This window comes from Mustelus asterias, chromosome 31, assembly GCF_964213995.1.
Source record: "Mustelus asterias chromosome 31, sMusAst1.hap1.1, whole genome shotgun sequence".
NCBI classification, from domain to species: Eukaryota; Metazoa; Chordata; class Chondrichthyes; order Carcharhiniformes; family Triakidae; genus Mustelus; species Mustelus asterias.
Window position 1 is genome coordinate 2,571,150 of NC_135831.1, and position 144,179 is coordinate 2,715,328.

The 144,179-nt window shown below is 50.2% G+C and overlaps 1 protein-coding gene across 2 annotated transcripts; it reads right to left on the reverse strand.

Annotated features, from left to right (window-relative positions):
* Nucleotides 1–17,834: 17,834 nt before the first annotated feature.
* pelp1 (proline, glutamate and leucine rich protein 1) lies at nt 17,835–81,800 on the reverse strand. Of its 2 annotated transcripts, none has more exons than XM_078200826.1 (17): nt 81,637–81,800; nt 77,262–77,326; nt 74,181–74,286; nt 72,532–72,681; nt 69,392–69,463; nt 63,840–63,899; nt 60,331–60,481; nt 58,201–58,330; nt 56,808–56,895; nt 49,463–49,551; nt 45,125–45,241; nt 41,560–41,710; nt 39,262–39,427; nt 37,479–37,534; nt 32,889–33,092; nt 27,438–28,925; nt 17,835–18,377 (listed from the first exon to the last, which is right to left on the reverse strand). In XM_078200826.1, exons 1-17 carry the CDS (start codon nt 81,781–81,783, stop codon nt 18,267–18,269), a joined length of 3,351 nt encoding a protein of 1,116 aa, XP_078056952.1. In that variant the 5' UTR covers nt 81,784–81,800; the 3' UTR covers nt 17,835–18,266. The 2 variants fall into 2 exon arrangements, with proteins under 2 accessions (XP_078056952.1, XP_078056953.1); XM_078200827.1 differs by having other exon boundaries at nt 69,392–69,457; nt 81,637–81,790.
* Between the last annotated feature and the right edge of the window lie 62,379 nt (nt 81,801–144,179).

Genomic DNA, 144,179 nt, shown 5'->3' on the forward strand with positions numbered 1-144,179 from the left:
TGATCTTTCCGAGGACTCAGCTCCACTTACCCGCCCGCTCACCATAACCCTTAATTCCTTTACTGTTCAAAAATCTATCCATCCTTGCCTTAAAGACATTCAATGAGGTAGCCTCAACTGGGCAGGGAATTCCACAGATTCACAACCCTTTGTGTGAAGAAGTTCCTCCTCAACTCAGTCCTAAATCTGCTCCCCCTTATTTTGAGGCCATGCCCCCTAGTTCTAGTTTCACCCGCCAGTGGAAACAACCTCCCTGCTTCTATCTTATCGATTCCCTTCATAATCTTATATGTTTCTATAAGATCTCCCCTCATTCTTCTGAATTCCAATGAGTATAGCCCCAGTCTACTCAGTCTCTCCTCATAAGCCAACCCTCTCAACTCCGGAATCAACCCAGTGAATCTCCTCTGCGCCCCCTCCAGCGCCAGTATATCCTTTCCCAAGTAAGTAGTCTGCATTGTAACGCTTTCAATAATTCCTGTATCAGTAAAGCGGGGGCCATTGTCACTGGACAGTGTCTCGGGAGTCCCGAATCGAGGAACGTATTCACGTGACAGCAACGTAGCTAACAGTAACAGCGTCATTCTTTCTAGTTGGGCGTGCTTCTGTCCATCGAGGAAATAAACATACAATAACAAGCGCATAGCGACACCCCACACAGCTGGGCATTTGTATGAAGTCCATTTTCAGCTGTACAAAAGGGCCCCACTATTGTGAGCCTCCTGTTGCTGCCACTGGTGACATCTTTCCAGGGTTATTGCTATGGCAGAACAGGCACCGGGCAGCAACTTTTCCTGCCATGCTGGAAAACCCTGGTGCGAACCACGACTGCTGCGCCATCCTAATCATCTCCCCCTTTTGCCCGCATGGGTGAACCGTACCGCAAGGGGGGCACGGTGGCACAGTGGTTCGCACTGCTGCCTCAGAGCGCCAGGGACCCGGGTTCGATTACCAGCTCGAGGACACAGCGCAACCAAGATCTTGGCTTTAACATCTCCCTTGCGATCCCTTAGTTCCTCAGACCTCCTAGCATTCTCTAAACCCCTTTTCATAAGAACATAAGAACTAGGAGCAGGAGTAGGCCATCTGGCCCCTCGAGCCTGCCCCGCCATTCAATAAGATCGTGGCTGGTCTGATAGTGGGTTCAGTTCCACTTACCCGCCCGCTCCCCATAACCCTTAATTCCCTTAATGGTTAAAAATCTACCTACCTGTGACTTAAACACATTTAACGAGGTAGCCTCTACTGCTTCATTGGGCAGAGAATTCCAAAGATTCACTACCTTCTGGGAGAAGAAGTTCCTCCGCAACTCTGTTCTAAATTGACTCCCCCGTATTTTGAGGCTATGCCCCCCTAGTTCTTGTTTCCATTGTAAGTGGAAATAACCTCGCTGCTTCTAGGTAGCCTCTACTGCTTCATTGGGCAGAGAATTCCAAAGATTCACTACCTTCTGGGAGAAGAAGTTCCTCCGCAACTCTGTTCTAAATTGACTCCCCCGTATTTTGAGGCTATGCCCCCTAGTTCTTGTTTCCATTGTAAGTGGAAATAACCTCGCTGCTTCTAGGTAGCCTCTACTGCTTCATTGGGCAGAGAATTCCAAAGATTCACTACCTTCTGGGAGAAGAAGTTCCTCCGCAACTCTGTTCTAAATTGACTCCCCCATATTTTGAGGCTATGCCCCCTAGTTCTTGTTTCCATTGTAAGTGGAAATAACCTCGCTGCTTCTAGGTAGCCTCTACTGCTTCATTGGGCAGAGAATTCCAAAGATTCACTACCCTCTGGGAGAAGAAGTTCCTCCGCAACTCTGTTCTAAATTGACTCCCCCGTATTTTGAGGCTATGCCCCCTAGTTCTTGTTTCCATTGTAAGTGGAAATAACCTCGCTGCTTCTACCCTGTCTCGCCCCTTCATTATCTTATATGTCTCTATAAGATCTCCCCTCAACCTTCTAAACTCCAATGAGTACAGGCCCAGTCTACTCAATCTCTCCTCATAAGCTAACCCCCTCATCTCCGGTATCAACCTGGTGAACCTTCTCTGTACTCCCTCCAAGGCCAATACATCCTTCCGCAAATAAGGGGATCAAAATTGCACACAGTACTCCAGTTGCGGCCTCACCAGTGCCTTGTACAGTTGCAGCAAGGCCTCCCTGCTTTTATATTCTATCCCCTTCGCGATAAAGGCCAACATTCCATTCGCCTTCTTGATCACCTGCTGCACCTGCAGACTGAGTTTTTGCGATTCGTGCACAAGGACCCCCAGGTCCCTCTGCACAGTAGCATGTTGTAATTTTTCACCGTTTAAATAATAGTCCGTTTTACTATTATTCCTTCCCAAGTGGATAACCTCACACTTGTCAACGTTATACTCCATCTGCCAGATCCTCGCCCACTCGCTCAGCCTGTCCAAATCTCTCCGCAGACTTTCCGCGTCCTCCACGCAATTCGCTTTCCCACTCATCTTTCCCGGACTCACCCAGCCGCTCCTGCGTCTCCGTTCGCCGCTGGAAATGTGCAGACCACCCTGCGTCTGTCTTACCTTTCCTCTCCTTAACACGCACCCCAAAATTTCAGTGCGGTCCCGATTAAAGGCACCATCAGATGGAAAAGGCTTCCCCTCACTCTGTGTCCGCTTTCCCCCATTACGGAACGTAGCTCACACGTTCTTGCCCACAACGCGCCCAGACATGTAACGCATGAGGTGTTCCCTTGGGAGGAAGCTCATATGCCTTCCCCAATGAGTTTCCCATGATCAAAGAGGGGATTGTTCGATCCTGCCGGCCAGTGTGAGACACGGTTACACGCTGACAGACCAGACTGACACAAAAAAGTACAGACAAGACCAATGAAAAAGGCTAACAAAGGGTCACGACAATGGGTTAAGACACTTAGGATTCTCGTAGGGTGAGATAATCGGGTCCAGAGCGCCATCCTGTGGCAAACAGGGTGGCATGGTTGGCACAGTGGTTCACACTGCTGCGCCACGGCAAGGAGTCTCACAACACCGGGTTCAACAGGTTCATTTGGTAGCACAAGCCACACCTCTTCAACCTGTGCTTAACCCTCTCTCCACTCACATTGTCTGTACCTGTAAAGACTCGCATTCCAACCATTATCTTGTAAATCAAGTTTGTGTCTGTACGTGCCCTGTTTGTGAACACAACTCCCACTCACCTGATGAAGGAGCGAGACTCCGAAAGCTTGTACTGCCAAATAAACCTGTTGGACTTTAACTTGGTGTTGTGAGACTTTCTACTGTGCTTATCCCAGTTCAACACCGGCATCTCCACATCATGGCCTCACAGCGCCAGGGACCCGGGTTCGATTCCCGGTTTGGGGATCACTGTCTGTGCGGAGTCTGCACGTTCTCCCCGTGTCTGCGTGGGTTTCCTCCGGGTGCTCCGGTTTCCCCCCCACACTCTGAAAGACGTGCTGGTTAGGGTGCATTGGTCCAAACAGGTGCCGGAGTGTGACGCCTCGGGGGAATTTCACAGTGACTTCATTGCAGTGTTAATGTAAGCCTTACGAATAAATAAACTTTTTAAAAAAACTTTAAAAGGGGGTCTGGCGGCTAAGCGAAAATCTCAATCGAATTGCAATCAGGTAATCGGTCAAATCGGGACTGCGGTTTTCCGGGGACTCGAACCCTGGAAAGATGCTTATACAGGGGGTCCAACCCGCAACCCTTACGCTGTACCCTCAGGGGACTTGAACCCCTGTGAGACTATGCTTACCCTGGTAATGGCCACACAGACCAGTGTGTGCGTTCCCCTGGTAAAGTTGGCTCAATGTCCAATCCCAGGCAGCCACGGTCTCCGAGCCCTTACTTAGTGAGACACCCACGCTTCCTTCCCGAGTAGACACTCCAGGGGTTTGCAATCTCGGTGGAACCTCCAAAAACTGTCAGAGTTCTTTTGGTAACAACAATCTAACAGCACTCATAAGAACATAAGAAATAGGAGCAGGAGTAGGCCATCTAGCCCCTCGAGCCTGCCCCACCATTCAATAAGATCATGGCTGATCTGAAGTGGATCAGTTCCACTTACCCACCTGATCCCTATAACCCCTAATTCCCTTACCGATCAGGAATACATCTATCCGTGATTTAAACATATTCAACGAGGTAGCCTCCACCACTTCACGGGGCAGAGAATTCCAGAGATTCACCACCCTCTGAGAGAAGAAGTTCCTCCTCAACTCTGTCCTAAACCGACCCCCCTTTATTTTGAGGCTGTGCCCTCTAGTTCTAGTTTCCTTTCTAAGTGGAAAGAATCTCTCCACCTCTACCCTATCCAGCCCCTTCATTATCTTATAGGTCTCTATAAGATCCCCCCTCAGCCTTCTAAATTCCAACGAGTACAAACCCAATCTGCTCAGTCTCTCCTCATAATCAACCCCCCTCATCTCTGGTATCAACCTGGTGAACCTTCTCTGCACTCCCTCCAAGGCCAATATATCCTTCCGCAAATAAGGGGACCAATACTGCACACAGTATTCCAGCTGCGGCCTCACCAATGCCCTGTACAGATGCAGCAAGACATCTCTGCTTTTATATTCTATCCCCCTCGCGATATAGGCCAACATCCCATTTGCCTTCTTGATCACCTGTTGCACCTGCAGACTGGGTTTTTGCGTCTCATGCACAAGGACCCCCAGGTCCCTTTGCACAGTAGCATGTTGTAATTTTTTTCCATTTAGATAATAATCCAATTTGCTATTATTTCCTCCAAAGTGAATAACCTCGCATTTGTCAACGTTATACTCCATCTGCCAGATCCTCGCCCACTCACTCAGCCTGTCCAAATCTCTCTGCAGGCCTTCTACGCCCTCCACACGATTCACTTTTCCATTTATCAGTCTGTGGAAATATAAACAGGGCCTAGTTTTAAGGCTGATAAAATTGGATATCCTAAATTAAAGAATTGGACACATTGAAATCAAACACAGTCAAACCGCAGGCAGGCCAATTGTACAATACACAAATGTGTCTGGGACTGACCCATCACCCACCCATCAAAGGTCGTTACACTCTACTTGAGACTTAGCAGGAGATCATGGCACCTCATTGAAATGCATCGGTCTATTGTTAGAAGTCCAGATCGGGCCAGACTTTCTGTCACCAAGAGATCCTGTAGAAACCTTATCTGATAACAAGTTCAACAACATGGAGATGGACACCTGGGGGGCGGACCCTGGTGTCCTGTCAGGCAGACATCAAGAAACCCACTGGGTGTTGGAACCCCCCTCCTGGGACCTCATTGGCCAGAAGCCAGAGAAGTTTCTGGAAAGGCAAGCAGGCTGGGGATAAAGGGACACACTCAGAGGCACACTGCAGCGAAGACTCGACAGGGGAGACAGCCGTGACCATTCGGAAGACTGACCAGAGAAGGAAGGAAGGAAGAAGCGGCCATCGAGACTCACCTTCGTGACGACAGACCAGAGGGACTCAGAGAATCGGGCCTGCAGTTTAACCAAGCCATCTTTACGGGTAGTATGCTTGAATCTGGGGTATCCTCTTGTTTATTGTGGTTATTTAAGGGTTAATAGTGTTATTATTAATAAACTTGTTGAACCTTTACTTGTGTTTGTCCTTTGTCCACCTTCATGGAATCATAGAATCCTACAGTGCAGAAAGAGGCCATTCGGCCCATCGAGTCTGCACCGACCACAATCCCACCCAGGCCCTATCCCCATATCCCTACATATTTACCCGCTAATCCCTCTAACCTACACATCTCAGGACACTAAGGGGCAATTTTTAACCTGGCCAATCAACCTAACCCGCACATCTTTGGACTGTGGGAGGAAACCGGAGCACCCGGAGGAAACCCATGCAGACACGAGGAGAATGTGCAAACTCCACACAGACAGCGACCCGAGCCGGGAATCGAACCCAGGTCCCTGGAGCTGTGAAGCAGCAGCGCTAACCCACTGTGCTACCGTGCCACCTTGCAAATAAGGGCACCGGGGTAAAACCTTGGAGTAAGTAAACTGGTTGAAAGTATCTGAAAATTAACAGGCACAACAAGCCAATTTGACACGGCGGCACAGTGGGTTAGCGCTGCTGCCTCACAGCTCCAGGGACCCAGGTTCGATTCCCGGCTCGGGTCACTGTCTGTGTGGAGTCTGCATGTTCTCCCCGTGTCTGCGTGGGTTTCCTCCGGGTGCTCCGGTTTCCTCCCACAGTCCAAAGATGTGCAGGTTAGGTGGATTGGCCATGCTAAATTGCCCCTTAGTGTCAGGGGGACGAGCTAGGGTAAGTGCATGTGGTTATGGGGATAGGGCCTGGGTGGGATTGTAGTCGGTGCAGACTCGAAATGGCCTCCTTCTGCACTGAAGGATTCGATGACTCTTAACATAAATCTCTCCCTCAATGCCAACAAAACGAAGGAGATTGTCATCGACTACAGGAAGCGTAAAGGAGAACATGCCCCTGTCTACATCAACTGGGACGAAGTAGAAAGGGTCGAGAGCTTCAGGTTTTTAGGTGTCCAGATCACCAACAACCTGTCCTGGTCCCCCCCCATGCCGACACTATAGTTAAGAAAGCCCCACCAACGCCTCTACTTTCTCAGAAGACTAAGGAAATTTGGCATGTCAGCTACGACTCTCACCAACTTTTACAGATGCACCATAGAAAGCATTCTTTCTGGTTGTATCACAGCTTGGTCTGGGGCTCCCGCTCTGCCCAAGACCGCAAGAAACTACAAAAGGTTGTGAATGTAGCCCAATCCATCACGCAAACCAGCCTCCCATCCATTGACTCCGTCTACACTTCCCGCTGCCTTGGGAAAAGCAGCCAGCATAATCAAGGACCCCCCACACACCCCGGACATTCTCTCTTCCACCTTCTTCCGTCGGGAAAAAGATACAAAAGTCTGATGTCACGTACCAACCAACTCAAGAACAGCTTCTTCCCTGCTGCTGTCAGACTTTTGAATGGACCTACCTCGCATTAAGTTGATCTTTCTCTGCACCCTAGCTATGACTGTAACACTACATTCTGCACCCTCTCCTTTCCTTCTCTATGAACGGTATGCTTTGTCTTATTGTGAAGGACCCTCTTGGGCTTATTGTGAAGGACCCTCTTGGGTCTAGTGACCACAATATGGTCGAATTTCTGATTCAGATGGAAGAGGAGAAAGTTTGGTCTCAAACCAGTGTCCTCTGTTTGAACAGAGGGAAATATGATAGGATGAGGGATGAATTGGCTAAGGTAGACTGGGAGAGCAGGCTGGCAGGTAGGATAGCTGAGGAACAGTGGAGGATTTTTAAGGAGATCCTTTTCAGTTCTCAGCAAAAGTATATTCCAGCAAAAAACAAGGATTGTAAGAAAAGGGAGAACCAACCGTGGATAACGAAGGAAATAAAGGAGAGTATTAAAATAAAAACAGCTGCGTACAGAGTGGCCAAAAATAGTGGAGAAACAAGTGATTGGGAAAAATTTAAGAAACAACAAAGAGAGACTAAGAAAGCGATAAAGAAAGGAAGGATAGACTATGAAGCTAGGCTAGCAATTAATATAAAAAATGATAGTAAAAGTTTTTATAAATATATAAAAAGGAATAGAGTGGCTAGAGTGAATGTTGGACCCTTGGAGGACGAGAGGGGGGAGTTAATAGTGGGAAATGAGGATATGGCTGAGTCTTTAAATAAGTTTTTTGTGTCGGTCTTCACGGTGGAGGACACAAATAGTTTGCCAAATATTAACGATAGAGGGTTGGCAGCAGGAGAAATACTTAATACGATTAATGTTACCAGAGAGGCAGTGCTGGGTAGACTAATGGGACTGAAGGTGGACAAGTCCCCGGGTCCGGATGGAATGCATCCCCGGTCAGCTTAACGTCTGTAGTAGGGAAAATGCTGGAATCCATTGTTAAAGAGGAGATAGCAGGGCATCTGGATAGAAATGGTTCGATCAATCAGACGCAGCATGGATTCATGAGGGGAAAGTCGTGCTTGACGAACATGTTGGATTTTTATGAAGATGTGACGAGGGCGGTTGATGGAGGAGAACCGGTGGATGCGGTGTTTTTGGATTTCCAAAAGGCGTTTGATAAGGTGCCCCATAAAAGGCTGCTGAAGAAGATTAGGGCACACGGAGTTGGGGGTAGTGTGTTAAAGTGGATTGGGGACTGGCTATCCGACAGGAAGCAAAGAGTCGGAATAAATGGGTGTTTTTCCGGTTGGAGGAAGGTAACTAGTGGCGTGCCGCAGGGATCGGTACTCGGGCCGCAACTGTTTACCATTTATATAGATGATCTGGAGGAGGGGACGGAGTGTAGGGTAACGAAGTTTGCAGACGACACAAAGGTAAGTGGAAAAGTGAATCGTGTGGAGGACGGAGAAGATCTGCAGAGAGATTTGGACAGGCTGAGTGAGTGGGCGAGGATATGGCAAATGGAGTATAACGTTGAGAAATGCGAGGTTATACACTTTGGAGGAAATAATAACAAATGGGATTACTATCTCAATGGAAACAAATTAAAACATGCTACTGTGCAAAGGGACCTGGGGGTCCTTGTGCATGAGACGCAAAAGCCCAGTCTGCAGGTACAACAGGTGATCAAGAAGGCAAATGGGATGTTGGCCTATATTGCGAGGGGGATAGAATATAAAAGCAGGGATGTCTTGATGCACCTGTACAGGGCATTGGTGAGGCCGCAGCTGGAATACTGTGTGCAGTATTGGTCCCCTTATATGAGGAAGGATATATTGGCATTGGAGGGAGTGCAGAGAAGGTTCACCAGGTTGATACCGGAGATGAGGGGTTTGGATTATGAGGAGAGGCTGAGGAGATTGGGTTTGTACTTGTTGGAGTTTAGAAGGATGAGGGGGGATCTTATGGAGACTTATAAGATAATGCGGGGGCTGGATAGGGTGGAGGCGGAGAGATTCTTTCCACTTAGTAAGGAAGTTAAAACTAGAGGACACAGCCTCAAAATAAAGGGGGGTCGGTTGAAGACAGAGTTGAGGAGGAACTTCTTCTCCCAGAGGGTGGTGAATCTCTGGAATTCTCTGCCCACTGAGGTGGTGGAGGCTACCTCGCTGAATATGTTTAAAGCGCGGATGGATGGATTCCTGATCGGTAAGGGAATTAAGGGTTATGGGGATCAGGCGGGTAAGTGGTACTGATCCACGTCAGATCAGCCATGATCTTATTGAATGGCGGGGCAGGCTCGAGGGGCTAGATGGCCTACTCCTGCTCCTATTTCTTATGTTCTTATGTTCTTATGTCTGTATAGCGCGCAAGAAACAATACTTTTCACTGTGTCCCAATACATGTGACAATAATAAATCAAATCAAATCCTTCTCCCCTGTGTACTCTATGAACGGTATGCTTTGCCTGTATAGCGCGCAGTCTTCTGAGAAAGTAGAGGTGTTGGTGGGCTAAGTGACAAGGCCTGAAACACGGCATACTTAACTCCACCCAACATCGTATCGTCCAGGGAGAAACAGTGCATCGTGCTAAATATCACTGAAAAGCTTCAGGACAAGTTGCTAAGACCTGTGCCTAATTCTGGGGGTGACCAGCAGAGGGAGATTGCTGACGGTGAGTCTGGGTCAGGAAAACACAGAAAGTAGCTGAGGCCACGTTAAGACCAAAACGTTGTGAGATTTCAAAAAGAAATTAGACACAGCGCTAAAGGGTGGAGAGAAAGATCAACTTAATGCGAGGTAGGGTCCATTCAAAAGTCTGGCGGCAGCAGGGAAGAAGCTGTTCTCGAGTCGGTCGGTACGTGACCTCAGTTTTGTATCTTTTTCCCGAGGGAAGAAGGTGGAAGAGAGAATGTCCGGGGGTGCATGGGGTCCTTGACTGTGCTATCTCTGACTAAATGCCTAGAACAGATCTAACCTTCTCCTGGCCACTGCAATGGGCAATTCACCTGGTGTTGAGAAACTTCTTATTGCAATTAAAAGGAGCCACAGGGAATCAGGGAAAACGCAAGTTCCGAGATTGCAATCCACAACTGGACTCTCTCTCTCCACCGGAGTTGTGGTTCGGTAGAAGGCCAAAGATTCATCTGGATGGAAGCTTTTCACTTACTTGTGTCACAAGTAAGGCTTACATTAACACCGCAATGAAGTTACTGTGAAAATCCCCTAGTCGCCACACTCCGGTGCCTGTTCGGGTAACACTGAGGGGGATTTTTAGCACGGCCAATGCACCCTAACCAGCACGTCTTTGGACACTAAGGGGCAATTTAACATGGCCAATCCACCTAACCTACACATCTTTGGACAGTAAGGGGCAATTTAGCATGGCCAATCCACCTAACCTGCACACCTTTGGACACTCAGGGGCAATTTACCATGGCCAACCAAAATTATGGGCACCATGGTGGCACAGTGGTTAGCACTGCTGCCTCACAGCGCCGGGGACCCGGGTTCGATTCCCAGCTTGGGTCAGTGTCTGTGCGGAGTCTGCACGTTCTCCCCGTGTCTGCGTGGGTTTCCTCCGGGTGCTCCGGTTTCCTCCCACAGTCCGAAAGACGTGCTGGTTAGTGTGCATTGGCCGTGCTAAATTCTCCCTCGGTGTTACCCGAACAGGCGCCGGAGTGTGGCGACTCGGGGGATTTTACTGGAATTAATAATCCACTGATGACCATGAAACCATTGTGGATTGTCGGAAAAACCCATCTGGTTCACTCATGTACCCTTTAGTGGAGGAAATCTGCCGTCCTTTCCTGGAGTGTGGCGACTAGGGGATTTTCACAGTAACTTCATTGCAGTGTTAATGTAAGCCTACTTGTGACACTGATAAAAATTTTTAAAAATAAATCTTTTTGCAGGGATCTGGGTTAAACTGTCAAACCAACCAGGGGAAGAAGGACATTAGGGGGTTGCAATGGGACACAGATTGGATGTGCAAATGGGCATAGAACTGTTTGTAAAGTTTATTTATCAGTCACAAGTAAGGCTTACATTAACACCGCAATGTAGTTACTGTGAAAATCCCCTAGTCGCCACACTCCAGCACCTGTTCGGGAAAATGTACCTAACCAGCATGTCTTTCAGACTGTGGGAGGAAATCGGAGCACCCGGGGGAAACCCATGCAGACACGGGGAGAATGTGCAAACTCCACACAGACAGTGACCCAAGCCGGGAATCGAACCCGGGTCCCTGGCGTTGAGAGGCAGCAGTGCTAACCACTGTGCCACCGTGCCACCCCAAGACTGAGAGGGATTATGAGCAACACACTGACAGATTTAGATTGCATCTACATAGTTAAAGCGCAAATCATGGAATCATAGAATCCCGACAGTTTAGGAGGCCATTCGGCCCATCGAGTCTCCACCGACAACAGTCCCACCCTATCCCCGTGACCCCATGTATTTGTTAGGAATCGGTTAACAGACTTTCCAATTCAGTCCTAATTTGATGTCAATTATTCAGTCGAAGTCAGTGATAAATAAAGGGGCTACAGGCGGTGCTATTTGTTGGTGGAGAATTGTGGGTGGAGTTGGATCAAAGAAATAAAGGTGTTTTATAAAGAAGCGGAACTCGGGTCTCCTTCACTGAACTGCAACTGAGAGAATCAAATAATATTTACTCTGTTACTCCCCACAAAACTAGGATCAATGTAGCATGGTGATGCACATCAATTGGACACGAGGCTCAAAGCTTCGGTAAAAGAAGGCTTTTATTAACTAACAATGGAACTATCAGAACTTTAACACACTATCCCAGACTGAAGGGGTCCCGTCCGAGCAGGGGGTCTTATACCTCTCCCAGGAGGCGGAGCCCGACTGGGATGTGCCACAACAGTAACAACCACAGGTGTATCAATCCCACCCTAGCCCAACAACAACATTAGTACAATCCCACAGTAACCTATATACATTCCCGTAGTGCTGGCCAGCCCTGGCCCAGTACTATCCAGTGGGAACCAACGATGGTTCACCACATTCACCCCTCCTTTGAGAACAAAGGCCGGCGGGGTACGAAAACAGACTAAAATGTCAGCAGATTATACGTCCAGACGGTCTGGAGGACCGCACCGTCGTTGTGACCTCCTCAATACCGGCGGTGACACCGGAGTAGGTGCTTGCGGTGGCGTTCTCCCCAAAACAGCGTCCATCTGTTCTCCCATGGACTCACAGGCCGGTTGACCCTGATGAGACGGTAGTGCAGGGGATCCTGACACATTCTGCGGTGGCGACGATCTCCGGGGCTCAGGCAAGCTGTGCATTGGAGTAAAACTGTTAAGCACTGGTCCCAATGCTGTCCGCGCTACGTCCGGGGGGAGAAATAAGGGATAACGGATTCGTCACTGGGGGTATGGGAGCGACAGGAGTTGCTACGTCCCCTGCGGGCGCCAGGTCTCGTATCGAGACTGTGTCCTCTCGCCCGTCAGGATATGCCACATAGGCATACTGAGGGTTGGCGTGGAGGAGGTGGACCTGTTCGACCAAGGGGTCGGACTTGCGGGCCCTTACATGTCGCCGCAGAAGGACGGGTCCTGGGTACGTCAACCAGGCTGGTAAAGATATCCCCGAGGAAGACTTCCGAGGGAATGAGAACATCCTCTCGTGGGGAGTAGCATTGGTTGCCGTACACAGGAGGGAGCGAATAGAGTGAAACGCATCAGGGAGGACCTCCTGCCAACGGGAGACTGGAAGACCTTTGGATTTCAACGCCAATAGGATAGCCTTCCAGACTGTAGCATTCTCTCGTTCCACCTGTCCATTACCCCTAGGGTTGTAACTCGTGGTCCTACGAGAGGCAATCCCGTATGAGAGCAGGAATTGCCTCAAGTCATTGCTCATGAACGACGAGCCCCTGTCGCTATGGATATAGCTGGGGTACCCGAACAGGGTAAAAAGATCACGGAATGCCTTGATCACCGTGGCAGCCGATGTGTCCGAGCAGGGGACAACAAACGGGAACCGGGAGTACTCATCTATTATGTTCAGAAAGTACACGTTCCGATCCGTTGAGGGAAGGGGGCCCTTATAATCAACACTCAGCCTCTCGAAGGGGCGAGTTGCCTTGACCAAATGTGCCCGGTCAGGTCGGTAAAAGTGCGGTTTGCATTCCGCGCAAATCCGACAGCTCCTTGTCACCGACCTGACGTCCTCCACCGAGTAAGGCAGGTTGCGGGCTTTGACAAAGTGGTAGAGCCGAGTGACCCCAGGATGGCACAGATCATTATGGAGGGCGTTCAAGCGATCCTCCTGAGTACTAGCGCATGTTCCGCGCGAGAGGGCATCCGAGGGCTCATTGAGTTTCCCTGGACGATACATGATATCGTAGTTATAGGTGGAGAGTTCAATTCTCCACCGCAAGATCTTGTCATTCTTGATCTTGCCCCTCTGCGTGTTGTTGAACATGAACGCCACGGACCGCTGGTCCGTGATCAGGGTGAACCGTTTCCCCGCCAGGTAATGGCGCCAATGTCTGACGGCCTCCATAATGGCCTGGGCCTCCTTTTCCACCGCTGAATGCCGAATTTCATGGCCTTGGAGGGTGCGGGAAAAAAACGCGACGGGCCTGCCCGCCTGGTTAAGTGTGGCGGCCAGTGCGAAATCAGATGCATCGCTTTCCACCTGAAAAGGGATGGATTCGTCTCCCGCGTGCATCGTGGCTTTCCCGAAGTCGTGTTTCAATTCCTTGAAGGCCAATTGGGCCTCTGGCGTGAGTGGAAAAGCCGTGGACTTAATAAGCGGACGTGCTTTGTCCGCGTAGTTGGGAACCCGCTAAACCACTGTGCCACCCAATTTGAAAGCAAATATAGCACGGACAATCCACCTAACCTGCACATCTTGGACAGTGGGAGGAAATCAGAGCACCCGGAGGAAACCCACGCAGACGTGGGGAGGTGGCGGCACGGTGGTTAGCGCTGCTGCCTCACAGCGCCAGGGACCCGTGTTCGATTCCCGGCTCGGGTCACTGTCTGTGTGGCGTCTGTACATTCTCCCCGTGTCTGCGTGGGTTTCCTCCGGGTCTCCGGTTTCCTCCCACAGTACGAAAGTTAGGTGCATTGGCCGTGCTAAATTCTCCCTCAGTGTTACCCGAACAGGCACCGGAGTGTGGCGACTAGGGGGATTTTCACAGTAACTTCATTGCAGTGTTAATGACAGCCTACTTGTGACACCAGTAAAGAATTTAAAAAAGTGCAATAGTGGATATTTTGTCACATCTTTCCAGTCGGTAAGAATCCTGTAATCAGGATGTCTAATGTTCCTTTATTTAAAGTTGCTCCTTGCTGATGTCACATGTATTGGGATACAGTGAAAAGTATTGTTTCTTGCGCGCTGTACAGACAAAGCATACCGTTCATAGAGTACATAGGGGAGAAGGATTTGATTTGATTTATTATTGTCACATAAGACATAGGAGCAGAATTAGGCCACTCGGCCCATCGAGTCTGCTCCGCCATTCAATCATGGCTGATATTTTTCTCATCCCCGTTCTCCTGCCTTTTCCCCATAACCCCTGACCCCCTTATTAATCAAGAACCTATCTATCTCTGTCTTAAAGACACTCAATGACCCGGCCTCCACAGCCTTCTGCTGCAAAGAGTTCCACAGATTCACCACCCTCTGGTTGAAGAAATTCCCCCTCATCTCTGTTTTAAAGGATCGTCCCTTTAGCCTGAGGTTGTGCCCTCTGGTTCTAGTTTTTCCCACGAGTGGAAACATCCTCTCCACGTCCACTCTATCCAGGCCTCGCAGTATCCTGTAAGTTTCAATAAGATCCCCCCCCTCTCATCCTTCTAAACTCCAACGAGTACAGACCCAGAGTCCTCAACTCTAGTCCTCAGTCCTATTTTTAAGAAAAATATGCTCTGCCCAAGACCGCAAGGAACTACAAACGGTCGTGAATGTAGCCCAATCCATCACGCAAACCAGCCTCCCATCCATTGACTCTGTCTACACTTCCCGCTGCCTCGGCGAAAAGCAGCCAGCGTAATTAAGGACCCCACACAACCCCGGACATTCTCTCTTCCACCTTCTTCCTTCGGGAAAAAGATACAAAAGTCTGAGGTCACGTACCGACCGACTCAAGAACAGCTTCTTCCCTGCTGCTGTCAGACTTTTGAATGGACCTACCTCGCATTAAGTTGATCTTTCTCTACACCCTAGCTATGACTGTAACACTACATTCTGCACTCTCTCCTTTCCTTCTCTATGAACGGTATGCCTTGTCTGTCTAGCGCGCAAGAAACAATACTTTTCACTGTATCCCAATACATGTGACAATAATAAATCAAATCCTTCTCCCCTATGTCGTTTCCTGTTGACACTGAGGAAGAACAGGGAAGTGGAAATTTCTTTCTGAATGATAATCAAATTATCGTTGTAACCCCGCAAGCACAGGGAAAATGTGCAAAGTCTACACAGTATATATACACCTCTACTTTCTCAGAAGACTAAGGAAATTTGCCATGTCAGCTACGACTCTCACCAACTTTTACAGATGCCCCATAGAAAGCATTCTTTCTGGTTGTATCACAGCTTGGTCTGGGCTCCTGCTCTGCCCAAGACTGCAAGGAACTACAAAGGGTCGTGAATGTAGCCCAATCCATCACGCAAACCAGCCTCCCATCCATTGACTCTATTTACACTTCCCGCTGCCTCGGGAAAAGCAGCCAGCGTAATCAAGGACCCCACACACCCCGGACATTCTCTCTTCCACCTTCTTCCGTCGGGAAAAAGATACAAAAGTCGGAGGTCACGTACCAACCGACTCAAGAACAGCTTCTTCCCTGCTGCTGTCAGACTTTTGAATGGACCTACCTCGCATTAAGTTGATCTTTCTCTACACCCTAGCTATGACTGTAACACTACATTCTGCACTCTCTCCTTTCCTTCTCTATGAACGGTATGCTTTGTCTGTATAGCGCGCAAGAAACAATACTTTTCACTGTATGCTAATACATGTGACAACAATAAATCAAATCAACCGTTCCTCATACGATAAGCTCTTTGTTCCAGGGATCATTCTTGTGAACCTCCTCTGGACCCTTTCCAAGGCCGGCACATCCTTCCTGAGATACGGGGCCCAAAACTGCTCATAATACTCCAAATGGGGTCTGACCAGAGCCTTATACAGCCTCAGAAGAACATCCCTGCTCTTGTATTCTAGCCCTCTCGACATGAAGGCTAACATTGCATTTGCCTTCCTAACTGCCAACTGAACCTGCACGTTAACCTTAAGAGAATCTTGAACAATGACTCCCAAGTCCCTTTGTGTTTCTGATTTCCTCAGCATTTCCCCAGTTGGAAAATAGTCCATTCCTCCTTCCAAAGAGCAGAACCTCACACTTTCCCACATTGTATTCCATCTGCCACTTCTTTGCCCACTCTCCGAACCTGTCCAAGTCCTTCTGCAGCCCCCCCTGCTTCCTCAATACTACCTGTCCCTTGACATATCTTTGTATCATAATTGTCCCATGTATTGGGATAGAGTGAAAATTATTGCTTCTTGCGCGCTACATAGACAAAGCATACCGTTCAGAGAGTACAGAGCGGAGAAGGGAAGGAGAGAGTGCAGAATGTAGTGTTCCAGTCACAAAGAGGGTGTAGAGAAAGCTTAATCTATGGTCGGTCCATTCAAGTCTTATGGCAGTAGGGAAGAAGGTGTTCTTGGGTCGGGAGAAGGTGGAAGAGAGAATGTCCGGGGTGCGTGGGGGGGTCCTTGATTATGCTGGCTGCTTTTCCCCGAGGCAGCGGGAAGTGTAGACAGAGTCAATGGATGGGAGGCTGGTTTGCGTGATGGATTGGGCTACATTCACGACCTTTTGTAGTTCCTTGCGGTCTTGGTCAGAGCTGGAGTTTTGTTCAGTTTATTTATTTCATAGTGTCACAAGTAGGCTTACATTAACTGCCAATCATAGAATCCGACAGCGCAGAAGGAGGCCATTCGGCCCATCGAGTCTGCATCAACCACAATCCCACCCAGGCCCTATCCCCATGCATTTGCCCTAGCTCGTCCCCCTGACACGAAGGGGCAATTTTAGCATGGCCAACGCACCTAACCTGCACATCTTTGGACTGAGGGGAAACCGGAGCACCCGGAGGAAACCCACACAGACACGGGGAGAATGTGCAGACTCCGCACAGTGAAGTTACTGTGAAAATCCCCTAGTCGCCACACTCCGGTGCCTGTTCGGGTAACACTGAGGGAGAATTTAGCACGGCCAATCCACCGAACCCTCACACTTTTGGATACTAAGGGGCAATTTAGCATGGCCAATCCCCCTAACCTACACATCTTTGGACACTAAGGGGCAATTTAGCATGGCCAATCCACCTAACCTGCACACTTTTGGACATGAAGGGGCAATTTAGCATGGCCAATCCCCCTAACCTACACATCTTTGGACACTAAGGGGCAATTTAGTATGGCCAATCCACCAAACCCGCAGATCTTTGGACACTAAGGGGCAATTTAGCACGGCCAATCCACCTAACCCGCACATCTTTGGACAGTAAGGGGCAATTTAGCATGGCCAATCCACCTAACCCGCACATCTTTGGACACTAAGGGACAATTTAGCACGGCCAATCCACCTAATGGCACATCTTTGGACTGTGGGAGGAAACCGGAGCACCCGGAGGAAACCCACGCAGAGACTGGGGAGAACGTGCAAACCCCACACAGACGGACAGTGACCCAAGCCGGGAATCAAACCTGGGTCCCTGGCGCTGTGAGGCAGCAGCGCTCACCACCGTGCCACCCTAACAAGTTGGGACACGTCTGGAAAGGATGCTTTCTGTGGTGCATCTGAGCAAGTGTTTGCGCGAATGAGGTTAAGGAGTGTTCGGGTGCAGAATGTCCGAGTGCCGAGACTAGGTGGAATGGCAAGAAATTCAGTGCCAGCCGCTGCATGGGTTTTGCGTGTTTATTGGTTCCATCGCTGTGTACATAAGGCTCAGGTTCCGCCCTATTGGCAATTCTGTTCAGATTCTTTCACACGTATAAAAAAAACATAGAAATATGTGCGCAGAGACAAGGAAGGAAAACATGTCGAGAGCTCTGCCACACCACACGCCCCCCCCTTCCCCTACACCCCAGTCATGCAACCTCGAGAGAGGCTGTAAGTAAAACCAGCTGATGGCCGATCCCTCCCCCCCACCAATCCCCTCCCAAACACACACAAAATGAGCAGAGCACCAAAGGAGTCCTGGTCACTGCACCCACTCCGTGATTCAGTATGCTCTGTGTTGTGTCTCAATATCCCCCCCTCCCCTGGCCCCCTGCTGAGATAAGTGGAGCTGTCGGCGCCTCGGCCATCTCGAGCGCCACAGGGAACGCGCTCAGCTGCTGGTGCTGGGCCCCGCTGCCGCCCCCGCCATCTCCACCTCCTCCTCGTCCGGCGGGCAGTCCACGAAGTCGGCCAACATGGCCGCTGTAGGGTCGTCTTGGCCCTGAGGGGGGGCGGGGGAGAGAAAGAGAGAGGAACATGCAAGTGAATGAATGTAGAAAGCCTCGACAAGTGCAGCCACCCGTCCGTTCAGTGGTCTACAATACACCCAGGAACGGGCGGAATAGGTTCTCGACCGGGACAGAAAATCCACCCGGAATACAATCAGCAGTGCTCGAGACAATCATAGAATCCCAACGGCGCAGAAGGAGCCCAACTGGCCTATCGAATCTCCGGCAGAGCACTACCCCCATATTTATCCTGCTCATTCCCTAACCCGCACATCTTTGGACACTAAGGGGCAATTTAGCATGGCCAATCCACCTAACCCGCACATCTTTGGACACTAAGGGGCAATTTAGCATGGCCAATCCACCTAACCTGCGCATCTTTGGACACTAAGAGGCAATTTAGCATGGCCAATCCACCTAACCTGCGCATCTTTGGACACTAAAGGGCAATTTAGCATGGCCAATCCACCTAACCTACACATCTTTGGACACTAAAGGGCAATTTAGCATGGCCAATCCACCTAACCTGCACATCTTTGGACACTAAGGGGCAATTTAGCATGGCCAATCCACCTAACCTACACATCTTTGGACACTAAGGGACAATTTTGCATGGCCAATCCACCTAACCTACACATCTTTGGACACTAAGGGGCAATTTAGCATGGCCAATCCACCTAACCTACACATCTTTGGACACTAAAGGGCAATTTAGCATGGCCAATCCACCTAACCTACACATCTTTGGACACTAAGGGGCAATTTAGCATGGCCAATCCACCTAACCTACACATCTTTGGACACTAAAGGGCAATTTAGCATGGCCAATCCATCTAACCTACACATCTTTGGACACTAAGGGGCAATTTAGCATGGCCAATCCACCTAACCTACACATCTTTGGACACTAAAGGGCAATTTAGCATGGCCAATCCACCTAACCTACACATCTTTGGACACTAAGGGGCAATTTAGCATGGCCAATCCACCTAACCTACACATCTTTGGACACTAAGGGGCAATTTAGCACGGCCAATCCACCTAACCTACACATCTTTGGACACTAAAGGGCAATTTAGCATGGCCAATCCACCTAACCTGCACATCTTTGGACATTAAGGGATAGTTTAGCCTGGCCAATCCCCCTAACCCGCACATCTTTGGACATTAAGGGATAGTTTAGCCTGGCCAATCCCCCTAACCCGCACATCTTTGGACATTAAGGGTCAATTTAGCATGGCCAATCCATCTAACCTGCACATCTTTGGACACTAAGGGGCAATTTTGCATGGCCAATCCCCCTAACCTGCACATCTTTGGACACTAAGGGACAATCTAGCATGGCCAATCCACCGAACCAAATGGCCTACTCCTGCTCCTAGTTCTTATTAAATTAAGGTGTGAATGCTGCCCACTTCAGTCGTTCTGCTGCCCCGGGGAAGTTCTCATATGTTAAAGGACTAAACACCTGCGATGCCCGACTCTGATCCAGGTTCCTTCAACTGCCCCGCGTAGGATTATCCGGACTCACTTCCAGTCATGCATTTCATTTTGTTCACAGAGCCTAAAAACTAGGAGCAGGAGTAGGCCATCTGGCCCCTCGAGCCTGCTCCGCCATTCAATAAGATCATGGCTGATCTTTTCGTGGACTCAGCTCCACTTACCCGCCCGCTCACCATAACAAAGAACAGTACAGCACAGGAAACAGGCCCTTCGGCCCTCCAAGCCTGTGCCGCTCCTTGGTCCAACTAGACCAATCGTTTGTGTCCCTCCATTCCCAGGCTGCTCATGTGACTATCCAGGTAAGTCTTAAACGATGTCAGCGTGCCTGCCTCCACCACCCTACTTGGCAGCGCATTCCAGGCCCCCACCACCCTCGGTGTGAAAAACATCCCTCTGATGTCTGAGTTATACTTCGCCCCTCTCACCTTGAGCCCGTGACCCCTCGTGATTGTCACCTCCGACCTGGGAAAAAGCTTCCCACTGTTCACCCTATCTATCCCCTTCATAATCTTGTACACCTCTATTAGATCTCCCCTCATTCTCCGTCTTTCCAAGGAGAACAACCCCAGTCTACCCAATCTCTCCTCATAGCTAAGACCCTCCATACCAGGCAACATCCTGGTAAACCTTCTCTGCACTCTCTCTAACGCCTCCATGTCCTTCTGGTAGTGCGGCGACCAGAACTGGACGCAGTACTCCAAATGTGGCCTAACCAGTGTTCTATACAGCTGCAACATCAGACTCCAGCTTTTATACTCTATACCCCGTCCTATAAAGGCAAGCATACCATATGCCTTCTTCACCACCTTCTCCACCTGTGTTGCCACCTTCAAGGATTTGTGGACTTGCACACCTAGGTCCCTCTGTGTTTCTATACTCCTGATGACTCTGCCATTTATTGTATAACTCCTCCCTACATTATTTCTTCCAAAATGCATCACTTCGCATTTATCCGGATTAAACTCCATCTGCCACCTCTCCGCCCAATTTTCCAGCCTATTTATATCCTGCTGTATTGCCCGACAATGCTCTTCGCTATCCGCAAGTCCAGCCATCTTCGTGTCATCCGCAAACTTGCTGATTACACCAGTTACACCTTCTTCCAAATCATTTATATATATCACAAATAGCAGAGGTCCCAGTACAGAGCCCTGCGGAACACCACTGGTCACAGACCTCCAACCGGAAAAAGACCCTTCGACCACTACCCTCTGTCTCCTATGGCCAAGCCAGTTCTCCACCCATCTAGCCACCTCTCCTTGTATCCCATGAGCCTTAACCTTCTTAACCAACCTGCCATGTGGGACTTTGTCAAATGCCTTACTGAAATCCATATAGACGACATCCATGGCCCTTCCTTCATCAACCTTTTTTGTCACTTCATTCCTTTACTGTTCAAAAATCTATCTATCCTTGCCTTAAAAACATTCAATGAGGGAGCCTCAACTGCTTCACTGGGCAGGGAATTCCACAGATTCACAACCCTTTGTGTGAAGAAGTTCCTCCTCAACCCAGTCCTAGAGTCCTGGGGCATAGATCAGCTAGATAGTCAATATCTTTTCCCAATCGTAGGGGAGTCTAAAACTAGAGGGCACAGGTTTAAGGTGAGAGGGGAGAGATACAAAAGTGTTCAGAGGGGCAATTTTTTCACACAGAGGGTGGTGAGTGTCTGGAACGAGCTGCCAGAGGTAGTAGTAGAGGCGGGTACAATTTTGTCTTTTAAAAAGCATTTAGACAGTTACATGGGTACGATGGGTAGAGAGGGATATGGGCCAAATGCGGGCAATTGGGATTAGCTTAGGGGTTTAAAATAAAAGGGGCAGCATGGACAAGTTGGACCGAAGGGCCTGTTTCCATGCTGTAAACGTGAGGTGATTCATTTTGGTAGGACTAATTTAAATGTGGATTACAGGGTCAAAGGTAGGGTTCTGAAGACTGGAGGAACAGAGAGATCTTGGGGTTCATATCCGCAGATCTCTGAAGGTTGCCACTCAAGTGGATAGAGCTGTGAAGAAGGCCTATAGTGTGTTAGCTTTTATTAACAGGGGGTTGGAGTTTAAGAGCCGTGGGGTTATGCTGCAACTGTGCAGGACCTTGGTGAGACCACATTTGGAATATTGTGTGCAGTTCTGGTCACCTCACTATAAGAAGGATGTGGAAGCGCTGGAAAGAGTGCAGAGGAGATTTACCAGGATGCTGCCTGGTTTGGCAGGTAGGTCTTATGAGGAAAGGTTGAGGGAGCTAGGGCTGTTCTCTCTGGAGCGGAGGAGGCTGAGGGGAGACTTAATAGAGGTTTATAAAATGATGAAGGGGATAGATAGAGTGAACGTTCAAAGACTATTTCCTCGGGTGGATGGAGCTATTACAAGGGGGCATAACTATAGGGTTCGTGGTGGGAGATACAGGAAGGATATCAGAGGTAGGTTCTTTACGCAGAGAGTGGTTGGGGTGTGGAATGGACTGCCTGCAGTGATAGTGGAGTCAGACACTTTAGGAACATTTAAGCGGTTATTGGATAGGCACATGAAGCACACCAGGATGATAGGGAGTGGGATAGCTTGATCTTGGTTTCAGATAAAGCTCGGCACAACATCGTGGGCCGAAGGGCCTGTTCTGTGCTGTACTGTTCTATGCTCTAAACCTCTTTGACTCTAAATCTGCTCCCCCTTATTTTGAGGCCATGCCCCCTAGTTCTAGTTTCACCCGCCGGTGGAAACAACTTCCCTGCTTCTATCTTATCTATTCCCTTCATAATCTTATATGTTTCTATAAGATCTCCCCTCATCCTTCAGAATTCCAATGAGTATAGCCCCAGTCTACTCAGTCTCTCCTCATAAGCCAACCCTCTCAACTCCGGAATCAACCCGGTGAATCTCCTCTGCACCCCCTCCAGTGCCAGTATATCCTTTCTCAAGCAAGGAGACCAAAACTGTACACAGTAACTCCAGGTGTGGCCTCGCTGGCACCTTGTACAGCTGCAACGTAACGGGTGGGTTTATCACAGGCAAGTGGTGGCCATTTGCTGCCCATTTCTAACCTCCCATCCAAGGCGGCGGCAAGATCGGGTAACCTGCTTTCCCTACCAGGGTTGCTGCCAGGTTTTCGATCACGCGCCCCAATCGCTGGGCACTTGCGACCAACTCGGGACCCACCTGTGGCCGTTACTCTGCCGTCACAGCTGGGACCGGACTACCCAAGAGCGACTTGCTGGCTGCCCAGTCCTTCCGAACACCTTGCAGAGGTGATCGGGCGCTACGCAAATCATAGAATCCTGACAGTACAGGAGGTGGCCATTTGGCCCATCGATCCGGCACTGACAACAATCCCACTCCGCCCCAGGGCAGCGGAACGACTGAAGTGGGCAGCATTCGTGCCTCAATTTAATAGGAACCTAAGAACTAGGAGTAGGCTATTTAGTTAGGTCCCACATATTTACCTTGCTAGTCCCCTCACCCCCCCCCGAAACTAGGGTCAACTTCGGAAGCAACCTCGTGAATCTCCTCCGCACGGTGGCACAGGACGGCACGGTGGCACAGGACGGCACGGTGGCACAGTGGTTAGCACTGCTGCCTCACAGCTCCGGAGGCCTGGGTTCGATTCCCGGCTCAGGTCACTGTCTGTGTGGAGTTTGCACATTCTCCCCGTGTCTGCGTGGGTTTCCTCCGGGTGCTCCGGTTTCCTCCCACACTCCAAAAACGTGCGGGTTAGGTGCATTGGCCGTGCTAAATTGCCCCTTCGCGTCCCAGGATGTGTAGGTTAGAGGGGTAAATGTGTGGGGTTGTGGGGATAGGGCCTGGGGTGGGATTATTGTCGGTGCAGACAATAATGGCCTCCTTCTGTACTGTAGGGTTTCTATGAGTCTATGAACTTAGCACGGCCAATCAACCTCATCCGCACATCTTTGTGGAGTGTGGGAGGAAACCCACGCAGACACGGGGAGAACGTGCAAACTCCTCACAGACAGTGACCCGAGTCGGGAACTGAACCCGGGGTCCCCGACGCTGTGAGGCAGCAGCGCTAACCACCGTGCCGCCCTGCAGAGTTCTTTCGGGTCCTCCCCTCCCCAGGAGCCCAAATGTCTTCTATCCCTTCGCCACTGTGCCTTTAAGAAGTGTAATCTTTAATCAGGTTCGCTGCGGCTTGTAAGCAACCTTATTCTTCTTTGTTATGGGCCTGAGTTGTCTGACCCGACATCCTTTTATTGTTGCCAGGGGCGGCACGGTAGCACAGTGGTTAGCACTGCTGCTTCACAGCTCCAGGGTCCCGGGTTCGATTCCCGGCTCGGGTCACTGTCTGTGTGGAGTTTGCACATTCTCCTCGTGTCTGCGTGGGTTTCCTCCGGGTGCTCCGGTTTCCTCCCACAGTCCAAAGATGTGCGGGTTAGGTTAATTGGCCAGGTTAAAAAAATTGCTCCTTAGAGTCCTGGGATGCGTAGGTTAGAGGGATTAGTGGGTAAAATATGTGGAGATAGGGCCTGGGTGGGATTGTGGTCGGTGCAGACTCGATGGGCCGAATGGCCTCCTTCTGCACTGTAGGGTTTCTATGATTTCTATGAACAGGCTTAGAAACAGAGAAAAACGACAGCACAAACAGGCCCTTCGGCCCACAAGTTGTGCCGAACATATCCCTACCTTTTAGACCTACCTATAACCCTCCATCCTATTACGCTCCATGTACTCATCCAGGAGTCTCTTAAAAGACCCTATTGAGTTTGCCTCCACCACCACTGACGGTAGCCGATTCCACTCGCCCACCACCCTCTGTGTGAAAAATTTCCCCCTAACATTTCCCCTGTACCTACCCCCCAGCACCTTAAACCTGTGTCCTCTCGTAGCAGACATTTCCACCCTGGGAAAACGCCTCTGAGAGTCCACCCGATCTATGCCTCTCAACATCTTACACACCTCTATTAGGTCTCCTCTCATCCTACGTCTCTCCAAGGGGAAAAGACCGAGCTCCCTCAGCCTATCCTCATAAGGCTTCTTGCTTTATTTTTAACTTGGGCCTAATGCAGTGCCCTGGAGTTTTTATGATCCTTTTGAATTGTTGGGGGAAGACTGTATGGATTGGTCTGGCGTTTTTTCCCGGACAGTTTTTTTTCCCCCCAATCGGGAAATCCGGAGCTTTTTCCTTGCAGTTTGGATAGTTAGGAGCTGTTAGGACTGCAAGTAGTGTTTCCGTCTCTCTCCTTGAGATTGGAAATGTAGCTTTGGGTGGCTGGCTTGCGAGCAACTAGAGGCAAGGAGTGCCTCTGTTTCCGGAAGTGGTTTGCTTGCTAAAAGCTGGAGGTCAGCACTCCCTATCGCGACCTCGAGGTGAGCTGGGAGTTACAGGACAGAGTTTCAATTCTGCATCCAAAGGGCCCAAATGGCAGCAGGGGTTGCAAAACTGCAAGATCCAACATCACTTGCTTACTTCCTGCGCTGAACCCAAATCATAGGATCATAGAATCCCCACAGTGCAGAAGGAGGCCGTTCAGCCCATCGAGTCTGCACCGACCACAATCCCACCCAGGCCCTATCCCCACAACCCCATGCATTTACCCTAGCTAGTCCCCCTGAGACTAAGGGGCAATTTAGCATGGCCAATCCACCTAACCCGCATGTCTTCCGGACTGTGGGAGGAAACCGGAGCACCTGGAGGAAACCCACGCAGACACGGGGAGGATGTGCAAACTCCGCACAGACAGTGACCCGAGCCGGGAATCGAACCCGGTTCCCTGACGCTGTGAGGCAGCAGTGCTAACCACCTGTGCCACTCCTAGGACGGGGGTGATGTATCTTTGTAGGGGGTATTGGTGCTGGAACAGTATTCATAACTGTTGAGGTATATACAATAGTGTTTGTAATTGTTAACAGCTATTGCCAATTGTTTTATGAAATGTTAACTGTATAAGACCCTCGTCAGACCCCACTTGGAGTACTGTGCTCAGTTCTGGTCGCCTCATTACAGGAAGGATGTGGAAAAGATTGAAAGGGTGCAGAGGAGATTTACAAGGATGTTGCCTGGATTGAGTGGCATGCCTTATGAGGATAGGCTGAGGGAGCTCGGTCTTTTCTCCTTGGAGAGACATAGGATGAGAGGAGACCTAATGTTTGCGTGTATAAGATGTTGAGAGGCATAGATCGGGTGGACTCTCAGAGGCTTTATCCCAGGGTGGAAATGGCTGCTTCGAGAGGACACAGGTTTAAGGTGCTGGGGGCGGGGGGGGGGGGGTAGGTACAGGGGAAATGTTAGGGGTAAGTTTTTCACACAGAGGGTGGTGGGCGAGTGGAATCGGCTGCCGTCAGTGGTGGTGGAGGCGAACTCAATAGGGTCTTTTAAGAGACTCCTGGATGAGTACATGGGGCGTAATAGGATGGAGGGTTATAGGTAGGCCTGAAAGGTAGGGATATGTTCGGCACAACTTGTGGGGCCGAAGGGCCTGTTTTGTGCTGTAGTTTTTCTATGTTTCTATGTATTCTTAAATAAACTTTGTTTTATCAAAAGCTCCCGAGTGGGTCATTTGAATCATACCTGGAGTGAAGCATCTTATGCTTACAAATTCAAAAGGCAAAACTTATGGTCCAGGCTGACTTCACGAAACACCTTGGAGCTTCTGACCTGGGTTACAACACCCCAAGGCGGCACAGTGGTTAGTGCTGCTGCCTCACAGCGCCAGGGACCTGGGTTCGATTCCCGGCTCGGGTCACTGTCTGTGTGGAGACTGCACATTCTCCCCGTGTCTGCGTGGGTTTCCTCCGGGTGCTCCGGTTTCCTCCCACAGTCCGAAAGACGTGCCGGTTAGGGTGCATCGGCCGTGCTAAATTCTCCCTCCGTGTTACCCGAACAGGCCCTGGGTTGTGGCGACGAGGGAAATCTCACAGTAACTTCACTGCAGTGTTAATGTAAGCCTTACTTAAAAAGTTAAAACAAAAGTTTTATTTATCAGTCACCACAAGTGAGGCTGACATTAACACTGCAATGAAGTTACTGTGAAAAGCCCCCCGTGGCCACACACCGGCGCCTGTTCGGGTAACACTGAGGGAGAATTTAGCACGGCCAAAGCACCCTAACCAGCACGTCTTTGTGGGAGGAAACCGGAGCACCCGGAGGAAACCCACGCAGACACGGGGAGAACGTGCAGACTCCGCACAGGCAGTGACCCGAGCCGGGAATCGAACCCGGGTCCCTGGCGCTGTGAGGGTAACCCCGGACTTGTGACTAATAAATAAACAGAATACTAAATACCATCTCCTTGCCACCTGGGGTGGGATCTGTTGCCATCTTGTTTTTTTGCTCATGCCGAGAGAGTGGCTGAGAATGTCCGTCTGGGAAGCTCTGGGACGAGGAGAGGGGGCTTTACACTTGGGTGGGCCGTGAGTGAGGCCTTTCCTTACCCTCAAGCACCACCTGTAGTTAATGCCCGATTTTCACACGGATGTTGGCATTCTCCTGGTGATTGCATTTTTAGCACACAGAGGGGGGGATTGGCTCTCTTAACCGCGTTTATTGTTGCAGACGTCTTTAAACATCACCCCTAGCGTAACTACCAGGCACGGACATCTTACCTCAGCCTCATCCCCTCTTGCAGTGGCCGCTTCCTCGTCTTTTTGCTCAGTTGTGCCTTCCTCTGCCATTGCCTCGGTGGCGTCCGTGGCTTGAGTGACGCTCCCCTTCTCCGTTTTCTCCTCTGGTTCATCCACGCTCGGCGCGCTGCCTTTGTCTGACGCCGCTTCGGCCCAGCCCTCCGGTGCGGTAACGTCCGCTTTGTCCCCGTCCGGTGCTGCGCTGGCCGCCGGCCGGCACGCCTCCCCCGGCTCCTCCCACGGCGCCGCTTCCTCCGCCGGCTCCCCCGGCGACTTGGTCACCTGCTCCTCCTCCTGCGCGGTGGGCGGCTCCGCCTCGCCGGGTTGCTCCTCCTCCTCCTGTCGGATTCCCGGGGGACCCTCCTGCGGCCCCTCGATCGGCGCCTCCTCCTGCCGGGCGCTTGGAGGGTGGTGGGGCTCGCTGCGCAAGAGCGGCGGGCGGGCTTTGGCCAGACCCTCGTCCGGCGCTGGGACGGCGAGGGGCATCGCCTCGCCGATTTCCAAAACCTGCACCGTCAGCTCCGGGGGAGGTTCGTCCCCTTCCTCGGACATCCCATCCTGGTGATGCTCGTACATCTCGTCTTCCTCCTCATCCTCCTCCAGCTCGTCCATCTCCTTGTAGTCCATCTCATCGTCCTCCTCCTCCTCCTCCATCTCCCCCTCTTCAAAGTCTTCCTCATCCTCGAAATCCTCCTCATCTTCCTCCTCCTCGTCGTAGTACTCGCCATCCTCGGGATACTCCTCCCCTTCCTCGTCCTCGCTGCTGTTGATGTTGATGACCGTCAGGTTTTCGTCCAGCTCCTGGGAGTCGGGCGCGGGCTCCTCCGGCTGGGCCGGAGGCTGGACGGGGGCCGGAGGCTGGACAGGGGCGGCGGTGGGCGGCTGGCTCCGAGGCGGGGGCGAGGCCGCCGCCACCACCACCTTCTCGATCTCCTCCGGCGCCGCCTCCTCCTTGGGGTCGGGGGCGCGCTGGGGCAGCAGACCCTCTGGGACGATCATGATACTGTCGTCGGAGTCGCTCTCCAGGGAGATCTCCACGTCCGTGTCCTCCTCCTTGTCGTAACGCACGAAGACCGGCCGGTGGCCGCCATTCCCGAAGACGGCCTCGTCGTCGGTCCGGCCGAGGTCGGCTGCCGCCATCTCGCTCTCCGTCTCCCCCCCGGGGGCGTGGTTCTCCGCCGGCGCCGCGCCGGCCTGCGCCAGGGGGAGGCGGGCGGGCACCGGCAGGCCGGCGACGCGCCCCTGCGGGGGCAGGCCCGCCAGGGGGTCAGGGTGCGGGCGGGCCGGAGGGGCGGGCAGGTGGAACGTGGGCACTTGAGGCTGCCGGGCGGGCGCCGGCAGCTCGGGCGCCGGCGGTTTGAAGGCTGCCGCGATGAGGCTGGCAGTGTTGAGGGGCATTTGCAGAGAGGGCACTCGCGGGTGGATTAAGCAGTTGCAGATGACCAGCGCTTCGGAGCAGAAAACCGACACCTGAAAGACAAAAAACAAAACCATAACCTTTCGTCTTAATGAGAGGAACCTTCAGCCTCCAGCTTTCCACCCCATTCTAAACCTTGCACTGGAATGGTGGCACGGGCGGCATGGGTGGCACAGCGGGTTAACGCCGCTGCCTCACCGCGCCAGGCCCGCGGGTTCGATTTCCGGCACGGGTCACTGTCTGTGTGGTGTCTGCACATTCTCCCCGTGTCGGCGTGGGTTTCCTCCGGATGCTCCGGTTTCCTCCCACACTCCGAAAGACGTGCTGGTTACGGAGGCGGGGTGGATTGGCCACGCCAAACAATCCCTGTGGGTGGAATTTTATCGGCACGTCCGTCGAGGTCCGGACGATCCCACCCAAGGCCAACAAAGATTGCCGTTCTCCGAGCCTTGCCAGAATAGGGGTGGGCATGCTGGTACATTTCTGGCCTTAGTGTCCAAAGATGTGCAGGTTAGGTGGATTGGCCGTGCTAAATTGCCCCTTAGTGTCCAAAGATGTGCAGGTTAGGTGGATTGGCCATGCTAAATTGCCCCTTAGTGTCCAAAGATGTGCAGGTTAGGTGGATTGGCCGTGCTAAATTGCCCCTTAGTGTCCAAAGATGTGCAGGTTAGGTGGATTGGCCGTGCTAAATTGCCCCTTAGTGTCCAAAGATGTGCAGGTTAGGTGGATTGGCCATGCTAAATTGCCCCTTAATGTCCAAAGATGTGCAGGTTAGGGGGATTGGCCATGCTAAATTGCCCCTTCGTATCCAAAGATGTGTAGGTTAGGTGGATTGGCCATGCTAAATTGCCCCTGAGTGTCCAAAGATGTGTAGGTTAGGTGCATTGGCCATGCTAAATTGCCCCTTAGTGTCCAAAGATGTGTAGGTTAGGTGGATTAGCCATGCTAAATTGCCCCTTCGTATCCAAAGATGTGTAGGTTAGGTGGATTGGCCATGCTAAATTGCCCCCGAGTGTCCAAAGATGTGTAGGTTAGGTGGATTGACCATGTTAAATTGCCCCTTAGTGTCCAAAGATGTGCAGGTTAGGTGGATTGGCCATGCTAAATTGCCCCTTAGTGTCTAAAACTGTGCAGGTTAGGTGGATTGGCCATGCTAAATTGCCCCTTAGTGTCCAAAACTGTGCAGGTTAGGTGGATTGGCCATGCTAAATTGCCCCTTAGTGTCCAAAACTGTGCAGGTGAGGTGGATTGGCCATGCTAAATTGCCCCTTAATGTCCAAAGATGTGCAGGTTAGGGGGATTGGCCATGCTAAATTGCCCCTTAATGTCCAAAGATGTGCAGGTTAGGTGGATTGGCCATGCTAAATTGCCCCTTCGTATCCAAAGATGTGTAGGTTAGGTGGATTGGCCGTGCTAAATTGCCCCCGAGTGTCCAAAGATGTGTAGGTTAGGTGGATTAGCCATGCTAAATTGCCCCTTCGTATCCAAAGATGTGTAGGTTAGGTGAATTGGCCATGCTAAATTGCCCCCGAGTGTCCAAAGATGTGTAGGTTAGGTGGATTAGCCATGCTAAATTGCCCCTTCGTATCCAAAGATGTGTAGGTTAGGTGGATTGGCCATGCTAAATTGCCCCCGAGTGTCCAAAGATGTGTAGGTTAGGTGGATTGACCATGTTAAATTGCCCCTTAGTGTCCAAAGATGTGTAGGTTAGGTGGATTGGCCATGCTAAATTGCCCCTTCGTATCCAAAGATGTGCAGGTTAGGTGGGTTGGCCATGCTCAGTGTACGGGGCTACGGCGATGGGGCGGAGGGGATAGCCCGGTTAAGATGCTCTGTCGGAGTGTCGTTGCCGAGTTGATGGGCCAAATGGCCTCCCTCTGCACGGTAGGGATTCACTCGGCTGGGATGAGGACTTGCCCTGTGGGGAAGCGTTGAGTTGGTTGGGTTCCTACTCCTTGGGAGTTTGGGAGAATGGGAGGGGGTCTGAGTGAAACATGCAAGATTCTGAGGGGACGCGTTTGCAAAACGGCCTGCCCTGTGGTTCCACGGTTCCAGACCTCCAGAGCCCCGGGTTAGCCCAGCACTTAAAGTCAGATAAGTGTGAGGGGAGATGGTGGTGTTGTCATTGGATAAATCATCCAGGATAAATCCCTGGGGAGCTGGGGTCAAACCCCACCGCGGCAGGTGGCGGAATTGGAATTCAATAAAAATCTGCAGTCCAACTATTGTCAAAAAAACCCATCTGAGGTCCCCTTTAGGGGGAAGGAAATCTGCCGTCCTTACCCGGTCTGGCCTACATTGCATTGGACGGGGTGCAGAGGAGATTCACTGAAATGCGCCCGAGGTGGAACATTTAAGTTCTGGAGAGAGCTTGGGTAGGCTTGGGTTTATAGAATCATATAATCCCGACAGCGCAGGAGGCGGCCATTTGGCCCATCGATCCTGCACCGACAACAATCCCACCCAAGCCCTATCCCCATAACCCCCACGTATTTACCCTCCTGACACTTAGGAGCAATTTAGCATGGCCAATCCACCTAACCTGCACATCTCGCGGACAGTGGGAGGAAACCGGAGCACCCGGAGGAAACCCACGCAGACACGGGGAGAACGCACAAACTCCACACAGTAAGCCGGGAATCGAACCCAGGTCCCTGGCGCTGTGAGGCAGCAGTGCTAACCACTGTGCCGCCATTTTGTTGGCGCAGAGAAGACTGAGGGGTGACCTGATCGAGGTGTTCAAGGTTATGAGAGGCACGGACAGAGTTGACAAGGAGCAGCTGTTCCCCTCAGTTGAAGGGTCAGTCACGAGGAGACATAGGTTCAAGGTGAGGGGTGGGAGGTTTAGGGGGGATGTGAGGAAAAACCCTTTTTACCCAGAGGGTGGTGAGGGTCTGGAATGCGCTGCCTGGGAGGGTGGTGGAGGCGGGGAACCTCACATCCTTTAAAAAGTACCTGGATGAGCACTTGGCACAGCGTAACATTCAGGGCTATGGGCCAAGTGGAGGTGCAGAGGAGATTCACGAGGTTGATTCCGGAGTTGAGAGGGTTGGCTTTTGAGGAGAGACTGGGTAGACTGGGGCTATACTCATTGGAATTCAGAAGAATGAGGGGGCGATCTGATAGAAACATATAAGATTATGAAGGGAATAGATAAGATAGAAGCAGGGAAGTTGTTTCCACTGGCGGGTGAAACTGGAACTAGAATCATAGAAAACCTACAGTACAGAAAGAGGCCATTCGGCCCATCGAGTCTGCACCGACCACAATCCCACCCAGGCCCTACCCCCACATCCCTACATATTTTACCCACTAATCCCTCTAACCTACGCATCTCAGGACACTAAGGGGCAATTTTTGGGTTCCTGCTCCTTGGGAGTTTGGGAGAATGGGAGGGGGTCTGAGTGAAACATGCAAGATTCTGAGGGGACGCGTTTGCAAAACGGCCTGCCCTGTGGTTCCACGGTTCCAGACCTCCAGAGCCCCGGGTTAGCCCAGCACTTAAAGTCAGATAAGTGTGAGGGGAGATGGTGGTGTTGTCATTGGATAAATCATCCAGGATAAATCCCTGGGGAGCTGGGGTCAAACCCCACCGCGGCAGGTGGCGGAATTGGAATTCAATAAAAATCTGCAGTCCAACTATTGTCAAAAAAACCCATCTGAGGTCCCCTTTAGGGGGAAGGAAATCTGCCGTCCTTACCCGGTCTGGCCGACATTGCATTGGACGGGGTGCAGAGGAGATTCACTGAAATGCGCCCAATCTAACCCGCACATCTTTGGACTGTGGGAGGAAACTGGAGCACCCGGAGGAAACCCATAGAGACATGAGGAGAATGTGCAAACTCCACACAGACAGTGACCCGAGCTGGGAATCGAACCCAGGTCCCTGGCGCCGTGAGGCAGTAGTGCTAACCACCGTGCCAACCGTACACATACAGACACGTGCTATCTCAAATGGGAAGAAACGGAAGAGGGAGATGCTGGGGGATGCCGTAGCTCTCGCTTCCTCGCCTTACCTCGGTGTCTCCGTCGTTCTGGCCTTGGCTGAACATCCTGACGGCGCAGTGCAGTGGCGGCGGCCATTTTGAGTTGGGGACCAGCAGCAGGAAGAGCAGGAGGCGGTAGAGTTCTCTGCGGCAGTCCGCCCGGAGGTAGGGGCTGGCCGCGCTCGTGCCCTGTTGCAGACGGATCAGGAGGGGCAGTGCCAGCTCGTGTAGCTTCTGCGGGGGTGGGCAGAGGAGGAGAGAGAGAGAGATGAAGAGGTCAGCAAAGGAGATGGCTTCAAGGCAGACTTGCCGCTGAAGGATGCCCCAACAGGAAAAAGCTGGTCTCATTGCGACGAGGATTAGAACCGCAAAACTCTGATACAAACGTTCCACATTCACAGACCATAATCAGTAAAGACGGGCAACAACACCTCCTCCACGATCACCCACACCGGTGCCCCACAAGGCTGTGTTCACAGCTCCCTACTATACTCCTTATCCACCTATGACTGAGCAGCCAAGTTCCCCTCCAATTCGGTTTCCAAGTTTGCTGATGACACCACCGTAGTGGGTCGGATCTCAAACAATGACGAGACAGAGTACAGGAATGAGACAGAGAATCTGGTGAACTGGTGCGGCAACAATAATCTCTCCCTCAATGTCAACAAAACGAAGGAGATTGTCACCGACTTCAGGAAGCGTAAAGGAGAACATCCTCGTCTACATCAACGGGGACGAAGTAGAAAGGGTCGAGAGCTTCAAGGTATCCAGATCACCAACAACCTGTCCTGGTCCCCCCCACGCCGACACTATAGTTAAGAAAGCCCCACCAACGCCTCTACTTTCTCAGAAGACTAAGGAAATTTGGCATGTCAGCTACGACTCTCACCAACTTTTACAGATGCCCCATAGAAAGCATTCTTTCTGGGTGTATCACAGCTTGGTCTGGGGCTCCTGCTCTGCCCAAGACCGCAAGGAACGACAAAAGGTCGTGAATGTAGCCCAATCCATCACGCAAACCAGCCTCCCATCCATTGACTCTGTCTACACTTCCCGCTGCCTCGGGGAAAAGCAGCCGGCATAATCAAGGACCCCCACGCGCCCCGGACATTCCCTCTTCCACCTTCTTCCGTCGGGAAAAAGATACAAAAGTCTGAGGTCACGTACCGACCGACTCAAGAACAGCTTCTTCCCTGCTGCCGTCAGACTTTTGAATGGACCTACCTCGCATTAAGTTGATCTTTCTCTACACCCTAGCTATGACTGTAACACTACATTCTGCACCCTCTCCTTTCCTTCTCTATGAACGGTATGCTTTGTCTGTATAGTGCGCAAGAAACAATACTTTTCACTGTATCCCAGTATCTGTGACAATAATAAATCAAATCCTTCTCCCCTATGTACTCTATGAACGGTATGCTTTGTCTGTATAGCGCGCAAAAAACAATACTTTTCACTGTATCCCAATACATGTGACAATAATAAATCAAATCAAATCATTCGCCCCTCACCAACCCACCTCCGTGTCTGAAGAGCTCCCGCAAAACACCCTCAGGCCACGTTATGAGGTTAAAGGCACTACATAAATGCAAATTAATGCATGAAAATCCCACGCAAGGTGCTGAGCACAACAGGACAATATCCTGGTCCAATGCAGAGGTGCCAACGAGGGACAGAATCTTATGTTTTTTTTCCTTCAGGCTCCTTGAAGGGACAGACCGAACGTAATCGACAATTTTGCCGCCAGCGCGATTAATGATCAGAAGCGAAAACCCAAATAAAGGCCAACTCGGGGGTTACATTTTTCGAACGAAATAAAAAGGAATTTTAATTGAAGATTCAATTATTTAATCGGAGCAGGTCATTCGGCCCATTGCTGTGCTGCCTCTTTGAAACTAATCATAGAATCCCTACAGGGCATGAGGAGGCCATTCGGTCCATTCAGTCTGCGCTGACTACAATCCCACTCAGGCCCTATCCCCATAATCCCTTACACGTACCCCAGCTCGTCCCCCTGACACTAAGGGGCAATTTAGCACGGCCAATCCACTAAACCTGCACACCTTTGGACACGAAGGGACAATTTAGCATGGCCAATCCACCTAACCTGCACATCTTTGGACACTAAGGGACAATTTAGCACGGCCAATCCACTAAACCTGCACACCTTTGGACACTAAGTGGCAATTTAGCATGGCCAATCCACTAAACCTGCACACCTTTGGACACTAAGGGGCAATTTAGCATGGCCAATCCACCTAACCTGCACATCTTTGGACACTAAGGGACAATTTAGCATGGCCAATCCACTAAAACTGCACACCTTTGGACACTAAGGGGCAATTTAGCATGGCCAATCCACCTAACCTACACATCTTTGGACACTAAGGGGCAATTTAGCATGGCCAATCCACCTAACCCACACATCTTTGGACACTAAGGGACAATTTAGCACGGCCAATCCCCCTAACCTACACATCTTTGGACACTAAGGGACAATTTAGCACGGCCAATCCACCTAACCCGCACATCTTTGGACACTAAGGGGCAATTTAGCACGGCCAATCCACCTAACCTGCACATCGTTGGACACTAAGGGGCAATTTAGCACGGCCAATCCACCTAACCTACACATCTTTGGACACTAAGGGACAATTTAGCACGGCCAATCCACCTAACCTACACATCTTTGGACACTAAGGGACAATTTAGCACGGCCAATCCACCTAACCTACACATCTTTGGACACTAAGGGGCAATTTAGCATGGCCAATCCACCTAACCTGCACATCTTTGGACACGAAGGGACAATTTAGCATGGCCAATCCACCTAACCTGCACATCTTTGGACACTAAGGGACAATTTAGCATGGCCAATCCACCTAACCTACACATCTTTGGACACTAAGGGGCAATTTAGCATGGCCAATCCACCTAACCCACACATCTTTGGACACTAAGGGACAATTTAGCACGGCCAATCCCCCTAACCTACACATCTTTGGACACTAAGGGACAATTTAGCACGGCCAATCCACCTAACCCGCACATCTTTGGACACTAAGGGACAATTTAGCACGGCCAATCCACCTAACCCGCACATCTTTGGACACTAAGGGGCAATTAAGCACGGCCAATCCACCTAACCTGCACATCGTTGGACACGAAGGGGCAATTTAGCATGGCCAATCCACCTAACCTGCACATCTTTGGACACTAAGGGGCAATTTAGCATGGCCAATCCATCTAACCTGCACATCTTTGGACACGAAGGGGCAATTTAGCATGGCCAATCCACCTAACCTGCACATCTTTGGACACAAAGGGACAATTTAGCATGGCCAATCCACCTAACCCACACATCTCTGTACAGTGGGAGGAAATCGTGCAGGAGGAGGCCATTCAGCCCATCGAATCACCACCAACCACAATCCCACCCAGGCCCTATTCCCCTAACCCCACGTATTTACCTTGCGAATCCCCCTGACACTAAGGGGCAATTTGGCACGGCCGATCCACTTCCCCCGCAAATCTTTGGAGTGTGGGAGGATACCAGAAAACCCCACGCAGACACGGGGAGAGCGTGCAAACTCCACACACAGGCAGACAGTGACCCAAGCCGGGAATCGAACCCGGGTCCCTGGCGCTGAGAGGCGGCAGCGTTAACCACTGTGCCACCCTAATGAAGCAATTGGTAAAATCATAGAATCTCTACAGTGCAGAAGGAGGCCATTCAGCCCATCGAGTCTGCACCGACTATAATCCCACCAAGGCCCTATCCCCATAACCCCATCGCTCTTGGGAATCTCTACCGCCTGCAAGGACCTAACATTCCCACGCAAGCATCCAAGGTGCTTCCGTCACTGGTGCCCTTTTTTACACAGATAGCCCACCACCATTTGGGGGGCAGAATTTCCCCTCGCACCCCCTGTAAGCCTCCCAACCTCTTATCCTTAGAACACGTACCGGCCGACTCAGGAACAGCTTCTTCCCTGCTGCTGTCAGACTTTTGAATGGACCTACCTCGCATTAAGTTGATCTTTCTCTACACCCTAGCTACGACTGTAACACTACATTCTGCACCCTCTCCTTTCCTTCTCTATGAACAGTATGCTTTGTCTGTACAGCGCGCAGGAAACAATACTTTTCACTGTATCCCAATACATGTGAGAATAATAAATCAAATCCTTCTCCCCTATGTACTCTATGAACGGTATGCTTTGTCTGTATAGTGCGCAGGAAACAATACTTTTCACTGTATCCCAATACATGTGAGAATAATAAATCAAATCCTTCTCCCCTATGTACTCTATGAACGGTATGCTTTGTCTGTATAGTGCGCAGGAAACAATACTTTTCACTGTATCCCAATACATGTGACAATAATAAATCAAATCCTTCTCCCCTATGTACTCTATGAACGGTATGCTCTGTCTGTATAGCACGCAAGAAACAATACTTTTCACTGCGTCCCAATACATGTGACAATAATAAATCAAATGAAATGTTCTGGAGATCATGAGGTGGAGGAATGTGCTTTATAAAAGAGTGCGCCGTTGTTTGATCGAGCCCCGACTTTGCGTAGCGCCTCCCCCCTCCCCCGGAGCCAGCCACACTCACCTTGTGTGTGTCCTCCTTCAGCAGGCTTCCACAGGACAGGATGACAGCGCTGCAGACTGACGGAGTGGAGGGGGTGGAGGGAAGAAAACACAAAATTAGGGACCCCACCAGCCAGTGACGAAGCCAAAAGGCCGATGGAGAGCAGAGAGGAAGGGTCCGCCTGGGCAGCATCCGCTGGGCTGACAATCACACAATCCCCACAATGCAGAAGAGGACACTCGGCCCATCGAGTCTGTAACGACTCTCTGACAGATACAGTATCTTACCCAGGCACCCCCCCTGCACGGCCGTATCGCTGTAACTCAGTTAGAACGGCTAATCCCATCTGACCTACACATCTTTAGACACTAAGGAGCAATTTAGCACGGCCAATCCACCTAACCTGCACATCTTTGGTCTGTGGGAGGAAACCGGAGCACCCGACGGAAATCCAAGGAAACATGGAGAGAATGTGCAGACTCCGCACAGACAGTGACCCGAGGCTGGGAATTGAACCCGGGTCCCTGGAGCTGTGAAGCAGCAGTGCTGACCCCACTGTGCTACCGTGCCGTCTGATCAGTCTGCATCTCACATCAAACCATCAGGGGATCCCGGTCCGAGTGTGCGCGCAAAGGTTCTCCCCACCTGGAGAGGGAGGAGAGCAAGAGCGAGAGCGGGCCGGCGGGGGAGGGGGGCGGGGAGGGGGGGAGAGAAGGGGGGGCGGGTGTGAGGAAGGGGGGTGGGAGTGGGGTGGGGTGGGGGGGAGGGGGGGGTGGAGCGGGGGGCTGGAGGGGGGGAGGGGGGGGGTGGAGTGGGGGGCGGGAGGGGGGGAGGGGGGTGGGGGGAGGGGGTTGGGGGGGGAGAAGGGCTGGGGGGGGGAGGGGGGCTGGGGGGGAGGGGGGTGGAGCGGGGGGGTGGGAGTGGGGTGGGGGGAGGGGGAGGGGGGGTGGGAGTGGGGTGGGGGGAGGGGGTTGTGGGGGGAGGGGGGTGGAGCAGGGGGCGGGAGGGGGTGGAGCGAGGGGGTGGAGCGGGGGGGTGGGGTGTGGGAGTGAGGTGGGGGGAGGGGGGTGGAGGGGGAAGGGGGTGGAGGGGGAGGGAGCGGGGGGCGGGGCTGGGGGGTGGAGCGGGGAGTGGGAGTGGGGTGGGGGGGAAGGGGGGTGGAGCGGGGGGTGGGAGGGGGTTGGGGGGGAGGTGGGGTGGGGGGAGGGGGGTGGAGCGGGGGGGTGGGAGTGGGGTGGAGCGGGGGGGGGGGGTGGGGTGGGGGGGAGGGGGGTGGAGCGGGGGGGTGGGGTGTGGGAGTGGGGTGGGGGGAGGGGGGTGGGGGGCAGAGTGGGAGGGGGGGCGGGGGTGGGGGAGACAGAGACAGACAGACAGACAGAGAGAGAGAGAGAGTGGAGAGGGAGTGGGAAGGTGAATTCAAAACCAAAAAACAGACATTGTTTCGACTGGGAATTTCCTGATCTGGAATCCGATAAGAACCTGGATCTGATCCTCACGGAGTGACTGAGGCAGCTCACATTTCACACCAACTGGATCGAGACTGGAAAGGAACCAGGGAGAAGGGAATATTTTTTTATTCATTCCTGGGTCACGGGCGTCGCCGGCTGGGCCCAGCATTTATTGCCCATCCCTAGTTGCCCCTTGGGGGGCAGTTGAGAGTCAACCCCATTGGCTGTGGCTCTGGAGTCACATGTAGGCCAGACCGGGGTAAGGACGGCAGATTTGTTAATGCCCCAGGAATGAACGTGCGGCGGGGGGGGAGACGGGGAGACGCAGTGAGGTGGGCGCCAGCGCGCGTGGGTACCTTTCAGCGCCGCCAGGCAGACATCGCTGTTGGCGGCCGGGTCCTGCTTCTTGTGGCCTGTCATGGCGGTGGCGTCACTCGGGTCCATCAGCTTCTGCTTCTTGTTGCTGTGCTTGCCGTAGTGGAGCTGCTGCGCCCCGTCCCCCGCCGGTTTGCCCGCCCGCAGCTGCAAGGGTCCAAAGGTCAAAGGCCACTCAGTCGGGTTGACGCAGGAGCTGGCTGGGTCACACCCCTCCCCCCTCTCCCCCACCCCGACTGCCCCACGGGGCTCCCCAGTCGGCTGGAATGAATCATAGAATCCCTACAGTGCAGGTGGAGGCCATTTGGCCCATCGAGTCGGAACCGACCACAATCCCACCCTGGCCCTATCCCCATAACCCCAGGCATTTACCCTCTTAATCCCCCGACACTAAGGGGCAATTTAGCATGGCCAATCCACCTAACCTACACATCTTTGGACACTAAGGGGCAATTTAGCATGGCCAATCCACCTAACCTACACATCTTTGGACACTCGGGGGCAATTTAGCATGGCTAATCCACCTAACCTGCACATCTTTGGACACTAAGGGGCAATTTAGCATGGCTAATCCAACTAACCCGCACATCTTTGGACACTAAGGGGCAATTTAGCATGGCCAATCCACCTAACCCACACATCTTTGGACACTAAGGGACAATTTAGCATGGCTAATCCAACTAACCCGCACATCTTTGGACACTAAGGGGCAATTTAGCATGGCCAATCCACCTAACCCACACATCTTTGGACACTAAGGGACAATTTAGCATGGCTAATCCAACTAACCCGCACATCTTTGGACACTAAGGGGCAATTTAGCATGGCCAATCCACCTAACCCACACATCTTTGGACACTAAGGGACAATTTAGCATGGCCAATCCCCCTAACCTACACATCTTTGGACACTAAGGGGCAATTTAGCATGGCTAATCCAACTAACCCGCACATCTTTGGACACTAAGGGGCAATTTAACATGGCCAATTCACCTAACCTGCACATCTTTGGACACTCGGGGGCAATTTAGCATGGCCAATCCACCTAACCTGCAAATCTTTGGACTGTGGGCGGAAACCGGAGCACCCGGAGGAAACCCACGCAGACACGGGGAGAACGTGCAGACTCCGCACAGACAGTGACCCGAGCCGGGAATCGAACCCGGGTCCCTGGCGCTGTGAGGCAGCAGTGCTAACCACTGTGCCACTGTGCCGCCTTGAATGTGGTGGTAGGAGGTGGTAGAGAATGCGTGGGAGCAAATGCCACATACCCCACAACGAGGCTTAAATGCTGCAACCCCAGAAGTGTAGATGAGTGTACATTGCAGGCCTCAGTTCATGGTGATCGCGGTATTGACTACAGCCCTTCAAGAGTACAAAACGTTACAACCCCCCTACCCAGCCTTGAGGGCTAAACTATTTCCTCCGAGAGCAGCGCTTCCTGAATTCTTTCCCCCCTCCCCTGTGCTGCCATCCTGTAAAAGTTTTAAAAAGTTTATTTATTAGTGCCACAAGTAAGGCTTACATTAACACTGCAATGAAGTTACCGTGAAAATCCCCCAGTCGCCACACTCCAGCGCCTGTTCGGGTAACACTGAGGGAGAATTTAGCACGGCCAATGCACCCTAACCAGCACGTCTTTGGACTGTGGGAGGAAACCGGAGCGCCCGGAGGAAACCCACGCAGACACGAGGAGAACGTGCAGGCTTCGCACAGACAGTGACCCAAGCCGGGAATCGAACCCGGGTCCCTTGCGCTGTGAGGCAGCAGTGCTAACCACCTCCCCATGTCTGCGTGGTAAATTCTCCCTCAGTGTTACCCGAACAGGCACCGGAGTGTGGCGACTAGGGGATTTTCACAGTAAGTTCATTGCGGTGTTAATGTTTAGCCTGCTTGTGACTAATAAATAAACTTTAAAACTTGAATTGTAATACTGAAAGTGATGTACTTTTAGAGTAGATTTGGATCCCCACCAAAACTCCTCTCCCTTGCTGTGTTGAACCGGGCCTGGGGAATAAAGGAACATCTTATACCAGAATACCGTCTCCGCGAGTCTTTGTATTAGCTGAGCCGTAATTAAGAAGGGAAATCCCTCACGCGAAAGCCAGCTTCATGCTTAGTCTCTGAAGCAAAGCTCCAACAATCGATGACTGACTGAACAAACTTCCGTGATGGATTCTCGCTCATCAAAGACTCGCGAGAATTTTTAAAATCCCAAATGTTATTTTCTCCTTGCGAGTCACGCACCTTCCCATCCCGCCCACTCCACGGCACGCTTACCTTCGTCGTGCCCGCGGCCGGAGTGATGTCAGCGATCATGTTAGCCAACAAGACGTCAGAATGGTGGAAGACCCCTTGCAGAACACCCGAGGAGGCCCCGCAGACCTTCACCCACGTGCCCAGGACCTCGTAGACCTTGACTCGCACTGAGCTGTAAACACAATGTTGACATTGACTATACGACACTGAGAGGGCGCGCCGCACGGTGGCGCAGTGGTTAGCATCGCTGCCTCACAGCGCCAGGGACCCGGGTTCAATTCCAGCCTCGGCACATTCTCCCCGTGTCTGCGTGGGTTTCCTCCCGCACTCCAAAGATTTGCAGATTAGGTGGATTGGCGTGGTGGCTGGCGCTGTTACCTCCCGGCGCTGGGGCTCTGGATTCGATTCCCGCTCAGGTTGCTGCCTGCGCGGATTTTGCGCGCTTTCCCCCCCCCCCCCGTGTCTGCGTGGGTTTCCTCCGGGTGCTCCGGTTTCCTCCCACAGACCGAAAGACGTGCGGGTTAGGGTGCATTGGCCGTGCTAAATTCTCCCTCAGTGTTACCTGAACAGGCGCCGGAGTGTGGCGACTAGGGGATTTTCACAGTAACTTCATTGCAGTGTTAATGTAAGCCTTACTTGTGACAATAAAAATAAATAAATCAACAAAGAATGTCCAACGATATGGAGGTTAGGTGGATTGGCCGTGCTAAATTGCTCCTTAGTGTCCAAAGATGTCTAGGTTAGGTGGATTGGCCATGCTAAATTGTCCCTTAGTGTCCAAAGATGTCTAGGTTAGGTGGATTGGCCATGCTAAATTGCTCCTTAGTGTCCAAAGATGTGCAGGTTAGGTGGATTGGCCATGCTAAATTGCCCCTTAGTGTCCAAAGATGTGCGGGTTAGGTGGATTGGCCGTGCTAAATTGTCCCTTAGTGTCCAAAGATGTGCGGGTTAGGTGGATTGGCCATGCTAAATTGCCCCTTAGTGTTTAAAGATGTCTAGGTTAGGTGGATTGGCCGTGCTAAATTGCTCCTTAGTGTCCAAAGATGTGTCGGTTAGGTGGATTGGCCATGCTAAATTGCCCCTTAGTGTCCAAAGATGTGCGGGTTAGGTGGATTGGCCGTGCTAAATTGTCCCTTAGTGTCCAAAGATGTGCGGGTTAGGTGGATTGGCCATGCTAAATTGCCCCTTAGTGTTTAAAGATGTGTAGGTTAGGTGGATTGGCCGTGCTAAATTGCTCCTTAGTGTCCAAAGATGTGTCGGTTAGGTGGATTGGCCATGCTAAATTGCTCCTTAGTGTCCAAAGATGTGCAGGTTAGGTGGATTGGCCATGCTAAATTGCCCCATAGTGTCCAACGATGTGCAGGTTAGGTGGATTGGCCGTGCTAAATTGTCCCTTAGTGTCCAAAGATGTGCGGGTTAGGTGGATTGGCCATGCTAAATTGCTCCTTAGTGTCCAAAGATGTGCGGGTTAGGTGGATTGGCCATGCTAAATTGCCCCCTTAGTGTCCTAAAATGTGCGGGTTAGGTAGATTGGCCGTGCTAAATTGCCCCTTAGTGTCCAAAGATGTGCGGGTTAGGTGGATTGGCCGTGCTAAATTGCCCCTTAGTGTCCAAAGATGTGCGGGTTAGGTGGATTGGCCGTGCTAAATTACCCCTTAGTGTATAAAGTTGTGCAGGTTAGGTGGATTGGCCGTGCAAAATTGTCCCTTAGTGTCCAACGATGTGCGGGTTAGGGGGATTGGCCATGCTAAATGCATGGGATTATGGAGGTCGGGCGGAGGAGGGGAGATGGGTGGGATGCTCTTTGCGGAGAGTCAGTGCAGACACGATGGGCCAAATGGCCTCCTCCTGCACTGTCGGGATTCTACGGTTCAGTGGAAACCTGGCAAATGGCGAAACTGCGAATGGATATTGCTTTACGATGAAAGTCAACGAAGATAGGTTCGGGCCATCTTGGAATGGTACATGTATAAGAGACCGTATACATTTGAAGAGAGTTTTACTGGAGAAATTGGTCAATAAAACAAGGAATGTGTAACATTTGCCGCAGTTACTTGACTTGAGACTGGAGGTGGGCTGGGCTCAACAACAGGGAGCACCCAGATGGAAACCAGGGCAGGCGACGCACACACAATGTGCGCTCTCTACATCCTGGACATCTAATCTATCTGAAACGTTATCTTTGATGCTAATTCTTTGTCATTGGGCCTTTCCTAACAATGGCTTCTATTTTTCAAACCGCGTTAGTTGGACACCGAATGGGTGAACTGGGCTTTTGCTCGGATGAGTGAACTTGTCAAAGAAGAAGTGGGCCGCACGGTTGGCACTGCGGTTGGCACTGCGGTTGGTCACTGCTTCCTCACAGCGCTCGGGACCCGGGTTCAATTCCAACTTCGGTAACTGTGCACGTTTCCCCGTGTCTGCGTGGGTTCCCCCCAGGGCGCTCCGGTTTCCTCCCACAGTCCGAAAGATGTGTGGGTCAGGTGGATTGGCCATGCTAAATTGACCCTTAGTGTCCAAAGATGAGTGGGTTAGGTGGATTGGCCATGCTAAATTGTCCCTTAGTGTCCAAAGATGTGGTTAGGTGGATTGACCATGCTAAATTGTCCCTTAGTGTCCAAAGATGAGTGGGTTAGGTGGATTGGCCATGCTAAATTGCCCCTTAGTGTCCAAAGATGAGTGGGTTAGGTGGATTGGCCATGCTAAATTGACCCTTAGTGTCCAAAGATGAGTGGGTTAGGTGGATTGGCCATGCTAAATTGTCCCTTAGTGTCCAAAGATGTGGTTAGGTGGATTGACCATGCTAAATTGTCCCTTAGTGTCCAAAGATGAGTGGGTTAGGTGGATTGGCCATGCTAAATTGCCCCTTAGTGTCCAAAGATGAGTGGGTTAGGTGGATTGACCATGCTAAATTGTCCCCTATTGTCCAAAGGTGTGCGGGTTAGACGGATTGGCTATGTTAAATTGCCCCTTCGTGTCGAAAGACATGCAGGTTAGGTGGATTGGCCATGTTCAATTGTCCCTTGGTGTCCAAAGATGAGTAAGTTTCTACGTGGGTTTCTTCCGGGTGCTCCTGTTTCCTCGCACTGTCCAAAAGATGTGCAGGTTCGGTGGATTGGCCGTGATAAATTGCCCCTTAGTGTCAGGTGGGGTTTGGCAGGGTAAATATGTGGGGTTACGGGGATCGGGTCTGGGTGGGACTGTTGTTGGTACAGGCTCGATGGGCAGAATGGCCTCCTTCTGCACTGTAGGGATTCTGTGAAAGTTGTGAATGGAAGAACGTTCCTGCGCCTGTCACACGCTAAAAAAACAGGGTGACTGCACAAGGCTAAAGGACACGACAATGGACAAGCAATTAAACAAAAGATGGGCCTAGAGGAGCTGCGAATGGCAGGGTGGGGAACACCCGCCGCCCAAAACAGATCGAGACCCAATACTGGCGACGAGGACAGGAAACAAAATGGCGGTGGGAACGACCTCTTGAGCTGAGGGTTTTTCACACATCGTCATAGCACTGATTCCACGACACTCCCTCCCCGAATCTCGCCAAACCCTCGCAAACCCCGCACGCGTGGCAGAATCTGACCTGTACGCTTTCTCCTGTCCCGGCACGACTGCGTCTCGGGGCGTGCCCCACGTGGTCAGGACCTGGGGGAAGAGCCTGCAGATGATGTCCGAGAAACGCAGAAGATGCTTCCTGCACCTGTCAAGTCAAGACACAACCAACGTCACCACCCCTTGGGCACCATCTTTATCCGCTCACCCACCACGCGCGGGAACAGACAGACAGGCGGGAGGGGGATACCGTCAGAATGTCAGGAGATGCTCAATTCAAACTGTAAACTCTTACCCACCAACCCAACAGCTGACATTCAAAACCTCCATCCGACTGTCAAAACCTAGTTGCTCTCAGCAGAGAACTGGAGTGTTGCAGGATCTGCCTCTGCCCCGCTCTCAGGCAGTCACTGCCAGATCCTAACCACGCGTTGTAGGAGAACATTTTGCATCATTTTGGCACTGATTGGCAGCACTGGGTGACACAGTGGTTAGCATTGCTACCACACAGCGCCAGGGACCCTGGTTCAATTCCCAGCCTGGGTCACTGTCTGTGCGGAGTCTGCACATTCTCCCCATGTCTGCGTGGGTTTCCTCCGGGGACTCCGGTTTCCTACCACAATCCAAAGATGTGCAGGTTAGGGGGATTGGCCATGCTAAACTGTCCCTTAGTGTCCAAAGATGTGCAGGTTTGGTGGATTGGCCATGCTAAATTGCCCCTTAGTATCCAAAGATCTACGGATTAGGTGGATTGGCCATGCTAAATTGTCCCTTAGTGTCCAAAGATGTACAGGTTAGGTGGATTGGCCATGCTAAACTGTCCCTCAGTGTCCAAAGATGTGCAGGTTAGGTGGATTGGCCATGCTAAACTGTCCCTTAGTGTCCAAAGATGTGCAGGTTCGGTGGATTGGCCATGCTAAATTGCCCCTTAGTATCCAAAGATCTACGGATTAGGTGGATTGGCCATGCTAAATTGTCCCTTAGTGTCCAAAGATGTACAGGTTAGGTGGATTGGCCATGCTAAATTGCCCCTTAGTATCCAAAGATGTACGGATTAGGTGGATTGGCCATGCTAAATTGCCCCTTAGTATCCAAAGATGTACGGATTAGGTGGATTGGCCATGCTAAATTGTCCCTTAGTGTTCAAAGATGTACAGGTTAGGTGGATTGGCCATGCTAAATTGTGCCTTATAATCAGGATGCAATGTCAGGGTGATTAGCTAGCTCACTCATGGAATAAGGCTGGGTGGAATGGTTGTTGGAGTTTAGAAGGATGAGGGGAGATCTTATTGAAACTTACAGGATACTGCGAGGCCTGGAGAGAGTGGACGTGGAGAGGATGTTTCCATGAGTAGGAAAAACTAGAACCAGAGGGCACAACCTCAGGCCAAAGGGACGATCCTTTAAAACAGAGATGAGGAGGAATGTCTTCAGCCAGAGAGTGGTGAATGTGTGGAACTCTTTGCCGCAGAAGGCTGTGGAGGCCGGGTCATTGAGTGTCTTTAAGACAGAGATAGATAGGTTCATGATTAATAAGGGGATCAGGGGAAAAGGCAGGAGAATGGGGATGAGAAAAATATCAGCCATGATTGAATGGCGGAGCAGACTCGATGGGCCGAGTGGCCTCATTCTGCTCCTACGTCTTATGGTCTACGTTCAGTCCTCAGCTTGCCTTCTGCACCAATAAGATATAGGAGCAATAGACCGTACAATCCTTCGAGTGTCCCGCATCACTTAGTGCGAGCGTGGCCACTTAACTCCCACTCTCTCACCCAGTCCCCTGGAACCTGTCAGTCAAACAAAGGGGGGCAGTTTCCCTCGATCTGCACGACCCGGACCCTTCATGATGTTGAGCATCCATCCCGAATCTCCTCTCAACCTTCTCTTTACTCGGAGAGAACGGCGTTGGGCCCTTCAATCTCTTCACTGACCTGGTACCCAGATCACCAACAACCTGTCCTGGTCCCCCCCACGCCGACACTATAGTTAAGAAAGCCCCACCAACGCCTCTACTTTCTCAGAAGACTAAGGAAATTTGGCATGTCCACAACAACTCTCACCAACTTTTACAGATGCACCATAGAAAGCATTCTTTCTGGTTGTATCACAGCTTGGTATGGGCTCCTGCTCTGCCCAAGTCCACAAGGAACTACAACCCAATCCATCACGCAAACCAGCCTCCCATCCATTGACTCGACCTGCACTTCCCATTTCCAACTCTGGGAACAACCCTTCCCAAAGGATGTGAAGGCACTGGAGAGGGCACCAAAAAGACTCTCACTATAGTTAAGTAACCCCACCAACACCTCTACTTTCTCAGAAGACTAAGGAAATTTGGCATGTCAGCTACGACTCTCACCAACTTTTACAGATGCACCATAGGAAGCATTCTTTCTGGTTGTATCACAGCTTGGTCTGGGCTCCTGCTCTGCCCAAGACCGCAAGAAACTACAAAAGGTTGTGAATGTAGCCCAATCCATCACTCAAACCAGCCTCCCACCCATTGACTCTGTCGACACTTCCCGCTGCCTCGGGAAAAGCAGCCGGCATAATCAAGGACCCCACGCACCCCGGACATTCTCTCTTCCACTTGAGCAGTATGGTGGCACAGTGCCTCACAGTGCCAAGGACCCGGGTTCAATTCTGGCCTCGGGTCACTGTCTGTGCGGAGTTTGCACATTCTCCCAGTGTCTGCGTGGGTTTCCTCCGGGTGCTCCAGTTTCCTCCCACAATCTAAAGATGTGTGGGTTAGGTGGATTGTCATGATGTGGAGATGCCGGCGTTGGACTGGGGTAAACACAGTAAGAAGTTTAACAACACCAGGTTAAAGTCCAACAGGTTTATTTGGTAGCAAAAGCCACACAAGCTTTCGGAGCTCTTAGCCCCTTCTTCAGGTGAGTGGGAATTCTGTTCACAAACAGAGCTTATAAAGACACAGACTCAATTTACATGAATAATGGTTGGAATGCAAATACTTACAACTAATCCAGTCTTTAAGAGACGAAACAATGTGAGTGGAGAGAGCATCAAGACAGGCTAAAAAGATGTGTATTGTCTCCAGACAAGACAGCCAGTGAAACTCTGCAGGTCCACGCAACTGTGGGAGTTACAAATAGTGTGACATGAACCCAATATCCCGGTTGAGGCCGTCCTCGTGTGTGCGGAACTTGGCTATCAGTTTCTGCTCAGCGACTCTGCGCTGTCGTGTGTCGCGAAGGCCGCCTTGGAGAACGCTTACCCGAATATCAGAGGCCGAATGCCCGTGACCGCTGAAGTGCTCCCCAACAGGAAGAGAACAGTCTTGCCTGGTGATTGTCGAGCGGTGTTCATTCATCCGTTGTCGCAGCGTTGTAGGTGGATTGGCCATGCTAAATTAACCCTAATGTCAGGGGGACTCACCTGATAAATATGTGGCTACAGGAATAGGGCCTGGGTGGGATTGTGGTCAGTGCAGACTCGATGGGCCGAATGGCCTCCTTCTGCACTGTAGGGATTCTATCATATTTCGATCGGGGAAAAAGATACAAAAGTCTGAGGTCACGTACCAACTGATTCAAGAACAGCTTCTTCCCTGCTGCCGTCAGTCATTTGAATGAACCTACCATGCATCAAGTTGATCTTTCTCTACACCCTAGCTATGACTGTAACACTACATTCTGCACCCTCACCTTTTCTTCTCCCCTGTGTACTCTGTGAACGGTATGCCTTGTCTGTATAGCGCGCAAGAAACAATACTTTTCACTGTATCCCAAGACACGTGACAATAATAAATCAAATCCTTCTCCCCTATGTACTCTATAAACATGATGTGGAGTTGCTGGCGTTGGACTGGGGTGAACACAATAAGAAGTCTCACAACTCCAGGTTGAAGTCCAACAGGTTTATTTGGTACCACGAGCTTTCGGAGCGCTGCCCCTTCATGAGGTGGGTGCCGACACTCATTCACCCTGATGAAGGAGCAGCGCTCCGAAAGCTCGTGCTACCAAATGTTGGACTTTAACCTGGTGTTGTGAGACTTCTTACTGTACTCTATGAACGGTATGCTTTGTCTGTATAGCGTGCAAGAAACAATACTTTTCACTGCATCCCAATACATGCGACAATAATAAATCAAATCCTTCCATCCTATGTACTCTATGAACGGTATGCTTTGTCAATCCTTCAGCCCTGCCACCGTTCTCATTGATCTTTCTTGCACCTTCGCGCTACTGCCTTCACATCTTGCCCGTAGCGTGGAGCCCGGAACCGGGCGTGAAACGCCGCAAGTTATTCTCACATCGATTGTTTCTGACGGGGAGAAGCCTCAACCCTGAGTGAGGGAAGGTTTATTTTACTCACGACTTTCCCGAGCGAGCGGCGGTACACTTACACGGCGATGAGCGATGACAGGAGCTCCAGGGCGTCGCAGTGGATCGTCGGCAGGACTAACATTTTCAACGGCCCTTCGCCCACCCAGCTCTGCAAGGAGGGATCGAGAGGAAGACATTTGACGGTGGACCAAACACAACTGCGTGTCACAACAGCGCTGGGACGAAGCGAGACCAGCGAGTGTCCAAATGAGTCCAGTCACGGGATCGTGCGCAACGCTGCGACGGTACCGCGCCTTAAAGAGATGTACTTTAGAACATTGAACATTACAGCGCAGTACAGGCCCTTCGGCCCTCGATGCTGCGCCGACCAGTGGTACCAATCTAAAGCCCCTCGAATCTACACTATTCCAATATCATCCATATGTTTATCCAATAACCGCTTGAATGCTCTTAATGTTGACGAGTCCACCACTGCTGCAGGCAGGGCATTCCACGCCCTTACTACTCTCTGAGTAAAGAACCTACCTCTACCATCTGTCCTATATATCTCACCCCTCAATTTAAAGCTATGTCCCCTCGTGCTAGCCGTCACCATCCGAGGAAAAAGGCTCTCACTGTCCACCCTATTTAATCCTCTGATCATCTTGTATGCCTCTATTAAGTCACCTCTTAACCTTCTTCTCTCTAACGAAAACAACCTCAAGCCCCTCAGCCTTTCCTCATACGATTTTCCCACCATACCAGGCAACATCCTGGTAAATCTCCTCTGCACCCTTTCCAACGCTTCCACATCTTTCCTATAATACGGCGACCAGAACTGTACGCAATACTCCAAATGCGGCCGCACCAGAGTTTTGTACAGTTGCAGCATGACCTCCTGGCTCCAAAACTCAATCCCTCGACCAATAAAAGCTAACACACCGTACGCCTTCTTAACAACCCTATCAATGTGGCTGCCACCTTTCAGGGATCTATGCACATGGACACCCAGATCCCTCTGTTCATCCACACTACCAAGTATCTTACCATTAGCCCAGTACTCTGTATTCCTGTTACTCCTTCCAAAGTGAATCACCTCACATTTTTCCGCATTAAACTCCACTTGCCACCTCTCAGCCCAGCTCTGCAGCTTATCTATGTCCCTCTGTAACCTGCAACAACCTTCCGCACTGTCTACAACTCCACCGACTTTAGTGTCATCCACAAATTTACTAATCCATCCTTCTACGCCCTCATCCAGGTCATTCATAAAAATGACAAACAGCAGTGGCCCCAAAACAGATCCTTGCGGTACACCACTAGTAACTGAACTCCAGGATGAATATTTCCCATCAACCACCACCCTCTGTTTTCTTACAGTCATGTTTAGTCATGTTTCTTGCTCTGTTCTACGCACTCTAAGCTGCTTTGTCTGCATCCAACAGCACTGCGTTGTTACTGCAGCAACATAATTGATCTTAATCGCTACCATGTTTGATTTAAGACCATAGGACATAGGAGCAGAATGAGGCCACTCGGCCCATTGAGTCTGCTCCGCCATTCAATCATGGCTGATATTTTTCTCATCCCCATTCTCCTGCCTCTTCCCCATAACCCCTGATCCCCTTATTAATCAAGAACCTATCTATCTCTGTCTTAATGACCCGGCCTCCACAGCCTTCTGCGGCAAAGAGTTCCACAGATTCACCACTCTCTGGCTGAAGAAATTCCTCCTCATCTCTGTTTTAAAGGATCGTCCCTTTAGCCTGAGGTTGTGCCCTCGGGTTCTAGTTTTTCCCACTAGTGGAAACATCCTCTCCACGTCCACTCTATCCAGGCCTCGCAGTAAGTTTCAATAAGATCCTCCCCCTCATCCTTCTAAACTCCAACGAGTACAGACCCAGAGTCCTCAACAGTTCCTCACACGACAAGCTCTTCATTCCAGGGATCATTCTTGTGGACCTCCTCTGGACCCTTTCCAAGGTTAATCTGGGCTAATGCAGGGTTCTTGTTATCTTGTGTTTTCCCCTGGGATGTTGCAGAGTAGGGCTTCACTCGGTTGATTGACAGCCAAGGTAATGGGATTGGATGCAGCTCGGGAGCTGAACACCGTCTGCATTTGGAATTTTTAGAGCGAGTTTGCTTCCTTTGTATCTCTTGCTCTGTCGGGAATAAAGGCTGGAATCTGCCAAGACATAAGCCTCTCTCTCCGAGGTTCTCCTGTTTGGGGGGGGGGGGGGGGGGGGGGGGGTGGTGTGTGCGGACAGAGCTTTCTCTGGAAATTGATGCATGAGTATTAGAAGACAAGTGTTTGTCTGGATCACTCTCCAGAAGTGTCAAAAGGCTGGAAATCTAGTACCCAAGTAAGCATCGTGGGTTTCTGGACAAACTGGTTCTAAGGAGGAGATTCATGACCGTGAGGGGATCGTGCTAAATTGGAACAACAGAGATAGCTAGCTGTTAAGGATTATATTAAAAGTTAAAGTTATTTATTTGTCAAAAGTAGTCTTGTAACACTGTAATGAAATCATAGAAACCCTACAGTGCAGAAAGAGGCCATTCGGCCCATCGAGTCTGCACCAACCACAATCTCACCCAGGTCCTACCCCCATATTTACCCGCTAATCCCTCTAACCTGCGCATCTCCGGACACTAGGGGGCAATTTTAGCACGGCCAATCCACCTAACCCGCACATCTTTGGACCGTGGGAGGAAACCGGAGCACCCGGAGGAAACCCACGCAGACACGTGGAGAATGTGCAGACTCCACACAGATAGTGACCCGAGCCGGGAATCGAACCCGGGTCCCTGGAGCTGTGAAGCAGCAGTGCTAACCACCGTGCTACCGTGCCACCCTGGTGTTACTGTGAACATCCCCTAGTCGCCACACTCCGGCGCTTGTTCGGGTAACACTGAGGGAGAATTTAGCACGGCCAATGCACCCTAACCAGCACGGCTTTTGGACTATGGGAGGAAACCAATTTCCACTGTAAATTTCAAGAAGATCCCTCCCTCATCCTTCTAAACTCCGAGTACAGACCCAGAGTCCTCAACCCGTTCCTCATACGACAAGCTCTTCATTCCAGGGATCATTCTTGTGAACCTCCTCTGGACCCTTTCCAAGGTTAATCTGGGCTCATGCAGGGTTCTGTTATCTTGTGTTTTCCCCTGGGATTAAACGCACGCAGACAGGGGGAGAATGTGCAGAGGCAGTAACCCCCAAGCCGGGAATCGAACCCGGCTCCCTGGCGCTGTGAGGCAGCAGTGCTAACCATGCCCTAATGGGTCACTTGAATCATAGCTGGAGTGAAACACACTAACGCTCTCCCTGATGCCAAAATCAAAAGCAAAAGTTGGGAGTCTAGGCTAACCTCCTAATCTACTCTGGAGTTTTTGATCTGGTTCTCAATGAATCTGTAGTGTTATGAGGATGTATATATTTCTGTGTTTAGGTATGTATCTCGCACACACAACAGAAAATGCTGGAAAATCTCAGCAGGTCTGGCAGCATCTGTGGAGAGAGAATAGAGCAAAGTCTGGATGACATAGGAATTAGGAGCTGGAGGAGGCCATTCAGCCCTTCGAGCCTGCTCCGCCATTCAATCAGATCATGGCTGATCTCTCCCTGGTCTCAAATCCACCTCCCCACCTCTTCCCCATCTCCCTTTAACCCGTTTTTATATCAGAAATATATCCATCTCCTTCTCGAACCCATTCAATGATTCAGACTCCCCCGCGCTGTGGGACAGTGAGTTCCACAAACTCACCCCCCTCTGCGAGAAGTAGTTCCTCCTCATCTCAGTTTTAAATCTACCGCCTCTCAACCTCTACCCTGTGACCTCTTGTTCGAGATTGCCCCACACGGGGGAAACATTTGCTCCACATTCACTCTATCAATCCCTTTTAGTATTTTATATCCCTCGATCAGATCCTCTCTCATCCTTCTAAACTCCAGCGAGTACAAACCCCAAACTGTTTCATCTCTCCTCATACGTCAACCCTTTCATCCCCGGAATCAATCTGGTGGAACCTCCTCTGAACTGCCTCCAATGCCACCCACATCCTTTGGGGCGGCACGGTTGGCACAGTGGGTTAGCATTGCTGCCCCACAGTGCCAGGGACCCAGGTTCAATCCCAGCGGCACAGTTGGCACAGTGGGTTAGCACTGCTGCCTCACAGCGCCAGGGACCCAGGTTCAATCCCAGCGGCACGGTTGGCACAGTGGGTTAGCACTGCTGCCTCACAGCGCCAGGGACCCAGGTTCAATCCCAGCGGCACGGTTGGCACAGTGGGTTAGCATTGCTGCCCCACAGTGCCAGGGACCCAGGTTCAATCCCAGCGGCACGGTTGGCACAGTGGGTTAGCACTGCTGCCTCACAGCGCCAGGGACCCGGGTTCAATCCCAGCGGCACGGTTGGCACAGTGGGTTAGCACTGCTGCCTCACAGTGCCAGGGACCCGGGTTCGATTCCCGGCTTGGGTCACTGTCTGTGCGGAGTCTGCATGCTCTCCCCGTGTCTGCGTGGGTTTCCTCCGGGTGCTCCGGTTTCCTCCCACAGTCCGAAAGACGTGCTGGTTAGGGGTGCATTGGCCGCGCTAAATTCTCCCTCAGTGTTACCCGAACAGGCGCCAGAGTGTGGCGACGAGGGGAATTTCACAGTAGCTTCATTGCAGTGTTAATGTCAGCCGTACTTGTGACACTAATAAATAAACTTTACATTCCTTATCTTTTCTCTCAATTTTATCTCTCTCCCACCCATCTCCCCCCCCTCCCTCCCCCCCCCCCCCCCCACATCTTCATCTGTCACAGTTTACCCTCTGATTTCAGCTTCTCTGCCGTTTGGCCACTTTAGTCTCTCTAGGGACTGCCATTCGCAGCCTTTCACCTGGTTTTTGTGGCTATGACTCATCTTTCAATCCCTCACCCCCCGCAGTATATCTCCCACTTTCTCTGCCTTTTAGCTTTGTCATAGGGTCACAGAACCATAGAATCCCGACAGTACAGAAAGAGGCCATTCAGCCCATCGAGTCTGCACCGACCACAATCCCACCCAGGCCCTACCTCCATACCCCTACCTGGACTCGAAACATCAGCTCTTTTCTCTCCTCACAGATGCTGCCAGACCCGCCGAGATTTTCCAGCAGTTTCTCTCTTCTGGTTTCAGATTCCAGCATCATTTGCTTCTAAATTTTAACCACCTTGTTGAGTCACACACATTACCACAGGCAGCGCTTTACTCAAAAACTTGCTGTCTCACTCAATCCAACCCCAGAGACACCTAGGATTGGTCTGTCTTTAAATTCATTCCTGGGACATGGGCGTCGCTGGCTGGGCCCAGCATTTATTGCCCATCCCTAGTTGCCCTTGGAGGGCAGTTGAGAGTCAACCACATTGGCTGTGGCTCTGGAGTCACATGTAGGCCAGACCGGGGTAAGGACGGCAGATTTCCTTCCCTAAAGGGAACCAGATGGGTTTTTCTGACAATCGACAATGGTTTCACGGTCATCGGTAGATTGTCTTGGCGTGTTTTAAGTTTGATAATTTCTTCCTCTTGATAAACGTTTTAATTTGTCCAGTTTTTTTAAAGGTTGACTCCGGAGCTGAGAGGGTTGGTTTATGAGGAGAGACTGAGTAGACTGGGGCTATACTCATTGGAATTCAGTAGAATGAGGGGAGATCTTATAGAAACATATAAGATAATGAAGGGAATAGATAAGATAGAAGCAGGGAAGTTGTTTCCACCGGCGGGTGAAACTAGAACTAGGGGGCATGGCCTCAAAATAAGGGGGAGCAGATTTAAGACTGAGTTGAAGAGGAACTTCTTCACACAAAGGGTTGTGAATCTGTGGAATTCCCTGCCCAGTGAGGCTACCTCGTTGAATGTTTTTAAGGCAAGGATGGATAGATTTTTGAACAGTAAAGGAATTAAGGGTTATGGTGAGCGGGCGGGTAAGTGGAGCTGAGTCCACAAAAAGATCAGCCATGATCTTATTGAATAAGAACATAAGAATAGGAGCAGGAGTAGGCCATCTGGCCCCTCGAGCCTGCTCCGCCATTCAATAAGATCATGGCTGATCTTTTCGTGGACTCAGCTCCACTTACCCGCCCGCTCACCATAACCCTTAATTCCTGTTCCAAAATCTATCCATCCTTGCCTTAAAAACATTCAATGAGGTAGCCTCACTGGGCAGTGAATTCCACAGATTCACAACCCTTTGGGTGAAGAAGTTCCTCCTCAACTCAGTCCTAAATCTGCTCCCCCGCTATTTTGAGGCCGTGCCCCCTAGTTCGAGTTTCACCCGCCAGTGGAAACAACTTCCCTGCTTCTATCTTATCGATTCCCTTCATAATCTTGTATATTTCTATAAGATCTCCCCTCATTCTTCTGAATTCCAATGAGTATAGCCCCAGTCTACTCAGTCTCTCCTCATAAGCCAACCCTCTCAACTCCGGAATCAACCCGGTGAATCTCCTCTGCACCCCCTCCAGTGCCAGTATATCCTTTCTCAAGTAAGGAGACCAAAACTGTACACAGTACTCCAGGTGTGGCCTCACCAGCACCTTATACAGCTGCAACATAACCTCGCTGTTTTTAAACTCCATCCCTAGAATCATAGAAACCCTACAGTGCAGAAGGAGGCCATTCGGCCCATCGGGTCTGCACCGACCACAATCCCACCCAGGCCCTACCCGCTAATCCCTTTTTTTTTACCCGCTAATCCCTCTAACCTACGCATCCCAGGACTCCAAGGGGCAATTTCTAACCTGGCCAATCAACCTCACCCGCACATCTTTGGACTGTGGGAGGAAACCGGAGCACCCGGAGGAAACCCACGCAGACACGAGGAGAATGTGCAAACTCCACACGAGGAGAATGTGCAAACTCCACTCCCTCTCGCAATGAAGGACAAAATTCCATTTGCCTTCTTAATTACCTGCTGCACCTGCAAACCAACTCCTTGAGATTCCTGCACAAGGACACCCAGGTCCCTCTGCACAGCAGCATGCTGCAATTTTTTACCATTTAAATAATAGTCCATTTTGCTGTTATTCCGACCAAAATGGATGACCTCAGGTTTACCAACATTGTACTCCATCTGCCAGACCCTCGCCCACTCACTTAGACTGTCTATATCCCTTTGCAGACTTTCAGTACCCTCTGCACACTTTGCTCTGCCACCCATCTTAGTGTCATCTGCGAACTTTGACGCACTGCACTTGATCCCCAACTCCAAATCATTGATGTAAATCGTAAATGGCGGAGCAGGCTCGAGGGGCCAGATGGCCTACTCCTGCTCCTAGTTCTTATCACGGGGTTCCTATGCTTTTGCGTTCAGTAGCTTGCCCTCCTCGTTCCGACAATACAGAAAACAAATTAAACTCGGACAAGACAAATCCGAGACGGATTCCAGTGCCGGATCTTACCATGTTCTTGGTGTTGATGTTTAAGACTCGGCAAACCAAGTTCAGGATGTCCTGTAGTGGCAACTTGACAGGTACTGGGAAATCCGAACTGAGAGACGAGGAGAGAGCGAGAGAGAGATGGAGGGAACAGACAAGAGTTAGAAAAAAAACCCCACAAATATTAATTCAATAGAAGTCACGGATAGGATTTTTTAAAAATTCATTCTTTGGACATGGGCGTCCCTGGCTGGGTCCAGCATTTATTGCCCATCCCTAGTTGCCCCTTGGAGGGCAGTTGAGAGTCAAGCACATTGCTGTGGCTCTGGAACCACATGCAGGCCAGACCGGGTAAGGACGGCAGATTTCCTTCCTGATAGGAACCAGATGGGTCATCAGTAGATTCTTAATTCCAGATTTGTTTTGAAAATTGGACAGCACAGTGGTTATTTAATTTTTAAAAATTCTTTCTTAGAAATCCTACAGCACAGAGAGAGGCCATTCGGCCCATCGAGTCTGCACCGACCACAATCCCACCCAGGCCCTACATATCCCCACATATTTACCCACTAATCCCTCTAACCTACGCATCCCAGGACACTAAGGGGCAATTTTTAGCATGGCCAATCAACCTAACCCGCACATCTTTGGACTGTGGGAGGAAACCGGAGCACCCGGAGGAAACCCACGCAGACACGAGGAGAATGTGCAAACTCCACACAGACAGTGACCCGAGCCGGGAATCGAACCCAGGTTCCTGGAGCTATGAAGCAGCAGTGCTAACCCACTGTGCCACCGTGCCGCTTTCATTGGGTTAAGGGTTGGGCCAGCTTTTGTTTTCCTCCCCGGGGCGGCGTGGTGGCACAGTGGGTTAGCACTGCGGCCTGGGACCCGGGTTCGATCCCTGGCTTGGGTCACCGTCTGTGCAGAGTTTGCACGTTCTCTTTCCCCCACCCCCCCGCGCCTGCGAGGGTGCAGACCCCGCCACAGACAGTGACTCAAGCCGGGAATCGAACCCGGGTCCCTGGCGCTGAGGGGCTGCAGCGCTAACCCGCTGTGCCGCCCTAACAGCTGCCCTTGAACTGAGTGACTTACTGGGTCATTTCAAAGGACAGTTGAGAGTCAACCACATCGGCTGTGGGCTCTGGAGTCACATGTAGGCCAGACCGGGTAAGGACGGCAGATTTCCTTCCCTAAAGGGAAGGTTTTTCCGACAACGGGTCATCAGTAGATTCTTAATCCCAGATATTTTAAAAATTGAATTCAAATTCCACCACCTGCGGGATTCGAACCCGGGTCCCCCCAGAACTTGAGACGAGTTTCTGGATTAATAGTCGAGCGATGATACCACTAGGCCATCGCCTCCCCATGAGTGGAGCGGGGTGGCCTCCCCGAGGAGGGTGGAGGCCGGACGTACCTGAGAAGCAGCGAGAGGCACCTGCTCAGTGCAGAGAATCTCTGCCTCAGACGCAGCGCGCAGAACGGGTCACTGTCACACAGCACAGGCAGCGGGAGGTCGACGCCGGGTCCCTCGTAGTGAACGGGGTCTGCGGGCAAACGAGAGAGGTAGAGATCGGGGGGGGGGCGGGTTTAGGGTTAGGGACAAGACAGATAGAGATCAGGGGGTGGTGTCAGTATTCGTCTGCAGATTTCACGAGCGGTTCTGTACAAAGAAAGCCCCACCAACGCCTCTACTTTCTCAGAAGACTAAGGAAATTTGGCATGTCCGCTACGACACTCACCAGCTTTTACAGATGCACCATAGAAAGCATTCTTTCTGGGTGTATCACAGCTTGGTCTGGGGCTCCTGCTCTGCCCAAGACCGCAAGGAAATACAAAGGGTCGTGAATGTAGCCCAATCCATCACGCAAACCAGCCTCCCATCCATTGACTCTGTCTACACTTCCCGCTGCCTCGGGGAAAAGCAGCCAGCATAATCAAGGACCCCCCACGCACCCCGGACATTCTCTCTTCCACCTTCTTCCGTCGGGAAAAGGACACAAAAGTCTGAGGTCACGCACCAACCGACTCAAGAACAGGGCCCAAATGACAAAAGGTCATCCAGACTCAAATCAGATACAGGACGGATATCAGAGGTAGGTTCTTTACGCAGAGAGTGGTTGGGGTGTGGAATGGACTGCCTGCAGTGATAGTGGAGTCAGACACTTGAGAAACATTTAAGCGGTTATTGGATAGGCACATGGAGCACACCAGGATGATAGGGAGTGGGATAGCTTGATCTTGGTTTCAGATAAAGCTCGGCACAACATCGTGGGCCGAAGGGCCTGTTCTGTGCTGTACTGTTCTATGAATGGTGTTGAACATTGGGCAAAACGTTGGCTTCATTCTCTCTCCACAGGTGCTGTCAGACCTGCTGAGATTTTCCAGCATTTTTACTCCCCCCCCCCACAAAGAGAGAGAAGTGTTTTTAAGTTTATTAGTGTCACGAGTTGGCTTACATTAACACTGCAATGAAGTTACTGTGAAAATCCCCTAGTCGCCGCACTTTGGCGCCTGTTCGGCTCCCTGCTGCCGTCAGACTTTTGAATGGACCTACCTCGCATTAAGTTGCTCTTTCTCTGCACCCTAGCTATGACTGTAACACCACATTCTGCACTCTCTCATTTCCTTCTCTATGAACGGTATGCTTTGTCTGTATAGTGCGCAAGAAACAATACTTTTCACTGTATCCCAATACATGTGACAATAATAAATCAAATCCTTCTCCCCTATGAACTCTATGAACGGTATGCTTTGTCTGTATAGCGCGCAAGAAACAATACTTTTCACTGTGTCCCAATACATGTGACAATAATAAATCAAATCCTTCTCCCCTATGTACTCTATGAACAGTATGCTTTGTCTGTATAGCGCGCAAGAAACAATACTTTTCACTGTGTCCCAATACATGTGACAATAATAAATCAAATCCTTCTCCCCTATGAACTCTATGAACGGTATGCTTTGTCTGTATAGCGCGCAAGAAACAATACTTTTCACTGTGTCCCAATACATGTGACAATAATAAATCAAATCCTTCTCCCCTATGAACTCTATGAACGGTATGCTTTGTCTGTATAGCGCGCAAGAAACAATACTTTTCACTGTGTCCCAATACATGTGACAATAATAAATCTAATCCTTCTCCCCCGTGTACTCGATGAACAAGTACTCAAGGTGCCTCCTCATGAACAGGCTGCACTTTTGCAGCAAGACTTCACGATTTTTATACTCCATCTCTCCCCGTTGCGATACAAATTCTGTTTGCCTTGCTAATTGCATGCTGGCTGCAAGCAATGAGGGATTCATACACAAGGACGCCCAGATCCCTCTGTACCGCGGCTTTCTGCCGTCTCTCCCCAGTTAAAACAAAAAATCAAATTCCGTTTTGCGACTCTTCCTGCCAAAGCGGACGGGCTCACATACCACCACCCACCCCCACCCCCCCAACCACCCACCACTCCAGCACCCACAGCTGTCCTGCCCACGCATTTAAAGCTTTGCTACGGGACAGGGAACCGGGCCGGGCTCGTATTTGAGTCCTCACCGTTTTCCGCCTCTTCGTACAGCTGCTCCAACACGCCGTGTAGGGTGGCCAGGAGGCAGTGCAGCTGCTGTGCCCAGGACTCTGCGTACTTCACCCCCTGGGCAAATCCCGTGCCCAGGCTCGGTAACAGCACGTAGCACTGGCAGGCCAGCTGGACAGGGCGGGGGGGGAAGAGAAAGATCAGAGGAAAAAACGTACAGTCAGACAGTGCATGATGCAGCAACAGGCCATTCAACCCGATACACCCATCCTAGCCCCCTCTCTCGGACGACTACTCACTCAATCCCACTCAGTCCCGTAGCACCTGCAGTGCAGAAAGAGGCCATTCAGCCCATCAAGTCTTGCTCCGAAAGAGCATCCCACCCATGTGTTCCATTCCGCCCTATCCCTGTAAACCCGCATATTTAGCATGGTCAATCCACCTAACCAGCACATCTTTGGACACTAAGGGACAATTCAAAATGACCAATCCACCTAACCTGCACATCTTTGGACACTAAGGGACAATTTAGCATGGCCAATCTACCTAACCTACACTTCGTTGGGCACTAAGGGACAATTTAGCATGGCCAATCCACCTAACCTGCACATCTTTGGAGACGAAGGGACAATTTAGAATGGCCAATCCACCTAACCAGCACATCTTTGGGCACTAAGGGGCAATTTAGCATGGCCAATCCACCTAACCTGCACATCTTTGGACACTAAGGGACAATTTAGCATGGCCAATCTACCTAACCTACACTTCGTTGGGCACTAAGGGACAATTTAGCATGGCCAATCCACCTAACCTGCACATCTTTGGAGACGAAGGGACAATTTAGAATGGCCAATCCACCTAACCAGCACATCTTTGGGCACTAAGGGGCAATTTAGCATGGCCAATCCACCTAACCTGCACATCTTTGGACACTAAGGGGCAATTTAGCATGGCCAATCCACCTAACCTGCACATCTTTGGAGACGAAGGGACAATTTAGAATGGCCAATCCACCTAACCAGCACATCTTTGGACACGAAGGGACAATTCAAAATGACCAATCCACCTAACCTGCACATCTTTGGACACTAAGGGACAATTTAGCATGGCCAATCCACCTAACCTGCACATCTTTGGAGACGAAGGGACAATTCAAAATGACCAATCCACCTAACCTGCACATCTTTGGGCACTAAGGGGCAATTTAGCATGGCCAATCCACCTAACCTGCACATCTTTGGGCACTAAGGGGCAATTTAGCATGGCCAATCCACCTAACCTGCACATCTTTGGGCACTAAGGGACAATTTAGCACAGCCAATCGCCCCTAACCCGCACATGGGGGGCCAGGAATCCAATCCGGGTCCCTGGCGCTATGAAGCAGCAGTGCTAACCACTGTGCCATCCATCACTCTCTGCTGTAAACATACTCAACGACTGAGCTTCCACAGACCTCTGGGGTAAAGAACCCCAAAGATTCACCACCTTCTGTGCACAGAAATATCTCCGAATCTCGGTCCCAAGTAGCTACCCCCTGATTTTGAAATTGTGCCCCCTGGTTCTGGGCTCCCCAGTGGTGCCACTGTTCTCGCTCTGGAGGGAGTGCAGCGAAGGTTTACCAGGCTGATTCCGGGGATGGCGAGACTGATGTGTGAGGAGAGATTGACCAGGTTAGGATTGTTTTCACTGGAGTTCAGACGAATGAAGGGGGATCTCAGAGAGATTTATAAAATTCTAACAGGACTAGACAGGGTAGATGCAGGGAGGATGTTCCCGATGGTGGGGGGAGTCCAGAACCAGGGGGTCACAGTCTGAGGATTCGGGGTAGACCATTTAGGACGGAGGTGAGGAGACATTTCTTCACCCGGTGAGCCTGTGGAGTTCATTCCCACAGGAAGTAGTTGATGCCAAAACATTGAATGTATTCAAGAGGCGGCGAATGGGGTCAAAGGTTATGGGGGGAAAGCAGGATTAGGCTATTGAGTTGGATGATCAGCCATGATGGTGATGAATGGCGGAGCAGGCTCGAAGGGCCGAATGGCCTCCTCCTATCTTCTATATCTGGACACTAAGGGACAATTTAGCACGGCCAATCCACCTAACCTGCACATCTTTGGACATTATGGGCGGCACGGTAGCACAGTGGTTAGTACTGCTGCTTCACAGCTCCAGGGACCTGGGTTCGATTCACGGCTTGGGTCACTGTCTGTGTGGAGTTTGCACATTCTCCCCGTGTCTGCGTGGGTTTCCTCTGGGTGCTCCGGTTTCCTCCCACAATCCAAAGATGTGCGGGTTAGGTTGATTGGCCATTCTAAAAATTGCCCCTTAGTGTCCTGGGATGCGTAGGTTGGAGGGATTAGTGGGTAAATATGTAGGGATATGGGGGTAGGGCCTGGGTGGAATTGTGGTCGGTGCAGACTCAATGGGCCGAATGGCCTCTTTCTGTACTGTAGGGTTTCTATGATTTCTATGATTATGGGGCAATTTAATTTAGACAAATGCGAGGTGATGCATTTTGGTCGATTGAACCAGGGCAGGACTTACTCAGTTAATGGTAGGGCGTTGGGGAGAGTTACAGAACAAAGATCTAGGGGTACATGTTCATAGCTCCTTGAAAGTGGAGTCACAGGTGGACAGAGTGGTGAAGAAGGCATTCGGCATGCTTGGTTTCATTGGTCAGAACATTGAATACAGGAGTTGGGGCGGCTTGTTGAAGTTGTACAAGACATTGGTAAGGCCACACTTGGAATACTGTGTGCAATTCTGGTCACTCGATTATAGAAAGGATATTATTAAACTAGAAAGAGTGCAGAAAAGATTTACTGGGATGCTACCGGGACTTGATGGATTGAGTTATAAGGAGAGGCTGGATAGACTGGGACTTTTTTCTCTGGAGCGTCGGAGGCTGAGGGGTGACCCTTATAGAGGTCTATAAAATAATGAGGGGCACAGATTAGCAAGATAGTCAATATCTTTTCCCAAAGGTAGGGAAGTCTAAAACTAGAGGACATAGGTTTAAGGTGAGAGGGGAGAGATATAAAAGTGTCCAGAGGGGCAATTTGTTCACACAGAGGGAGGTGAGTGTCTGGAACGAGCTGCCAGAGGCAGTAGGAGAGGCGGGTACAATTTTGTCTTTTAAAAAGCATTTAGACAGTTACATGGGTACGATGGGTATAGAGGGATATGGGCCAAATGCGGGCAATTGGGACGAACCTAGGGGTTTTAAAAATAAAGGGCGGCATGGACAAGTTGGGCCGAAGGGCCTGTTTCCATGCTGTAAACCTCTATGACTCTAAGCCGGGAATCGAACCCGGGTCCCTGGCGCTGTGAGGCAGCAGTGCTAACCACTGTGCCACCGTGCGGCCTAAAATGCGGAATGCAAACTTCACCACCCGCAACGCCATCTTGTGATCCCAGGAAAGACAGCCCTCGTAGAAGGGGCAGCGTGTAGAACTTCACCCGACAACGCAGAACTCAACGCAACTCAACACGAGGTTAAATCTCACTCACAATACCTCCCTGTGCTCACCTCCTGGACATTAGGACTTGCGGTATCCAGTTTATTGAGAAAATACGCAGCCAGTTTGCCCTGTCAGCCCAAAGAAAGACAAAGTTACAACCATCCTGAGAATTCATCTCGTGTGAGCTCCAAGTGTCTGCTCTGTCCCCACCAGTACTGTACCCCAGTGTTATACAGCGACAGCCCCATCCCCACCAGTACTGTACCCCAGTGTTATACAGCGACAGCCCCATCCCCACCAGTCCTGTACCCCAGTGTTATACAGCGACAGCCCCATCCCCACCAGTCCTGTACCCCAGTGTTATACAGTGACAGACCCGTCCCCACCAGTCCTGTACCCCAGTGTTATACAGCGACAGACCCGTCCCCACCAGTACTGTACCCCAGTGTTATACAGTGACAGACCCGTCCCCACCAGTACTGTACCCCAGTGTTATACAGCGACAGACCCGTCCCCACCAGTACTGTACCCCAGTGTTATACAGCGACAGCCCCATCCCCACCAGTACTGTACCCCAGTGTTATACAGCGACAGCCCCATCCCCACCAGTGCTGTACCCCAGTGTTATACAGCGACAGCCCCATCCCCACCAGTCCTGTACCCCAGTGTTATACAGTGACAGACCCGTCCCCACCAGTCCTGTACCCCAGTGTTATACAGCGACAGACCCGTCCCCACCAGTACTGTACCCCAGTGTTATACAGTGACAGACCCGTCCCCACCAGTACTGTACCCCAGTGTTATACAGTGACAGACCCGTCCCCACCAGTCCTGTACCCCAGTGTTATACAGCGACAGACCCGTCCCCACCAGTACTGTACCCCAGTGTTATACAGTGACAGACCCGTCCCCACCAGTCCTGTACCCCAGTGTTATACAGTGACAGACCCGTCCCCACCAGTCCTGTACCCCAGTGTTATACAGCGACAGACCCGTCCCCACCAGTACTGTACCCCAGTGTTATACAGTGACAGACCCGTCCCCACCAGTACTGTACCCCAGTGTTATACAGCGACAGACCCGTCCCCACCAGTACTGTACCCCAGTGTTATACAGCGACAGACCCGTCCCCACCAGTACTGTACCCCAGTGTTATACAGCGACAGCCCCATCCCCACCAGTACTGTACCCCAGTGTTACACAGCGACAGACCCGTCCCCACCAGTACTGTACCCCAGTGTTATACAGCGACAGACCCGTCCCCACCAGTACTGTACCCCAGTGTTATACAGCGACAGACCCGTCCCCACCAGTGCTGTACCCCAGTGTTATACAGCGACAGACCCGTCCCCACCAGTACTGTACCCCAGTGTTATACAGCGACAGACCCGTCCCCACCAGTACTGTACCCCAGTGTTATACAGCGACAGCCCCATCCCCACCAGTACTGTACCCCAGTGTTATACAGCGACAGACCCGTCCCCACCAGTACTGTACCCCAGTGTTATACAGCGACAGACCCGTCCCCACCAGTACTGTACCCCAGTGTTATACAGCGACAGACCCGTCCCCACCAGTACTGTACCCCAGTGTTATACAGCGACAGACCCGTCCCCACCAGTACTGTACCCCAGTGTTATACAGCGACAGACCCGTCCCCACCAGTACTGTACCCCAGTGTTATACAGTGACAGACCCGTCCCCACCAGTACTGTACCCCAGTGTTATACAGAGACAGACCCGTCCCCACCAGTACTGTACCCCAGTGTTATACAGTGACAGACCCGTCCCCACCAGTACTGTACCCCAGTGTTATACAGCGACAGACCCGTCCCCACCAGTACTGTACCCCAGTGTTATACAGTGACAGACCCGTCCCCACCAGTACTGTACCCCAGTGTTATACAGTGACAGACCCGTCCCCACCAGTACTGTACCCCAATGTTATACAGTGACAGACCCGTCCCCACCAGTACTGTACCCCAGTGTTATACAGTGACAGACCCGTCCTCACCAGTACTGTACCCCAGTGTTATACAGCGACAGACCCGTCCTCACCAGTACTGTACCCCAGTGTTAAACAGTGACAGACCCGTCCTCACCAGTACTGTACCCCAGTGTTATACAGCGACAGACCCGTCCTCACCAGTACTGTACCCCAGTGTTATACAGCGACAGACCCGTCCCCACCAGTCCTGTACCCCAGTGTTATACAGTGACAGACCCGTCCCCACCAGTACTGTACCCCAGTGTTATACAGTGACAGACCCGTCCCCACCAGTACTGTACCCCAGTGTTATACAGTGACAGACCCGTCCCCACCAGTACTGTACCCCGGTGTTATACAGTGACAGACCCGTCCCCACCAGTACTGTACCCCAGTGTTATACAGTGACAGACCCGTCCCCACCAGTACTGTACCCCAGTGTTATACAGTGACAGACCCGTCCCCACCAGTACTGTACCCCGGTGTTATACAGCGACAGACCCGTCCCCACCAGTCCTGTACCCCAGTGTTATACAGTGACAGACCCGTCCCCACCAGTACTGTACCCCAGTGTTATACAGTGACAGACCCGTCCCCACCAGTACTGTACCCCGGTGTTATACAGCGACAGACCCGTCCCCACCAGTACTGTACCCCAGTGTTATACAGTGACAGACCCGTCCCCACCAGTACTGTACCCCAGTGTTATACAGTGACAGACCCGTCCCCACCAGTCCTGTACCCCAGTGTTATACAGCGACAGACCCGTCCCCACCAGTACTGTACCCCGGTGTTATACAGCGACAGACCCGTCCCCACCAGTACTGTACCCCGGTGTTATACAGCGACAGACCCATCCTCACCAGTACTGTACCCCAGTGTTATACAGCGACAGACCCGTCCCCACCAGTACTGTACCCCGGTGTTATACAGCGACAGACCCGTCCCCACCAGTACTGTACCCCAGTGTTATACAGCGACAGACCCGTCCCCACCAGTACTGTACCCCAGTGTTATACAGCGACAGACCCGTCCCCACCAGTACTGTACCCCAGTGTTATACAGCGACAGACCTGTCCCCACCAGTACTGTACCCCAGTGTTATACAGCGACAGACCCATCCTCACCAGTACTGTACCCCAGTGTTATACAGTGACAGACCCGTCCCCACCAGTACTGTACCCCAGTGTTATACAGTGACAGACCCGTCCCCACCAGTACTGTACCCCAGTGTTATACAGCGACAGACCCATCCCCACCAGTACTGTACCCCAGTGTTATACAGTGACAGACCCGTCCCCACCAGTACTGTACCCCAGTGTTATACAGCGACAGACCCATCCCCACCAGTACTGTACCCCAGTGTTATACAGCGACAGACCCATCCTCACCAGTACTGTACCCCAGTGTTATACAGCGACAGACCCATCCCCACCAGTACTGTACCCCAGTGTTATACAGCGACAGACCCGTCCCCACCAGTACTGTACCCCAGTGTTATACAGCGACAGACCCATCCTCACCAGTACTGTACCGCAGTGTTATACAGTGACAGACCCGTCCCCACCAGTACTGTACCCCAGTGTTATACAGTGACAGACCCGTCCCCACCAGTACTGTACCCCAGTGTTATACAGTGACAGACCCGTCCCCACCAGTACTGTACCCCAGTGTTATACAGCGACAGACCCATCCTCACCAGTACTGTACCCCAGTGTTATACAGTGACAGACCCGTCCCCACCAGTACTGTACCCCAGTGTTATACAGCGACAGACCCGTCCCCACCAGTACTGTACCCCAGTGTTATACAGTGACAGACCTGTCCCCACCAGTACTGTACCCCAGTGTTATACAGTGACAGCCCCATCCCCACCAGTACTGTACCCCAGTGTTATACAGTGACAGACCCATCCCCACCAGTACTGTACCCCAGTGTTATACAGCGACAGACCCATCCTCACCAGTACTGTACCCCAGTGTTATACAGTGACAGACCCGTCCCCACCAGTACTGTACCCCAGTGTTATACAGCGACAGACCTGTCCCCACCAGTACTGTACCCCAGTGTTATACAGTGACAGACCCGTCCCCACCAGCACTGTACCCCAGTGTTATACAGTGACAGACCCGTCCCCACCAGTACTGTACCCCAGTGTTATACAGTGACAGACCCGTCCCCACCAGTACTGTACCCCAGTGTTATACAGTGACAGACCCGTCCCCACCAGTACTGTACCCCAGTGTTATACAGTGACAGACCCGTCCCCACCAGTACTGTACCCCAGTGTTATACAGTGACAGACCCGTCCCCACCAGTACTGCACCCCAGTGTTACACAGCGACAGACCCATCCCCACCAGTACTGTACCCCAGTGTTATACAGCGACAGACCTGTCCCCACCAGTACTGTACCCCAGTGTTATACAGTGACAGACCTGTCCCCACCAGTACTGTACCCCAGTGTTATACAGCGACAGACCCGTCCCCACCAGTACTGTACCCCAGTGTTATACAGCGACAGACCCATCCCCACCAGTACTGTACCCCAGTGTTATACAGCGACAGACCCATCCCCACCAGTACTGTACCCCAGTGTTATACAGTGACAGACCCGTCCCCACCAGTACTGTACCCCAGTGTTATACAGCGACAGACCCATCCCCACCAGTACTGTACCCCAGTGTTATACAGCGACAGACCCGTCCCCACCAGTACTGTACCCCAGTGTTATACAGTGACAGACCCGTCCCCACCAGTACTGTACCCCAGTGTTATACAGTGACAGACCCGTCCCCACCAGTACTGTACCCCAGTGTTATACAGCGACAGACCCGTCCCCACCAGTACTGTACCCCAGTGTTATACAGTGACAGACCCATCCCCACCAGTGCTGTACCCCAGTGTTATACAGTGACAGACCCATCCCCACCAGTACTGTACCCCAGTGTTATACAGTGACAGACCTGTCCCCACCAGTGCTGTACCCCAGTGTTATACAGCGACAGACCCGTCCCCACCAGTACTGTACCCCAGTGTTATACAGTGACAGACCCGTCCCCACCAGTACTGTACCCCAGTGTTATACAGTGACAGACCCATCCCCACCAGTACTGTACCCCAGTGTTATACAGTGACAGACCCATCCCCACCAGTGCTGTACCCCAGTGTTATACAGTGACAGACCCATCCCCACCAGTACTGTACCCCAGTGTTATACAGTGACAGACCTGTCCCCACCAGTGCTGTACCCCAGTGTTATACAGCGACAGACCCGTCCCCACCAGTGCTGTACCCCAGTGTTATACAGCGACAGACCCATCCCCACCAGTACTGTACCCCAGTGTTATACAGTGACAGACCCATCCCCACCAGTACTGTACCGCAGTGTTATACAGTGACAGACCCGTCCCCACCAGTACTGTACCCCAGTGTTATACAGTGACAGACCCGTCCCCACCAGTACTGTACAATCACACCCTCCTGCACATTTCAAACTCAGTCGATGACAGACGCTGGTCTGAGAGATCACCATAACTTGCGAACTATGTTTGTAAATTTAAATTGGGGCTGTTTTCCAATTTGAACGTTGCCTTTAAGAGGGTGACCCAGGCAAAACAGCAAGGTTCCTTACCCGCAGAGATCCACACGCCCTGGGATAGAAGGTCATACAAGCCTTCATTCCGTCCATCGCTGACCGCTGACACTGCAAAAGAGACAAGAGTGTTACACCTTCCCCCTGCGTTCGCTCACACGGTAAACTCTTGCTGAGGACAGCAAGGGGTCAGGAACTACAAACATTTCAATCTTTTCCTTCAAAATGGAGACGGGAAATCCTTTAGAATCCATAGAATCCCTGCAGTGCAGAAGGCCATTCGGCCCATCGAGTCTGCACCAACCACAGTCCCACCCTATCCCTCTTGCCCCACATATTTACCCTGCTATTCCAACTGACACTGAGGGGCAATTTAGCCTGGCCAATCAACCTAACCCGCACGGCTTTTGGACTAATCCCAGTGTCCCCCCTCTCCCCCCGTAGCCCTGTATCAACCCCAAACTAATCCCACTGCCCCGCTCTCCCCATAGCCCTGTATCAATCCCCAAACTAATCCCACTGCCCCACTCTCCCCATAGCCCTGTATCAATCCCAAACTAATCCCACTGCCCCACTCCCTCCCCATAGCCCTGTATTAATCCCCAAACTATCCCACTGCCCCACTCTCCCCATAGCCCTGTATCAATCCCCAAACTAATCCCACTGCCCCACTCTCCCCCCATAGCCCTGTATCAAACCCCAAATTAATCCCACTGCCTCACTCTCTCCCCATAGCCCTGTATCAATCCCCAAACTAATCCCACTGCCCCGCCCTCTCCCCATAGCCCTGTATCAATCCCCAAACTAATCCCACTGTCCCACTCTCCCCCCATAGCCCTGGATCAATCCCCAAACTAATCCCACTGCCCCACTCTCTCCCCAAAGCCCTGTATCAATCCCCAAACTATCCCACTGCTCCACTCTCTCCCCATAGCCCTGTATCAATCCCCAAACTAATCCCACTGCCCCACTCTCCCCCCATAGCCCTGTATCAAACCCCAAATTAATCCCACTGCCTCATTCTCCCCATAGCCCTGTATCAATCCCCAAACTAATCCCACTGCCCCGCCCTCTCCCCATAGCCCTGTATCAATCCCCAAACTAATCCCACTGTCCCACTCTCCCCCCATAGCCCTGTATCAATCCCCAAACTAATCCCACTGCCCCACTCTCTCCCCATAGCCCTGTATCAATCACCAAACTAATCCCACTGCCCCGCTCTCTCCCCATAGCCCTGTATCAATCCCCAAACTAATCTCACTGCCCGCTCTCTCCATAGCCCTGTATCAATCTCAAACTAATCCCACTGCCCCACTCTCTCCCCAGAACCCTGTATCAATCCCCAAACTAATCCCAGTACCCCGCTCTCTCCCCATAGCCCTGTATCAATCCCCAAACTAATCCCACTGCCCCACTCTCCCCCCATAGCCCTGTATCAATCCCCAAACTAATCCCACTGCCCTACTCTCTCCCCATAGCCCTGTATCAATCACCAAACTAATCCCACTGCCCCGCTCTCTCCCCATAGCCCTGTATCAATCCCCAAACTAATCCCACTGCCCGCTCTCTCCCCATAGCCCTGTATCAATCTCAAACTAATCCCACTGTCCCACTCTCTCCCCCGAACCCTGTATCGATCCCCAAACTAATCCCAGTACCCCGCTCTCTCCCCATAGCCCTGCATCAATCCCAAACTAATCCCACTGTCCCACTCTCTCCCCATAGCCCTGTATCAATCCCCAAATTAATCCCACTGCCCCACTCTCTCCCCATAGCCCTGTATCAATCCCCAAATTAATCCCACTGCCCCACTCTTTCCCCATAGCCCTGTATCAATCACCAAACTAATCCCACTGCCCCACTCTCTCCCCATAGCCCTGTATCAATCCCCAAACTAATCCCACTGCCCCACTCTCTCCCAATAGCCCTGTATCAATCCCCAAACTAATCCCACTGCCCCGCTCTCTCCCTATAGCCCTGTATCAATCCCCAAACTAATCCCACTGCCCCACTCTCTCCCCATAGCCCTGTATCAATCCCAAACTAATCCCACTGCCCCGCTCTCTCCCCATAGCCCTGTATCAATCCCCAAACTAATCCCACTGCCCGCTCTCTCCCCATAGCCCTGTATCAATCTCAAACTAATCCCACTGCCCCACTCTCTCCCCAGAACCCTGTATCAATCCCCAAACTAATCCCAGTACCCCGCTCTCTCCCCATAGCCCTGTATCAATCCCAAACTAATCCCACTGTCCCACTCTCTCCCCATAGCCCTGTATCAATCCCCAAACTAATCCCGCTGCCCCACTCTCCCCATAGCCCTGTATCAATCCCAAACTAATCCCACTGCCCCACTCTCCCCATAGCCCTGTATCAATCCCCAAACTAATCCCACTGCCCCGCTCTCTCCCCATAGCCCTGTATCGATCCCCAAACTAATCCCGCTGCCCCACTCTCTCCCAATCGCCCTGTGTCAATCCCCAAACCAATCCCACCGCCCCGCTCTCTCCCCATAGCCCTGTATCAATCCCAAACTAATCCCACTGCCCCACTCTCTCCCCATAGCCCTGTATCAATCCCCAAACTAATCCCGCTGCCCCACTCTCTCCCAATCGCCCTGTGTCAATCCCCAAACCAATCCCACCGCCCCGCTCTCTCCCCATAGCCCTGTATCAATCCCAAACTAATCCCACTGCCCCACTCTCTCCCCATAGCCCTGTATCAATCCCAAACTAATCCCACTGCCCCACTCTTTCCCCATAGCCCTGTATCAATCCCCAAACTAATCCCACTGCCCCACTCTTTCCCCAGAGCTGTGTAGCAATCGCCAGCCCACTTGTAACATTCATAAATCAACTTCAAAAACTCAATTCAGACCCATTCAGATAATAATCGGCCTTCTTATTATTGCTGCCCAAGTGGGTTAGTCTGACGGTTACCCACCATTACGCTGCATCGGCCATGCAGATGCCCACTCTCCCACATCACGCTGTAACATCCCTGCATCCTCCCCGCAGCTCACCCTCCCTCCCCGCGGCTTTGCCAATCTGGAGATGATAAACTCCAGTAGGCGCTGTGCTGCCCGCCTCTTCCACCCCGTTCTGTCTGAGGCCTTTGGCCCTGGGCGGCGGGGGGGGGGGGGGGGGGGGAAATCGTTCGGAATCGGGCCTGGGGTTTACCTCGAGCTTCAAGCCGAGCAGGGACGTGACGATGGTGGGGATGTGATTCATAGCCACCTCGCGGGCGAGCTCCGGCAGCTGGGATGAGTACTTCAGCAGGTCGCGCAACGCCCAGACTGCCACCTCCATCGTCGTCTGGGGGTCCTGGGACTGGAACCAAGACAAGGGGGAAGAGATTAGCGACGCTTTCGAGGACGGAGGAGTGAGAGAAGCCTTGGTAGATTCCCTTAAGGTTAACGTGCAGGTTCAGTCGAGAGATTAGTTTGGGATTAATACATGACAATAATAAATCAAACCAAATCCTTCTCCCCTATGTACTCTATGAACGGTATGCTTTGTCTGTATAGCGCGCAAGAAACAATACTTTTCACTGTGTCCCAATACATGTGACAATAATAAATCAAACCCTTCTCCCCTATGTACTCTATGAATGGTATGCTTTGTCTGTATAGCGCGCAAGAAACAATACTTTTCACTGTGTCCCAATACATGTGACAATAATAAATCAAATCCTTCTCCCCTATGTACTCTATGAACGGTATGCTTTGTCCGTATAGCGCGCAAGAAACAATACTTTTCACTGTGTCCCAATACATGTGACAATAATAAATCAAACCCTTCTCCCCTATGTACTCTATGAATGGTATGCTTTGTCTGTATAGCGCGCAAGAAACAATACTTTTCACTGTATCCCAATACATGGGACAATTATGATACAAAGATATGTGGAGGGACAGGTAGTATTGAGGGAGCAGGGGGGCTGCAGAAGGACTTGGACAGGTTAGGAGAGTGGGCAAAGAAGTGGCAGATGGAATACAATGTGGAACAGTGAGAGGTTCTGCACTTTGGAAGGAGGAATGGAGGCTTCGACTATTTTCCAAATGGGAAAATGGTTCGGAAATCAGAAACACAAAGGGACTTGGGAGTCATTGTTCAAGATTCTCTTAAGGTTAACGTGCAGGTTCAGTCGGCAGTTAGGAAGGCAAATGCAATGTTAGCATTCATGTCGAGAGGGCTAGAATACAAGAGCAGGGATGTACTTCTGAGGCTGTATAAGGCTTTAGTCCGACCCCATTTGGAGTATTGTGAGCAGTTTTGGGCTCCGTATCTAAGGAAGGATGCGCTGGGCCTTGGAAAGGGTCCAGAGGAGGTTCACAAGAATGATCCCTGGAATGAAGAGCTTGTCGTATGAGGAACGGTTGAGGACTCTGGGTCTGTACTCGTTGGAGTTTAGAAGGATGAGGGGGGGGATCTTATTGAAACTTACAGGATACTGCGAGGCCTGGATAGAGTGGACGTGGAGAGGATGTTTCCACGAGTAGGAAAAACTAGAACCAGAGGGCACAACCTCAGGCTAAAGGGTCGATCCTTTAAAACAGAGATGAGGAGGAATTTCTTCAGCCAGAGAGTGGTGAATCTGTGGAACTCTTTGCCGCAGAAGGCTGTGGAGGCCGGGTCATTAAGACAGAGATAGATAGGTTCTTGATTAATGAGGGGATCAGGGGTTATGGGGAAGAGGCAGGAGAATGGGGATGAGAAAAATATCAGCCGTGATTGAATGGCGGAGGAGACTCGATGGGCCGAGTGGCCTAATTCTACTCCTGTGTCTGATGGTCTTATAGAGGGCAACCCGAGAGTCCGCTGCTTACCTGGATGATGTGCTGCACAGCTCGCAGCCATGAGATACACTGATCCTGGAACGTATCCGTGGGACTGTCGGCGACCAGCAGAGCCAAGAGGCAAACTCCTTCGAACCTGCAGGAGGGAGAGGGGGTGGGGAATCGGAACGAGGCAAAGAGGGGGGGACATCAGCAATGGCTGAAGATAAACTGGGCAGAGAAGCAAAAAGGAACAACAGAAAACACTGGAATAGAACATGGTGGCAGCGTGGGGGGTTACGGGGATAGGACCTGGGTGGAATTGTTGTCGCTGCAAGCCCAAATGGGCCAAATGGCCTCTTTCTGCACCGTAGGGACGCTCTGATCTGTGGAGAGAGAACAGAGCGAACGCCTCGAGACTGGATGACTCTGTCCCTCAATGTCAACAAGATGAAGGAGATTGTCATCGACTTCAGAAAGTGTAGAGGAGAACATGCCCCTGTCTACATCAACAGGAATGAAGTAGAAAGGGTCGAGAGCTTCAGGTTTTTAGGTGTCCAGATCACCAAAAACCTGTCCTGGTCCCCCCCCATTCCGACACTACAGTTAAGAAAGCCCCACCAACGCCTCTACTTTCTCAGAAGACGAAGGAAATTTGGCATGTCAGCTACAACTCTCACCAACTTTTACAGATGTACCATAGAAAGCATTCTTTCTGGGTGTATCACAGCTTGGTCTGGGCTCCTGCTCTGCCCAAGACCGCAAGGAACTACAAAAGATCGTGAATGTAGCCCAGTCCCATCACACAAACCAGCCTCCCATCCACTGACTCTGTCTACACTTCCCGCTGCCTCGGGGAAAAGCAGCCGGCATAATCAAGGACCCCCACGCACCCCGGACATTCTCTCTTCCACCTTCTTCCGTCGGGAAAAAGATACAAAAGTCTGAGGTCACGTACCGACCGACTCAAGAACAGCTTCTTCCCTGCTGCTGTCAGACTTTTGAATGGGCCTACCTCGCATTAAGTTGATCTTTCTCTACACCCTAGCTATGACTGTAACACTACATTCTGCACTCTCTCCTTTCCTTCCCTATGAACGGTATGCTTTGTCTGTATAGCGCGCAAGAAACAATACTTTTCACTGTATCCCAATACAGGTGACAATAATAAATCAAATCAAATCAAAAGACAGTGGCATTCCTTTCACCTCTCAGCCGCAGGACGTTAGGGCGGTGTCTGGTGGAATGGAATAGTCACCTCACTGTGTGACTGATGCCATTCAACCCATCGAAAATGCACCGACTGGCATCTTCCCCAGGACCCACCCTCATCACTCCACATATTTACCCCTGTAATCCACCTAACCTACCCATCTTTGAACACTAAGAGGCAATTTAGCATGGCCAATCCACCTAACTTGCACATCTTTGGACACTAAGAGGCAATTTAGCATGGCCAATCCACCTAACTTGCACATCTTTGGACACTAAGGGGCAATTTAGCATGGCCAATCCATCTAACTTGCACATCTTTGGACACTAAAGGGCAATTTAGCATGGCCAATCCACCTAACTTGCACATCTTTAAACACTAAGAGGCAATTTAGCATGGCCAATCCACCTAACCTACACATCTTTGGACACTAAGGGGCAATTTAGCATGGCCAATCCACCTAACCCGCACATCTTTGGACACTAAGGGGCAATTTAGCATGGCCAATCCACCTAACCTGCACATCTTTGGACACTAAGGGGCAATTTAGCATGGCCAATCCACCTAACTTGCACATCTTTGGACACTAAGGGGCAATTGAGCATGGCCAATCCACCTAACCTGCACATCTTTGGACACTAAGGGGCAATTTAGCATGGCCAATCCACCTAACCTACCCATCTTTGAACACTAAGAGGCAATTTAGCATGGCCAATCCACCTAACTTGCACATCTTTGGACACTAAGGGGCAATTTAGCATGGCCAATCCACCTAACCTACCCATCTTTGAACACTAAGAGGCAATTTAGCATGGCCAATCCACCTAACTTGCACATCTTTGGACACTAAGGGGCAATTTAGCATGGCCAATCCACCTCACCTGCACATCTTTGGACACTAAGAGGCAATTTCGCATGGCCAATCCACCTAACCTGCACATCTTTGGACACTAAGGGGCAATTTAGCATGGCCAATCCACCTAACTTGCACATCTTTGGACACTAAGGGGCAATTTAGCATGGCCAATCCACCTAACCTACCCATCTTTGAACACTAAGAGGCAATTTAGCATGGCCAATCCACCTAACTTGCACATCTTTGGACACTAAGGGGCAATTTAGCATGGCCAATCCACCTAACCTACCCATCTTTGAACACTAAGAGGCAATTTAGCATGGCCAATCCACCTAACTTGCACATCTTTGGACACTAAGGGGCAATTTAGCATGGCCAATCCACCTCACCTGCACATCTTTGGACACTAAGAGGCAATTTCGCATGGCCAATCCACCTAACCTGCACATCTTTGGACACTAAGGGGCAATTTAGCATGGCCAATCCACCTAACTTGCACATCTTTGGACACTAAGGGGCAATTTAGCATGGCCAATCCACCTAACCTGCACATCTTTGGACACTAAGGGGCAATTTAGCATGGCCAATCCACCTAACTTACACATCTTTGGACACTAAGGGGCAGTTTAGCATGGCCAATCCACCTAACCTGCACATCTTTGGACACTAAAGGGGAATTGAGCATTGCCAGTCCGTCTAATCTATGCATCTTTCAGACTGTGGGAGGAAACTGGAGCACCCGGAGAAAACCCACACAGACATGGGGAGAATGTGCAGACCCCACACAGACAGTGACCCCAAGCCGGGAATCGAACCCGGGTCCCTGGCGCTGTGAGGCAGCGGTGCTAACCTGCTGTGCCACCCTGTAGCAAGACTTCAGAGCTTGCGTATTCATCCGCCTCGCAATTACTGACGACACCGCATTTTAAATCCTAATCACTTGCTGTGTTGACGGGCTAGCTTTTGGCGAACCACGGACCAGGACGCTCCAAGGACCCTGTGCGAGTGAAACGGGACCTGCACTCTTCACACAGAGATGAACGACCGCTCCCATAATCCTCACCTGGTTTTGACAGAACGCAGATTGGAGTTACTGATGCCAATCAAACCGCCAAGATCAGACAGATTCTGAAAGAAAAAGCATTAAACATTAAGGTTTTTAAGTTTATTTATTAGTGTCACAAGTAAGGCTGACATTAACACTGCAATGAATTTACTGTGGGAATCCCCCAGTCACCACACTCCGGCGCCTGTTCGGGTAACACTGAGGGAGAATTTAGCACGGCCAATGCACCCTAACCAGCGCGTCTTTCGGACTGTGGGAGGAAACCGGATCGCAGGAAGCATGAGGACAGAGGGTTAAACAACGCACGGCAGCAGCTGAGATATTTACCAAATCCCCCAAATGGGGAATATTATAGGGGGGGGAAGGGCAGGAGAGGGGGGGGATAGGGAGTGACGGGGGGGGATAGGGAGTGACGGGGGGGGGATAGGGAGTGACGGGGGGGGGGATAGGGAGCGACGGGGGGGGATAGGGAGTGACGGGGGGGATAGAGAGTGACGGGGGGGGATAGGGAGTGACGGGGGGGATAGGGAGTGACGGGGGGGGGATAGGGAGTGACGGGGGGGGGGATAGGGAGCGACGGAGGGGGGATAGGGAGTGACGGGGGGGATAGGGATAGGGAGTGACGGGGGGATAGGGAGTGACGGGGGGGGATAGGGAGTGACGGGGGGGGATAGGGAGTGACGGGGGGGGATAGGGAGTGACGGGGGGGATAGGGAGTGACGGGGGGGGATAGGGAGTGACGGGGGGGGATAGGGAGTGACGGGGGGGATAGGGAGTGACGGGGGGCATAGGGAGTGACGGGGGGATAGGGAGTGACGGGGGGGGATAGGGAGTGACGGGGGGGGATAGGGAGTGACGGGGGGGATAGGGAGTGACGGGGGGGATAGGGAGTGATGGGGGGGGATAGGGAGTGACGGTGGGGATAGGGAGTGACGGTGGGGATAGGGAGTGACGGGGGGGGATAGGGAGTGACGGGGGGGGATAGGGAGTGATGGGGGGGGATAGGGAGTGATGGGGGGGGATAGGGAGTGACGGGGGGGATAGGGAGTGACGGGGGGGATAGGGAGTGACGGGGGGGATGGGGAGTGACGGGGGGTATGGGGAGTGACGGGGGGATAGGGAGTGACGGGGGGGATAGGGAGTGACGGGGGGGATAGGGAGTGACGGGGGGGATAGGGAGTGACGGGGGGTATGGGGAATGACGGGGGGGATGGGGAGTGACGGGGGGGATAGGGAGTGATGGGGGGATAGGGATAGGGAGTGACGGGGGGGATAGGGAGTGACGGGGGGATAGGGAGTGACGGGGGGGATAGGGAGTGACGGGGGGGATAGGGAGTGACGGGGGGGATAGGGAGTGACGGGGGGGATAGGGAGTGACGGGGGGGATAGGGAGTGACGGGGGGGATAGGGAGTGACGGGGGGGATAGGGAGTGACGGGGGGGATAGGGAGTGACGGGGGGGATAGGGAGTGACGGGGGGGATAGGGAGTGACGGGGGGGATAGGGAGTGACGGGGGGGATAGGGAGTGACGGGGGGGATAGGGAGTGACGGGGGGATAGGGAGTGACGGGGGGGATAGGGAGTGACGGGGGGGATAGGGAGTGACGGGGGGGATAGGGAGTGACGGGGGGGATAGGGAGTGACGGGGGGGATAGGGAGTGACGGGGGGATAGGGAGTGACGGGGGGGATAGGGAGTGACGGGGGGGATAGGGAGTGACGGGGGGGATAGGGAGTGACGGGGGGGATAGGGAGTGACGGGGGGGGGAGTCGAGGGAGGGGAGAGTTTCTGGGGGTTTGGGTTGTTGGGGGTTTGGGGGTTACACTCAGTCTCTGTGTCTCTCCATCTCACTTCTCCCGGGCAGGGAGGGGGGTGGGTTGTTGGGGGGGGGGGGTTGTTGGGGGGGGGTTGTTGGAGGGGTGGTTGGTTGAGGGGGGGTTGTTGGAGGGGGGGTTTGTTGGGGGGGGGTTGTTGGTGGGGGGTTGTTGGGGGGGGGTTGTTGGGGGGGGTTGTTGGGCGGGGGTTGTTGGGGGGGGGTTGTTGGGGGGGAGGTTGTTGGAGGGGTTGTTGGGGGGGGTTGTTGGGGGGGAGTTGTTGGGGGGGGTTGTTGGAGGGGGGGTTGTTGGAGGGGGGGTTGTTGTTGGGGGGGTTGTTGTTGGGGGTGTTGTTGGGGGGCGTTGTTGGGGAGGGGTTGTTGGGGGGGTGGTTGTTGGGGGGGTGGTTGTTGGGGGGGTTGTTGGGGGGGGTTGTTGGGGGGGGGTGTTGGGGGGGGTTGTTGGGGGGGGTTTGGGGGGAGGTGGTTGTTGGGGGGGGTTTGGGGGGGTTGTTGGGGGGCGGGGTTTGGTGGGGGTTTGGGGGGTCTGGGGGTTACACTCAGTCTCTGTGTCTCTCCATCTCCCTGCCCCCGGGGGGGGCGGGGTTTGGGGGTTGGGGGGTTGTTTTGGGGGGGTTGTTGGGGGGGGGGGTTGTTTGGGGGGGGGTTGTTGGGGGGGGGGGTTTGGGGGGTGGGGGGGTTTGGGGGGAGGAGGTTGTTGGGGGGTTTGTTGGGGGGGTGTTTGGGGGGGGTTTGGGGGGGTTGTTGGGGGGGGTTTGGGGGGGTTGTTGGGGGGGTTTGGGGGGAGGAGGTTGTTGGGGGGGGTTGTTGGAGGGGGTTTGAGGGGGTTGTTGGGGGGGATTTGTGGGGGTTGTTGGGGTGGGTTTGGGGGGGTTGTTGGGGGGGGTTAGGGGGGAGGAGGTTGTTGGGGGGTTGTTGGGGGGGGTGTGGGGGGTGGGGTTTGGGGGTTTGTTGGGGGGGTTGTTGGGGGCGGGGTTTGGGGGGAGTTTGTGGGGGGTTGTTGGGGGCGTGGTTTGGGGGGGTTGTTGGGGGCGGGGTTTGGGTGGGGTTTGTGGGGGGCGGGGTTTGGGGGGGTTGTTGGGGGGGGGTTGTTGGTGGGGGTTGTTGGTGGGGGTTGTTGGGGGGGGGTTTGGGGGGGTTGTTGGGGGGGGTTTGGGGGGAGGAGGTTGTTGGGGGGGTTTGAGGGGGTTGCTGGGGGGGTTTGGGGGGGTTGTTGGGGGGTTTGGGGGGAGGAGGTTGTTGGGGGGGGTTTGTGGGGGTTGTTGGGGGGGGTTGGGGGGGTTGTTGGGGGAGTTTGGGGGGTTTGTTGGGGGGGTTGTTGGTGGGGGTTTGGGGGGGTTGTTGGGGGGGGTTGTTGGCGGGGTTTGTTGGGGGGGTTTGAGGGGTTGTTGGGGGGGTTGTTGGGGGGGGTTTGTTGGGGGGGTTTTGGGGGGAGGAGGTTGTTGGGGGGTTGTTGGGGGGGGTGTGGGGGGCGGGGTTTCGGGGTTTGTTGGGAGGGGTTGGGGGGGTTTGTGGGGGGTTGTTGGGGGCGGGGTTTGGGGGGGTTTGTGGGGGGTTGTTGGGGGCGGGGTTTGGGGGGGTTTGTGGGGGGTTGTTGGGGGCGGGGTTTGGGGGGGTTGTTGGGGGTGGGGGGTTTGGGGGTGCGGGGTCTGGGGGTGGGGGGTTTGGAGGTGCGGTTTGGGGAGGGGGTTTGGGGGGCGGGGTTGGGTGGGGGGTGGGGTTTGGGGGGGCGGGGTTTGGGGGGGTGCAGTTTGGAGATGGGGTTTGGGGGGCGGGGTTTGGGGTGGGGGGGGTTTGGGGGCGGGGTTTGGGGGGGTTGTTGGGGGGGCGGGGTTTGGTGGGGGCGGGGTTTGGGGGGGTTTGGTTTGGGGAGGGGGTTTGGGGGGCGGGGTTTGGGGTGGGGGGGTTTGGGGGCGGGGTTTGGGGTGGGGGGGTTTGGGGGCGGGGTTTGGGGGGGTTGTTGGGGGGTGTTGGGGGGCGGGGTTTGGGGTGGGGGGGTTTGGGGTGGGGGAGTGTTGAGGGGTGGAGTTTGGGGTGGGGGGGTGTTTGGGGGCGGGGTTTGGGGTGGGGGGGGTGTTTGGGGGCGGGGTTTGGGGTGGGGGGGGTGTTTGGGGGCGGGTGGTGTTTGGGGGCGGGGTTTAGGGTGTTTGGGGGCGGGGTTTGGGGTGGGGGGGTTGTTGGGGCCGGGGTGGTTGTTGTGGGCGGGGTTTGGGGGCGGGGTTCGGGGGTGGGGGGGTGTTTGGGGGCGGGGTTTGGGGGGGGTGTTGGGGGCAGGGTTTGGGGTGGGGGAGGGTTTGGGGTGGGGGGGTGTTTGGGGGCGGGGTTTGGGGTGGGGGAGGGTTTGGGGTGGGGGGTGTTTGGGGGCGGGGTTTGGGGGGGTGTTGGGGGCGGGGTTTGGGGTGGGGGTTGTTTGGGGGGCGGGGTTTGGGGTTGGGGGCGGGGTTTGGGGTTGGGGGCGGGGTTTGGGGTTGGGGGCGGGGTTTGGGGGGGCGGGGTTTGGCGTTGGGGGCGGGGTTTGGCGTTGGGGGCGGGGTTTGTACCTCGCTCTGCAGCAGCCGCTGTCCCCGCAGGTGGCGGAGCAGGTGGGCCAGGTGCTGCTGCTGCGCCTGCGCCGGGCCCCCGCCGCCGCCTCCATCCCCGGGCCGGAGCAGCACCGACACTCGGTCCAGCAGCAGCGAGGCAGCCATCCCGCCTTCACCCGCGCGTCATCAAACCGCGCCCCTCCCGGAGCCGGCATGCGGTCCTCCCTCACTGCCGCATCATCAGTACGCGACCGTGCCCCGCTGTCGCATCATCAGTGCGCGACCGTGCCCCGCTGTCGCATCATCAGTGCGCGACAGTGCCCCGCTATCGAATCTTCAGCGCGCGACCGTGTTCCGCCTCTGCGTCATCTGGCGCCACGCTCATTCCGTCTTGGATGCGTCACCGGCATCGCGTCATCTACTGCGCGCCGGTGCTCCGCAATGGCGTCATCAGGCGCACCACATTGCCCCGCAGAGGCGTCATCGGGGGCGCGACCATCTGTAGTCTGTCTCAGTTCTGAGCCACTTTCTCTGTAAGAAGTTTAACAACACCAGGTTAAAGTCCAACAGGTTTATTTGGTAGCAAAAGCCACACAAGCTTTCGAGGCTCTGAGCCCCTTCTTCAGGTGAGTGGGAATTCTGTTCACAAACAGAGCTTATAAAGACACAGACTCAATTTACATGAATAATGGTTGGAATGCGAATACTTACAACTAATCCAGTCTTTAAGAAACAAAACAATGTGAGTGGAGAGAGCATCAAGACAGGCTAAAAAGATGTGTATTGTCTCCAGACAAGACAGCCAGTGAAACTCTGCAGGTCCACGCAACTGTGGGAGGTACATTGGGGAAACCATGCAGACGCTGCGACAACGGATGAATGAACACCGCTCGACAATCACCAGGCAAGACTGTTCTCTTCCTGTTGGGGAGCACTTCAGCGGTCACGGGCATTCGGCCTCTGATATTCGGGTAAGCGTTCTCCAAGGCGGCCTTCGCGACACACGACAGCGCAGAGTCGCTGAGCAGAAACTGATAGCCAGGTTCCGCACACACAAGGACGGCCTCAACCGGGATATTGGGTTTATGTCACACTATTTCACATAAATATTTCTGCTTTTTTCCTCCTGAGTCTTTATCATGCGATCCTAGAATCAGAATTTATGTCACACTATTTGTAACTCCCACAGTTGCGTGGACCTGCAGAGTTTCACTGGCTGTCTTGTCTGGAGACAATACACATCTTTTTAGCCTGTCTTGATGCTCTCTCCACTCCCATTGTTTTGTTTCTTAAAGACTGGATTAGTTGTAAGTATTCGCATTCCAACCATTATTCATGTAAATTGAGTCTGTGTCTTATAAGTTCTGTTTGTGAACAGAATTCCCACTCACCTGAAGAAGGGGCTCAGAGCCTCGAAAGCTTGTGTGGCTTTTGCTACCAAATAAACCTGTTGGACTTTAACCTGGTGTTGTTAAACTTCTTACTGTGTTTACCCCAGTCCAACGCCGGCATCTCCACATCATGACCACTTTCTCTGGCCAGCAGAAAACAATGTCCTCAGTCCCACTGCCCAATATTGGGTTGGATTTATTATTGTCACATGTATTGGGATACAGTGAAAAGTATTGTTTCTTGCGCGCTATACAGACAAAGCATACTGTTCATAGAGTACATAGGGAAGAAGGATTTGATTTGGCAATGATAAATCAACTCCAACTCCCCTATGTACTCTATGAACGGTATGCTCTGTCTGTATAGTGCGCAAGAAACAATACTTTTCACTGTATCCCAATACATGTGACAATAATAAATCAAATCCTTCTCCCCTATGTACTCTATGAACAGTATGCTTTGTCTGTATAGCGCGCAAGAAACAATACTTTTCACTGTATCCCAATACATGTGACAATAATAAATCAAACCCTTCTCCCCTATGTACTCTATGAACGGTATGCTTTGTATCGCGCGCAAGAAACAACACTTTTCACTGTATCCCAATACATGTGACAATAATAAATCAAATCAGATCAGACGCAGGGGAGAAGGTGCAGACTCCGCACAGACAGTAACCCAAGCCGGGAATCAAACCCGGGTCCCTGGCGCTGTGAGGCAGCAGTGCTAACCACTGTGCCACCGTGCCGTCCCCGCACCAACAGTTATAAAGAGTAACTTGCTGTATTTGTGATTTAATATTGAGGTTGTCTGGAATTACACACACTAAACTTCCTCACAATAAACTAACATTAATCTGCATCTTGACACGCAATGGTGAATCCGAAACCACCATCTGTCACAGGGTTCCCCATCCCTAGGGATGGCTATCAAAGTCATCATGAACAAACGATGCAGGTTTGGTCAAAGAATCCTCACAGTGCAGAAGCAGTCCATTCGGCCCATCATGCCTGCACCGACTCTCCCCAATAAAGCATCTTACCCAGACCCCATCCCTGTGACCCCATGTATCTGCCCGCTAATCCACCTAACCTGCACGCCTTTGGACACTAAGGGGCAATTTAGCATGGCCAATCCACCCAACCCGCACATCTTTGGACACTAAGGGGCAATTTAGCATGGCCAATCCACCCAACCCGCACATCTTTGGACACGAAGGGGCAATTTAGCATGGCCAATTCACCCAACCCGCACATCTTTGGATACTAAGGGGCAATTTAGCATAGCCAATCCACCCAACCCGCACATCTTTGGACACTAAGGGGCAATTTAGCATGGCCAATCCACCCAACCCGCACATCTTTGGACACTAAGGGGCAATTTAGCATGGCCAATCCATCCAACCCGCACATCTTTGGACACTAAGGGGCAATTTAGCATGGCCAATCCACCCAACCCGCACATCTTTGGACACTAAGGGGCAATTTAGCATGGCCAATCCACCTAACTGGTACATCGGTACTGGGGTCTCAACTATTTACCATTTATATAGACGATCTGGAGGAGGGGACTGAGTGTAGGGTAACAAAGTTTGCAGACGACACAAAGGTAAGTGGAAAAGTGAATCGTGTGGAGGGCGTAGAAGGTCTGCAGAGAGATTTGGACAGGCTGAGTGAGTGGGCGAGGATCTGGCAGATGGAGTATAACGTTGGCAAATGCGAGGTTATTCACTTTGGAAGAAATAATAGCAAATTGGATTATTATCTAAATGGAAAAAAATTACAACATGCTACTGTGCAGAGGGACCTGGGGGTCCTTGTGCATGAGACGCAAAAACCCAGTCTGCAGGTGCAACAGGTGATCAAGAAGGCAAATGGGATGTTGGCCTATATCGCAAGGGGGATAGAATATAAAAGCAGAGATGTCTTGCTGCATCTGTACAGGGCATTGGTGAGGCCGCAGCTGGAATACTGTGTGCAGTATTGGTCCCCTTATTTGCGGAAGGATATATTGACCTTGGAGGGAGTGCAGAGAAGGTTCACCAGGTTGATACCAGAGATGAGGGGTGTTGATTATGAGGAGAGACTGAGCAGATTGGGTTTGTACTCATTGGAATTTAGAAGGCTGAGGGGGGATCTTATAGAGACCTATAAGATAATGAAGGGGCTGGATAGGGTAGAGGTGGAGAGATTCTTTCCACTTAGAAAGGAAGCTAGAACTAGAGGGCACAGCCTCAAAATAAAGGGGGGTCGGTTTAGGACAGAGTTGAGGAGGAACTTCTTCTCTCAGAGGGTGGTGAATCTCTGGAATTCTCTGCCCCCTGAAGTGGTGGAGGCTACCTCGTTGAATATGTTTAAAGCGCGGATGGATGGATTCCTGATCGGTAAGGGAATTAGGGATTATGGGGATCAGGCGGGTAAGTGGAACTGATCCATTTCAGATCAGCCATGATCTTATTGAATGGCGGGGCAGGCTCGAGGGGCTAGATGGCCGACTCCTGCTCCTATTTCTTACGTTCTTATGTTCTTACTGCTGCCTCACAGTGCCAGGGGACCCGGGTTCCATTCCCGGCTTGGGTCACTGTCTGTGCGGAGTCTGCACGTTTAAGGGGCATCTTAACACATACATGAATCGGTTGGGAATAGAGGGATATGGTCCCCGGGAGGGTAGGGGATTTTAGTTCAGTCGGGCAGAATGGTGGGTACAGGCTTGGAGGGCCGAAGGACCTGTTCCTGTGCTTAAATTTTCTTTACTCTTTGTTCTCCGTTCTTTGTAGATCGTGTCAGGAAATCTACGTGCAGGGTAAAGTTAGAATGCCTGAGGTCATCTCATCGAATTAACACGATCATCTTTGCAATGGGATATTTCACGCCATTCCTCAACTCACCTCTGAATTTCCTCTGAGTGATTGCATAGATAAAAGTGTTGGTGCAGCAGCTCAGCAGCTGGAGCATGAAGCCTATCTCAGGCACAAAGTTGGGCAGAGAAACTGGGAAACCCAAATAGTCCAATCGTCTCAATATAGAACATACCATGAACAATACCCACAACACCATGAAGTTCCCCGATATAACAAAAAGTAAGATCATGGATTTCCTTCTGTTAGCCATCTCTGGGTCGGCTGGACTCTCTCCATTGCCGTGACGCTGGAGTCTCCTGCGGGCCCTGCTGGCCACTAAAATGCTCTTGACCGTCAGTGCATTGAACAGTAGAATCAGGAGAAATGGAATAAACGGTGTTAAAACGTAATGCAGAAATTCGAAGATTGCCCAGACCAGGGATTTGCCGACTGCGATCAACACCAGGCAAAACCATGGAGTGTTAGTAAGCCAATATCGACTTGTGTACAGAAAATACCAGGAAATGTTCTTCAAACAGCTGACCGCAGTCACTGTTCCCAGGACAATGAGGGCCGTTTTATCCGTGCAGTACTTAGCTCTTATCTTCGGAGAACAAATGGCTATAAATCGATCAAATGTGAAGGTGACGGTGAACCAGACGGAACAGTCTGTGGCAGCGTAAAGCAGGACGGCGTGGATGTTACAGAGGGGGAGCGTGCGCACAAACCCAAATTTTTCACGATAGACGATAGGAATTTGCCTCAGGATCAGGTCGAAGATAATGACCAGTAGATCCGTCGCTGCCATGGCCACCAGGTAGTGAGTGACACATTTGGATAGGCCGCACTTTCCCCGAGACAAGATCACAATCGTCACCAGGTTAACTGCAATGGGAAACAACAGAATTATTCAACGGATTCACTGGAATATAGAACTTTGAATGCGTTACCATTGAAGCTGCAGAATAGTTTATAAAATCCTGCATATTAATGTTAAGACCATAAGACATAGGAGCAGAATTATGCCACTCGGCCCATCGGGTCTGCTCCACCATTCGATCATGGCTGGTTTTTTTTCTTGTCCCCATTCTCCTGCCTTTTCCCCATAACCCCTGATCCCCTTATTGATCAAGAACCTATCTATCTCTGTCTTAAAGACCCGGCCTCCACAGCCTTCTGCGGCAAAGAGTTCCACAGATTCTCTGACTGAAGAAATTCCTCCTCATCTCAGTTTAAAAGTATCGCCCCTTTAGCCTGAGGCTGTGCCCTCTGGTTCTAGTTTTTCCTACGAGTGAAAACATCCTCTCCACGCCCACTCTATCCAGGCCTCGCAGTATCCTGTAAGTTTCAATAAGATCCCCCCTCATCCTTCTAAACTCCAAGTACAGACTCAAAGTCCTCAACCGTTCCTCATACGACAAGCTCTTCGTTCCAGGGATCATTCTTGTGAACCTCCCCTGGACCCTTTCCAAGGCCGGCACATCCTTCCTTAGATATGGGGCCCAAAACTGCTCACAATACTCCAAATGGGGTCTGACCAAAGCCTTATACAGCCTCAGAAGTACATCCCTGCTCTTGTATTCTAGCCCTCTCGACATGAATGCTAACATTGCATTTGCCTTCCTAACTGCTGACTGAGCCTCCACGTTAACCTGAAGAGAATCTTGAGCATGGACTCCCAAGTCCCTTTGTGTTTCTGATTTCCGAACCATTTTCCCATTTGGAAAATAGTCTATGCCTCCATTCCTCCTTCCAAAGTGCAGAACCTCTCACTTTTCCACATTGTATTCCATCTGCCACTTCTTTGCCCACTCTCCTAACCTGTCCAATCCTTCTGCAGCCCCCCTGCTTCCTCAACACTACCTGTCCCTCTACATATCTTTGTATCATCTGCAAACTTAGCAACAGTGTCTTCAGTTCCTTCCTCCAAATCGTTAATGTATATTGTGAAAAGTTGTGGTCCCAGCACTGACCCCTGAGGCACACCACTAGTCACCAGCTGCCATCCTGAGAAAGACCCCTTTATCCCCACTCTCTGCCTTCTGCCAGTCAGCCAATCCTCTATCCATGCCAGGATCTTACCCTTAACAACATGGGCGGCACGGTAGCACAGTGGTTAGCACTGCTGCTTCACAGCTCCAGGGACCTGGGTTCGATTCCCGACTTGGGTCACTGTCTGTGTGGAGTTTGCACATTCTCCTCGTGTCTGCATGGGTTTCCTCCGGGTGCTCCGGTTTCCTCCCACAGTCCAAAGATGTGCGGGTTAGGTTGATTGGCCATGCTAAAATTGCCCCTTAGTGTCCTGAGATGCATAGGTTAGAGGGATTAGTGGGTAAATATGTAGGGATATGGGGGTAGGGCCTGGGTGGGATTGTGGTCGGTGCAGACTCGATGGACCGAATGGCCTCTTTCTGTGCTGTAGGATTTCTATGTTCTTAACTTATTTAACAGTCTCCTATGTGGCACCTTGTCAAAGGCCTTTTTGAAATCTAAATACATCACGTCTACTGGTTCTCCTTTATCTAACTTCATTGTTACCTCCTCAAAGAACTCCAACAGATTTGTCAGACATGACCTCCCCTTGCCAAAGCCGTGCTGCCTCAGTCCTATTTTATAAAGTCCTCATCATAAACATACTGTTTTTGATTTGATTTATTATTGTCACATGTATTGGGATACAGTGAAAAGTATTGTTTCTTGCGCGCTATACAGACAAAGCATACCGTTCATAGAGAAGGAAAGGAGAGAGTGCAGAATGTAGTGTTACAGTCATAGTTAGGGTGTAGAGAAAGATCAACTTAATGTAACGTTGCCAAATCTGTAAGTGATTGGATTAAAGCGTTGTTACAGAGTTTAAAAGAGTTAGAGTAAAGGTTTAAAAGCACAGAACGAGAGTGAAAGCTAGAATTGGAGGGTTTGCTGGGCGTAGCTCGCAAGAGGTCGCCTCACTCCGCCGCCATCTTGAAACAGATGTCATTTACAATAATGTGGATCAGCGTTGCATTAATTGATGAAATCTAAATATCTGACATCTGGATACAGTCTGTAATCAGAGCAATCTGAAATTAATCAGCAAATAATCGAACCAACACGTCAAATGAAGTTACGGTGATGAAGGTTCGAAAAGACATTTGATGGAGGACAATCTGACAGAGTCACAGAGAATCAGAGTATCCCCACAGTGCAGAAGGAGGCCATTTGGCCCATCGAGTCTGCACCGACCACAATCCCACCCAGGCCCCATCCCCGTAACCTCATCCGTTTACCCTGCTAATCGGCCGGACACTAAGGGGCAAATTAGCACGGCCAATCCACCTAACCTGCACATCTTTGGACACTAAGGGGCAATTTAGCATGGCCAATACACCTAACCTACACATCTTTGGACACTAAGGGACAATTTAGCATGGCCAATCCACCTAACCTGCACATCTTTGGACACTAAGGGGCAATTTAGCATGGCCAATCCACCAGATCCGCACATCTTTGGACACTAAGGGGCAATTTAGCATGGCCAATCCACCTAACCTGCACATCTTTGGACACTAAGGGACAATTTAGCATGGCCAATACACCTAACCTACACATCTTTGGACACTAAGGGACAATTTAGCATGGCCAATCCACCTAACCTGCACATCTTTGGACACTAAGGGGCAATTTAGCATGGCCAATCCACCTAACCTACACATCTTTGGACACTAAGGGACAATTTAGCATGGCCAATCCACCTAACCTACACATCTTTGGACACTAAGGGGCAATTTAGCATGGCCAATCCCCCTAACCTGCACATCTTTGGGCACTAAGGGGCAATTTAGCATGGCCAATCCCCCTAACCTGCACATCTTTGGACACTAAGGGGCAATTTAGCATGGCCAATCCACCTAACCTGCACATCTTTGGACACTAAGGGGCAATTTAGCATGGCCAATCCACCTAACCTGCACATCTTTGGACACTAAGGGGCAATTTAGCATGGCCAATCCCCCTAACCTGCACATCTTTGGACACTAAGGGGCAATTTAGCATGGCCAATCCCCCTAACCTGCACATCTTTGGGCACTAAGGGGCAATTTAGCATGGCCAATCCACCTAACCTGCACATCTTTGGACACTAAGGGGCAATTTAGCATGGCCAATCCACCTAACCTACACATCTTTGGACACTAAGGGACAATTTAGCATGGTAAATCCACCTGAGCTGCACATCTTTGGACACTGAGGGACAATTTAGCATGGCCAATCCCCCTAACCTGCACATCCTTGGACACTAAGGGGCAATTTAGCATGGCCAATCCACCTACCCCGCACATCTTTGGACACTAAGGGGCAATTTAGCATGGTAAATCCACCTGAGCTGCACATCTTTGGACACTAAGGGGCAATTTAGCATGGCCAATCCACCTAACCTGCACATCTTTGGACACTAAGGGGCAATTTAGCATGGCCAATCCACCTAACCTGCACATCTTTGGACACTAAGGGGCAATTTAGCATGGTAAATCCACCTGAGCTGCACATCTTTGGACACTAAGGGACAATTTAGCACGGCAAATCCACCTAACCCACACATCTTTGGACACAATGGGACAATTTAGCATGGCCAATCCTCCTAGCCAGCACGTCACCCAGACTGTGGGAGGACTGCAGAGCACCCAAAGGAAACCCACGCAGACACTGCCAGAATGTACAGACTCTGCACAGGCATTCACCCGAGGCCGGAATTGAACCCAGGCCCCTGGCGCTGTGAGGCAGTAGTGCTAACCACTGTGCGACCATGCCACCCAGGTTATAACTATATTATAGAGCTGTTAGCAACATGAGAATCCATCGGCTAAAATTGGCAACAGCGGAATGGATTCACAGACGAACAAGGGATGAAAAACAGAGCTCCCGTTCTGGGCAGATTCTTTATGGGACTGAACAACGAACAAAGAAAAGTTCAGCACAGGAACAGGCCCTTCTAGACCGACCATGCTGAACTAAAAAAATAATCTTCTGCCCTTTGGTCCGTATCCCTCTATCCCCTCCCTATCCATGGACCCATCCAGATGCCTCTTAAATGTTGCGAATGTGCCTGCTTCCACCAACCCCTCTGGCAGCGCGTTCCAGGCACCCACCACTCTCTGCGTGAAAAACCTCCCCCCGCACATCCCCCTTAAACCTCCCCCCTCTCACCCTGAACCTGTGCCCCCTTGTAATTGACACTTGCACCTTGGGGGAAATAGCCTCTGACTATCCACCCTGTCTCTGCCTCTCATGGTTTTGTAGACCTCTATCAGGTCTCCCCTCAGCCTCTGTCTTTCCGTTGAAAACAATCCCAGTTTATCCAACCTCTCCTCCGAGCCAACACCCTCGAGACCAGGCAACATCCCGGTGAACCTCCTCTCTCCAAAGCTTCAGTGCGATGATTACACTGAGGCATTTCCCAGTATCGGACTCTGGATCGCTGTTCCTTTTATAAACATGAATGAGTCGGATTTCGGGGGTGCAGTACACAATTCCGAAATTTACAGATGACAGGGAACAATAGAAGTGCGGGGAAGAGCAGGCAGTGATTCCCTTGCGAGTGGACGTTGGGAGGAAGGTGGATTGGGAAGACAGAGAGCCAATACGGTTCAGCAGAGGAATTTGTGAAGAAGACATTTTAGATGGTAAAAATGAGAAAGAAAGGGAAAGAATTGAACTGGTGCAATATTAAATGGAGTACCAAGACAAAGAGACAAGAGTGGGACCTGTTTACAACTTTGAAATGGGCAGCAGGTTATCAAAATACTGAAAAAATTCAAATGAGTTCCTCAGCTTATTAAATATCGATAAAGGATATGCTACATCCTGACATTCAACGGTGTTCCCCAACACTGAATCCCCCACTGTCAACATCCTTAGGGTTACCATTGACCAGAAACTCAACTGGACTCACCACATCAACACAGTGGCTACCAGAGCAGGTCAGAGGCTAGGAATCCTGCGGAGAGTAACTCACCTCCTGGCTCCCCCCCAAAGCCTGTCCACCATCTACAAGGACACAAGTCAGGAGTGTGATGGAATATTCCCCACTTGCCTGGATGGGCGCGGCTCCCAACAACAACTCAAGAAGCTCGACACCATCCAGGACAAAGCAGCCCCGCTTGATTGGCCCCCCATCCACAAACACCCACTCCCTCCACCACCGACGCTCAGTAGCAGCGTGTGTACCATCTACAAGATGCACCGCAGCGACTCACCAAAGATCCTTAGGCATCACCTTCCAAACCCACGACCGCTTCCATCTAGAAGGACAAGGGCTGCAGATACCTGGGAACACCACCACCTGGAGGTTCCCCTCTGAGCCACTCACCATCCCGACTGGGAAATATATCGGCCGTTCCTTCACAGTCGCTGGGTCAAAATCCTGGAATTCCCTCCCTAACGGCATTGTGGGTCAACCCACAGCACGTGGACTGCAGCGATTCAAGATGGCGGCTCCCCCACCACCTTCTCAAGGGGCAACTAGGGATGGGCAATAAATGCTGGTCGGCCAGCGATGCCCATGTCCCGTTGCATGATTGATTTAAGAGCAGGTCACACGCTTTGATGGTGATTCTATTGGGGTATTTCATGGGTCCACGCTCTTAGCCTCAGTTTGTACTCTGTGCCATGCAGAGAGAATCTCTCTCTCAATAAACCTGTTGTGTGTTAGTGTCAATCTCCGCGTGCAAACATCTTTCTCTTTTTTGTTTAAAACCCTCAACTCCTAACACAGACATTCGGACATTCAGAAAGCCAGGGTGGCACAATGAACATAGAACATAGAACAGTACAGCACAGAACAGGCCCTTCGGCCCACGATGTTGTGCCGAGCTTTATCTGAAACCAAGATCAAGCTATCCCACTCCCTATCATCCTGGTGTGCTCCATGTGCCTATCCAATAACCGCTTAAATGTTCCTAAAGTGTCTGACTCCACTATCACTGCAGGCAGTCCATTCCACACCCCAACCACTCTCTGCGTAAAGAACCTACCTCTGATATCCTTCCTATATCTCCCACCATGAACCCGACAGTTATGCCCCCTTGTAACAGCTCCATCCAGCCGAGGAAATAGTCTTTGAACGTTCACTCTATCTATCCCCTTCATCATTTTATAAACCTCTATTAAATCTCCCCTCAGCCTCCTCCGCTCCAGAGAGAACAGCCCGAGCTCCCTCAACCTTTCCTCATAAGACCTACCCTCCAAACCAGGCAGCACCCTGGTAAATCTCCTCTGCACTCTTTCCAGCGCTTCCACATCCTTCTTATAGTGAGGTGACCAGAACTGCACACAATATTCCAAATGTGGTCTCACCAAGGTCCTGTACAGTTGCAGCATAACCCCATGGCTCTTAAACTCCAACCCCCTGTTAATAAAAGCTAACACACTAGAGGCCTTCTTCACAGCTCTATCCACTTGAGTGGCAACCTTTAGAGATCTGTGGATATGGACCCCAAGATCTCTCTGTTCCTCCACAGTCTTCAGAACCCCACCTTTGACCCTGTAATCCACATTTAAATTAGTCCTACCAAAATGAATCACCTCACATTTATCAGGGTTAAACTCCATTTGCCATTTTTCAGCCCAGCTTTGCATCCTATCTATGTCTCTTTGCAGCCTACAACAGCCCTCCACCTCATCCACTACTCCACCAATCTTGGTGTCATCAGCAAATTTACTGATCCACCCTTCAGCCCCTTCCTCTAAGTCATTAATAAAAATCACAAAGAGCAGAGGATCAAGCACTGATCCCTGTGGCACTCCGCTAGCAACCTGCCTCCAGTCCGAAAATTTTCCATCCACCACCACCCTCTGTCTTCGATCAGATAGCCAGTTACCTATCCAATCGGCCAACTTTCCCTCTATCCCACACCTCCTCACTTTCATCATAAGCCGACCATGGGGGACCTTATCAAACGCCTTACTAAAATCCATGTATATGACATCAACTGCCCTACCTTCATCAACACACTTAGTTACCTCCTCAAAAAATTCAATCAAATTTGTGAGGCACGACTTGCCCTTCACGAATCCGTGCTGACTATCCCGGATTAATCCACATCTTTCTAAATGGTCATAAATCCCATCCCAAAGGACCTTTTCCATCAATTTACCAACCACCGAAGTAAGACTAACCGGTCTATAATTACCAGGGTCATTCCTATTCCCGTTCTTAAACAGAGGAACAACATTCGCCACTCAAGTTAAGGAGTGATTTGATCGAAGTCTTCAAGATACTAACAGGAAAGATCGGGTAGATAAAGACAAACTATTTCCACTGGTTGGAGGTTCTAGAATGTGGAGTCAAAATATTCCAATCAGACCTTTCAGGAGAGATGTTACGAAGCACTTCTACACATTTGTTTCAGTTTTAAGTTTAAGTTTATGTATTAGTTTCACAAGTCAGCTTACATTCACACTGCAATGAAGTTACTGTGAAAATCCCCTAGTCGCCACACTCAGGCGCCTGTTCGGGTAACTCTGAGGGGGAATTTAGCACGGCCAATGCACCCTAACCAGCGCGCCTTTCGCACTGTGGGAGGAAACCAGAGCACCCGGAGGAAACCCACGCAGACACAAGGAAAACGTACAAATCCCACACAGACAGTCACCTAAGCCGGGAATCGAACCCGGGACCCCTGGCATTGTGGGACAGCAGTGCTAACCACTGTGCCACCGTGCTGCCCAAAATGGGGGCAGATATATAATATACAGTACAATGCATCACCTTTCTCGTAAGCTTGCTCTGGTTGCTCTGTACACGTGGATAATTTTATAGAATCCTACAGTGCAGAAGGAGGCCATTTGGCCCATCGAGTCTGCACCGATCACAATCCCACCCAGACCCTATCCCCATAACCCCATGCATTCACCCTAGCTAGTCCCCCTGACACTAAGGGGCAATTTAGCATGGCCAATCCACCTAACCCGCACATCTTTGGAGTGTGGGAGGAAACTGGAGCACCCGGAGGAAACTCATGCAGACACAGGGAGAATGTGCAAACTCCACACAGACAGTGACCCGAGGCCAGGAATCGAACCCAGGTCCCAGGCGCTGTGAGGCAGCCGTGCTAACCACTGCGCCACCGTGCCACCCCTACAATTAACTATACAAAATCGAGCATTAAGTCGGGGACAAAACATTTCCTCATCTGACACTGGGGCTAAGTTTTTGCAAATTGATTAGTGCTGTAGTTTGAAGGAGTTACTATAGATCGCAAGATTGATCGAAATTGAAGGGAATTAGAATGAATGATTGAGTTGAAACCAATAAATGCAATTTCACATCAAAATGTATAACGTTAGCAACAACCCGTGACTTACCGGGAACTCCGACTGCAGCCAGCACAGGGTAGTAAATCTTCTGTGAATCTTGAAGCGCCTGTAGAATCTGGAGTTTTACCAGGAATCCAAGACCCATTATTTCCTCTTGGACGAGAATCAACGATTGGCTCTTGATTCTGACAGTGAGTCCCCGAACAACGCAATGGAAGAATGCCTCTGACTTATCGGACAAGCTCAGCTTAGGGGTATCTTGTCCCTTGTTGACTGGCCTTACTTCAGTCGATGAACAAACACGTGAAGACAACAGCTTTCTCTCCAAGGACAATCGAACTCCCCAGGCAGAGAACGTGCTGAGCCCAAGTCCACCGGGATGAGAAAGATTCCCCAAAGCCGCCTCCTCCAAAACACAAAATCAGGAGACAGTTGGTTACTCAAGTGTGTCAAATAAACACCAGAAGGTGAATTTTGCTTGGCTGCAAACTGTTATTCTTTTGAATAAACTGCGGATGCCGGCATCTGAAACGGAAACAGAAAAATGCTGGAAAATCTCAGCAAGTCTGACAACATCTGTGCAGAGAGAATCGAGCCAACGTTTCAAGCCTGGATGACCTTCCTTCAGAGCTCAATATCAATTGCACTATCATCGCACTATCTAAACATGACACGACTGTAAACATGTCGATCAAATCTATTCCACTTTGCTATCAGCCATGATTGAATGGCGGAGCAGACTCGATGGGCCGAGTGGCCTAATTCTGCTCCAATGTCTTATGGTCGACTATTATAGGAATTAGGAGCAGAAGTAGGGAAATTCAGCCCTTCGAGCCTGCTCCATCATTCACAAAAGACCAAAGAACAGTAAAGCACAGGAACAGGCCCTTCGGCCCTCCAAGTCTGTGCCGACCATGATGCCTGCCTAACCTAAAACCGTGTGCACTTACCGAGTCCGTATCCTTCCATTCCCATCCTATTCATGTATTCGTCGAGTTGCCCCTTAAATGTCGCTATCGTACCCGCTCCCACCACCTCCCCGGGCAGCGCGTTCCAGACACTCACCCCCCCTCTGTGTAAAACACTTACCTCGCACATCTCCTCTAAACTTCTCCCCACGCACCTTAAACCCATGCCCCCGAGTACTTGACTTTTCTATCCTATTGAAGATCATCTGACTATCCACTCTGTCCATGCCTCTCATAATCTTGTAAACTTCTCTCAGGTCACCCCCTCAACCTCCATCGTTCCAGTGAGAACAAACCGAGTTTCTCCAACCTCTCCTTAATCAGATCATGGCTGATCTCTCCCTGGTCTCAAATCCACCTCCCCACCTCTTCCCCATCTCCCTTTAACCCGTTTTTATATCAGAAATCTATCCATCTCCTTCTTGAAACCATTCAATGATTCAGACTCCCCCGCGCGATGGGACAGCGAGTTCCACAAACTCACCCCCCTCTGCGAGAAGTAGTTCCTCCTCATCTCAGTTTAAAATCTACGGCCTCTCAGCCTCTACCCTGTGACCTCTTGTTCGAGATTGCCCCACACGGGGGGAAACATTTGGTCCACATTCACTCTATCAATCCCTTTTAGTATTTTATATCCCTCGATCAGATCCTCTCTCATCCTTCCAAACTCCAGCAAGTACAAACCCCAAACTGTTTAATCTCTCCTCATACGTCAACCCTTCCATCCCCGGAATCAATCTGGGGAACCTCCTCTGAACTGCCTCCAATGCCACCCACATCCTTCCTCAAGTAAAGAGACCAAAACTGGACACAATCCTCCAGATGTGGAGGGGGGGGAATTTGACCATTTTGAGTCTGAGTGCCGGATCTGGGCGTCAAATAGATCCGCGCCTGGAATCCTCTTTCCAGCGCGCCCGTACACGTTTTGCCGGCTCCAGTCCGATCCGCGCTGTGGGCGGGGCTTAGCGCTGGCGGACCAATCAGAGCTCTGGACTGCGCACGCGCAGTTTGGAAAAAATCTGACCGAGCGCGGCCGGGCGGGAAGAAAAAAGGAGAAAGCGGAGAGAGCGGCTCTCTGACGGTCATCCTCTGGTCGGGGGGCCGGGGGGCGGGGGGCGGTGTGTGTGGGAGGGGAGGGGGCGTGACCGATCATCCTCTGGTCGGGGGGGGGGGGGGTTCCGCTGCCTGTCTGCGGCCGATCCCTCCCGGCACCATCACTGGTTCACTACCAGCCACAGCCATCTCTCCCGCTCTCTCCCCCCTGCAGGGAAGAGTAATCTGTGGCTGGCAGTGAACCAGTGATGGTGCCAGGAGGGATCGGCCGCAGACACGCAGCGGAACCCTCCCCCCCCGACCAGAGAATGATCGGTCACACCCCCTCTCCTAGCCACCCCAACCCCCGCCCCCCCCCCCCCCCCCCCCCCCCCGCCAGGGGATGAGACGTCACACCCCCTCTCCTCCTCCCACCCCCCTCCCGCCCCGACCAGAGGATGACCTGGGTCAGGGAGCCGTTGCAGTCTCTGATCCCGCTCTCCGGAAGCTGCAGCGGCGACTTCAGACTTTTATTTTGCAGGTCGGTAACAGCGCGGACGCGGATCGGGCCAGAAGACGGTAAAGTGGGATTTGGCGGCAGAGTTGGGCGCGCGGTTCGTTAAGTCGATTTAAATACATGCAAATGCATTTAAATCGTCGGGCCGCCCGATTCGGGTGTGCGCCGGACCCGCGCCTGATTCGGGTGTTGGTAAAGCCGCGATCTGCTCGGAATCGGGTGCACATCGCGGTATAGGCCCGACGCCCAACTTTACCGTGATTTCGCGTCGGAAAACGGGCGCTAAGTTTTGGTAAAATCAGGCCCGTGGTCTGACCAACACCCTATACAATTGATTTGATTTGATTTATCATTGTCACATGTATTGGGAGACAGTGAAAAGTATTGTTTCTTGCGCGCTATACAGACAAAGCACACTGTTCATAGAGAAGGAAAGGAGAGGGTGCAGAATGTAGTGTTACAGTCATAGCTAGGGTGTAGAGAAAGATCAACTTAATGCGAGGTCGGTCCATTCAAATGTCTGTTGGCAGCAGGGAAGAAGCTGTTCTTGAGTCGGTTGGTACGTGACCTCAGACTTTTGTATCTTTTTCCCAACGGAAGAAGGTGGAAGAGAGAATGTCCGGGGTGCGTGGGGGTCCTTGATTATGCTGGCTGCTTTTCCCCGAGGCAGCGGGAAGTGTAGACAGAGTCAATGGATGGGAGGCTGGGGTTTGAGTGATGGATTGGGCTACATTCACGCCCTTTTGTAGTTCCTTGCAGTGTTGGGCAGAGCAGGAGCCCCAGTCCAAGCTGTGATACAACCAGAAAGAATGCTTTCTATGGTGCATCTGTAAAAGTTGGTGAGAGTCGTAGCGGCCATGCCAAATTTTCTTAGTCTCCTGAGAAAGTAGAGGCGTTGGTGGGGCTTTCTTAACTATAGTGTCGGCGTGGGGGGGACCAGGACAGGTTGTTGGTGATCTGGACACCTAGAAACCTGAAGCTCTCGACCATTTCTACTTCATCCCCGTTGATGTAGACAGGGGCATGTTCTCCTTTACGCTTCCTGTAGTCGATGACAATCTCCTTCATTTTACTGATGTGGAGGAAGAGATTATTGTCGCCGTATCAGTTCACCAGATTCTCAGGGTGGGATTTTCTGGCCCACCCGAGGTCAACGGACCTCTCCATGGTCCGACCCTCACGTGCTACGATTTTTGTGGCTGGCGGAACAGGAAAATTCTCACCTCTATCTCATTCCTGTCCTCTGTCTCATTATTGTTTGAGATCCGATCCACTACGATGGTGTTATCAGCAAACTTGAAAATCGAACTGGAGGGGAATTTGGCCGCACAGTCAGAGGTGTATAAGGAGTATAGTAGGGAGCTGAGAACACACCCTTGTGGGGCACCGGTGTTGAGGATGATCGTGGAGGAGGTGTTGTTGCCGATCCTTACCGACCTTGAAGATGAGAAAAGTTCTTCATACAAAGGAAAGATGATTATTATTGATGATAACATTTCCGTGATTTCAGCAGCGAAGTTTAGAAAAACTATCAGCGAAGATTCGCACTGAAAAATAACCAAACTGAATTCTGTTGAATAAATAACAGCAGCTCATTTGGATGCATATCGAGAGCCACAAGGGGTGGTAAAGATTCATCTGTGATTAGGTGTGACTTCAATCTGCATATAGATTGGCCAAAATCAAATTCGGATTTGAAACCAAGCATGCATTCAGCATGCTTGATTTCATCGGTCAGAACATTGAATACAGGAGTTGGGACGTCTTGTTGAAGTTGTACAAGACATTGGTAAGGCCGCACTTGGAATACTGTGTACAGTTCTGGTCACCCTATTATAGAAAGGATATTATTAAACTAGAAAGAGCGCAGAAAAGATTTACTAGGATGCTGCCGGGACTTGATGGATTGAGTTATAAGGAGAGGCTGGATAGACTGGGACTTTTTTCTCTGGAGCGTAGGAGGCTGAGGGATGATCTTATAGAGGTCTATAAAATAATGAGGGGCACAGATCAGCTAGATAGTCAATATCTTTTCCCAAAGGTAGGGGAGTCTAAAACTAGAGGGCATAGGTTTAAGGTGAGAGGGGAGAGATACAAAAGGGTCCAGAGGGGCAATTTTTTCACACAGAGGGTGGTGAGTGTCTGGAACGAGCTGCCAGAGGTAGTAGTAGAGGCGGGTACAATTTTGTCTTTTAAAAAGCATTTAGACAGTTACATGGGTACGATGGGTAGAGAGGGATATGGGGCAAATGCGGGCAATTGGGATTAGCTTAGGGGTTTTTAAAAAAAGGGTGGCATGGACAAGTTGGGCCGAAGGGCCTGTTTCCATGCTGTAAACCTCTATGACTCTCTGACTCTAAATGTGTCACAATATTGGAGAGAAGGAATTCCTGGAAAAAATGGCTTTATGGATTAATATGTTGAGGAACCATAGAATCATAGAACCATGCAATGGAGAAGAGGCACTTCGGCCCATTGAGTCCATGCCGACACACGACAAACACCTGAACTCCTACCCAATCCCATCTGTGACACGGTTGGCACAGCGGGTTAGCACTGCTGCCTCACAGCTCCAGGGACCCGGGTTCGATTCTCGGCTTGGATCACTGTCTGGGTGGAGTTTGCACGTTCTCTGCGTGTGTTTCCACCGGGTGCTCCGGATTCCTCCCACAGTCCCAAAGACGTGCTGGTTAGGGTGCATTGGCAATGCTACATTCTCCCTTAGTGTCCAAAGATGTGCAGGTTAGGTGGATTGGCCATGCTAAATTATCCCTTAGTGTCCAAATATGTACAATTTAAGTGGATTGGCCATGCTAAATTATCCCTTGGTGTCCAAATATGTACAATATAGGTGGATTGGCCATGCTAAATTGTCCCTTAGTGTCCAAATATGTACAATATAGGTGGATTGGCCATGCTAAATTGCCCCTTAGTGTCCAAATATGTACAATTTAAGTGGATTGGCCATGCTAAATTGCCCCTTAGTATCCAAATATGTACAATTTAGGTGGATTGGCCGTGCTAAATTGCCCCTTAGTGTCCAAAGATGTGCAGGTTAGGTGGATTGGCGACGCTAAATTATCCCTTAGTGTCCAAATATGTACAATTTAGGTGGATTGGCCATGTTAAATTGCCCCTTAGTGTCCAAAGATGTGCAGGTTAGGTGGATTGGCGACGCTAAATTATCCCTTAGTGTCCAAATATGTACAATTTAGGTGGATTGGCCATGTTAAATTGCCCCTTAGTGTCCAAAGATGTGCAGGTTAGGTGGATTGGCGACGCTAAATTATCCCTTAGTGTCCAAATATGTACAATTTAGGTGGATTGGCCATGTTAAATTGCCCCTTAGTGTCCAAATATGTACAATTTAAGTGGATTGGCCATGCTAAATTATTCCTTAGTGTCCAAATATGTACAATATAGGTGGATTGGCCATGCTAAATTGCCCCTTAGTGTCCAAAGATGTGCAGGTTAGGTGGATTGGCGACGCTAAATTATCCCTTAGTGTCCAAATATGTACAATTTAGGTGGATTGGCCGTGCTAAATTGCCCCTTAGTGTCCAAAGATGTGCAGGTTAGGTGGATTGGCGGCGCTAAATTATCCCTTAGTGTCCAAATATGTACAATTTAGGTGGATTGGCCATGTTAAATTGCCCCTTAGTGTCCAAATATGTACAATTTAAGTGGATTGGCCATGCTAAATTATTCCTTAGTGTCCAAATATGTACAATATAGGTGGATTGGCCATGCTAAATTGTCCCTTAGTGTCCAAATATGTACAATATAGGTGGATTGGCCATGCTAAATTGCCCCTTAGTGTCCAAAGATGTACAATTTAAGTGGATTGGCCATGCTAAATTATCCCTTAGTATCCAAATATGTACAATTCAGGTGGATTGGCCGTGCTAAATTGTCCCTTAGTGTCCAAAGATGTGCAGGTTAGGGGGATTGGCCATGCTAAATTGCCCCTTAGTATCCAAAGATGTGCAGGTTAGGTGGATTGGCCGTGCAAAATTGTCCCTTCGTGTCCAAAGATGTGCAGGTTAGGTGGATTATAAATGGTTAATGTTTGGGGATTCAGGGATGGGATGGGGAGAGGCCAGGGTATGTTACTCTGTCAGAGAGTTGGTACAGCCTTGATGGGCCAAATGGCCTCTGTACGGACTGTATAATTCCATTGCCTTAAAGGAAGCAAGTGAAGTAGAGGGGAGAACTGCGCACCGTACTGAGCGCCCAACTTTGGGAAGGATGTGAAGACATTAGAGAGGGTTCCAGTCTAAAGAAGGTCAGTTATGTCAATACGTTGCAGGACAGAGGGATGCTCTCTCCCTAGAAAGGAATAATTTGATTCGGGATAGTCAACACGGTTTTGTGAAGGGTAGGTCGTGCCTCACAAACCTTATTGAGTTCTTTGAGAAGGTGACCAAAGAGGTGGATGAGAGTAAAGCAGTTGATGTGGTGTATATGGATTTCAGTAAAGCGTTTGATAAGGTTCCCCATGGTAAGCTATTGCAGAAGATACGGAGGCATGGGATTGAGGGTGATTTAGCGGTTTGGATCAGGAATTGGCTAGCTGTAAGAAGACAGAGGATGGTGGTTGATGGGAAATGTTCATCCTGGACTTCAGTTACTAGTGGTGTACCGCAAGGATCTGTTTTGGGGCCAATGCTGTTTGTCATTTTTATATATGACCTGGATGAGGGCGTAGAAGGATGGGTTAGTAAATTTGCGGATGACACTAAAGTCGGTGGAGTTGTAGACAGTGCGGAAGGATGTTGCAGGTTACAGAAGGACGTAGATAAGCTGCAGAGCTGGGCTGAGAGGTGGCAAATGGAGTTTAATGTGGAAAAGTGTGAGGTGATTCACTTTGGAAGGAGTAACAGGAATACAGAGTACTGGGCTAATGGTAAGATACTTGGTAGTGTGGATGAGCAGAGAGATCTCGATGTCCATGTGCATAGATCCCTGAAAGTTGGCACCCAGGTTGATAGGGTTGTTAAGAAGGCATACGGTGTGTTAGCTTTTATTGGTCGAGGGATTGAGTTTCGGAGCCATGAGGTCATGTTACAGCTGTACAAAACTCTGGTGCGGCCACACTTGGAGTATTGCGTACAGTTCTGGTCGCCGCATTATAGGAAGGATGTGGAAGCATTGGAAAGGGTGCAGAGGAGATTTACCAGGATATTGCCTGGTATGGTGGGAAGGTCTTATGAAGAGAGGCTGAGGGATTTGAGGCTGTTTTCGTTAGAGAGAAGAAGGTTAAGAGGTGACTTAATAGAGGCATATAAGATGATCAGAGGATTAAATAGGGTGGACAGTGAGAGCCTTTTTCCTCGGATGGTGATGGCTAGCTTTAAATTGAGGGGTGAGAGATATAGGACAGATGTCAGAGGTAGGTTCTTCACTCAGAGAGTAGTAAGGACGTGGAATGCCCTGCCTGCAGCAGTAGTGGACTCACCAACATTAAGGGCATTTAAATGGTCATTGGATAAACATATGGATGATATTGGAATAGTGTAGGTTAGATGGGCTTTAGATTGGTTTCACTGGTCGGCGCAACATCGAGGGCCGAAGGGCCTGTACTGCGTTGTAATGTTCTATGTTCTATGTTCTATGTTCAATGTTCTAATGATATCATTACCATGAAAGAGGAAGTGTTGGGCAAGCTAATGGGGCTAAAGGTAGACAAGTCTCCCGGTCCTGATGGAATGCATCCCAGGGACTAAAAGAGATGGTGGGAGAAATAGCAAATGCACTAGTGGTAATTTACCAAAATTCGCTGGACTCTGGGGTGGTTCCCGCAGATTGGAAAACAGCAAATGTGACGCCACTGTTTAAAAAGGAGGTAGACAAAAGGCAGGTAACTATAGGCCGGTTAGCTTAACTTCTGTAGTAGGGAAAATGCTTGAATCTATCATCAAGGAAGAAATAGCGACACATCTGGATATAAATTGTCCCATTGGTAAGACGCAGCATGGGTTCATGAAGGGCAGGTCATGTTTGACTAATTTGGTGGAATTCTTTGAGAACATTACATGTGCAGTGGACAATGGGGAACCTGTGGGTGTGGTGTATCTGGATTTCCAGAAGGCATTTGACAAGGTGCCGCATCAAAGACTGCTGCATAAGATAAAGGTGCACGGTGTTACAGGTAATGTATTAGCATGGATAGAGGATTGGTTAACTAACAGAAAGCAAAGAGTGGGGGTAAATGGGTGTTTTTCTGGTTGGCGATCAGTGACTAGTGGTGTGCCTCAGGGATCAGTGTTGGGCCTCAGGGATCAGTGTTGGGACTGCAATTGTTTACGATTTACACAGATGATTTGGAGTTGGGGACCAAGTGCAGTGTGTCAAAATCCGCAGATGACACTAAGATGGGTGGCAGAGCAAAGTGTGCAGAGGACACTGAAAGTCTGCAAAGGGATATAGATAGTCTAAGTGAGTGGGCGAGGGTCTGGCAGATGGAGTACAATGTTGGTAAATGTGAGGTCATCCATTTTGGTAGGAATTGCAGCAAAATGGGCTATTATTTAAATGGTAAAAAATTGCAGCATGCTGCTGTGCAGAGGGACCTGGGTGTCCTTGTGCAGGAATCTCAAGGAGTTGGTTTGCAGGTGCAGCAGGTAATTAAGAAGGCAAATGGAATTTTGTCCTTCATTGCTGGAGAGATGGAGTTTAAAAACAGCGAGATTATGTTGCAGCTGTATAAGGTGCTGGTGAGGCCACACCTGGAGTTACTGTGTACAGTTTTGGTCTCCTGACTTGAGAAAGGATATATTGGCACTGGAGGGGATGCAGAGGAGATTCACTGGGTTGATTCCGGAGTTGGGAGGGTTGGCTTATGAGGAGAGACTGAGTAAACTGGGGCTATACTCATTGGAATTCAGAAGAATGTGGGGAGATCTTATAGAAACATATAAGATTATGAAGGGAATAGATAAGATAGAAGCAGAGAGGTTGTTTCCATTGGCGGGTGAAACTCGAACTAGGGGGCATGGCCTCAAAATAGCGGGGGAGCAGATTTAGGACTGAGTTGAGGAGGAACTTCTTCACACAAAGGGTTGTGAATCTGTGGAATTCCCTGCCCAGTGAGGCTACCTCATTGAATGTCTTTAAGGCAAGGATAGATAGATTTTTGAACAGTAAAGGAATTAAGGGTGATGGTGAGCGGGCGTTTAAGTGAAGCCGAGTCCACGAAAAGATCAGCCATGATCTCATTGAATGGCGGAGCAGGCTCGAGGGGCCGGATAGCCCACTCCTGCTCCGAGTTCTTATGTTCTGAATGGTTGAGGGGAAATTCGGTCGTTGCAATTGCGATGAAGTGTTTGGATATTGTGAGGCGAATTTCCCTGTTCTGGCCACCACGGGAATCGTAGCGGGCGAGGGGCAGGCCAGAGAAAGGTCCGGTGTCCTCGGGTGGGATTTTCCGGTTTTGGGGCCAGCGCGGCTGGAAAATCCCGCCCTGTGGGTGTGGAGAAATTGTTCCCGCATTTGGAAGGTCTGAAAAGCAGAGGACACAGGTTTGAGATGATTGGCAACAGAAAAGCCCACATGAAGACTAAACGTCATCATGCAGTGTGTGGGCATGAGCTGGAATGCACTGGGTGAGGTGAGTGGCAGAGGAAGAATCAATTATTTCTTTCCAAAGTGACCCATGTCATTGTTTGAAGAGAAAAATTGCTGAACTTTGAGGGAAATTAGGTTTAATTAGGGTGGCAGCGCCAGGGACCCGGGTTCGATTCCCGGCTCGGGGTCACTGTCTGTGCGGAGTCTGCACGTTCTTCCCATGTCTGTGTGGGTTTCTGCCGGGTGCACCGGTTTCCTCCCAGAGTTCAAAGATGAGCGGGTTAGGTGGATTGGCCGTGCTAAATTGCCCCTTCGTGTCCAAAGATGTGCAGGTTAGGTGGATTGGCCATGCTAAATTGTCCCTTCGTGTCCAAAGATGTGCAGGTTAGGTGGATTGGCCATGCTAAATTGTCCCTTAGTGTCCAAAGATGTGCTGGTTAGGTGGATTGGCCGTACTAAATTGCCCCTTAGTGTCCAAAGATGTGTAGGTTAGGTGGATTGGCCATGCTAAATTACTGCTTAGTGTCCAAAGATGTCAGGTTAGGTGGATTGGCCGTACTAAATTGCCCTTTACTTTCCAAAGATGTGCAGGTTAGGTGGATTGGCCATGCTAAATTGCCCCTTCGTGTCCAAAGATGTGCTGGTTAGGTGGATTGATCATGCTAAATTGCCCCTTAGTGTCCAAAGATGTCAGGTTAGGTGGATTGGCCGTACTAAATTGCCCTTTACTTTCCAAAGATGTGCAGGTTAGGTGGATTGGCCATGCTAAATTGCCCCTTCGTGTCCAAAGATGTGCTGGTTAGGTGAATTGGCCATGCTAAATTGTCCCTTAGTGTCCAAAGATGTGCAGGTTGGGTGGATTGGCCATGCTAAATTACTGCTTAGTGTCCAAAGATGTCAGGTTAGGTGGATTGGCCATGCTAAATTGTCCCTTAGTGTCCAAAGATGTGCAGGTTAGGTGGATTGATCATGCTAAATTGCCCTTTAGTGTCCAAAGATGTCAGGTTAGGTGGATTGGCCGTACTAAATTGCCCTTTACTTTCCAAAGATGTGCAGGTTAGGTGGATTGGCCATGCTAAATTGCCCCTTCGTGTCCAAAGATGTGCTGGTTAGGTGGATTGGCCATGCTAAATTGCCCATTAGTGTACAAAGATGCGGGTTAGGTGGATTGACCATGCTAAATTGCCCCTTCGTGTCCAAAGATGTGCTGGCCAGGTGGATTGGCCATGCTAAATTGCCCATTAGTGTGCAAAGATGTGGGTTAGGTGGATTGGCCATGCCAAATTGCCCCTTAGTGTCCAAAGATGTGCAGGTTAGGTGGATTGGCCATGCTAAATTGCCCCTTAGTGTCCAAAGATGTGTAGGTTAGGTGAATTGGCCATGCTAAATAGTCCCTTCGTGTACAAAGATGTGCAGGTCTGGTTGATTGGCCATTTTGAATTGTCCCTTAGTGACCAAAGATATGCCAGTTAGGTGGATTGGTCATACTAAATTTCCCCAAAGTGTCCAAAGATGTGCAGGTTAGGTTGATTCGCCATGCTAAATTGTCCCTTAGTGTCCAAAGATGTGCAGGTTAGGTGAATTGGCCGTGCTAAATTGCCCATTAGTGTTCAAAGATGCGGGTGAGATGGATTGGCCATGCTAAATTGCTCCTTAGTGTCCAAAGATGTGCAGGTTAGGTGGATTGGCCGTGCTAAATTCTCCCTCACTGTAACCCGAACAGGCGCCGGAGTGTGGCCACTCGGGGATTTTCACAGTAACTTCATTGAGGTGTTAATGTAAGCCAACCTGCGACACAAATAAATAAAGTTTAAAACTTTAAAACATATCCCCCAAGGGGTGGGATTTTAAGGCCTCGCTCGATTCGGAGACCGGAGAATCCTGCCGGAGGTCAATGGACATTCCCATTGTCCGTCCCTCGCCCGTTCCCAATCCGTGGCGGGCGGGGCTGGAGAATTCCGGCACAGATCTTTACTCTGCATCACAGAAACAACACAAAATAATGCAGCCTCCTCTCACTTTCCAGCTGTGCACAGGGACACAATTCATTCCCAGTTTGGTTTGTCCTGGTCTGGACTGTCGGGATTCTATGAATGAATCATTCGAATAGATTGCCGAACCCTCCACGCTTTGAACTGACTTTGAACACACAACATGCCATAAATCTGCTTTGTTCCATGACAAAGACACGTGTGCCAGTAAGAAGCCGGTAGTTGTTTGTTCAGTGGCTGGAATTAAAGCAACCCCCATGGACCCTCACTGACTCACCAGAGGGTTCACAGTTTGATATATCTGGGAGCTCCCATCTGGCTCTGCCTGCGGACTGCGTGTTCCCTCCCGGGAAGTGGATCCAGGCTCGAAGCAAGATGCTGGGGTATCACAGATCAGTGAGTTCCACGCTGAACCTAAGCTCCGGGTGGTCCCTCTTGACTCTGCTGAAGATACATTTTGCTTTCACGGACGTACAGATGATATACTATCCACTCCTGGCTGCTTTTGGTGTTTCTTGTAAGTGACACTTCTCCCCTGTTACTTCGGGAACTGGTGTTTCAATGTCTCAGATCTGGATACAGTTGGTAAAGCGGGGAACTCACAGGATGGAGTTGCAATCTGTCTGTTCAATGGCATGGTTGCAATTATTATTTCTCAGGTTGCCGTTGCTGTTAGTGCATCAGTTCAGTTTAGAAGGATGAGCGGAGATCTGATTTGATTTGATTTGATTTATTATTGTCACATGTATTGGGATACAGTGAAAAGTATTGTTTCTTGCGCGCTATACAGACAAAGCATACCGTTCATAGAGAAGGAAAGGAGAGAGTGCAGAATGTAGTGTTACAGTCATAGCTAGGGTGGAGAGAAAGATCAACTTAATATAATGTAGGTCCATTCAAAAGTCTGACAGCAGCAGGGAAGAAGCTGTTCTTGAGTCGGTCGGTACGTGACCTCAGACTTTTGTATCTTTTTACCAACGGAAGAAGGTGGAAGAGAGAATGTCCGGGGTGTGTGGGGGGGTCCTTGGTTATGCTGGCTGCTTTTCCCCGAGGCAGCGGGAAGTGTAGACAGAGTCAATGGAAGGGAGGCTGGGTTTGTGTGATGGATTGGGCTACATTCACGACCTCTTGTAGTTTCTTGTGGTCTTGGGCAGAGCAGGAGCCCCAGACCAAGCTGTGATACAACCAGAAAGAATGCTTTCTATGGTGCATCTGTAAAAGTTGGTGAGAGTCGTAGCGGACATGCCAAATTTCCTTCGTCTCCTGAGAAATTAGAAGTGTTGGTGGGGCTTTCTTAACTATAGTGTCGGCGTGGGGGGGACCAGGACAGGTTGTTGGTGATCTGGACACCTGATAACTTCAAGCTCTCGACCATTTCTACTTTGTCCCTATTGATGTAGACAGGGGCATGTTTTCCTTTACGCTTCCTGAAGTCGGTGACAATCTCCTTCCTTTCGTTGACATTGAGGGAGAGATTATTGTGGCCGCACCAGTTCTCCAGATTCTCTGTCTCATTCCTGTACTCTGTCCCGTCATTGTTTGAGATCCGACCCACTACAGTGGTGTCGTCAGCAAACTTGAAAATGGAGTTGAAGGGGAATGTGGCCACACGGTCAAAGGTGTATAAGGAGTATGGTAGGGGGCTGAGGACACAGCCTTGTGGGGCACCGGTGTTGAGGATGAATGTGGAGATTCAGTGCCCTGACTGATAAAGGGCAGAATGCCAAAAACCTTCTTCACTGCTTTTCACGTCATCAACATTGCTGAGCGATATTCTGTGTTCAACATTCAGCATTGTGTGTCTGCACTGAGCAGTTACATCAGATTAGAAATATGCCGTGTCTGACATAACTGACATCTAATGGACTCTGTGTTACTGTGTTCAGAGGAATTATAGAGCGAGTTGGATTAAGTTTAAGTTTTAAGTTTAATTATTAGTTTATTCATTCGTGTCACAATTAGGCTTACATTAACACTGCAATGAAGTTACTGTGAAAATCCCCCTAGTCGCCCCACACTCCGGCGCCTGTTCGGGTAACACTGAGGGAGAATTTAGCACGGCCAATGCACCCGAACCAGCACATCTTTCAGACTGTGGGAGGAAACCGGAGCACCCGGAGGAAACCCACGCAGACACGGGGGGAACGCGCAGACTCTGCACAGACCCAAGCCGGGAACTGAACCCGGGTCCCTGGCGCTGTGAGGCAGCAGTGCTAACCACTGTGCCGCCCAGATTAATGGAATTGGCTAAAGTTCCAAAGGGGAGATGAGAGTTTTGTGTTTTATGCAGCAAGCAAATAGCATTCAAGGCTGATGGAACATAGTTGAAGCAGTGAGGTTGAGAAGAGAATTGAGTCATGAGTTGAAGGGGATAAGAGTGTGTAGCTATGGGAGGAAGAGGGGGTGATGGACTGAGCTGGGTAGACTTGACAACATCCATCAGAGAGCAGGAAATGAACACTTTCCCACAGTGCTTCAGGATCAGCAATAATATGTTTTGAAGACTTCTTTTTAGTTCCTGTAAGTGCTGAATACGTCCAGAATTATTACCACGTTCAAACAACAATAGATCTTGTTCACTAAGGCGCAATTTAGCATGGCCAATCCACCTAACCTGCACATCTTTGGACACTAAGGGGCAATTTAGCACGGCCAAACCACCGAGCCCACAAATCTTTGGACACTAAGGGGCAATTTGGCATGGCCAATCCACCTAACCCGCACATCTTTGGACACTAAGGCGCAATTTAGCATGGCCAATCCACCTAACCTGCACATCTTTGGACACTAAGGGGCAATTTAGCACGGCCAATCCACCGAGCCCACAAATCTTTGGACACTAAGGGGGAATTTAGCATGGCCAATCCATCTAACCCGCACATCTTTGGACACTAAGGGGCAATTTAGCACGGCCATTCCACCGAGCCCACAAATCTTTGGACACTAAGGGGCAATTTAGCAGGGCCAGTCCACCTCACCCGCACATCTTTGGACACTAAGGGGCAATTTAGCAGGGCCAATCCACCTAACCTGTACATCATTGGACATTAAGAGGCAATTTAGCACGGCCAATCCACCCAACCTGAACAGCTTTGGACACTGAGGGGCAATTTAGCATGGCCAATCCCCTTAACCTGCACATCTTTGGACACTAAGGGGCAATTTAGCATGGCCAATCCACCTAACCCGCACATTTTTGGATACTAAGGGGCAATTTAGCATGGCCAATCCAACTAACCTGCACATCTTTGGACACTAAGGGGCAATTTAGCATGGCCAATCCACCGAACCTGCACATCTTTGGACACTAAGGGGCAATTTAGCATCGTCAATCGAACGAACCTGCACATCTTTGAACGCTAAGAGGCAATTTAGCATAACCAATCCACCTAACTGGCACATCATTGGACACTAAGGGGCAATTTAGCACGGCCAATCCACCTAACCTGCACATCTTTGGACACTGAGGGGCAATTTAGCATGGCCAATCCACCTAATCTGCACATCTTTGGACACTAAGGGGTACTTTAGCATGGCCAATCCACCTAACCTGCACATCTTTGGACACTAAGGGGCAATTTAGCATGGCCAATCCACCGAACCGGCACATCTTTGGACACTAAGGTGCAATTTAGCATGGCCAATCCACCTAACCTGCACATCTTTGGACACTAAAGGGCAATTTAGCATGGCCAACCCACCTAACCTGCACATCTTTGGACACTAAGGGGCAATTTACATGGGCAACCCACCTAACCTGCACATCTTTGGACACTAAGGGGCAATTTGGCATCGTCAATCGAACGAACCTGCACATCTTTGAACGCTAAGAGGCAATTTAGCATAACCAATCCCCTTAACCTGCACATCTTTGGACACTAAGGGGCAATTTAGCATGGCCAATCCACCTAACCCGCACATTTTTGGATACTAAGGGGCAATTTAGCATGGCCAATCCAACTAACCTGCACATCTTTGGACACTAAGGGGCAATTTAGCATGGCCAATCCCCTTAACCTGCACATCTTTGGACACTAAGGGGCAATTTAGCATGGCCAATCCACCTAACCCGCACATTTTTGGATACTAAGGGGCAATTTAGCATGGCCAATCCAACTAACCTGCACATCTTTGGACACTAAGGGGCAATTTAGCATGGCCAATCCCCTTAACCTGCACATCTTTGGACACTAAGGGGCAATTTAGCATGGCCAATCCACCTAACCCGCACATTTTTGGATACTAAGGGGCAATTGAGCATGGCCAATCCAACTAACCTGCACATCTTTGGACACTAAGGGGCAATTTAGCATGGCCAATCCACCTAACCTGCACATCTTTGGACACTAAGGGGCAATTGAGCATCGTCAATCGAACGAACCTGCACATCTTTGAACGCTAAGAGGCAATTTAGCATAACCAATCCACCTAACCGGCACATCATTGGACACTAAGGGGCAATTTAGCACGGCCAATCCACCTAACCTGCACATCTTTGGACACTGAGAGGCAATTTAGCATGGCCAATCCACCTAATCTGCACATCTTTGGACACTAAGGGGTACTTTAGCATGGCCAATCCACCTAACCTGCACATCTTTGGACACTAAGGGGCAATTTAGCATGGCCAATCCACCTAACCTGCACATCTTTGGACACTAAAGGGCAATTTAGCATGGCCAACCCACCTAACCTGCACATCTTTGGACACTAAGGGGCAATTTACATGGGCAACCCACCTAACCTGCACATCTTTGGACACTAAGGGGCAATTTGGCATGGCCAATCCATCTAATCTACACATCTTTGGACACTAAGGGACAATTTGGCATGGCCAATCCACCAAACCTGCACATCTTTAGACACTAAGGCGCAATTTAGCATGGCCAATCCACCTAACCTGCACATCTTTGGACACTAAGGGGCAATTTAGCACGGCCAATCCACCGAGCCCACAAATCTTTGGACACTAAGGGGCAATTTAGCATGGCCAATCCACCTAACCCGCACATCTTTGGACACTAAGGCGCAATTTAGCATGGCCAATCCACCTAACCTGCACATCTTTGGACACTAAGGGGCAATTTAGCACGGCCAATCCACCGAGCCCACAAATCTTTGGACACTAAGGGGCAATTTAGCATGGCCAATCCACCTCACCCGCACATCATTGGACACTAAGGGGCAATTTAGCACGGCCATTCCACCGAGCCCACAAATCTTTGGACACTAAGGGGCAATTTAGCAGGGCCAGTCCACCTAACCCGCACATCTTTGGACACTAAGGGGCAATTTAGCAGGGCCAATCCACCTAACCTGTACATCATTGGACATTAAGGGGCAATTTAGCACGGCCAATCCACCCAACCTGAACAGCTTTGGACACTGAGGGGCAATTTAGCATGGCCAATCCCCTTAACCTGCACATCTTTGGACACTAAGGGGCAATTTAGCATGGCCAATCCACCTAACCCGCACATTTTTGGATACTAAGGGGCAATTTAGCATGGCTAATCCAACTAACCTGCACATCTTTGGACACTAAGGGGCAATTTAGCATGGCCAATCCACCTAACCTGCACATCTTTGGACACTAAGGGGCAATTTAGCATCGTCAATCGAATGAACCTGCACATCTTTGAACGCTAAGAGGCAATTTAGCATAACCAATCCACCTAACCGGCACATCATTGGACACTAAGGGGCAATTTAGCACGGCCAATCCACCTAACCTGCACATCTTTCGACACTGAGGGGCAATTTAGCATGGCCAATCCACCTAATCTGCACATCTTTGGACACTAAGGGGTACTTTAGTATGGCCAATCCACCTAACCTGCACATCTTTGGACACTAAGGGGCAATTTAGCATGGCCAATCCACCGAACCGGCACATCTTTGGACACTAAGGTGCAATTTAGCATGGCCAATCCACCTAACCTGCACATCTTTGGACACTAAAGGGCAATTTAGCATGGCCAACCCACCTAACCTGCACATCTTTAAACACTAAGGAGCAATTTACATGGGCAACCCATCTAACCTGCACATCTTTGGACACTAAGGGGCAATTTGGCATGGCCAATCCATCTAATCTACACATCTTTGGACACTAAGGGACAATTTGGCATGGCCAATCCACCAAACCTGCACATCTTTAAACACTAAGGGGCAATTTAGCATGGCCAATCCACCTAACCTGAACATCTTTGGACACTAAAGGGCAATTTAGCATGGCCAATCCACCTAACCCACACATCTTTGGACACTAAGGGGCAATTTAGCAGGGCCAGTCCACCTAACCTGCACATCTTTGGACAGTAAGGGGCAATTTAACGTGGCCAATCCACCTAACCTGCACATCTTTGGACACTGAGGGGCAATTTAGCATGGCCAATCCACCTAACCTGAACAGGTTTGGACACTGAGGGGCAATTTAGTATGGCCAATCCACCTAACCTGCACATCTTTGGACACTAAGGGGCAATTTAGCATGGCCAATCCACCTAACCCGCACATCTTTGGACACTAAGGGGCAATTTAGCATGGCCAATCTACCTAACCGGCACATCATTGGACACTAAGGGGCAATTTAACACGGCCAATCCACCTAACCTGCACATCTTTGGACACTAAGGGGCAATTTAGCATGGCCAATCCACCTAACCTGCACATCTTTGGACACTAAGGGGCAATTTAGCATGGCCAATCTACCTAACCGGCACATCATTGGACACTAAGGGGCAATTTAACACGGCCAATCCACCTAACCTGCACATCTTTGGATACTAAGGAGCAATTTAGCATGGCCAATCCACCTAACCTACACATCTTTGGACAGTAAGGGGCAATTTAGCATGGCCAATCCACCTAACCTGCACATCTTTGGACACTCAAGGGCAATTTAGCATGGCCAATCCACCTAACCTGCACATCTTTGCACACTTTGGATGTACTGCGGGCGTGCAGTGGACTGAAAAGATTGAGGATGTGGACTTTAAGAAAGAGGTTGTGCTGGAATCTTTGAATGGCATCAAGATAGATAAGTCGCCGGGTCCGGATGGGATGCACCCCAGGTTACTGTGGGAGACGAGGGAAGAGATTGCAGAGCCTCTGGCGATGATCTTTGCGTCGTCGATGGAGACGGGAGAGGTGCCGGAGGAATGGAGGATTGCGGATGTGGTTCCTATTTTCAAGAAGGGGAATAGGATAGTCCAGGAAATTACCGACTGGTGAGTCTAACCTCAGTGGTTGGTAAGCTGATGGAGTAGATCCTGAGGGAGAAGATTTATGAGCATTTAGAGAGGTTTAGTATGCTCAAGAATACTCAGCATGGCTTTGTCAAAGGCAGATCGTGCCTTACGAGCCTGGTGGATTTCTTCGAAAATGTGACTAAACACATTGACGAAGGGAAAGCGGTAGATGTGGTTTATATGGATTTTAGCAAGGCGTTCGATAAGGTCCCCCATGCAAGGCTTCTCGATAAAGTGAGAGGGCATGGGATCCAAGGGGCTGCTGCCCGGTGGATCCAGGACTGGCTTGCCCAAAGGAGGCAGAGAGTGTGTATAGATGGGTCTTTTTCTAATTGGAGGTCGGTCACCAGTGGTGTGCCCCAGGGATCTGTTCTGGGACCCTTGCTGTTTGTCATTTTCATAAATGAAATAAGGAAGTGGAGGGATGGGTTGGTAAGTTTGCCGACGACACAAAGTTTGGTGGGGTTGTGGATAGTCTGGAGGGATGTCAGAAGTTACAGAGGGACATAGATAGGATGCAAGACTGGGCGGAGAAGTGGCAGATGGACTTCAACCCAGATAAATGCGTAGTGGTCCATTTTGGCAGGTTGAATGGGATGAAGGAGCAATTTAGCATGGCCAATCCACCTAACCTGTATATCATTGGAAATTAAGGGGTAATTTAGCATGGCCAATCCACCTAACCTGCACATCTTTGCATTCTAAGGTGCAACTCAGCATGGCCAATCCACCTAACATGCACATCTTTGGACACAAATGGGCAATTTAGCATGGCCAATGCAACAAACCTGCACATCTTTGGGCACGAAGGGACAATTTAGCATGGCCAATCCAACTAGCCTGCACATCTTTCGGCACTAAAACGCAATTTAGCATGACCCGTCCAAGCTAAGTTGGCCTTTAGTGTCTAAAGATGTCCACGCACATCATTGGAGTCTAAGGGGCAATTTTGCATGGCCAATCCACCAATTTGCACTGCTGCCTCACAGCGCCAGGGACCCGGGTTCAATTCTGCGTGGGTTTCCTCCGCGTCCTCCGGTTTCCTCCCAACTCCAAAGATGTGCGGGGATAGGTTGATTGGCTGTGCGAAATTGCCCCATAATGTCAGCGGGTCTAGCAGGGTAAATACATGGGGTAATGGGGATAGGGGCTGGGTGTGACAGTGGCCGGTGCAGGCTCGATGGGCCGAATGGCCTCTTTCTGTACTGTAGGGATTCTATGATTCTATGATTTAATCCAAGATGTAATTCATATCAGACTCAATTGTTATGAATTATTATCTGGCAAATATAATTATAAATCTGTCCTTGCCAAAACTACAATCAGATTTCATCAATTTTTAAAATTCATTCATGGGACATGGGCGTTGCTGGCTGGGCCAGCATTTATTGCCCATCCCTAGTTGCCCGAGGGCAGTTAAGAGTCAACCACATTGCTGTGGCTCTGGAGTCACATGTAGGCCAGACCAGGTAAGGACAGCAGATTTCCTTCCCTAAAGGAACCAGGTGGGTTTTTCCAACGTTGGACAATGGTTTTGTGGCCATCAGCCGATTGTTAATTCTCGATATTTCTTTTTCTTGAATTCCCCAAAGGACATGAGTGAAGCGATAGCGATAAGATTAAAAGCAAAATACTGCAGATGCTGGAGTCCGAAACAAAATCAGAAACTGCTGAAAAATCAGGGTGACCTGACAGAGGTTTACAGGATTACGAGTGGCACGGACAGAGTGGATGGTCAGATACTCTTTTCAAGTATAGAAAAGTCAAGTACTCGGGGGCATAGGTTGAAGATGCGTGGGGAGAAGTTTAGAGGAGATGTGCGAGGTAAGTGTTTTACACAGAGGGGGGTGAGTGTCTGGAACGCGCTGCCCAGGGAGGTGGTGGGAGCGGGTACAATAGCGGCATTTAAGGGGCATCGAGGTGAATACATGAATAGGATGGGAATGGAGGGATACGGACTCCGTAAGTGCATATGGTTTTAGTTTAGACAGGCATCATGATCGGCGCAGGTTTGGAGGGCCGAAGGGCCTGTTCCTGTGCTGTACTGTGTTCTTTGTTCTTTCTATGTCTGACAGCGTCTGTGGAGCGAGAATAGAGCCAACGTTTCGAGCCTGGATGACCCTTCGCCAGAGCGATGAGATTGAAGTTACCAGTAACCCCGTGAGCGAACGCCTTTCCTCTCAATCTGACCCGACCTCTTTCCTCCCATTCCAGTTAACACGGTGACCATTCTGATCCTGTCTCGGGGGAAGTGCGGCCTGTCCAAATGTGCCACCAGATACCTGGTCGCCATGGCAACAGCTGATCTCCTGGTCATCATTGTCGATCTGATATGGAGGCACATTCCCGCTATTTTCCGTCTGGAATTCAGTTTCATGAAAAAGGTGCCGGTGTGCAATATCCACGCCGCAGTGCTTTGCGCCGTCACCGACTGCTCTGTGTGGTTCACGGTTAGCTTCACCTTCGATCGATACGTCGCCATTTGCTGTCAGAAGCTGAAAGGCAAATATTGCTTGGAGAAAACAGCGCTGGTGGTTTTGACAACAATTACCACGTTCTTTTGTCTCAAAAATATTTACTGGTGTTTTATGTACACAGGTAATTACTGGCTCATTAACCAGTCCTGGTTCTGTGCTGTCGCAGAGAGCATCGCACAGTCACAAGTCTGGGGTGCCGTCGAATTTTCCCATTACATTTTAACACCTTGTGTCCCATTTGTCTTGGTCTTGTCCTTCAATGCTTTGACCGTCAGGTACATTTTTCTGACTAACCGAGCCCGCCGCAAACTCCGCTGTCTCGTCACTGGTGAGAGTCCCCGTGATCCAGAGACGGAGAGTCGCAGGAAGTCCATGATTGCCTTGTACGTTATCTCAGCGAACTTCATCCTGCTGTGGGCGGTCTACATGGTGTACAATATTAATTGGCGGATGCTTAACCTGGGCTACGAGACAGTGTATCTACCCGTCTTCATCCGCGAGTTGGGCTTCATGCTTCAGCTCTTGAGCTGCTGCACCAACACCTGCATTTATGCAGTTTTGCAACGCAAATTCAGAGAAGAGTTAAGGTATCTGTTGACTTGTTCCTTTGTATCAATAAAAAATAATGAAAAATAAAAGAATTCCCCTCTCATTTCAATCACACCTGTACCGTTAATTTTCCATTTTCTATTTTCCACGTACTGTCATGACAATAAATTACAATAAGTCCATAGAATAGAATCCCGACAGTGCAATAGAAGACCATTTGGCCCATCGCACCTGCACTCACAACAAGCCCACCCAGCCCTATCCTCATAACCCCACATATTTTCCCTGTTAATCCCCTGACACGAAGGGGCAATTTAGCATTGCCAATTAACCTCTCCTGCACATCTTTGGACACTCAGGGGAAATTTATCATGACCAACTCACAAATCTTTGGACACTAATTTAGGATAGCCAATCCACCTAACCCACATATCCTTGGACACTAAGGGACAATTTAGCATGGCCAATCCACCTAACCTGCACATCTTTGGACACTAAACATATAAGATGATTTGAAACATATAAGATGATTGAAACATATAAGATGATTAGAGGTTTAGATAGGGTGGATAGTGATAGCCTTTTTCCTCTGATGGAGAAATCCAGCACGAGGGGGCATGGCTTTAAATTGAGGGGGGGTAGTTATAGAACCGATGTCAGGGGTAGGTTCTTTACCCAGAGGGTGGTGAGGGATTGGAATGCCCTGCCAGCATCAGTAGTAAATGCGCCTAGTTTGGGGGCGTTTAAGAGATCCGTAGATAGGTTCATGGACGAAAAGAAATTGGTTTAGGTTGGAGGGTCACAGTTTGTTTTTTTTAACTGGTCGGTGCAACATCGTGGGCCGAAGGGCCTGTTCTGCGCTGTAATGTTCTATGTTCTATGTTCTATGTTCTAAAGGGGCAATTTATCATGGCAAACCCACACATCCTTGGAGACTAAGGGGTAATTTAGGATGGCCAATCTGTCTCACCAACATATCCTTGGACACTAAGGGGCAACTTAGCGTGGCCAATCCACCTAACTTGCATATCCTTATACACGAAGAGACAATTTACCCTGGCCAATCCACCTAACCTTCACATCCTTGTACAGAAAGTAGAAATCCAGAACACCCTACTTACGAGTTTGCATGCAAAGGGTAGTAGAAATCTAGAACACTGAATGACATGTTTACATGGCAGGGACCACGTCATCAGACAACCCAATAGATTGGCCGGAATTCTCCGTCCGTTCATGACCCGCTACCACTGCCAACGAGAATGGAGAATTTGGAGCTCAGCCAAATCTTCACTCACAGCAGTGGGACTGGAAAATCCCAGCTGCGGGCGAGGTGGGAGAATTCTGGCCAGTGACTCAGAAACTCGAGCGGCCTCATCGAATCAGATGAAACATGGATGAGCAAATCCCCTACTGATGGCGAGCACGCTCCTTCCTCAACGGATGAAACTGCACTCGCTCATTCAGACACCATCGAAGGGGGTAACAAGCTTATTGTGGGACAGAATATATGGTGAATAAGGGACATAAAATTTAGGTGTGAATTACACTGTAAATGTCAGAACACTTGGAAACATTAACATGCAGAGGGATCTGGGCGTGCAGGTCCACAGTTCCCTAAACGTGGCAATACAAGTGGCCAAGGTGATGAAGAAGGCATATGGCATGCTTGCCTTCATCGGCCGGGGCATTGAGTACAAGAGATGGGATGTTGCAGCTCTATAAAACCTTGGTTCGGCCGCATTTGGAGTATTGCAGTTCTGGTCGCCGCACTACCAGAAGGACATGGTAGCTTTGGAGAGGGTGCAAAGAAGATTCATCAGGATGTTGCCTGATCTCGAGGGCGTCGGCTATGAAGAGAGGTTGAATAAACTAGGATTGTTTTCACTGGAAAGATGGAGGCTGAGGGGAGGTCTACAAAATGATGAGAGGCACAGACAGGGTGGATAGTCAGAGGCTTTTTCCCCAGGGTGGAAGTGTCAATTTCAAGGGGGCACAGGTTCAGGGCGAGAGGGGGGAAAGTTTAAGGGGGATGTGCGGGGGGAGGTTTTTCACGCAGAGAGTGGTGGGTGCCTGGAACGCGCTGCCAGAGAAGGTGGTGGAAGCAGGCACATTAGCAACATTTAAGAGGCATCTGGATGGGTGGAGAAGATGAAATATGAGGGGAAGATAACTAGTAATGTAAAAGAAGATGGCAAGAGTTTATTTTAGATATATAAAAGGTAAGAGAGAGGCAAGAATGGACATTGGGCCGCTGGAAAATGAGGCTGGAGAAGTAATAATAGGAAACAAAGCAATGGCAGAGGAACTGAATGGGTACTTTGTATCAGTCTTCACGGTGGAAGACACCAATAACATGCCAGAGCTTCAAGAGGGTCAGAGGGCAGAGCTAAATGTAGTGGCCATCACTAAGGAGAAGGTTCTGGGGACGATGAAAGGTCTGAAGGTGGATAAATCACCTGGACCGGATGGACTACACCCCAGGGTTCTGAAGGAGATAGCTGAGGGGATTGTGGAGGCATTGGCGGTGATCTTTCAGGAATCACTGGAGGCAGGGAAGATTTAGTAAGGGGAGGTCGTGCCTGACAAACCTGTTAGAGTTCTTTGAAGAGATAACAAATAGGTTAGACCAAGGAGAGCCAATGGATGTTATCTATCTTGACTTCCAAAAGGCCTTTGACAAGGTGCCTCACGGGAGACTGCTGAGTAAAATAAGGGCCCATGGTATTCGAGGCAAGGTACTAACATGGATTGACGATTGGCTGTCAGACAGAAGGCAGAGAGTTGGGATAAAAGGTTCTTTCTCAGAATGACAACCGGTGACAAGTGGTGTCCCGCAGGGTTCAGTGTTGGGGCCACAGCTGTTCCCTTTATATATTAACGATCTAGATGACGGGACTGGGGGCATTCTGGCCAAGTTTGCCGATGATACAAAGATAGGTGGAGGGGCAGGTAGTATTGAGGAGGTGGGGAGGCTGCAGAAAGATTTAGACAGTTTAGGAGAGTGGTCCAAGAAGTGGCTGATGAAATTCAACGTGGGCAAGTGCGAGGTCTTGCACTTTGGAAAAAAGAATAGAGGCATGGACTATTTTCTAAACGGTGACAAAATTCATAATGCTAAAGTGCAAAGGGACTTGGGAGTCCTAGTCCAGGATTCTCTAAAGGTAAACTTGCAGGTTGAGTCTGTAATTAAGAAAGCAAATGTAATGTTGTCATTTATCTCAAGAGGCTTGGAATACAAAAGCAGGGATGTACTTCTGAGGCTTTATAAAGCACTGGTTAGGCCCCATTTGGAGTACTGTGAGCAATTTTGGGCCCCACACCTCAGGAAGGACATACTGGCACTGGAGCGGGTCCAGCGGAGATTCACACGGATGATCCCAGGAATGGTAGGCCTGACATACGATGAACGTCTGAGGATCGTGGGATTATATTCATTGGAGTTTAGGAGGTTGAGGGGAGATCTAATAGAAACTTACAAGATAATGAACGGCTTAGATAGGATGGACGTAGGGAAGTTGTTTCCATTAGCAGGGGAGACTAGGACGCGGGGGCACAGCCTTAGAATAAAAGGGAGCCACTTTAGAACAGAGATGAGGAGAAATTTCTTCAGCCAGAGGGTGGTAGGTCTGTGGAATTCATTGCCACAGAGGGCTGTGGAGGCCGAGACGTTGAGCGTCTTCAAGACAGAAATTGATAAATTCTTGATTTCTCGAGGAATTAAGGGCTATGGGGAGAGAGCGGGTAAATGGAGTTGAAATCAACCATGATTGAATGGTGGAGTGGACTCGATGGGCCGAATGGCCTTACTTCCGCTCCTATGTCTTATGGTCTTATGGTCCCAGAGGTTTGGAAAAAAGCTAATGTAACACCGCTGTTTAGGAAGGGAGGGAGGCGGATGATGGGAAATTATAGGCCAGTTAGCCCGACCTCGGACATGGGTAAGATCCTGGAGTCCATTATTAAGGATGAAATTGTGGACTGCTTGGAAATGCATGGTTAACCAGGACTGAGTCAGCGCGGCTTCATCAAAGGGAGGTCGTGTCTGACAAATCTGTTGGAATTCTTTGAGGAGGTAACGAAGAATTTAGACAAAGGAGTGCCAGCTGACGTGACTTATATGGATTTATAAATATATAAATCAAATCAAATCGTTCCCCCCTATGTACTCTATGAACGGTATGCTTTGTCTGTATAGCGCGCAAGAAACAATACTTTTCACTGTGTCCCAGTACATGTGACAATAATAAATCAAATCAAATCGAATCATATCACCCTGGTGAATCTTCTCTGCACCCTCTCCAGTGCAATCCTTCCTATAACGTGGCAACCAGAACGACACACAGTCCTCCAGCTGTGGCCTCACCAAAGAGGGAGGGTGGGGTGGAGGGGAGGGCCTGGGTGAGATGCTCTTTTGGAGGCTCGGTACAGACTCAATCGGCCAATGATCTCTGTCTGTGCTGTAAGGATTCTATGGTTCTAACAGATGACGTTCTGTAAATCAGATTATTTTCATTTATTTATTAGTGTTACAAGAAGTCTTACATTAACACTGCAATGAAGTTACTGTGAAAATCCCCTAGTCGCCACACTCTGGCACCTGTTCGGGTAACTGGTCGCCACATTACCAGAAGGACGTGGAGGCTTTGGAGAGAGTACAGAGAAGGTTTACCAGGATGTTGCCTGGTATGGAGGGTCTTAGCTATGAGGAGAGATTGGGTAAACTGGGGTTGTTCTCCCTGGAAAGACGGAGGATGAGGGGCGACCTAATAGAGGTGTACAAGATTATGAAGGGCATAGATAGAGTGAACAGTGGGAAGCTTTTCCCCAGGTCGGAGGTGACGAACACAAGGGGTCACGGGTTCAAGGTGAGGGGGGGCAAGGTTCAACACAGATGTCAGGGGGACGTATTTTACACAGAGGGTGGTGGGGGCCTGGAATGCGCTGCCAAGCAAGGTGATTGAGGCGGACACGCTGGGATGGTTTAAGACTTATCTAGATAGCCGCATGAACAGACTGGGAATAGAGGGATACAAACGAATGGTCTAGTTGGGCACATGAGCGGCACAGGCTTGGAGGGCCGAAGGGCCTGTTTCCTGTGCTGTATTGTGCTTTGTAACACTGAGGGAGAATTTAGCACGGCCAATGCATCGTAACCAGCACATCTTTCAGACTGCGGGAGGAAACCGGAGCACCCGGAGGAAACCCACGCAGATACGGGGAGAACGTGCAGACTCCACACAGACAGTGACCCAAGGCCGGGAATCGAACCCGGGTCCCTGGCGCTGTGAGGCAGCAGTGCTGACCCGCTGTGCCACCGTGACAGTGCCCAATGGAAAACTGTTTCCAGTTGCAGGTGCCGGAGTGTGGCGACTTGGGGATTTCACAGCAACTTCATTGCAGTGTTAATGTAAGCCTTACTTGTGCCACTAATAAATAAACTTTAAACTTAACATCACCAAAATTAGAAATGGTCGCAGCAATTAGAGACTGTGTCCGTAAGGAATAGATGCAGCCGAACCAACCTGAATCATTGTTATCTACACCACTGATCTGCTCGGTAAGACTTGTACAACGAGATAATTCACTGTATGCTGCTAAAATTGAAATAATTTTAAAAATAGACCTTCAGTATTAAAAGATATAGACGTTATTCGACAGAATTATTTAAAGTTTAAGTTTATTTATTCGTGTCACAAGTAAGGCTTACATTAACACCGCAATGAAGTCACTGTGAAAATCCCCCTCGTCACCACACTCCAGCGCCTGTTCGGGTAACACTGAGGGAGAATTTAAGTTTAAAGTTTATTTATTAGTGTCGCAAGTAGGCTTACATTAACGCTGCAATGAAGTTACTGTGGAAATCCCCTAGTCACCACACTCCGGCGCTTGTTCGGGTAACACTGAGGGAGAATTTAAGTTTAAAGTTTATTTATTAGTGTCGCAAGTAGGCTTACATTAACGCTGCAATGAAGTTACTGTGGAAATCCCCCAGTCACCACACTGCAGCACCTGTTCGGGTGACACTGAGGGAGAATTTAGCACGGCCAATGCACCCTAACCAGCACGTCTTTCGGAATGTGGGAGGAACCTGGAGGAAACCCACGCAGACACGGGGAGAACGTGCAGACTCCGCACAGACAGTGACCCAAGCCGGGAATCGAACCCGGGTCCCTGGCGCTGTGAGGCAGCAGTGCTAACCCGCTGTGCCACCCGTGTCGCCCCAACGACATCACTTTACACAAAATGACCTTATTTTCAATTACCTTTGCCGTTGTTAAGCTGGCGACATATTGAAAATGGAAGAGCAGGAGGCAGGGATGAAGATTCCACGCTGTGCTAAACCCCGCCTCTGGCAGTAACCTACCAGGAACACTGACTGCTGCCAACACGGGGTAGTAAATTTTTTGCATGTCTTCGAGCGCCCACAGAATCCTGAGTTTGGCCAGGAAAGCTGGCGACATTTTCACCCTTGTAGATAAGGACAGATGATCCGACGCTCCTGTTGCCGGGAGCAAATCCCCGACTGACACCCTGGATATATTCGACCTTATTGATCGGAGAGCGAATCCGCAGGGTCGGAAAATCCCGTGATGGCTTCACTTATTCATAGTCACTGAACAAACAGCTAAGGTCAACACGATCACCCCCCCCCCCCACCCCCACCCCCCTCCCGCACCGGCCCCCCTGGGCCCCAGGGTTTAAGGATAACAGCACCTCCCCTGCCCCCAGTCAAAGAATGGCAGGGAGACCTGCGTAAATGTTCCTCATTCCTATAATCCTAAAAATAATTCCCACAGGTGTATTTTCTGAACAGAATTATCACGGGGACACTCAGTTATTGCAGAATCAATATCAGGGTTCTAGTTGTGTTCAATTCTGGTCACCACAATACAGGGAGGATGTGGAGAGGGTGTAGAAGGGGTTTACCAGGATGCTCCCTGGATTAGAGGGTATAAGACCATAAGACATAGGAACAGAATGAGGCCACTCGGCCCATTGAGTCTGCTCCGCCATTCAATCATGGCTGATATTTTTCTCATCCCCATTCTCCTGCCTTTTCCCCATAACCCCTGATCCCCTTATTAATCAAGAACCTATCTATCTCTGTCTTAATGACCCGGCCTCCACAGCCTTCTGCGGCAAAGAGTTCCACAGATTCACCACTCTCTGGCTGAAGAAATTCCCCCTCATCTCTGTTTTAAAGGATCGTCCCTTCAGCCTGAGGTTGTGCCCCCTCTGGTTCTAGTTTTTCCCACGAGTGGAAACATCCTCTCCACGTCCACTCTATCCAGGCCTCGCAGTATCCTGTAAGTTTCAATAAGATCCCCCCCTCATCCTTCTAAACTCCAACGAGTCCAGACCCAGAGTCCTCAACCGTCCCGATGGGGAGAGGCTGGACAAACTAGGGTTGCTTTCTCTGGAGCGGCGGAGGCTGAGGGGAGACTGGATAGAAGTCTATAAAACGATGAGAGGCACAGATAGGGTTGACAGTCAGAATCTTTCTTCCCCGGAGTTGAAATGTCTAATACTCGGGGGGCACTTAAGGAGAGAGGGGGAAAGTTCAAAGGGGTTGTGAGGGGCAAGTTTTTTTGACACAGAGAGCGGTAGGTGTCTGGAACGCACGGCCAGGGGTGGTGGTGGAGGCAGGTACGATAGGACCATTTAAGGGGCTTTTAGATAAGCACATGAATATGCGAGGAATAGAGGGATATGGAGCAAGGGTCGGCAGAAGGGACTAGTTTAATTTGGCCTCATGTTCAGCACAACATGGTGGGCCCAAGGGCCTGTTCCTGTGCTGTTCTATGTTCTGGGAGACTTGACCCATTATCCCCAAGTATAGGGTACGGGATCTAATCCGTCATTCAGGGTTGTGACATAAAAGGCTTTTACCTGGAGCGATCAGTGAGTTAAGAAGTTGCATTTCCGCGTAGATAGATCCATTGAAATGAACTTTTCTAGAACAACGAGTTCCAGTTTTAGTCTTCGAACGAGGTGTGTCAGGAATACTGATGAGGCTTATTTAAGTAAAAAAGGCGAGCGAATTATTCGCTCACATACATGTGAGAAGATTAGAGGCAGGTGCAGAGCGAAAGATACAGAAAGGTGAGGTTTCAGGCCAGTCTCTGTGGGATACCATTGTGGCTGGAACCTTGTAGAGATGTGCGGGGGAAGGTTTTTTAACACAGAGGGTGGTGGGGGCCTGGAATGCGCTGCCAAGTGAGGGGGTTGAGGCAGATACGTTAGCCACATTCAGGACTTACCTGGATAGACACATGACCAGAAGGGGGATAGAGGGATGGAGGCGGTTGGGGTGGATAGGACAACATGATTGGCGCAGGCATGGTGGGCCGAAGGGCCTGTTCTTGTGCTGTACTGTTCTATGTTCTAATCTAGGTAACAAGAGTTCTCTTGTTCAGAGAAGGTAAAAGTTATAAAAGCTGTATAAATCTTTGAATACCCAGACACACACTATTTTTCCCCTTCAGGAATAGCCTTCCGAGCGGATTAACAGCCCCACTGAATGGGATAATGGGCATTCCGTATTTTTAAAAATTCAGTCATTGGATATGGGCGTCGCTGGCTGGGCCCAGCATTTATTGCCCATCCCTAGTTGCCCTTGGAGGGCAGTTGAGAGTCAACCACATTGGCTGTGGCTCTGGAGTCACATGTAGGCCAGACCGGGTAAGGACGGCAGATTTCCTTCCCTAAAAAGTTTTTTAAAGTTTATTTATTAGTCACAAGTAAGGCTTACATTAACACCGCAATGAAGTTACTGTGAAATCCCCCTAGTCGCCACACTCCGGTGCCTGTTCGGGTAACACTGAGGGAGAATTTAGCACGGCCAATGCACCCTAACCAGCACGTCTTTCAGACTGTGGGAGGAAACCGGAGCACCTGGAGGAAACCCACGCAGACACGGGGGGAACGTGCAGACTCCACACAGACAGTGACCCAAGCCGGGAATCGAACCCGGGCCCCTGGTTCTGTGAGGCAGCAGTTCTAACCACTGTGCCGCCCACTAAAGGACATTAGTGAATCAGAAGGGATTCCCCGACAATGGTTTCATGGTCATCAGTAGATACTTAATTCCAGATTTTTAAAAATTGAATTCAAATTCCACCATCGGCCGTGGCGGGATTCGAACCCGGGTCCCCCAGAACATTAGCTGAGTTGCTGGATTAAGAGCCCAGTGATAACACCACTTGGCCATCACCTCCCGCTTGTTTGTTTTCAGTTAAAGAGCTAATGTTCAGTTAAGAGTTGAGGTTGAGTTGAGACTTGATGTGTCGTTGAAGTTCAGTAGAAGAGTTAATGAGTTGCAACTGTTTAAGTTTGAGTTGGTGGCGGAAATATTAAATGAAGAAAGAAATTGTTGAGTGAATTAAAGAGTCGATTCCTGTCCTTGTCCAACTGGAACGATTGGAAGGCGTTTAAATTAAAAGTGGAATAATAGTAATGAGGAGATGAGGAAGATTCATCCCTCGTGTTTGTTCGGAAAAAAACTTGTTGCACTTGTGAATTTAAGGGCTCGTATCCTTCAACTGATTTATATTCCAATGAGACCCTCACTGGAATGAACCTTTATAGAGCAAAGAACAAAGAACAGTACAGCACAGGAACAGGCCCTTCGGCCCTCCAAGCCCGTGCTGATCATGATGCCCCAACTAGACTAAAGAAAACTTCCTCCCTTACTCGGACCGCATCCCTCTATTCCCTCCCTATTCATGTAGACCATAAGACCATAAGGTATTGGAGCAGAATTAGCCCATTCGGCCCATCCGGTCTGTTCCACCATTCCATCACAGCTGATATGAGTCTCATCCCCATTCTCCTGCCTTCTCTCAGTAAACCTTGAATCCCCTTATTGATCAAGAACCTATCTATCTCTGTCTTAAAGACACTCAATGACCCGGCCTCCACAGCCTTCTGCGGCAAAGAGTTCCACAGATTCACCACTCTCTGGCTGAAGTAATTCCCCCTCATCTCTGTTTTAAAGGATCGTCCCTTTAGCCTGAGGTTGTGCCCTCTGGTTCTAGTTTTTCCCACGAGTGGAAACATCCTCTCCACGTCCACTCTATCCAGGCCTCGCAGTATCCTGTAAGTTTCAATAAGATCCCCCCCTCATCCTTCTAAACTCCAACAAGTACAGACCCAGAGTCCTCAACCGTTCCTCACACGACAAGCTCTTCATTCCAGGGATCATTCTTGTGAACCTCCTCTGGACCCTTTCCAAGGCCAACACATCCTTCCTTTAGGTACGAGGCCCAAAACTGCTCACAATACTCCAAATGGAGTCTGACCAGAGCCTTATACAGCCTCAGAAGTCCATCCCTGCTCTTGTATTCTAGCCCTCTCGACAGGAATGCTAACATTGCATTTGCCTTCCTAACTGCCGACTGAACCTGCATGTTAACCTCAAGAGAATCTTGAACCAGGCCTCCCAAGTCTCTTTGTGCTTCAGATTTCTGAAGCCTTTCCCCATTTAGAAAATAGTCCACACCTCTATTCTTCCCACCAAAGTGCCATAACCTCACACTTTTCCACATTGTATTCCATCTGCCACTTCTTTGCCCACTCTCCGAACCTGTCCAAGTCCTTCTGCAGCCCCCCTGCTCCCTCAACACTACCCGTCCCTCTACATATCTTTGTATCATCCCGCACATTTAGCAACCATGCCCTCAGTTCCGTCTTCCAGATCATTAATGTACACAGTGAAAAGTTGTGGTCCCAACACTGATCCGTGTGGAACACCATCAGTCACCGGCTGCCATCTTGAAAAGGACCCCCTCATCCTCACTCTCTGCCTTCTGTCTGTCAGTCAATCTTCTATCCATGCCAGTACCTTGCCTCTAACACCATTGGCTCTGAGCTTATTTAGAACCCACCTCTCAGGCACCTTGTCAAAGGCTTTCTGGAAATCCATATAAGTCACGTCAGCTGGCACTCCTTTGTCTAACTTCTTCGTTACCTCCTCAAAGAATTCCAACAGATTTGTCAGACACGACCTCCCTTTGATGAAGCCGCGCTGACTCAGTCCTGGTTAACCATGCATTTCCAAGCAGTCCACAATTTCATCCTTAATAATGGACTCCAGGATCTTACCCATGTCCGAGGTCGGGCTAACTGGCCTATAATTTCCCATCATCCGCCTCCCTCCCTTCTTAAACAGCGGTGTTACATTAGCTTTTTTCCAAACCTCTGGGACCTTCCCTGCCTCCAGTGATTCCTGAAAGATCACCGCCAATGCCTCCACAATCCCCTCAGCTATCTCCTTCAGAACCCTGGGGTGTAGTCCATCCGGTCCAGGTGATTTATCCACCTTCAGACCTTTCAGCTTCCCCAGAACCTGGGGCGGCACGGTAGCACAGTGGTTAGCACTGCTGCTTCACAGCTCCAGGGTCCCGGGTTGGATTCCCGGCTCGGGTCACTGTCTGTGTGGAGTTTGCACATTCTCCTCGTGTCTGCGTGGGTTTCCTCCGGGTGCTCCGGTTTCCTCCCACAGTCCAAAGATGTGCGGGTTAGGTTGATTGGCCAGGTTAAAAAATTGCCCCTGAAGAGTCCTGGGATGCGTAGGTTAGAGGGATTAGCGGGTAAAATATGTGGGGGTAGGGCCTGGGTGGGATTGTGGTCGGTGCAGACTCGATGGGCCGAATGGCCTCCTTCTGCACTGTAGGGTTTCTATGAAAGGTCTATGAAAAAGAACCTTCTCCTTAGTGATGGCCACGACATTTAGCTCTGCCCTCTGACCCTCTTGAAGTTCTGGCATGTTATTGGTGTCTTCCACCGTGAAGACTGATACAAAGTACCCATTCAGTTCCTCTGCCATTGCTTTGTTTCCTATTATTACTTCTCCAGCCTCATTTTCCAGCGGCCCAATGTCCATTCTTGCCTCTCTCTCACCTTTTATATATCTAAAATAAACTCTTGCCATCTTCTTTCACATTACTAGTTATCTTCCCCTCATATTTCATCTTCTCCACCCATCCAGATGCCTCTTAAACGTTGCTAACGTGCCCGCTTCCACCACCTTCTCTGGCAGCGCGTTCCAGGCACCCACCACTCTCTGCGTGAAAAACCTCCCCCGCACATCCCCCTTAAACTTTCCCCCTCTCGCCCTGAACCTGTGCCCCCGTGTAATTGACACTTCCACCCTGGGGAAAAAGCCTCTGACTATCCACCCTGTCTGTGCCTCTCATCATTTTGTAGACCTCCCCTCAGCCTCCATCTTTCCAGTGAAAACAATCCTAGTTTATTCAACCTCTCCTCATAGCTAACGCCCTCGAGATCAGGCAACATCCTGATGAACCTTCTTTGCGCTCTCTCCAAAGCTACCATGTCCTTCTGGTAGTGCAGTGACCAGAACTGCATGCAATACTCCAAATGCGGCCGAACCAAGGTTTTATAGAGCTGCAACATCCCATCTCTTGTACTCAATGCCCCGGCCGATGAAGGCAAGCATGCCATATGCCTTCTTCATCACCTTGGCCACTTGTATTGCCACTTTTAGGGAACTGTGGACCTGCACGCCCAGATCCCTCTGCATGTTAATGTTTCCAAGGGTTCTGACATTTACAGTGTAATTCACACCTAAATTTTATATCCCTTATTCACCATATATTCTGTCCCACAATAAGCTTGTTACCCCCTTCGATGGTGTCTGAATGAGCGAGTGCAGTTTCATCCGTTGAGGAAGGAGCGTGCTCGCCATCAGTAGGGGATTTGCTCATCCATGTTTCATCTGATTCGACGAGGCCCCTCGAGTTTCTGAGTCACTGGCCAGAATTCTCCCACCTCGCCCGCAGCTGGGATTTTCCAGTCCCGCTGCTGTGAGTGAAGATTTGGCTGAGCTCCAAATTCTCCATTCTCGTTGGCAGTGGTAGCGGGTCAAGAACGGACGGAGAATTCCGGCCAATCTATTGGGTTGTCTGATGACGTGGTCCCTGCCATGTAAACATGTCATTCAGTGTTCTAGATTTCTACTACCCTTTGCATGTAAACTCGTAATTAGGGTGTTCTGGATTTCTACTGATCTTTGCATGTAAGCATGTATTTTAATATTCTAGATTCCCAATGCCCTTTGCATGTAAACATGTAATTAGGGTGTTCTGGATTTCTACTGATCTTTGCATGTAAGCATGTATTTTAATATTCTAGATTCCCAATACCCTTTGCATGTAAACATGTAATTAGCGTGTTCTAGAAATCCATTGCCCATTGCACGTGAACATGTACTTAGAGTGTTCTAGATTTCTACTGACCTTTGCATGTAAACATGTAATTAGAGTGTTCTAGATTTATGCTGCCCTTTGCATGTCAGCATGTAATTAGTGTGTTCATGTGTTTACTGCCCTTTGCATGCAAACATGTAATTTCGAATGTTGTAGATTTCTGCTGCACTTTGCATGTAATCATGTAATTAGTGTGTTCTAGAGTTCCACTGCCCTTTGCATGTAAACATGTATTTGGATTGTCTAGATTAACGCTGCTCTTTGCGTGCAAACATGTAATTAGAATGTTCTAGATTTCTACTGCCCTTTGCATGTAAACATGTATTTCGCTGTTCTAGATTTATAATGCCTTTTTGCATGTTAGCATGCAATTCGAGTGTTCTAGATTTCTACTGCCTTTGCGTGTAAACATGTAATTAGAGTGTTCTAGAGTTCTCCCGCCCTTTGCATGTAAACATGTAATCAGGGTGTTCTAGATTAATACTGCCCGTTGCATGTGAACATGTAATTAGAGTGTTCTAAATTTCTACTGCCCTTTACATGTAAACATGTAATTCGAGTTTTCTAGAGTTCGACAGCCCTTTGCGTGTAAACATGTAATTAGAATGTTCTTTATTCCTATTGCACTTTGCATGTAAACAGGCAATTAAAGTGTTCTCGAGTTCCACTGTCCTTTGCATGTAAACATGTAATTTAGAATGTTCTAGATTTATACTGCACGTTGCATATTAAGATGTAATTAGAGTGTTCTCGAGTTCCACTGTCCTTTGTATGGTAACATGTAATTTAGAATGTTCTACATTTCTACTGCCCTTTGCGTGTAAACATGTAATTAGAGTGCTCTAGATTTCGACTGTCCTTTGCATGGTAACATGTAATTTAGAATGTTCTAGAGTTATACTGCCCTTTGCATGTCAAGATGTAATTAGAGTGTTCTAGATTTCTACTGCCCATTGCATGCAAACATCTTTGTCTCTCTCTGTATCGGCTATTCCTGGCTTTAAATATCCTCCTTCCGTAACGGAGGGATCCTATTCTATATGAGATCAGGCATGATAAATGTGTATTAGTGTTGGCCCCATTGAGAACAGCCCCCCTTGAGCTCAATTCCAAAGAACAATTCAATTTTGTTAATCTTGTGCCTTTCTACTACTTTTAATAATCTGTTCACTTGAGCCCTCAAATTTGTTAGTTCCTCAACAGATCCCATTTTGTCAAAGTTTACAGCACACTTCTGACTCTTGGCCATTTTGATCTCCATTCTGCATATTTCCATCCTGTCATCTGTTGACATAGTTTGCTGCCCTCTTTTGGGACGGCAAGGTGGCACAATGGTTTGCATTGCTCTCTCACAGTGCCAGGGACCTGGGTTCACTGGGCCACTGTCTGTGTGGAGTCTGCACGTTCTCCCCGTGTCTGCATGGGTTTCCTCCGGGTGCTCTAGTTTCCTCCCACACTCCAAAGTTGTGCAGGTTAGGTGGATTGGCCAAGCTAACTTGTCCCTTAGTGTCCAAAGATGTGCAGGTTTTGTGGATTGGCCATGCTAAATTACCCCTGAGTTACAAAGATGTGCAGGTTCGGTGGATTGGCCATGCTAAATTGCCCCTTATTGAGAAAGATGTGAATGTTAGGTGAATTGACCATTCTAAATTGCCCCTTAGTGTCCAACATTGTGCAGGTTAGATGTATTGACCGTGCTAAATTGCCCCTTAGTATCGAAAAATGTGCAGGTTAGGCGGATTGGCCATGCTAAATTGCTCCTTAGTGTCCAAAGATGTGCAGGTTGGGTGGATTGGCCATGCTAAATTGCCCCTTAGTGTCCAAAGATGTGCAGGTTAGGTGGAATTGCCATGATAAATTGCCCCTTAGTGTCCAAATACGCGCAGGTCAGATTAATTGGCCATGCTAAATTGCCCCTTTGTGTCTAAAGATGTGTAGGTTAGGTGGATTGGCCATGCTAAATTGCCCCTGAATGTCCAAAGATGTGCAGGTTAGGTGGATTGGCCATGCTAAATTGCCCCTTCATGTACAAGGATGTGAAGGTAAGTGGATTGGCCATGCTAAATTGTCCCTTAGTGCACAAGGATATGTTAGTTAGGCGGATTGGCCATCCTAAATTACCCATTAATGTTCAAAGATTTGTGGGTTGGCCATGATAAATTGCCCCTTTAGTATCCAAAGATGAGCAGGTTAGGTGGATTGGCCATGCTAAATTACCCCTGAGTTACAAAGATGTGCAGGTTCGGTGGATTGGCCATGCTAAATTAGTGTCCAAAGAGCTCCAAAGAGCTTCTATAGGTATGTTAGGAGCAAAAGGATAGTGAGGGATAAAATTGGTCCTCTTGAAGACCAGAGTGGTAGACTGTGTATGGAACCAAAAGAGATGGGGGAGATACTAAATGGTTTTTTTGCATCCGTATTTACTGAGGAAACGGGCATGGAGTCTACGGAAATAGGGCAAACTGGTAGGGAGGCCATGGAAGCTTTACAGATTAAAGGGGATGAGGTGCTCGCTGTCTTGAGGCAAATCAGAGTGGATAAATCCCCAGGACCGGACAGGGTATTCCCACGGACCTTGAGGGAAGCTAGTGTTGAACTTGCAGGGGCCCTGGCAGACATATTTAAAATGTCAGTATTCACGGGGGAGGTGCCGGATGATTGGAGGGTGGCTCATGTTGTTCCGTTGTTTAAAAAAGGTTCCAAAAGAAATCCGGGAAATTATCGGCCAGTAAGTTTGACGTCGGTGGTGGGCAAGTTATTAGAAGGTGTGATAAGGGATAGGATCTACAAATATTTGGATAGACAGGGACTTATTAGGGAGAGTCAACATGGCTTTGTGCGTGGTAGGTCATGTTTGACCAATCTATTCGAGTTTTTCGAGGAGGTTACCAGGAAAGTGGATGAAGGGAAGGCGGTGGATGTTGTCTACCTGGATTTCAGCAAGGCCTTTGACAAGGTCCCTCATGGGAGGTTAGTTAGGAAGGTTCAGTCGCTAGGTATACATGGGGAGGTAGTAAATTGGATAAGACACTGGCTCAATGGAAGAAGCCAGAGAGTGATTGTGGAGGATTGCTTCTCTGAGTGGAGGCCTGTGACTAGTGGTGTGCCGCAGGGATCGGTGTTGGGTCCATTGTTGTTTGTCATCTATATCAATGATCTGGATGATAATGTGGTCAATTGGATCAGCAAGTTTGCTGATGATACAAAGATTGGAGGTGTAGTGGACAGTGAGGAAGGTTTTCAAAGCTTGCAGAGGGATTTGGACCAACTAGAAAAATGGGCTGAAAAATGGCAAATGGAGTTTAACGCAGACAAGTGTGAGATATTGCACTTTGGAGGGACAAACCAAAGAAGAACGTACAGGGTAAATGGTCGGACTCTGAAGAGTGCAGTTGAACAGAGGGATCTGGGAATACAGGTACAGAATTCCCTAAAAGTGACGTCACAGGTGGATAGGGTCGTAAAGAGTGCCTTTGGTACATTGGCCTTTATAAATCGGAGTATCGAGTATAAAAGTTGGAGTGTTATGGTAAGGTTATGTAATAAGAAGTTTAACAACACCAGGTTGTTCCTTTGTCTCCACATCAAGGTTATATAAGGCATTGGTGAGGCCGAATTTGGAGTATTGTGTACAGTTTTGGTCACCTAGTTACAGGAAGGATGTAAATAAGATTGAAAGAGTGCAGAGAAGGTTCACAAGGATGTTGCCGGGACTTGAGAAGCTGAGTTGCAGAGAGAGATTGAATAGGTTGCGACTTTATTCCCTGGAGCGTAGAAGATTGAGGGGAGATTTGATAGAGGTGTATAAGATTTTGATGGGTATAGATAGAGTGAATGCAAGCAGGCTTTTTCCGCTGAGGCTAGGGGAGAAAAAAACCAGAGGGCATGGGTTAAGGGTGAAAGGAGAAATGTTTAAAGGGAATATTAGGGGGGGGGCTTCTTCACGCAGAGAGTGGTGGGAGTGTGGAATGAGCTGCCGGATAAAGTGGTAAATGCGGGGTCACTCTTGACATTTAAGAAAAACTTGGACGGGTTCATGGATGAGAGGGGTGTGGAGGGATATGGTCCAAGTGCAGGTCAGTGGGACTAGGCATAAAATGGTTCGGCACAGACAAGAAGGGCCAAAAGGCCTGTTTCTGAGCTGTAATTTTCTATGGTTCTATGGTTCTAAAGATTTGTGAGTTGGCCATGATAAACTGCCCCTGAGTGCCCAAAGATGTGGAGATGCCGGCGTTGGACTGGGGTAAACACAGTAAGAAGTTTAACAACACCAGGTTAAAGTCCAACAGGTTTATTTGGTAGCAAAAGCCACACAAGCTGTCGAGGCTCTGAGCCCCTTCTTCAGGTGAGTGGGAATTCTGTTCACAAACAGAACTTATAAAGACACAGACTCAATTTACATGAATAATGGTTGGAATGCGAATACTTACAACTAATCCGGCTGTCTTGTCTGGAGACAATACACATCTTTTTAGCCTGTCTTGATGCTCTCTCCACTCCCATTGTTTTGTTTCTTAAAGACTGGATTAGTTGTAAGTATTCGCATTCCAACCATTATTCATGTAAATTGAGTCTGTGTCTTTATAAGTTCTGTTTGTGAACAGAATTCCCACTCACCTGAAGAAGGGGCTCAGAGCCTCGAAAGCTTGTGTGCCCAAAGATGTGCAGGATAGGTTAATTGGCAATGCTAAATTGCTCCTTAGTGTCCAAAGATGTGCAGGTTAGATGGATTGGTCATGCTAAATTGCCCCTTAGTGTCCAAAGATGTGCAGGATAGGTTCATTAGCCACACTAAATTGCCCGTTTGTGTCAGGGGATTAACAGGGAAAATATGTGGGGTTATGAGGATAGGGCCTGGGTGGGCTTGTTGTGGATGCAGGTGCAAATTCTTCTATTGCACTGTCGGGATTCTATTCTATGGACTTATTGTAATTTATTGTCATGACAGTACGTGGAAAATAGAAAATAGAAAATTAACGGCACAGGTGTGATTGAAATGAGAGGGGAATTCTTTTATTTTTCATTATTTTTCATTGGTACAAAGGAACAAGTCAACAGATACCTTAACTCTCCTCTGAATTTGCGTTGCAAAACTGCATAAATGCAGGTGTTGGTGCAGCAGCTCAAGAGCTGAAGCATGAAGCCCACCTCCCGGATGAAGACGGGTAGATACACTGTCTCGTAGCCCAGGTTAAGCATCCGCCAATTAATATTGTACACCATGTAGACCGCCCACAGCAGGATGAAGTTCGCTGAGATAACGTACAAGGCAATCATGGACTTCCTGCGACTCTCCGTCTCTGGATCACGGGGACTCTCACCAGTGACGAGACAGCGGAGTTTGCGGCGGGCTCTGTTAGTCAGAAAAATGTACCTGACGGTCAAAGCATTGAAGGACAAGACCAAGACAAATGGGACACAAGGTGTTAAAATGTAATGGGAAAATTCGACGGCACCCCAGACTTGTGACTGTGCGACGCTCTCTGCGACAGCACAGAACCAGGACTGGTTAATGAGCCAGTATTTACCTGTGTACATAAAACACCAGTAAATATTTTTGAGAGAAAAGAACGTGGTAATTGTTGTCAAAACCACCAGCGCTGTTTTCTCCAAGCAATATTTGCATTTCAGCTTCTGACAGCAAATGGCGACGTATCGATCGAAGGTGAAGCTAACCGTGAACCACACAGAGCAGTCGGTGACGGCGCAAAGCACTGCGGCGTGGACATTGCACACCGGCACCTTTTTCATGAAACTGAATTCCAGACGGTAAATAGCGGGAATGTGCCTCCATATCAGATCGACAATGATGACCAGGAGATCAGCTGTTGCCATGGCGACCAGGTATCTGGTGGCACATTTGGACAGGCCGCACTTCCCCCGAGACAGGATCAGAATGGTCACCGTGTTAACTGCAAAGGGAGGAAAGAGGTCGGGTCAGATTGAGAGGAAAGGCGTTCGCTCACGGGGTTACTGGTAACTTCAATCTCATCGCTCTGGCGAAGGGTCATCCAGGCTCGAAACGTTGGCTCTATTCTCGCTCCACAGACGCTGTCAGACATAGAAAGAACAAAGAACACAGTACAGCAAAGGAACAGGCCCTTCGGCCCTCCAAACCTGCGCCGATCATGATGCCTGCCTAAACTAAAACCATATGCACTTACGGAGTCCGTATCCCTCCATTCCCATCCTATTCATGTATTCATCTCGATGCCCCTTAAATGCCGCTATGGTACCCGCTCCCACCACCTCCCCGGGCAGCGCGTTCCAGACACTCACCACCCTCTGTGTAAAACACTTACCTCGCACATCTCCTCTAAACTTCTCCCCACGCACCTTAAACCTATGCCCCCGAGTACTTGAATTTTCTATCCTTGAAAAGAGTATCTGACCATCCACTCTGTCCGTGCCACTCATAATCCTGTAAACCTCTGTCAGGTCACCCTGATTTTCCTGCAGTTTCTGATTTTGTTTCAGATTCCAGCATCTGCAGTATTTTGCTTTTAATCTTATCGCTATCGCTTCACTCATGTCCTTTGGGGAATTCAAGAAAAAGAAATATCGAGAATTAACAATCGGCTGATGGCCACAAAACCATTGTCCAACGTTGGAAAAACCCACCTGGTTCCTTTAGGGAAGGAAATCTGCTGTCCTTACCTGGTCTGGCCTACATGCGACTCCAGAGCCACGGCAATGTGGTTGACTCTTAACTGCCCTCGGGCAACTAGGGATGGGCAATAAATGCTGGCCCAGCCAGTGACGCCCATGTCCCATGAATGAATTTTAAAAATTGATGAAATCTGATTGTAGTTTTGGCAAGGACAGATTTATAATTATATTTGCCAGAAAATAATTCATGATAATTGAGTCTGATATGAATTACATCTTAGATTAAATCATAGAATCATAGAATCCCTACAGTACAGAAAGAGGCCATTCGGCCCATCGAGCCTGCACCGGCCACTGTCACACCCAGCCCCTATCCCCATTACCCCATGTATTTACCCTGCTAGACCCGCTGACATTACGGGGCAATTTAACACAGCCAATCAACCTATCCCCGCACATCTTTGGAGTTGGGAGGAAACCGGAGGACGCGGAGGAAACCCACGCAGAATTGAACCCGGGTCCCTGGCGCTGTGAGGCAGCAGTGCAAATTGGTGGATTGGCCATGCAAAATTGCCCCTTAGGCTCCAAAGATGTGCGTGGACATCTTTAGACACTAAAGGCCAATTTAGCTTGGACTGGGCATGCTAAATTGCGCTTCAGTGTCCAAAGATGTGCAGGTTAGGTGGATTGGCCATGCTAAATTGCCCCTTAGTGTCCAAAGATGTGCAGGTTAGGTGGATTGGCCATGCTAAATTGCCCCTTAGTGTCCAAAGATGTGTAGGTTAGGTGGATTGGCCATGCTAAATTGCCCCTTAGTGAACAAGATCTATTGTTGTCTGAACGTGGTAATAATTCTGGACGTATTCAGCACTTACAGGAACTAAAAAGAAGTCTTCAAAACATATTATTGCTGATCCTGAAGCACTCTGGGAAAGTGTTCATTCCCTGCTCTCTGATGGATATTGTAAAGTCTACCCAGCTCAGTCCATCACCCCCTCTTCCTCCCATAGCTACACACTCTTATCCCCTTCAACTCATGACTCAATTCTCTTCTCAACCTCACTGCTTCAACTATGTTCCATCAGCCTTGAATGCTATTTGCTTGCTGCATAAAACACAAAACCCTCATCTCCCCTTTGGAACTTTAGCCAATTACATTAATCTGGGCGGCACGGCGGCACAGTGGTTAGCACTGCTGCCTCACAGCGCCAGGGACCCGGGTTCGATTCCCAGCCTGGGTCACTGTCTGTGCGGAGTCTGCGCGTTCCCCCCGTGTCTGCGTGGGTTTCCTCCGGGTGCTCCGGCTTCATCGCACAGATGTACAGTTTGGGAGGACTGTCCTTGGTAAATGCGCGGGGTTACGGGGATAGGGCAGATGGGAGGGCTTGGGTGGGATGCTCTTTCGGAGGGTCGGTACTGACTTGATGGGCCAAATAGCCTCCTTCTCCACTGTAGGAATTCGATGGATTCTCTTCTCTGTCCTATTGCGGTGGCACAGTAGTTGGCACTGCTGTCTCACAGCGCCAGGGATCCGGGTTCGATTCCCGGTGGCACAGTGGGTTAGCACTGCTGCCTCACAGCGCCAGGGATCCGGGTTCGATTCCCGGTGGCACAGTGGGTTAGCACTGCTGCCTCACAGCGCCAGGGATCCGGGTTCGATTCCCGGTGGCACAGTGGGTTAGCACTGCTGCCTCACAGCGCCAGGGACCCGGGTTCGATTCCCGGTGGCACAGTGGGTTAGCACTGCTGCCTCACAGCGCCAGGGACCCGGGTTCGATTCCCGGTGGCACAGTGGGTTAGCACTGCTGCCTCACAGCGCCAGGGACCCGGGTTCAGTTCCCGGTTTGGGTCACTGTCTGTGCGGAGTCTGCACCTTCTCCCTGTGTCTGCGTGGGTTTCCTCCGGGTGCTCCGGTTTCCTCCCACAGTCTGAAAGACGTGCTGGTTTAAGTGCATTGGCCGTGCTAAATTCTCCCTCAGTGTTACCCGAACAGGCGCCGGAGTGTGGCGACTAGGGGATTTTCACAGTAACTTCATTGCAGTGTTAATGCAAGCCTAATTGTGACAACAATAAATGAACTAATAATTAAACTTAAAACTTAAACTTAATCCGACTCGCTCTATAATTCCTCTGAACACAGTAACACAGAGTCCATTAGATGTCAGTAATGTCAGACACGGCATATTTCTAATCTGATCTAACTGCTCAGTGCAGACACACAATGCTGAATGTTGAACACAGAGTATCGCTCAGCAATGCTGATGATGTGAAAAGCAGTGAAGAAGGTTTTTGGCATTCTGCCCTTTATCAGTCAGGGCACTGAACCTCCACATTCATCCTCAACACCGCTGTCCCACAAGGCTGTGTCCTCAGCCCCCTACCATACTCCTTATACACCTTTGACCGTGCGGCCACATTCCCCTTCAACTCCATTTTCAAGTTTGCTGACGACACCACTGTAGTGGGTCGGATCTCAAACAATGACGGGACAGAGTACAGGAATGAGACAGAGAATCTGGAGAACTGGTGCGGCCACAATAATCTCTCCCTCAATGTCAACGAAAGGAAGGAGATTGTCACCGACTTCAGAAAGTGTAGTGTAGAACATGCCCCTGTCGACATCAATGGGGACAAAGTAGAAAGGGTCGAGAGCTTCACGTTTTTAGGTGTCCAGATCACCAACAACTTGTCCTGGTCCCTCTCCATGCCGACACTATAGTTAAGAAAGCCCCACCAACGCCTCTACTTTCTCAGAAGACTGAGGAAATTCAGCAGGTCAGCGACAACTCTCACCAACTTTTACAGATGCACCATAGAAAGCATTCTTTCTGGTTGTATCACAGCTTGGTCTGGGCTCCTGCTCTGCCCAAGACCACAAGAAACTACAAAAGGTCGTGAATGTAGCCCAGTCCATCACGCAAACCAGCCTCCCATCCATTGACTCCGCCTACACTTCCCACTGCCTCGGGAAAAGCAGCCGGCATAATTAAGGACCCCCACGCACCCCGGACATTCTCTCTTCCACCTTCTTCCGACGGGGAAAAGATACAAAAGTCTGAGGTCACGCACCGACCGACTCAAGAACAGCTTCTTCCCTGTCGGACTTTTGAATGGACCTACCTCGCATTAAGTTGATCTTTCTCTACACCCTAGCTATGACTGTAACACTACATTCTGCACTCTCTCCTTTCCTTCTCTATGAACGGTATGCTTTGTCTGTACAGCGCGCAAGAAACAATACTTTTCACCGTATCCCAATACATGTGACAATAATAAATCAAATCCTTCTCCCCTATGTACTCTATGAACGGTATGCTTTGTCTGTATAGCGCGCAAGAAACAATACTTTTCACTGTATCCCAATACATGTGACAATAATAAATCAAACACTTCTCCCCTATGTACTCTATGAACGGTATGCTTTGTCTGTATAGCGCGCAAGAAACAATACTTTTCACTGTATCCCAATACTTGTGACGATAATAAATCAAATCAAATCAGATCCCCCTCATCCTTCTAAACTGAACTGATGCACTAACAGCAACGGCAAGCTGAGAAATAATAATTGCAACCATGCCATTGAACAGACAGATTGCAACTCCATCATGTGAGTTCCCCGCTTTACCAACTGTATCCAGATCTGAGACATTGAAACTCCAGTTCCAGAAGTAACAGGGGAGAAGTGTCACTTACAAGAAACACCAAAAGCAGCCAGGAGTGGATAGTATATCATCTGTACGTCCGTGAAAGCAAAACGTATCTTCAGCAGAGTCAAGAAGGAATACCCGAAACCTGGGTTCAGCGTGGAAGTCATTGATCTGTGAATCCCCAGCATCTTGCTTCGAGCCTGGATCCACTTCCCGGGAGGGAACACGCAGTCCGCAGGCAGAGCCAGATGGGAGCTCCCAGATATATCAAACTGTGAACCCTCTGGTGAGTCAGTGAGGGTCCATGGGGGTTGCTTTAATTCCAGCCACTGAACAAACAACTACCGGCTTCTTACTGGCACATGTCTTTGTCATGGAACAAAGCAGATTTATGGCATGTTGTGTGTTCAAAGTCAGTTCAAAGCGTGGAGAGTTCGGCAATCTATTCGAATGAACTTCCTGCTGCAGCCTGACCCACAGATCAAGGACTCTGCGAGGCTGCTGATACCACACAATCCCTGCAGTGCAGAGAGAGAGGCCATTCAACCCATCTAGTCTGCACTGACTCTCCAAAAGATCATTCCTCCCTGCACCCGCCTATTCCTCTGCATTTTGCATGGCCAATCCACCGAACCTGCACATCCTTGAACCCAAAGGGGCAACTTAGCATGGCCAATCCACCTAACCTGCACATCCTTGAACCCAAAGGGGCAACTTAGCATGGCCAATCCACCTAACCTGCACATCTTTGGACACGAAGGGGCAATTTAACATGGCCAATCCACCTAACATGTATCATCATTGATACTAAGGGGCAATTTAGCATGGCCAATCCACCTAACCCGCACATCTTTGGACACTAAGGGACAATTCAAAATGGCCAATCCACCTAACCTACACATCTTTGGACACTAAAGGGCAATTCAGCAAGGCCAATCCACCTAACCCGCACATCTTTGGACACTAAGGGACAATTCAAAATGGCCAATCCACCTAACCTACACATCTTTGGACACTAAGGGGCAATTTAGCATGGCCAATCCACCTAACCCGCACATCTTTGGACACTAAGGGACAATTCAAAATGGCCAATCCACCTAACCTACACATCTTTGGACACTAAGGGGCAATTTAGCATGGCCAATCCACCTAACCAGCACATCTTTGGACACTAAGGGGCAATTTGGCATGGCCAATCCACCTAACCTGCACATCTTTGGAGACTAAGGGGCAATTTAGCATGGCCAATCCACCCAACCTGCACATCTTTGGACACTAAGGGGCAATTTAGCATGGCCAATCCACCTAACCTGCACATCTTTGGACACTAAGGGGCAATTTAGCATGGCCAATCCACCTAACCCGCACATCTTTGGACACTAAGGGACAATTTAACATGGCCAATTCACCTAACCAGCACATCTTTGGACACTAAGGGGTAATTTAGCATGGCCAATCCACATAACCCGCACATCTTTGGACACTGAGGGACAATTTAACATGGCCAATCCGCCTAACCTGCATATCTTTGGACACTAAGGGGTAATTTAGCATGGCCAATCCATCTAACCTGCACATCTTTGGACAATAAGGGGCAGTTTAACATGGCCAATCCATCTAACCTACACATCTTTGGACACTAAGGGACAATTTAACATGGCCAATCCACCTAACCTACACATCTTTGGACAATAAGGGGCAGTTTAACATGGCCAATCCATCTAACCTACACATCTTTGGACACTAAGGGACAATTTAACATGGCCAATCCGCCTAACCTGCACATCTCTGGACACCAATGGACAATTTAACATGGCCAATCCACCTAACCTACACATCTTTGGACACTAAGGGGCAATTTAACATGGCCAATCCACCTAACCTGCACATCTTTGGACTGTGGGAGGAAACCCACGCAGACACGGGGGAGAACGTGCAAACTCCACACAGACAGTGACCCGAGCTGGGATCGAACCCGGGTCCCTGGCGCTGCCACCCTAATTAAACCTAATTTCCCTCAAAGCTCAGCAATTTTTCTCTTCAAACAATGACATGGGTCACTTTGGAAAGAAATAATTGATTCTTCCTCTGCCACTCACCTCACCCAGTGCATTCCAGCTCATGCCCACACACTGCATGATGACGTTTAGTCTTCATGTGGGCTTTTCTGTTGCCAATCATCTCAAACCTGTGTCCTCTGCTTTTCAGACCTTCCAAATGCGGGAACAATTTCTCCACACCCACAGGGCGGGATTTTCCCGCCGCGCTGGCCCCAAAACCGGAAAATCCCACCCGAGGACACCGGACCTTTCTCTGGCCTGCCCCTCGCCCGCTACGATTCCCGTGGTGGCCGGAACAGGGAAATTCACCTCACAATATCCAAACACTTCATCACAATTGCAACGACCGAATTTCCCCTCAACCATTCAGAACATAAGAACTAGGAGCAGGAGTTGGCTATCCGGCCCCTCGAGCCTGCTCCGCCATTCAATAAGATCATGGCTGATCTTTTTGTGGACTCAGCTCCACTTACCCGCCCGCTCACCATCACCCTTAATTCCTTTACTGTTCCAAAATTTATCTATCCTTGTCTTAAAAACATTCAATGAGGTAGCTTCAACTGCTTCACTGGGCAGGGAATTCCACAGCTTCACAACCCTTTGGGTGAAGAAGTTCCTCCTCAACTCAGTCCTAAATCTGCTCCCCCTTATTTTGAGGCCATGCCCCCTAGTTCTAGTTTCACCCGCCAATGGAAACAACCTCCCTGCTTCTATCTTATCTATTCCCTTCATAATCTTATGTGTTTCTATAAGATCTCCCCACATTCTTCTGAACTCCAATGAGTATAGCCCCAGTTTAGAAACATAGAAACATAGAAAAACTACAGCACAAACAGGCCCTTCGGCCCCACAAGTTGTGCCGAACACATCCCTACCTTCTAGACCTACCTATAACCCTCCATCCTATTAAGCTCCATGTACTCATCCAGGAGTCTCTTAAAAGACCCTATTGAGTTTGCCTCCACCACCACTGACGGCAGCCGATTCCACTCGCCCACCACCCTCTGTGTGAAAAACTTACCCCTAACATCTCCCCTGTACCTACCCCCCAGCACTTTAAACCTGTGTCCTCTCGTAGCAGACATTTCCACCCTGGGAAAAAGCCTCTGAGAGTCCACCCGATCTATGCCTCTCAGCATCT

What these genes read in the sequence shown, in the direction of transcription:
- pelp1 (XM_078200826.1), bottom strand. Translation starts at nt 81,783, where the DNA reads ATGGCTGCCTCGCTGCTGCTGGACCGAGTGTCGGTGCTGCTCCGGCCC. An exon ending in CGGCCGCGGGCACGACGAAG is followed by an intron (nt 39,428 to 41,559) that starts GTAAGCGTGCCG and finishes GGACCCTTGCAG; the next exon opens with CTGCGGGCGGGCAAACCGGC. An exon ending in TGAAGGAGGACACACACAAG is followed by an intron (nt 33,093 to 37,478) that starts GTGAGTGTGGCT and finishes CCACCCCCGCAG; the next exon opens with AAGCTACACGAGCTGGCACT.